This window comes from Bos taurus, chromosome 17 (genome assembly GCF_002263795.3).
Source record: "Bos taurus isolate L1 Dominette 01449 registration number 42190680 breed Hereford chromosome 17, ARS-UCD2.0, whole genome shotgun sequence".
NCBI classification, from domain to species: domain Eukaryota; kingdom Metazoa; phylum Chordata; class Mammalia; order Artiodactyla; family Bovidae; genus Bos; species Bos taurus.
The window spans coordinates 72,646,167-72,769,162 of NC_037344.1; the positions used below are offsets into that span (position 1 = coordinate 72,646,167).

Here is a 122,996-nt window from a genome sequence, read left to right on the forward strand (position 1 = left end):
GAGGAAGACTCCCGAGTCCTCTTCTGCCCCAAGCCTGTGAGCTGAGTTCTAGTCCAGTGGATAGGAATGGACACCACACGCGGCTCGGGTGCCAACCCTTTTGGACGGTTCTGTGGCCATTTCCTCATTGCAGGAGCACTGATTCACACGCAGCTGGATGTGCAGAGGCTAAGCTCCGGGGTTCCATCCTCGGAGCCTCCTCCTCTCCAGGGCTTGGAGCTTCCTGGGCTCTTGGTGCCACATCAGGACTCCAGGGTCCTGCTGGGCCCTGCCTCGGCTTCCCCACCTGGTGCTGCGGCTGGCGGGAGTTGGGCAGTCCCAGACTCGCCTTATTTCCCACTTCCCAGGGACCGCTGTCTGTTCTGGTGTCCGCTACCTCGTGTACTCCACCTGCCTCCTTTGGTGTTCCAGGCAGAAGGGGCAGTGTGGTCCCCGTCCATCTGTCCTGGCTGGAAGCGCACGTTTCCGACCAGTCTCCCCGCTCCCTGGACCCTCTCTTATCTGACCAGTGGTTGTCAATATAACTCTGACTGTCAAGGATTCTTCGAGGGAACGTGTGTGAAGTGCTGCGACTTTGCCTCCACGACCCTGGCCAGTCCTCACAAGCATGTGCGTCTTCTTAACCTCGTCTCCCTTTGGCAGGCTCGAGAGGGAGGCCCAGGTCTTTGCTGGTCTGGGTCCCAGGCAGGCGTTCTCAGGCCATGTGCGTCCTGTGACTCCCGCAGCCTGGCTTCTGGGGCGCCCTTGCCCAAGTGCAGTGTGTATGCCGGCTTTATCGGGCACGCATGCGTGCCTGCTTCTCTTCAGCCACATGACTTCCCAGTGAGACAATGGGATGACCACCCGGCGGGGAAGCAGCCAGGTGGGATGTCAGTGGCCAGAACCATCAGGCCTGCTTTCCCGACGCGAGCACGGACAGACACGGAGGTACGGACGGGGTGTGGCACCAGGGAAGGAGGTGCTCAGCCCTCAGCAGGCCGCCAGTCTCTGTGATTTCAGCCGTCTCCTCCTGTTGGTCAGCGCTGGGCGTGCCGCCTAAGAAAACCCTGATGTCTGTGTTTCCTGATTTCCGTGGTGCCTGCAGACAGAACCCAGGACCTCTGCAGCTGGCCTGGGAGATGTGGATGGGCCGGCCCGCCAGCTCATGAGATGCTACGCGACGCTTCGCATGGAGGGGCCGAGGGTCAGGTGACACCACGGACCCCTTTCTGGCTGTGCCGCGTCATCACTGCCCATTTCAGGACAGGGGTCCACGGTGCGGGCAGGGCCTGGGAGTTGGAAGGAAAAGGCTGGGGGAGTCAGGAGCGTTTGGTATCCAATGCGTGTCCATTTATTTTACACTTACAAAAGAAATCACCCACCCTCTGCCCCATCCCCCAAAAAACAAGTCTCTTTTTACAAACATTTAAAAATTAAAACCAAATGAAGATAGACAAATTAATTTCAGTACAATTGTTTTTCAATGTAGCCGTCATAATTAGAGTTTAAATTTCCTACAAGTGACCAACGTCCAAGTGACTTATAGGGAAATCCTGATTATTGGCCATTTTACAAGTTAGCAAATTCTAGTACAAAAATAGTCCATGTGCTGGAATAGGCTTTCCTTTTACATAGGTCTCAGGTCAGTTTACTGACCACATAATCCGCGTGCGTCCTGGGGCTCTCTCTTCACAATGGCTCATTCATTGTAGCTGAAGCAGCCTGGCGCGCCCCATGGTGGCGGGCCTGGTTCCGGCTGCGGCCGTGCTGGAGATGGCAGGCCCAGGCAGGCCGTGCTGGCCCCGGGGCCGCAGGCAGAGCCCAGCTCCGCTTCGGGCCTGGAGGGCGGGGGCACTGCGGGCAGGGCCACCCCCTCTGTGGGGGCAGCAGCCTGGGACGTGGCTCTGTGTGCGATGGCCCGCCTCCCGCGGTCTCGGTGTCCCTGGAGCCCAGCGAGGGCAGCCGTGGGCCTTGCGGTGGGGGCAGGCGGGCAGGCTACTTGTCCCGCAAGAGGTCCAGCTGCTCCTGGCACTCGGTGAACAGGCGCTGGAAGCGGAGGTTCTGCCCGATGACCGGCAGCAGCTCCTTTAGCAGGTCCCGCTTGCGCAGACCCTGCGGGCACAGGAAAGGCGGCTGAGGGAGCCATCTCACCGGGAGGTGGGGCGGCTGAACAGAGGCGCGGAGCAGCAGGTGCGGGGGTGTCCCAGGAGGTCCTGCTCGTCTGGGCCCCCTGTGGCTGCTGGCTCGGGCACCGCTGGTCTCTGCACTCACTAGTCAGTGGCCAGAGGAGCCTGGCCTTCCAGGCGGGATGGCTGCCAGGGCGGGGCCCCTGGAGGGGCAGCTCTCCAGGGGCCCAGGGTCAAGCCCAGGCAGAGGAGGGGCCTTGGCCTCACGTTCCGGGGTCTCTGCCTTCAGCACTTCCTACACCGCTCCTGCTCCCAGTGCACGAGCACCACGTCTGCCCTGGCCCTCGAGCGACGTGCACTGCCAGGCGGGGTCTCCGTCCACAGATCTCCGAGGAGCACGGCTGCTGAGAACGGAGAACCCCAGCGGGCAGTGCTGACCACTGCAAGAGGAGGCCCGGGTGTTGCAGGGGAGCGGGGCACCACTGCCCACAGAGGCCTGTGGACGCCAGCACACAGCCCGGCATCCACGTAACAGGTTCCACAGGAGACACAGATAGTTGAAGAAAAAACATGGGTACATTTAACACAGTTAAAGGCTGAAAGGCCCCACTGAGGGCTGATCAGGTAACGCGGAAAAGCTGATAAGCAGACACGTTGGAATAAGACACAACACTTTCAGATAAATGGCGGAAAAATTCTAAATATTTCCAAAGACTAAGAACATATTACCTATAAAGGAAAACATGCCAAGATTCACAATAAAGTTTTTTTTTTTTTTTTTTTTAACCACATAGTTCGCGATATCTTGGTTCCCGAGCAGGGATTAAACCTGGGCCCGCATGGAGTCCTAACTACCAGACTTCCAGGGAAATCCCTGGTATTTTTAATACTCTGGAAAAAGCCTTGCCTACTTTTTAATCCAGCTAAACAGTTATTCACATAAGAGATTATCATAAAAAATGTTTCATTCAGGCTTGTAACACCTCAGAAGGGTTACCCCAGGAAAGATCCACTCTGAAAATGTTTTAGGGGAAATACTCAAAGTGAGAGGAGTGATGGTACAAGGCGTATTATCTTGCTAAAGCTGATGCTTTAATACGTCTTCAATACGAACATACACATAAGAAAACAAGAGACACGAATGGCTTGAACTAGGTGATAAAAACAGCCTGTCAGATCATACAAAAGCTGGCCACACCAATGCTGGCAAGAAATACACAGACGGGTACACAGAAAGGCTGAAAGTTAAAGATGGAGAAAGATATGTTGCTAAATAATAAGTGCAGTATTTTACAATTATCAACTAATGTAGACTTTGTGACAAAAACCATCACTGCAGAGTGTGTACAAAGATCCCCAGCACATGCTGCACCACCGCCCCCCACCCCCCAACCGTCTTGGGCAGCAGCCAGACACAGCTTATGGCCACTTTTCCGGTCAGGGACACAGGTCCTGAGACGGAGACCTCAATGGATGAGGCTTCCCTAGAGGGCCTGGCAGGACAGCTCAGGCCCCGGAGGGCGGCTGCTCCGTGCCCACCCTCTGCTTATTGTCTGCTCCACCACCCCCAATCACCACCCCGTACACGTGGAGCTCTGATCTCTGACGGCAAGAAACCTGGGGTCCCCGAGGTGCACTGGGAGCTTATATCACTCACTTCCCAATATATAAAGAGCTGTTGCAAACCAATAAGAAAAACAAATGACACCCAAGTATTCCAACAGGAAATACAAGTGGCTCTTAAACACGTGAGATGATGTTGTCCAAAGGAAGCCTCCAGGGGCCCGTGGCCCCCACACCATCGCGGGCAGCACCCTCCAGCTGCCTCACCTCCTGGGCACCAGTTCCATGGGAACGGCCGATTCTCACCGAGAAACTCAGCAAGAAGGCGGAGGGCTCACACTCAACTCACCCCCACCCCGCCCCCAACATCCAGACAAAGAGACAGGAGAAATATTTTTTTTAAAAAGGCGTCAATTCAGAAGAATGCTGGGACTTTCCTGGCGGTCCAGTGGTGGGGACTCTGCACTTCCAATGCAGGGGCTCAGGTTTGATCCCTGGTCAGGGAACTCAGATCCTGCAGGCCATGCAGCGCGGCCTCTGCAGGATCCACTCCCTGCCCTCAGGTCACACCCCGCTCTGCTGACAGTGTTCCGGCCATGGCAGCCTCCAGGGCCCAGCTGGTGCCCTGCCACCCCCACCAGCAGACCCCCCGGGTGCCCCCCCCCCCCCCGCCCCACCCCGCACTCAGTGGCTCACTCGCCCAGCTCCGCCAGACCAGACGGCGCCTCACTGCTGACAGACGCAGGGCAGAGGCCCCCGTGGTTGTGCTGTGAGGGCCTCCGCCAGGACGGGTGGGCATCGTGCCCTCACTGAGGCTGGGCCCCGTGGTGGAGAGGGGTACCAGGAAGCTCTCACAGCACCCTGGCTCAGGCCTCAGCCCCACCTTCCTGCAGAGGTGGGAGAGCTGCACCTACCACCACCGTGGATTCCCACTGGCTTCCGGTGGACGTGTGAACCGGCCCCAGGAGGTCCTTGCATATTTCCCGGAGTCGGTATTCAAACCCTAGTTACAGAAAACACAGAACCAGGCACACGTCACAGAAGGCCAGAAAGCCGAGCCCAAGCTAAATCACCACGAACGCAGAGCCCAAGGGACCACCGCTCCGTGCACCACCTCCTGCGGCCTGCTGTCTCGGCTCTGGCCCCGACCTGCCCTCTCCCTGGACACAAGCGCGTTCCGGCATGGGCGGGGCTGCGGGAGGAGGGGTGGGCAGGGGCTCTGCTGGAGAGGGGAGGGGGGCAGGCGCGGGTCAGGGGACAGGGGTCCTGGGGCAGAGACATGGACGGCCCTGGAGAGCTGGGCTGAGGACCATGCAGCTGCTGGACGGGAGGGGCCCGAAGGAGGGAGATAGCTGCGGGCCTACGGGGCTCCGAGGGGCGGGGGGCGCGGAGGCTTCCGGGAATAACCTCCACGTGTACCCTGCCCCAGCCTTTCTGCTCACAGCAGGGCTGGATGCCGGCGGGGCCGCCACCTTGCTGAGCAGGCTGTGGGCCCTTGGGACGTCTGGCTGGGGCGGGGCCCGGGGGCCAGGGCTCACCTTCATTCACGAGGTACCGCGCGTACAGGAGCAGCCAATGGCGGTACTCGTGGCTGGAACGCAGGGTGAGCGCCGCGGCGACCTGGCTCTCCAGGTAGGCCAGGGTGGTCTCCTGCTGCACCACGTGAGGCACGGAGAAGAGCCGGGCTGCCTGCCGCCCCGAGCTGCAGGCAGAGCACGGTCAGCAGGCTCTCGGCCAGTGGACCCCAGGCCCTGCTCCGCACTGCCCAGCAAGCCCACTGCCTGCCTCTCGAGCGACAGGGCCATGCGCCTGCTCCCTGAGACAGAGCCCGCCTGCAGGGCAGACGGCAGTCCAGGGTGGGCCTGGCAGGGACCGCATGAGCACAGCCGCCCTCGCCCAGCACCTACGTGGAGGCGCGGCCCTGGACTATGGCTAAGGGTCCGGAGCACAGCATGGCGTCCTGGGGCGGCAGGCTGCTCCTGAAGTCCGCACACTGCGCCAGCGAGTCCTGCTTGTCAGAGACCAGGTTCCTGGGGACACAGGGGCAGTGTGGGCGGGCGCCCTGCACGCTCGCAGGGGCTTCCTGACACAGGTGCTGGCCAGAGGCCAGGCCGGAAATGCCGGCAGACAAGCCCAGGAACGCTCAGGTGCCCCCCGGACGGGACCCCAGAGAGCAGACGCAGGAGCGCAGGCCTGCGCAGGCCCCGGGGCGGCGCGCTCACCACGCGGACAGCGATGGGCTGAAGCAGTAGGCCTTGCCGTCCGACAGGTTCATCACGGGGATCCCGTGCTGCGTCAGCAAGACCTGGGACACCGTCATGTTGCTTCCTGGGGAGACACGTGGAAGGTTCCCGTGTGCCTCGCTCGGCAGCGGGGCCCACAGCCTGCTCGTCGCCCGGCCGGCAGGGCCGCCCCCAGTCCTGAGGGCCCCGCGCACACCTGCCAGGATGGAGTGGAGCGACTCCTCCTTCACCACCACCTCCTGCCTGTGCACGTCCCAGACGGACAGCGTGGCGGCGGCGGTGAGCGCCATGACGTAGGGGCCGGTGCAGTGCAGGGTGGAGATGGGGGACGGCAGCAAGATGGGGGGCAGGAGGCGGCGGCCGCAGGCGGAGAATACCGACAGCATCCGCTTCTCACAGGCGACGCACACCACGTCCCTGGGGGCGGGGGCGGGCGTCAGGGGCCTGCTGGGCCGGCTCCTCTCCCCAGGCCGCCCGGGCTGTCCTGGGCTCACACGAGCTGCCCTAGGAGCAGGTGTCCAAGGACCAGCGCCCAGACAGCGAGCGCCCATGTCCCGGCCAAGACGAGCCAGAGCGGCCCCGAAGGGCTCTGCCCAGACAGGCTGGGGTGGGGCAGGGGGGGTGCGGACCATGGGCACTGTCATGACCCCTCCTCCAGGTGGCCACAGGGGCCCTGGGCTGTGCCTGGCGCTGCAGGCTCTGCTCCCAGTGGGGCCCCCACCTCAGGCCAAGGAGCGGCCGCGGGCGGCAGAACTGCGCACTCTGCCAGGGCCTGGCTGGCCACTTGGCCACTCTGCAGTAGCCTCTAGTCACCGGGGAGGCCATGCTGACACCCCCGCCCTGCCAGCCTCGGACCAGAGCCAGGGGGGAGTGCAGCAGGGGGGGGCCGCAGACACCTGTGAGGGCGTCGCCCAGGCCTGCCGGACGAGCGTGTTTGTGAGGGAGCGTGTACGGCTCTGATGGGCCCTCCCTCCACAGGAAGTGAGTGCGGGTCCCCTCCAGCAGCCCTGGAGCCTGTGGGAACACTGTGGGGCTGAGCCCCGAGTAGAGCTCCCCTCGAAGGGCAGGACCTGGAAAGCGCTGGCCTGGGGACTGGGAAGACCGTCAGAAAGCTTTGCTTCCCTGCACAAAAACTGGGTCCAGAGAAGCAGCCGGCGACGGTCAGAGGCAGGCAGTGCGACCTGCGCACGGCCGGCAGGAGTCTGGCCACAACGCCTGGGGCAGGGTTCCCCTCCTGAAGCAAGCGGGGGGCAGCGCCACCTTCGGGGGAGCCCAGGGACACGGCAGGCTGGGCGCAGTGCAGGGGCCGCCCTGTGTGCCCTGGGGTAAGGCCCTGCCCTTACCCGCTGCCGGCGGCCGTGAGGATGCGGCCGGGGAGCACCGTCTCCCACTCCTTCCCCTCACGGCTGCACTTCAGGCGGCTCAGCTTCAGGCCCCCGCCGGCCGTCACCTCGTTCTCCACCTCGATGTACATGGAGGGGTCGGAGCTCACCTGGAGTAGGCAAGACAAATCTTCAGTGGAGCTGGCCTCAGACGCGGGCCCTGGGGCAGACAGAGCTGCCACCACCGAGTGGGGGGTCAGGAGGGGTGGTCACGAGGACAGGTGCTGGGAGCGGGTGGCCGCCGGGCCTCCACCTGTGGAGTGGACACGCTGGGCCAGAGCTGAAGACTGAAGCCTCTCGATCCCGCCACCCCCACTCAGGAGAGGGGACGCAGGGCCACAGGCGACTGGCCAAGAAAATGAAGCGCGGGAAGGCCTGGCTCAAGAGCAGAGCTGGGGGACGTAGCCTTCAACAGCTGTGGGGTGTGGCAGGCACGGAGGCGGGTCGGCTCCTGGAGGAGGTCTGGGACGCCCAAGGTGCCCAGCGTGCTTGCGAGAGCCCGCTGTCCCTCCAGGTGAGTGTGGGGAGACGGTGCGGGTTGGCATCGGCTCCAGACGGGCAGACAGGAGCACCAGCACTTGGGAGGCCCCAGCAGCTGGGCTGGGTGGAGGGCTGGCCAGGCCCCCGGAAACCAAGTACAGACCCACCTGGCACTACGGGGAAGGCCCCGGGGTGGGGGACCAGCCACTCATGGAAAGAACCGGGGGCCCCACCTGGAGACCCCGAGGGCAGCCTGGGCAGGGCAGCATGCCCCACTGGCATGGGGGTCCCCAGGGTGAGGGTACGGCGTGTGAGGCCGGGGCCTCTGGGGAGGACCACCAGCCCCAGGTGTGTGCTGAGAACAGACCTCACTCCCCCTCACGGCCACCTGTGCCGGGGGCTGCGACGTGGGCAGGCCCGCAGGCGGGTTGGCGCCCCAGGCACTGAGCCCAAGGCCCAGGGCCAAGACTGAGGAGGCTTCTGGGAGAAGGGACCCCTGGGGTGGGTCTTAAGGAGCTGGGCGCCCAGGGGGGCAGCAGGCCTTGGAGGACAGGCCACGGGGGAGGTGCAGGGTCCCCAAAGAGGCTAGCTGCTCCGTAAGACTGGGTGGCTGCTCGGATCAGCCACAGTGCCCCTGAAGGTGAGGGGGCCGCATGGAAGCAGCCCGAGTCTGTGACAGCTGCAGGCTCGCGGCCCAGGGCAAGCTCACCTGGAGGGTGAAGGCTCTCTGGGGGCCTGGCATTGGCAGCTTCAGCGCGGGTGCTGGGACGGACACACACACAGTGTCCTTCTCGGCGGTCAGGGCGGCGGGCGACTGCAAGAGCAGAGGCGTCCCTGAGCCCCGGCTTCTCCTCTCTGAGGACCGCAGGGCAGACGCGCGCCACAGAGGCAGGTGCTGTGGGCATGAGGCAGCTGCCCTGGGGGCTCGAGGACTCCGGGGGGTGGGGCGGCCCAGGCCCGGAGGCGCCCACCGCCAGCCTCACCTGCATGGACAGGGACATGGGCAGGAGCCGCGCGTCCTTGCGTGGCCGCCCCTTCTTCTTCTTCTCCACGGCCTCCCCCTCCAGCTCCAGCTTGCGCTTGGGCAGCGAGGAGGGCTTGGCTGCAGGCGCCTTCTCATCGCTGTCGCTGCTGCTCTCCAGGACGTCGCGGGGCCGCAGCTCCTTCACCAGGCTCTGCTCTCTCAACCTGCACGACATGCACCGCGGTGTTTCCCCGGGACCGCTAGCTGCAGGGTAGCCAATCGAATCCCTACTCGTCCCCGAAAGCCGACAAATGAAGCAAGTTAGGAGAGGGCTTTGCTTGTGGTCCAGTGGCTGGGAGTCCACCTGGGAACGCAGGGGGCACGGGTTTAACCCCTGCTCTAGGAGGACCCCACGAGCCGCAGGGGCAACTGAGCCCGCGCGCCTAGAGCGCGTGCTCCGCAACCAGAGGCCACTGCAACGCAAGGAGCCCGTCAGCCGCAGCCAGAGCAATGAGGGCCCCGTGCAACCAGAACTACGCACGATGAACACACGCTTAAAAAGAAAGAAGGAAGCTATCGAGTCACGAAAGGTGTGGAGGAACCTTAGGCATATTATCAAGAGAAAGCAAGCCAGGTGAAAAGGCTCTGCCGTGCGGGTCTGATGACACCTTTTGGAAACGGCACGCTACGGGCACAGTACGGAGGCTGGGGCCATGCTGGGAGCAGGGGAACCCCTGGGGCGGGCTGCGCGGGAGGGGCCCCCGCCGTGTGCAGGCTGGAGGCCCCTGCGGGCGCGTGCGCTCACTGGCACTTCCTCCCATGTGTCTGGGCTGTGGACTCTCATATTCTCTGCTGCTATCAAGGGGGAGGGGAGGATGGTGGGCGTGACGCCTCACCCCGCAGGCCCTGCTGGGACTGTGAGCGTCTAGAAGGCTGTAAGGGACGGGATGACGGCTCCCAAGGGAGCCAGCCTGGCGGCCTCGGGGCCCGGGTCACCCTCCCGCGTACGGGAGTGGGCGGCACCTCGGCGCCCCTCACTCCCTGTTTAGGGTCCGGGGCTGGGAGGCACCTAGGTGCCCCTCACTCCGTTTAGGGTCTGGGGGTGGACGGCACCTCGGGGCCCCTCACTCCCTGTTTAGGGTCCGGGGCTGGGAGGCACCTCGGCGCCCCTCACTCCCTGTTTAAGGTCCGGGGGTGGGTGGCACCTCAGCACCCGTCACTCTCTGCTTAGGGACACGCGAGTCATCTCCCCAGCTTTCCGGAGCACTCAGCCGCAGGACGCTGCAGATCCGCCACCCTGCTGACTGCACACCAAGGTCAGAGGCCACGCTGGCCTGCACGACAGTGCCCCACGCCCTTCCCCGAGAGTGAGCCCTGCCCAGACACGCTGGTTCCACGTTTGGTTCAGCCCCAGGGCAGCACAGGTGCTCCAGCTCCACAACGCCGTCCACGGCAAGGACGGGTCTCGCCACAGCTGCTGCCTTCTCTGGGCACCGGCCGGCCGAGGGGCTCCTGCAGGTCTCGGGCCCCTGTCCCTGACGTGCTGAAGAGGACACAGCTCCAGGAAGGGACTGGCGCCCCTGGCCTGTGCCAAGGAAGGTGGCCTGGCCCCGCTCACACCCCCCCCAGCCCTTGACTCGCTGGACCGAGCAGTGAGCTCTGTGCCTCAGCGGGCTCGCTGTGAGGTCTCCCTGGGGGCAGAGAGGCTCCAGGCTAGTTGCAGAGGCTGGAACGCTCAGGCAGCCGGTTCAGCAGGGTCCTGGCGCCCGGGGGGTTGCTGCCTGTCCTCGGGGAGGTAAGGACGCACTGTGGGGACTCAGAGGCCTCCAGTCCCTCACTCTGTCTCGGCTCCCGACCTCCTGGCTGGTGAGTGAGCAGGAAGCCGGCACGAGAGGCTGGAACCCACCCACCCCCGTCTCCGGGGCCCACACAGCCACCACCTACCTTTCTGCGGCTGTCGGGGTCGTGCTGGCCAAGGCAGGTGTCCCCGGCGTGGCTTTGGAGCGCTCCGTGAACCGGGAGTCGAACGCCTTCATAGGTTCGATCTTGGACGGGGTTGTCAGGACGGAGGGGGACGGGGTGGTGGGAGCAGTGGCCGTGTTCACGCTGGGGTGAGTGGAGGGAAGGCCACGTCACACAACCAGCAGGGCCGGGAGTCTGGGCTCTGTGTGCCGTGGAGCCAAGGAGCCAGGCACGAACATTAGACTTCCATAAACGACTTCCCTGACTTCAACACCCCCATATACTACCTCTGGAAGGCAGCCCCCCGGCGCCTGGCATCTGCAAGGCTGTGAGCAAACGCCTGGCATGCCCCTCTGCACGTTCCGAGAGCTGCTGGGGCACAAGGCCGGGACGGGGGCTCCACAGGCCCTTCCTCACCTCGGGCCTGTCTCCACCCCAGCCTGCTCTGCCCACAGGTCTAACCAGAAGTGCATGGGGTCCCGAAGCCACCATCCCCTCCTGCCGCTTCCTTGGCCAAGCACGGCACCTGGGCGGCTCCGCGCGCCTCGGGGGTACGGTCCAGCGCCCCCCACCACCCCAGGTCCAGGCACGTCCCACATGCTGGTCCGAAGCCGTGGGGCCTCCTCTGGGCTGACCTGGGCCAGACCTGCAGGTCTCCCAGGACCTCGTGCAGGCCCAGCACCCTGCCCTTCCCCAGGCTTCCTGAGGGGCCTGGTGGACCCACGCGTGCTCCCTCCCGGGCCGCGACCGTGGCAGAGGCTGTAGTAACGCAGGCCCTGGAGTCACCACAACTGTCAGGCACAGGCCAGGGCAGCAGCTGGGTCTGGGCACCTCCCGGGTGGGAGTCCTGGCCTGTGTCCGCACCAGGGAAAAGCCAACCTTTCATCCCGCGCCCCACGCCCCTCCTCAGGGGTTTGGGGCTCTGCTCTTGTGGCCGTGACCCTGTGGCCTGGCTCAGCCTAGAAGAGGTACTTCTGGAGACCTGCCTGGCAAGGCCCTCAGGGGACCGGCTCCTCAGTCACGCTCTTCTGCTCCTTCCCCACGGCCAGCGTGGCGTCCAGGCAGTGGGCCGTGGGTGCCCCCAGCAGACGCATGCTGAGTGTGGGGGAGCCGGGCTGGGGGGACACGAGCAGACTGGCTGAAGCAGGGCTGGCCCTGTGGCTGCCGACTCGGAGCCCTTGGACCCTAAGCACTGACTCCTCTTCTGAGCGGGCCCCCATCTGAAACCCAGCCCGTTCCTCTCTTCACCTGAGGCCGCCCAGCATCCCCGGGACCTGCCCCTGGCCCCATGGACTCACCCGTCCTTACTGGCAGCGTCGCCCACAGGCCGGGTGCCAGCCGCTGGCTCGGTGGAAGGCTTCGAGGAGCTGAAGGGGATGGGCGTGCCGGGGTCCAGTGGGAGCAGCTGTGGGCCGCTGTGGGAGCTGAGCATGGGGCCCGCCAGGGAGCCCGAGAGCGGGATGCTGTTGAAGAAGGCCGTGGAGAAGTCCCTGTCACCGAGAAGGGGAGAGTCAGCCAGTCTGCAGGCGCTGTGCCGCATACTTTCACAGCCTCGACACCCCGGTGTCTGGCCCAGGGGCGATGCACTTTTGGGGCGGTTTTCATACAAGTGACAAAGAAGTAGAAAAGAAAGTAAAACCACTTTGTACACTACACTCAGTTGGAACCAAGTGAACTGGCACTTTATGTGCCACTAAGAGAAAAATCGCAACCGTTAGCTGTCAGACGCCTCTGATTTTAAGATGCACCCTGGCCTGAGGGTTAACCCAGCAAGCATGTCTCGGGGCTGGGAAACAGGGCACAGGGGCCTCCCTGCCGTGGTGGCGGCCTGACGGCCTAGACCAGCCTCTTTCGAGGAACGGCCAATGGTCTCGGTCTCCTGGCGTTGCTGTGACGCACTGCAGGGCTCTGCAGAGGGCCCTCGGATGCCTCGCCCGCCCTCCCCATGGGGCCGCTGTCTGGACTAACGCACCCCCAGAGCACGTGCCAAGGACGGCACACGGAAAACACAGGCACGCCTGCTGTTTTAACTGTCGCCCCAGCTTGACTTCACGTGCTACGGGGGATAAATTCCCAGAAGGAAAAGTGGGACGTGCACAGACGGTTCTGGATAAACCGTCCTCGGGGTCCTGCTGTGAGGTCTACCTCACAAGCTGTGTATGGCTGCCCATTTTTGCACACACTCACCACCGGTTTTATAAACTTCTTCTCCTCTGACTATCTGAGATCAAAGTGGTACGTTACTACAGGTTTCTTACTGTGCAGTCGCTCAGTCCTGTCCAGCCCCACGGACTGCAGCATGCCAGGCTTCCTGTCCTTCACTATCTCCTGGAGTTTGCTCAAACTCGTGTCTGTTGAATCGACAACGCCATCCAACCATCTCATCCGTCATCCCTTCTCCTCCTGCCTTCAGACTTTCCCAGCATCAGGGTTTAATTTACAATTATTTTGATGCAGGGTTGAAAATTTTTAATCTAGAAATATCTGACACTCTTTTTCTGTGAACTGTTTGCTCATTTCTGTCATCCATTTTTCTATTTTTTTTTTTTTTCATCCCGTCAATATGTATTGAGTAGCAACTGTGTGCCCAATGCTGGGAATACGGTGGTGAAGAAGACGGCCATGGTCTCTGCCCACATGAGTGTAAATCTCGTGGCCAGCCAGCCAACCACATCTGTAATTTTAACATTACTACTGTAATCAGTGCTCTGAGATCGGTCATGCTAAGACATTTAACAGCAAGTCTTGACCCACATTAAGACCTTATTCTATCTGATTACTGGTCTATATTACTAAGATCTACTTACCATATTTTTAACAATTCCTGTATGGACAGGAAATATTTTCCCCAGGATGTTGTGTTTTGACTACTTACCATGTAATTTTTCTTGCAAAAAACGTTGTATTTGTGGGGTTTAACTTTTGTGTAATTTGTAGGAAAGATTTTTTTACCTCTGAGGTCATTAAAAAAAAAAACCTGAAATGTTCAGAATGCTACTCTCTGAAAAGTTTCTGAGCTGTGCAAAACTGTAAGTTGAAAGATAGGGCTCCGTGTTTTTAAAACAGTTTATCCTACTGAAGTGTAACTGACTTACTCTGTCGTGTTTGTCTCTGCTATACAGCGGAGTGACTCAGTTACACATGTACATACGTTCTCTTCCGTTTGCTTTATCACAGGGTATTGAGTATAGCCTCCTGTGCAAGAGTACCCATCCCAGATGTAGCCGTTGCACTTGCTAACCCACAAGCCCCCACGACACCCCCCACGCCCTCTGCTCAGCAGCCACACCTGTTCTCCACCCCGCAACCTGTCTGTTTGCAGATCCGTTCATTTGCGTCATGTTTTAGATTCCACACGTGAGTGGCGTCATCTGGCATGTCTGTGACTCACGTCATGTACCTTGATACCCTCTAGGTCGTTCCATGTTGCTGTAAATGGCGTTCTTTCGCTTTTATATGGCTGAGTAGTATTCCGTTGTATGAATATACTGCATCTTCACACATCCATCTGTTGATGGGCATGCAGCTTCTTTCCACGGCTTGGTTAGTGTAGACGGTGCTGCAGTCAACACTGGGGTGCATTCCCTTTTGAACGACAGCTTTCTCCAGGTACGTGCCCAGAGTGAGCTCGCTGGGCCACTGAGGAACCGCCTCACTGCCTTTCACCGTGGCTGCACCGACTGGCCTTCCCACCCCCGTGCAGGAGGGCTCCCTTTTCTCCACACCTTCTCCAACGTTGGCTACTTGCAGACTTCTTAGTGACGGCCATTTGGACCAGTGTGAGGTGCTCACTCACTGTGGTTTAGATTTGCATTTCTCTAACAATTAGTGATGCTGCGCGTCTTTCCACATGCCTGTTGGCCATCTGTGTCTTTTCTGGAGAAATGTCTACCCAGGTCTTCTGCCCACGTTTGGATTTTTAAACCCGAGCTGCATGAGCTGTTGGTGCATGTTGGAGATTAAGCCCTCGGTGGCTGTGTTGTCTGTGCGTGTTTCCTCCCAGTCCACACACTGTCTTTTCATCTGTGCATGGTTTCCTTTGAGGTGTGAGTTTGATTAGATCTCATTTGCTTGTTATCTTTTTTGGTTTATCAAGCTGGGCCTTAGTACAGACATGGGGGCTCGCCTACGGTGCTCTTACTGTGCGAGGCCCTGACGTTCTGTCCATTCTTCCTGAGCAATGACACCAGGAAGATGACGGCCAGGTGGATGTACACAGCTCGACATCTGTCATCTTCACTTGGCTGACAGCCACTGCCAGACACGGCACCTTCTTCATCTGGAAATCGATCGTGAACTCCACTTCATCAACTTTGGCCACCACGTTTGCATTGTGGGTCAGCAAGGGAGGGAACTGGCCAGCCTTGTTCAGGCCTGGGCCCAGGATTCGTGGGATTTGCTTGATCAGAGACTCTGAAGCCAAATGTTGAATGCGGAACGTGAAAGTCGCTCAGTCGTGCCCAACTCTTTGCGACTCCATGGACTATACAGTCCATAGAATCCTCCAGGCCAGAACACGGGAGTGGGTAGCCTTTCCATTCTCCAAGGGATCTTCCCAACCCAGGAAACAAATCCAGGTCTCCCACATTACAGGCGGATTCTTTATCAGCTGAGCCACACAGGAAGCCCCCCAAAGGCCTCATATTTCTTGGCCAGCGTCTTGTTCTTGCTGAGTTTTCTCAGCACCTCGAGGTCCACGTGGGGGTGTCCACAGCTGTGGCTGCCTCGCAGTGCTACTGTTCCCCAGGACACACACGGAGCGCCTGGGGTGGGGAGTGGACTTGAGCCTGGTGGTGCCCGAGAAGCGTCTGTCCTTCTGAGGGGCAGTTTCAGGCTGATCTGGAGCTCCCCCGCCTCCAAACACTTCTGGCTGGTTCCCGGGCAGGACTCCAGGCACCGCTTCATAGAGGGGGGCAGGACTCCGGGCACCGCTTCACAGAGGGTGTCATGGGAGACTCTGTTGCTTGTGGTTCCTCACACCATGATAACTGGGAAAAACAGAGTCATTTGTTTATTTTTGTTGCTATTCCTGCTCCCTTAAGACAACGCTGGTATAGCGTAGGCCAGAGAATGCTGGCCTATGTCCTCTTCTGGGGGCTCTGTGGCTGTGTGTGTCCAAGTCTCTAAGCCATGCCGAGTTAATTTACGTGCTCAGCGTGCGGGAGTGCTCTGGCTGCACTGAGGTACATGCGCCGTCCAGCCTCTCCCGCCCACTGTGCGCAGTCTTGCACTGTCTCCAGGGAGCGTCTGTCCTGACTCTTCACGGTACCCACTGCTCTGCTACGTGTAAGTGGGTCATGACCGTAACTACAGCTTCTAAGCTTTCATTTCCAGGGGGGCTAGTCTCCTGATTAATCTTTTCCAGAACACTTCAGCCGCTCCTGTGTACTTTTCGAGAAAACTTCAGAATCAGTTTGTCTTTTGCTGAAAATTCCTGTGGTGATTTGTCATGCTTACAGGCTGAGAGAAACCTGCCATCTTTACGATACTGAGTCATCCTATCTAGGAAGTGGTGTGCATTTCTAGCTGTTTCTGTGAATTTTCTTTTAGGTCTGGCAGTAGAGTTTAAGTTTTTTCCTCCATGAAGATCTCCTGTGCTCGTGACAGTCTAGGTGCGGTGCTGCTCACACGACTTCCCTTCACACCTTCCAGAGGGAACCGCGCTACTCGGCGGCGCGCGCTGGCCGTCCCAGGCGCCTGGTCTCTGACTGACTGTGGCAGCTTTTCCCGTTGACTCTCTCGCGGATCACACCACCCTTGACTAACAGCACACTCGCCACCTCCTTTCTAATTTCTTCTTTCTCTTGTCTGACTGTGTGAACTGGCATCGCCAGAAGAAGGTTAAACTACTGTCACAGGAGCAGACATTTGTTCGGTTTTCAAATTTAATTTGAAATAAGTTTATCAAGTTTAATAAACACCCATCTATTCCTATTTAATTAAGTTTTCAATAAGAATGATATTGGATTTAATAAAAATGCCTCTTAAGCGTCTACAGAGATGACCAAATTTACTTTGATCTACTGAAAGGTAGGAGTACAATAAGTTTCCCCAAATCATCTGAACCATCTCGCTTTCCTGAAATAAACTTCACTTATTTATAGTGTATTAGCATTTTAACACATTGTAAGGTTCAGTTTGTTAATTTAGGATTTTACATTGACATTTGGAAATGAGATTGATCAGAAATTTACTGTATCTGTCACATTTTGATTGTGAAATTTCAATATAGTGTTCATTAAAAAAAAAACTTTGCAAGTTTTCCTTCTTTTTCTAAGCACGAGAGGTATTTTCAATATTATTAGGTTGATGCAAAAATAATTGTGGTTTTGCACTATTGAAATTTGTGCCTTGATATTGGAATATATTCTAAATAAAATGTGATTATGTTATATATCATTTTACTGTCCATTTCTCACTTTATCTTTTTGTTAATGACTTATTATTTGCTATGTATTTTACATTTATTTTAGACTATGGAAACGATGTTACACACAAAGCAAATTTGAGAGATTTTCTTATTTGACTTCAAGATGGGCTGTAAAACCAGTGGAGACAACTTACAACGTCAACAACACATTTGACCCAGGACCTGCAAACAAACGCACGGTGCAGTAGTTTTGCAAAGGAGACGAGCACCGTGAAGAGGAGTGAAGGGGCGGCCGTCAGAAGCTGACAAGGTCAACTGAGAGCGTCACTGAAGCTGACCCTATTAGAGCCACATGAGAAGCTGTCCAAGGACCCGACTGCAACCGTTCTACGCTTGTTCAGCATTTGAAGCAAACTGGAAAGGTGAAAAAGGCCGATGAGCGCGTGCCTCATGAGCTGACCAGAAATCAAAAAACCATCGCTTCCAAGTGTTATCTTTGCTTATTCTACAAAACAACAATAAACCATTTCTTGGCTGGGTTCTGACATGAGACAAAAAGTGGGAAATGGGTTGTATACGACAACTGGCGATGACCAGTTCAGTCGGCGGACCGAGAGGAAGCTCCAAAGCGCTTCCCAAAACCAAACTTGCACCCAAAAAAGGTCATGGTCACAGTTAGATGATCTGCTGCTGGTCTGAACCACTACAACTTTCTGAATTTCAGCACAACCATTCCATCTGAGGAGTACGTTCAGCACATCAATGGGATGCACTGAACACTGCGATGCCTGCAGCTGGCACTGGTCAACAGAAAAGGCCAGTTCTTCTCCGTGTCGGCACTTGACTGCATGGCGCACAAGCGATGTTACCAAGTTCTGCCTCATCCCCATATTCCCCCGACCTCTCGCCAAGTGAGCAGCACTTCTCCAAGCGCCTCGACGACACTCTGCACGGAGAACACTTCCGTGCCGGCAGGACGCAGAGGACGCTGTCCAAGTTCAGGACGCAGAAGACGCTTTCCAGGCTTGTTGGATCCCGAAGTTTGTTGGGTTTTTATGTCACAGGAATAAACTTACTTATTTCTTGTCGGCAAAAATGTAATTGTTGATTGCGACGGTTCCTATTTTTACTGATAAACATGTGTTTGAGCCTAGTTATAAGGATTTAAAATTCACAATCCAAAACTGAAATTACATTTGTACCCACCTGATATTAGAATGATTTGTTCTTTAAACTTTGTTAGAATTTTCCCACAAAGTTGTCTCAGTCTGGTGGCTTTTGGTAGGTCACCTCTGTGACAATTGTCCTCTGTTTCTTCTATAAGATTTCATGTGTATGGATTTTCTTCAGTTTCGGTAACTTTTGTTTTCCTCAAAATAATCCATTTTCAGATTTATTTGCAGAGTTCAACAGAAGTATCTTTCACCCTTTTGGTTTATTCTTTATCTGTGATTGCTTCCTACTTCTTTCCATTTTAAATATCTGCACTCTCTCTTTTCTCTTGATTAGTTAAGCTAATAATTATCTAGTCTGTTGTTACTTGTTTTGACATGCGCATCAAAAGAAGAAAGTTGTTAAAATCAAAAGCATTAAGTCGGGTGCAAGAAACGCTTGCACCAGGGCAGAAAGCTGGCTCAGGCACCACCCTGCCTCCTCAGCAGGACTCACAGGACAGAAGCCCCAGCCTCGTCTCCCATCCGTACAGCCCTCCCCCTCCTGTGGCTCTGAGGTGGTCAGGCTCCGCACAAGCTGGGCTTCACCTGGTCCTGAGAAAGGCGGGTGGGGGCGGTGCCCAGGTAGGTTCAGGGGAAAAGGCTCCTTCAAGAGAAGCCACCCTGGGCGAGGAGTCTGGAGGCTGGTTCCGGTTGGTGCGTGCACACCTGACGCCAGGAGGGTCTCCACAGCCCTCGGGGGACATTCAGAACAGCCCCGGGAGGAGAGCGAGCGAGCGCAGAGCGCTGCTGCACACGGTGCCCGTGCAGACGGGCGGAGGGGAGCGGGTCACCTTCGTCCACAACCTGTTCTTCACACTCGCCCTCCGAGTCCTCACTGTGGGGAGAATGACCAACACGAAAGCCAGCCCGACCACAGAGGCCACGACAGCAGCGGGCGCCCACCGGGTCCACTGCCCGCCTGGGCCCCGCCCTGCACGCCCGGTTCTGGGAAGCGCACAGAGGGAAGAGCGGTGCTCAGACGCACGGACAGGCAGCCCTCCGCACACACCGCACGTCCAGGCACGGGGCTGGCTAGGTCAGGCACGGCACGTTCACAGGCTGGCACCTGGACCCTCTGCAAGCTAGTGCTTCAGAGGACCAGTTATTAAAGTGGACACAAGGTCAAGAACCAGGAACAAACGGAGGACGCGGACCGCACAGTGAAACAGTGACTGACTCTGAGACTGGACTGCGGGTGACCAGGCCTTCAGTATCATGCACGTTTTTTCCTACTGAGAAAGAGAACGCTACGAAAGTGTAAAAAGAGACAGAAGAAGGCTGGACTGACTTCTCTCGCCCTGGCATCTTCAACGAAGTGGGGCCAGCTGCGTGGACACAGCAGAGCCACGGAGGCGCCTCCACGAGCCCGCCTGCAGCGCCATCAGGGAGCGGGGCTCTGAGGACCTGGGCTCAGCTTGCCCCCGTCTGCCCACGAGCCTGTGAAGGCTGGGCAGTGAGAGCTGCCCGGCGGAAGGAGAGAGGAAGAGCACCCAGAGAAGGTGCAGGGAGAGCGAGTACCCGGTGTCCAGCTGCGCTATGCAGAGAGGCGTGATTCTCCTCCGACCGTCTGCGGTCCGCGTCTCAACCTGCTTCTTCAAAAGGTTCTGGCAAAGGAGAGAAACAAACCAAAGAGACGCGTCAGTGCCTGTGAGTGGGCAAGGCCTGCAAGGACGCGAGCCCAGCTCCCCACGCGACGGCCTTTTGGACGCAACCAGTCGGAGCCCCTGGTTCAGGACGTGTGCTCGACCTCACCCTGAGGGGCAGTGGCTCCAGCAGCCCCTCGCCTCCACCTCCAGCGCCCACCTGACTGGGCCTCCAGGCAGTAAACACGTGCCGGGCCAGCCACGAACCCGCAGGCACAGGCTCCATGCGGAGTTGCCTACCGGGTGAGACCTGACCTCCTGTCTCTAAACCGTGCTTCGTAAAAACTTCCCACAGAAGGCTCATAACCGAGGGCTCCAGTCGCACCCTGTGTGCACTCCACGTGGGGCAGGGGGCGCACTGCATGAGTGCCTGGGGACGGTTTTAGCCCCCAGCTCCGTCTGTGCCCTTCCCATCCCCCTCACCTGCACCCCAGAGGAGCACAGCACCCAGGGAAAGATGCGGAGCTGACAGTCTCCGGAGGGCAGGGCCCAAGGCCCACTGCCCCGTGTCCAGCCCCCTGGAAAGGCTGCAGGCGGTGTCCTCGGGGCGCCAGGCCCAGCCCTCACCTTCCTAATGTCTTCCAGGCTCTCCCCATTGACCACGCCGGCGACTGAGGAGGCGGAGCCCGTGTCTCTGGCCGCGGGTCCGGCGTCCCTGGCCGTGGGGCCCTGGCGGTCCAGCTGTTGCTGCCTGCGCTGGTACTGCAGCATCTCTGGGTTCTCGATGACAGCGGTGGACAGCTGGGCCTCGGTCATGATGGCCAGGCTCTTGCCGTAGGTGGACTGGTGGATGCGGCTCTGGGGAAGGCCGAGTGAGGGGTGTGACGCTGCCCACCCGTGGGTGAGCTGTGAGTAGTTCCCCGCTCAGAGAGACAGGGCCCTGGGCAGGGTCCCCGAGCCCTCCTGCTGTCTGCCTGCTGCTGACTACGTGTCATGAGTGGCCCTGCACCCTCCCTGGGTGCTCACAGACTTTACGGCGTCTACACTTGGGGATGCGAGTGAATGCCTGACCCTACGGCAGGTCTGATGCAGAACAAATAGCAAGAAAGTCTCGCTGAACTGAAATCGAGACCCTCGGGTTGTAACATGAGGCTCTTAAACCACTGCAAGGACCCAAAGGCTTCTTGAGAACCAGATCCCAGACCCAGAACCTCCTCCCACAGCCAGAGGAGCCCCATGAGGCTGGAGGTCCCCACCTGAGAGCAAGGGAAAGCCTGGCGTACGGGCCAGGGGAAACGTTCTCTGCCTGCGTGGCTCCCAGCACATCCTAACCGTCACGAGCAGGGCCCGCCCACCTTCCCAGGCCTCAGCAGTCCTGGGCCACAAGCGGCTCACGGGACTGGGGACAGTGGCCTCAGCACGTGGGTGTGGCTGGTGGCACAAGCAGAAGACGCACACCGGGTGTGCCAGCGACCAAAGCTGAGGCCAGCGGGACCTGCCCAGCAGGGAGGACCCCGGGCAGGGCGGCCTGGGGCCACAGCCCTCCCTGCACCCTGGAGTCTCGGATCAGGAATCGGAGCTCAGCCTTAGCGTGCCTCCAACGTAGGGGCCCTGCCTGCACCCAGACCGGTCACGGCTCTCAAGGGCAAAGGGAGGTCACCCAGAGATGCTGACCGGGGGAGGGAAGAGCTGGGGTGGTGGACTCACTCGCCCCCCATGGGTCAGGACTATGGGTGCCAAGCTGGCTCAGGGCCCTGAGCCAGGCAGATCCCAACGCCCAAAGGGTGATGTCGTAGTCGGGTCCCCTCAGAGGCCTCCGAGGAGCTCCCAGCAACAGTGGCCCCCTACAAAGGAGAGCTGGCATGGGCCTGCTCGAGGGAAGTGAGCTCCAAGCCGAGGTAGGGAAAGCTGTGCTGGCCTGCGCAGGGCCACAAGGATGCGCTGGCGCACGTCCTGGGCAGGCCACATGCGGAGGAGGCCCGGCCTGGCCACAGGTGGCTCAGGCTTCTGCCCCCAGACCTCAGGCTAACCAAGGAGGAGCTTGCTCATGGGCTAGCAAGATGGATCAGCCCTGCCTGAAGGGGGGTGGAACACAGGGCCCTGGGCCTGGCAGATGTGAGTGCCAGGAAAGAGGGCCCTCTCTGTCCTGATGGCCGACCCAAGGCCGCATCAGCACAGCACACGGGACAGATGGGTGCCCGGCAGCCCCTCCGTGCTCCTGGCATGAGCACTGCCAGGGCGGCTGTAGACTCAAGGAAAGACGCCCAGGCCCGCTCGTGACTGAGACGGATTCTGGATGAACAGAGCTTCATCTGTGAGAGCGACAGGCTGTAAGAGGCTGAAACCAGGGGCGCTTCAGGAAGCAGCGAGTCTGTGCAGGCTGCAGGGGCCCCAGAGCCGCACGGCTCCTACCTTCTCCTCCTCGCTCAGGGGGTCTCCCAGCTCGTCCTGGGAGAAGTCCAGAAAGGCCACGGAGCCGTCCATGGAGCATACCAGGATGCCCAGCCCATTCAGGGTCCTAAGAGAGACAGCTGTCAGCAGCCAGGCGCAAGCCCTGGAGAGAGGCCCCCGCACCCATCCCAGAGGGCTCTAGGCCCTACAGTTCTCCTCACACGTACACTGGGGCTCTGCTCTGGCTGGGACCCTGGGCCCAGCCACTCAGTCCTGATCGCACAAAGCCTCGGGCTCTAGCGGGTGCCGCCCCCTCTGCCAGACTATGCCTCGAGCCGAGACCAGCTTACCAGGAGATGTCCATGATGGATTTGTCAAACAGCTCGTGGATGACCACCAAAGGCCGTTTCAGGCACGTGAGCTGGAAGGCAAGTGAACGAGTGAAACCTCCCCGTCCACTCGGCTCAGAGCCACCACCAAAGACCCCGGTCCAGCTGCGCTGACACACAGGGCGTCTCCAAGTCCGCTCACCCCACCACCAAGACCCCAGCGGTGGGCCCCAGCCCACCAGACACACACAGTGGGCCGGGGAGACGGCTGCACACACACCACACGACCAGCGACACCCGGGGGTTCTGGAAGGCCTCTTGAGCAGGGATGGGGCCAGGGCCGCAGGGGAGGAGGCAGCCAAGGCAGGTCCCGGGACAACACAGCATCATGGAGGACCAGCCCCCTGCGCGTACCCAGGCTCCGCAGGGGCGGCGCCACACACCTCACGAGCTCACACTGCCCTGGACCAGGCCCCGGGTCGCCACTACTAACCACTTTCTTCTGTCTTGGGACATGCAGTGTACTCTCTTAAAGTCAGGCACTGGACTGCCCACTGAGAGAGTGATGCAGAGCCTGTCACACACATCCCGAGCAAGCCTGCATCCGAGGCCGTGCTCCCGCCTGACCTGCGTGCTCACGCCCCAGGGCCCCCACGCGGCCGAGCACAGGCCCCCGCGTCCAGCAGGTTGGGCTCCTCCCACCTACGCCAGGGCCTGGGAACCCACCTTGTCGGCAGAAGGCCCTGCGGCCAGCCCGATCCTGAGCCTGGAGCCCATGGGAACCTCGCCCTCTGAGTCCTCTCTCCAGAGAGACCCAGCCTGGCCCTTTGCCCACAGTCCCGCCCACAGACCCTCAGAAGCGGGGGACCGGTCGACCTGAGCTCCAGCACCGAGGCTTTGCTCAGAGCAGCAGGGATGGAGTTCAGGGAGCGTGCGCTGGACCACCCACGACGCACCAGCCCAGGTCTGGGGCAGGGTTGGGGATTGCTCTGCCATCAATAACTGTCCCAAATGCAGCCGGGGATAACCTCCAGACCTACAACTCCAGACCCACTGTCTACAGGGAGTCAACCATGAGGAATAAACTACCGTTAACACAGCAACACACAAATGTCAGCCATGGCACGCCAAGTGAGAGCTAGACGGGGTGCAGACCGTAAACCCTAGGCAACTGCACTGTGTGAAGCCCCAGACAGGAAGGCCAGGCACACGGCGCACGCTGCCGCGAGGTGCTGGGCTGGGGGCCAGGAGTGGCCCCGGCTACACGGAAGCCACACCTGATGATCTGCACGCTGCAGCCCCCCAGGGGCTCCGTGTCGATATAAAGGGTCTCTTAAAGGAAAGGAAGGCTGGCGCTGCATGCCAACTGCAGCCGGGCTGCTGACGGTGCTCCCTGCACCTGGATCCAGGATCCGGGGCCAGCCTCTCCTGGCCGGGCCCCGCGCAGGGCAGAGCCCACTGCCCGCCACTAGAGTGGGGTCTCTCTTCTCCCTGCGGCCCCCACCCCCGGCAGCGAGCTCAGGGGGGACTCGCCCAGACGGACAGCCCCCACCCCCAAGCTGGGGGGCGCTCACCCAGAAGGACAGCCCCCGCCCCCGCCCCCGCCCCCGGGGGGCTCACCCAGACGGACAGCGAGCGGTCCTTGCTGCCGACGGCGCAGCAGCAGTATGGGCAGCTGGGCTTCGCGGAGCTGCCATTCTTCTGCTTTTTCTTGAAGATTTTAGGGTTGAATTTCTGAAGTCAAATGACAAAGGCCAATCAGTAACTAACCAGGCACCAGGCAGGTGCCCTGTAGTGATGGTCCCCAACCTTTCTGGCACCAGGAACCAGTCTGGCAGAAGACCCGCAGACCAGGGCGGGTGGGGTGGCTCATGCTCCTGAGAATCTGCAGGCGGCAGAGCGCAGGCAGGGTGCGGGGTGAACAGATGAAGCTTCGCTCGCTCGTGGCCCCCTTCCTAACCTGCCACACGGTGGTCCTCAAGGGCTGGGAACGCCTGCCCTACACCAAATTTGAGATGCACATGGGCGGCCCAGTGGGGTCTCATCCCAGAAGCAGGCAGATGGCCAGTGTGGGGAGACGGGAGAGCTGCATCAGAGGCGTAAGCCCTGGGCCTGGCGGCTGGGAGGCTTTGGGGCGAGTGTCCTGCAGAAGCACCGGGCCAGCCACGTGGCGAGCCCTGCAAAGGAGCCAGCCCCGAGCCCCCGGCTCTAACAAAACCCCACCTGAAGCCGGTGTCACCAACACAGCTGTTCTTAGTTGTTTAAGACACACAGTTCAGGCCAGAACACCTAATGTTTATCATCAAGCATGGAAAGGGTGAACCCGTTCTGACGAACAGAGACCTGAGATCACGGTTCTGGACAACCCCCTGCCCTGTCAGCCTCAGACGCCCTCTGCTTCCTCCGCTCGGTGGCCCACAGCTGACCAAGTCAGGCTCACACAGGCTGCTCCACAGCCTGCCTCAGGCCTGTGAGGACGCTCCCCAGGAAGCTGACTGCCACCACCAGGCGGGTCAGCTGACTCACAGCATGGCCTTGGCGCCACGCCAGCCACGGATGGGTCTCAGGGGGCCTGGGGAGTGGGCCACTTGACAGGGCCACCAGCCTGAGTGCTCTCGGGCACGCCCACACGCGTGAAGGGGCCAGGCTGGGCGCACAGTAGTCCTAATCAAAGTCTGACTCTGGTGATACTCATCATCACGTCCGTTTGCCAGTAAGATACACAGGATGTGTTCTGTAATCAGTTTAAAGGAAAGAAGAACCGGACGACAACGTGTGCTGGCCCTCGGAGGCCGCCGCCTCAGTCCCACATGTGGCCTGGGCCTGGGGAGCACGGCCTGGCCCAGGCTGTGAGGATCCCGCTCGGGCGGCACTGTCTGCCACCAACCAGAGGCCCAGAGGACTCACCACGACAGTCACAGCTTTCCGATGCCCAACAAAGTCCATGTTGGTCTTCCAGCCCTCCCGCTCAATGATCTGGGCGGTGGGGCCAGAGTTGTTCATGGCGTGAGCAGATACCAGGTAGTGCCCATCTGGAGACCAGCTGAGCCGCAGCACGTGGGTCGTCCCTCCACACTGCAAGGAGCACCTGTGCTTGAGTGGAGCCCAAGGCCAACTCCAACACCAAAATCCGCCCCAGGACTCAGGCTGAGCGGCGCCGCGCAGCTCTGCTGCCCCACCACTCAGCACACAGGCTCTGAGTGCCAGCCAGGTGGCACCCCTGTCCACTGCTTCTGACCACAGACCCTCCTCTGCCCAGCACCAGGGAGCCCATGGGGGTCTGCAGAGCCAGTGCTGTGGCTGCCGCGTAGCCCTGCTGACCCTTGGGGGTCTGGCCGCGAGCCTGTCCTGGCACAGCAGCAGGGACCACGAGGGCCCGACTGCTCTCCTGAGCCCTCTCCTCCCTGCAGCCTGGAGATGCCACCAGCCAACGAGAGGTTGGAAAAGTCCCCACAAACTGCCAAGGGCACAGCAGAGAGGCCCTGCTTCCCGACCCAGGCAGCCCTGACACCAGGTCTCCTGCAGGGTGAGGTGATGCTGCTAAAAGCAGCTGCTGAAGCTCAGGGTCAGTCCTGGGCAGCCCGAAGGCCGAGGCGGGCGAGGACCCAGGCTGTGCAGGCGTGGAGGACGGCTCACAAGGCAGAGCCCGAGCGCAGCGTGGAGACACACCTGCACCAGGACGCCGGACACGGGAGCGTGCACACTCAGGGGCGCCGAGCAAGCGTCTCCCGGAGCACGGCAACCCCCGGCTCTGACCCCACGTGAAGGCAGAACTTGAATGAGAGAAGGGAAAACAGACACGAGCCACTGCAGTCGCACCTCTGGATGCTGTGCAGGGACTGCCAAGGCCCCGCGGAGGCTGCCTGCCCCCAGGGCAGAGGTCGGCAGGCGCACCGGCCGGCACAGGCACTGCCTCTAGCCCCGCCTGGGGCGGTGTGCTGCACCCGCTTCAGCGCTAAGCCACACAGGCCTCGCCACCGCAAAGGCGGATGTTTAACAGCTCTGGAACAAGGGAACTCTGGGCTGCCCAGCTCTGCCCCGCACCAGAGGCGGTGTGGGTGCAGGGGGGTGGGGGACTGTGGGCCCTCACCTCGTCGAAAGGCTTGGTGATGCTGGTCTCTAACTGCCAGTCCAGCGTCCTCCACACCTTCAGGCTGCGGTCATCAGCTTGAGAGGCGATGTATTTACCAACAGGATCCCAGGTCAGGCCCTTCACCAGGCCAGAATGGCCTCTCAGAGTGGCTAAGATTTCTGGGAGGACAAGTAAGAAGTGTTGGAAAGACTTCACCGGAAAAAAACTGTCTAGAAACACGGGCGGAGGGCCAGCCGGCCAAGAGAGGGGGCTTCAGGAGCCGTCCCGGCCAGCCCCTGGCATCGGCATGCGCAGAAGAGCCCGCAATCTGCTCTCACCCAGGAGCTGGGCCCCAGCGCCGTGCCCCCGCCACGGCGAACACACGCCGAGGCTGCGTGCACCCTCTGGGGCAGGGGCTGGAGCCGAGCCGCGCCTCTGGTCCTGCTGGGAGCACAGTCCTGCTGCTGGTCTCCCTTCTGGACAGGAGCCCACCCGCCAGAGCTGGGCCCTGCACCGTGGGGTCCCTGTTCGTTCTCACTGAGGATGAGGGTACGCGAGACGGGACCCGCCCCGACACAGCAGGGACAGGAAGCACTTCGTGGGCTGGAAATGCAGGGCTGGCCGGGGCTCTGCCGTTGGGAGGGATTCCAGCCCGTCAGCAGGGAAATCGACTTTCTGCAGAGGGGAATGTGTTCGCCTGTTCACGCCCAAGGGCGTCACAGAGAGACGCCGGGGGCAGAGGCCGAGCCCGCGGGGAGGGTGCACCAGCTGGTACGCACCCGCATGGGCACTCAGCTACTGCTTCCTTTAAAGTCAACTTTCAAACCTTAGACACGGTCGACAGAGACCTGAGTTACTGGCAAGACCCTGAGAGGCCAACCGAGGGGACCCGGACCACCCGCTGCAGCCACCACTAGGGGGCGCCCTGGCCAGACCGCCCAGGCAGAGACGGCGCAGACCTGGGAACTTCACGGCGTTCCAGATGACCACGGTGTTATCCACGCTGCACGAGGCCAGCCAGGCGTCATGGGGGGACCACGCAACGTCCATCACATCTGGAAGACAAGGGCGGGTGGTCAGTCTCTCACCGTGGCGTGTGTGCGCACACACAGCTCCACCCTGCCCGCCAGCCGGTTGGTCAGTCAGCGGCCCCGGGCTTCTCTGGGCTGGGCAGACTTGACCCGAGACCACCATCACTAGACTTTCCAAACCAGCCTGAAGCACTTCCCACTCAGGTCCTGCAATGGGACAGGAGATCTGGAGTGCCCAGCAGCCCCGCCCATCCTCAGACGAAGCACGGTAGCCCCCGCGAAGAGGGCAGGACGGCCGCGGGCGCTCTGGTTCCTCTGAGTGCAGCACCCGGCTGGGCACGGCGTGTATGGAGGAAGGGCTGGGGGGCGAAGACAGAAAGAGCCGCCACTCAAGAGCCGTCGGGCCCTCTCCTCCAGGCCGTGAGCTCCTCGGGGGCAGCACACGCTCTCCCGCTGCCCCACTCCGCGCTGCGGGCGCGGGCTGGGAGCAGGCCCTGGCACCCACGGCACGCTGCACACCCCGCGTGTGGGACACTTGTGGGCGGGGCTCCTCACGCGCTGCGAGCGTGACGTCCGATCCAAAGCCCCTTTCAGCTTCAGGATGGCTCCCTTCTCACCCGCCAGTCTGTTTCTGTGTCCTCGGCCACAGCGAGACTGCCCGTCCGTCTGACACTGTCTGCAGCCTCCCCTGCTGCCCCCGTGTGCTGGGAGGAGGCTGTGGGGGGTCTAAGGTGAAGGCAGGTCTGTAGCAGGGGCACAGGAACCTCTGGAGCCTGGGCGGGTCCTGGGGGCTCCACGCACACCCCAGACCCCTGTGCTTCCAAGGCCTAGAGCAGAGGCCTGCTCAAAGAGGACTCCAGAAGGGAGGTGGGTTTCTCAGCAATTTCCTGAGCTGTGGATAACACAGACGTCAGCCGCCAATCCCATCAGCTTTCCTTCCTGTAGGAGGTTACTGTCAAGTCTGTTATTCTCCCTCGTGGTACTTTCAAAAATCATTACTTCTTTTATATTTTATCTTGTTAACTGTGAACGAATATCCGCTCTGCTGGTGGTCTGGTGGGTGAGCGCTCCTTCTGCCTCCTCCTCTGCCGCGTGCCTCTCACGGCTGGAGTGCGCCATGCGGGCTGCAGCTGAGCTCATGCAGCCTCCTCGGCCCCGCCAGCCGCTGCATGGCTGCTGACCCATCACCCGCAGAGAATGACGCTTTCCTCCGGTTCTGGGGCCTTGGCGCTGCCTTGAACTCACAGCCCTGCGTTCTCAGGAGCCCGCGGCCTCCTGGACATCCGACCCTCTGTGTGAGCTTCCCCCGTGTCCTGACTCGCCCTACCAGAGGCCCTCTGGAGCCACTGCCGAGTCTGCGGTCAATATCCACAAGGGACACAGCATCCCCGCACGCCAGCTCGGAGCACTTGCCTTCAGACCAAGCACCAGAGGCGCGCCCCACCTCGCTGTCAAGCTCACCAACTCCCCAGCGTCATTCCATCCTGCGATTCCCATAGAATGACTTTTCTAACATCCTTAGCGTCTTCCACCTGCACCAACGACCTTGGCTTCCTGGCCTTGGCCACTGTCCCCACGGCCACGCCCAGGAGCCCTCCCTGGTCTCACTCCCACTGCTCCCCCAGACTCTCCGATGGCTCTTCCAGGCCATCCACCTCGAGGGCCCGGCACCCACCCCTGTCCGTGACGGCTCTCGCCCTGTCTCTGCAGGAGACCAGCCAGGCTCCATCCAGCTCCAGGCCCAGGTCTCTCCTAAGCCCCTCCAACTGGGCCTGAACCGGACCGCACCTGCAGGAACCATGCCCGCCAGGGCCACGGCCTCCACCTGCTGTCCCATGGCCGACGCGACCCCTGGTGCACAGGCAGCTGCGGGGCAGGGGTGGGGGGCTCGCCGTGAAGCTCTCAGCATCTTCACTGCCCCCCGCCCGCTGCTCAGCCATGCCCCGAGCTCCGGCCCTGCCTGTTACCCCCTGCACTGCCCTCCGCGACCAGCTCACGGGTCTGCCCCCAACCCCTACCTCTGCTCTGCTCCCCAGATCTGCCTGACCACCTGCCCCGAGTTCACCGCGATGACCCCCGCAGCCCGACAGGCCCTCACCCAGACGCCACCATAGGTCCCCCCGCCCCACAGCCCAGGCCCTGCGCTGCTCTGCCTCACTCAGCCGAGTGCCCCGGCCCCAAGCCCACGGCCACACCCCGGGCGACTGCCCTGCGGGCCCCTCGGCCTGGTCAGGCCACGTGCTCATCCCCTCCCCGCCCTCCGCTCTTCCCGCCGGACAGCACCTTCTGAGACCTTCTTTAGGAGTCTGAGTATCTCTTTTTATCTGTGGATACTCCAATTGCTACTTTGGCTACTGCTAACTTTTGGCTATTGCTAGAGAAAACCAAAAGTTTTCTTATATGAGACCAATTTAGTAATTTATTTATATTAGTCTGAAGTGCTTTTCAATGCTTTATAAGTTCTAAGAGTTTCATTCCTCATGTCATCTCACTTTTGTATTATTTTCCAGTTTATCTACTTTCTCTCTTTTTTTTTTTGGTACACCACACAGCTTGAGATGGCTGGATGGCATCACCGACTCGATGGACAGGAGTTTGAGTGAACTCCGCAAGTTGGTCATGGACAGGGAGGCCTGGCGTGCTGCGGTCCATGGGGTCGCAAAGAGTCGGAGCCGACTGAGCGGCTGAACTGACACAGCTGGTGGGGTCTTTGTCCCCAGACCAGGGACCGAGCTCGGCACCCGGCAGGGAGAGGGCTGCGTCCCCCCTGCTGCACCTCCAGGGCACCCCTGTGCACCTCCTGACTCTGTTTAGCTGCAGTGCAGAGATGCCCCAGGAGTGGTGTGGCAAGGCACCCATGCCCGTCTCCTCTCCGAACCAACGGGGCGAGGCTCAACTGCGGGCTGTTTGCCCTTGCTCCCAAAGACCCAGGGAAGACCTTATCACAGTAAGAGAACAGTCATTTATGGCCGTTAAAAAAAAAAAAAAAAGGATTTTTATTAGGAATTGATGCTGAATAACCTATAATATTCATTTCAGAATGCCCTAGGATAACCCTGGCTTTGCTTACCTAATTTCCTAGTATGTTAACATATGTGAACAGAGCACCACAACACAAAATTCTTCTGTTATACATCATACTTGGTTAAAATGAATCACTGCTATCAATGTTATTAAATTCACAAGTATTCTGGTGTTACTGATTTTTCCAGCTTTGTTCATATTTGCTGGAAACGCAGGGTTGTTGCTTCCTTTGAAAAGTAAATATTTCTGTTTCAAGATAATTCTCAACAGTCAGAAACCCCGCCTCAACAGATAAAGGGGGCTCAGGAGCCGTTTTCTGAAGGTGACTCCCAGCCTGCCGGGGCTGCCACTTGCTCAGGTTCCCTAACCCTGTGGGATCAACTGTGGGGCTTCAACTTTCTGGCCAGCCCTGTTTGTTTCTGCGCTCTGTCTGCAGCTCGGCACCAGCATCACACTGCGCCTGTCCAGGTCAAACTCGCCCGGTACCAGGTCTTCACACGCCGCTTTTCAGGACCCAGCGCCTCCTACCCACCGTCTCTGCTTTCTCACGGATCCTTTCTTAAATGGTTTTACTCACACCTGCCGCCGGAGGAGCCCCTACTGAAGGCGAGCAGCTCTGCCTGCCTGTGGGCTCAGACCCAGTCTCAGGCGAGGGCCCATGGACGTCCTCTCTGAGCCCCCCACCTGGGTAGCCTCACGGGCAGCTTGCTGGGTTCCAGAGACGCAGCTGACTCCGTCAGGGTGACCCATTGGCCGTCCCTCGGCCCCTGGTCACCCTTCCAGCACCGTCTGCAGCATGCCCCACCGACCCCGCTCCAGCTGCAGGCTCCTCCCCAAGGGCTCGGGACACCCCCCACCGCTGGCTCTGCGGGCACCAGCGAAGGGCCCGCTCCCCCGATGCTCTGCCCTAGGAAGTTCCACAGTCCGTGTCCTCTTAACGCGCACAGGCCCTGCTGGGCCACTTCCGCCTGAGCCCGTGTCCACCTCCTCTGCCACAGCGTGGCTGGAGGGTCCCTCTCAGGCCCCAGGGCTGTAAGGGCCCCCATAAGCAGGGCCGTGAGCCCTCTGGGACCGGCCCTGTACACGCAGACAGCGCCCCAGATGCAGTGGGTGAGACGTGGCCGGCTCACTGCCGGCCCCTAGCCCCTGGCACGCCCGCCCGCCCGCCCGGCCCTTCCCAGCCAGACTGCAGGCTTTCGGAGGAGACTGAGCTGCCCTGACTCTGGGGTCCCTGGCCTCTGACCAAGTGCTGCCCGCCTCAGTCCAGACCTGAAAAGTGCCCACTGGAGACACTCTAAACACACTCAGAGTCAAGTCAGAAGCTTTCCAGTGGGCCCCCGTGTGCGGGTTTCTGTGGAATAAAGAAAGTGCGCTTACGGACTTAGCGATCCACTGATGAGGCAGTGACTCAGTTCCCAGGATAAACAGCGGAACGTGGGGAGTTCTACATTAAAGATATAAACACACAGCCCATGAGGGCAGGCGTGGGTACACTGACGCCGCTGGAGGCAGGCGGGGGTCGGGGCGGCCAGGCGCAGGGCTGCGCTGGGGCCCCGCGCTCCACGGGGCCGCTGTGGTGCCCCCCCGGGCAGCCCACTCACCGCCTGAGTGACTCCGCAGGATGGAGACGCATCGCCACTGCTCTACGTTGGCAAGCTTGCCACCGGAGCCGAACACGGTGCTGGGCCCGATGTACCTGTGCGAGAGAGGAGTCAGCGGGGGCCAGGCCAGCGCCACGGAGACAGACAGACAGACAGCGGCCGGCTGCATGGTGGGGGCCGGGCGGGCGAGGCCGCATCTGTGCACCGGGTGGACGCTTGCAGCCCAACCGACCTTGGCAAGGTGTCCAAGAGACAGAATGACGTGACGGCCACAGGCCTGGACGTCACTCAGAGCGAGATCCCTCACGCCATCTACACTGGAGCACAGCCCAGGACACACGGAAACACAAGCACAGCCTGCGGCTCCCTTTGAGTGGTGGGATCGTGATTTGCTTCTACATTGGCTAAAACCACAGCATCCGAGGCCCTCCTGCAGGCCCGTGAACTCCCTGCTGGGACGCTGGGGCCGGAACAGCACTGGGGTTATCCCCGGGCCCCGCAGGCGTTCCCAGCTAACACCCTCCATTCAGCAGAACCCATCCAGGCTACAGGCAGGCTCTCCTAGCCGCAGCCCCGGGGACACTGGCTGAGCGGGAGGCGTCTGGTCCCTAGCCTGCCTGGCCCAGAGGCCCAGGCCCAACCTGGGAGGCCCCAGGAGAAAGTGCACCCTGGCTGCAGGCGCTCGGGGCCGGGGAGCCATGGAGCCCTGGAGCCCCGGGCAAGAGCGGGCGAGTGAACGCCAAGGAGGGCGGGCTCTGGACCCCACCACAGGAAGGACAAAACCAAAGAGGCCACCAGCACCGGCCCTGGGGGCGCTGAGCCGGTCTGTAGGCAGGGGGGTGGCTGCCCCAATCCACGTGTACTTCCTGCCAGCCCTGAAGCTGGAGCTCTGGGGACCTCAGTGCCAGGGTGGGATAAAGACCAGCAAAGAACCTTCTAGAAACAAGACGGAAGAAAAGAAAACAGTGCTTACGTAGCCCGCTTCCACACCATAATCAGTTTGTCGTCTCCCCCGGAAGCTAAGTACATCCCACCGTTTGACCACCGCACACAGTTCACGCACGCTGGGGAGAGAAACAGAATGTCACGTGTCTGCGGGGCTGGGCGGCAGGCGCAGCTCGGAAGGCCACTCTGTCGGGGCAGGAGCGGGCACGCGGGGCGCCGATCGTGTGCACAAGCGCCCGCCCAGGGCAGGGTCCGCAGGGGCGCTCGTCTCTGGGAGGTCAGTGCTGAGCGCACGGTCCGGAAACTGGGAACTCAGAGCCCTCGCGTGAGCCGGGTGCAGCCTGCTGAGACATGTCTCCGACCAGGGATGACGCTCCACAGGAGGGCTCGTGAGAAAAGGCTGAGACGCCCTCTCCAGACCATCCAGGGAAGCAGCTCGGTAGAGCGTCAAACTGGCTTCAAGCCACCTACCAGCTCCTTCCCAACTGCAGGCAGACCGCTCTGCGCGCGCCAACTAAGCGGGCAGAGATCCTGGCCCTGCCGGTCGGAGCCCCCGGGGTCCCACGACACAGGACACTGTCCAGGCTGTGACCCTCACGTGGATGGCGGGAGGGGCCCAGTGCGCACTGGGCGCGTAACTGGGAGCGGAGCGGCTCTGGGGCAGCTGGGCGGGCCCCAGAGCCGGGTACGGCCCCCGGATGCTCCAGGGCAGGGAACTGCGTGGCTACCACGGGAGAGGAAACTGCGACCCCGTCGGGGAGCCCGAGGCCTGGCAGAGGCCCTGAGGGCCACGGCGGCCGTCCCGGCGGCTGCTTAGCTGTCTCGTGGGCACCCTTCCCTGGAACCCTACTGCCTCCAGGCCACTGGTCCCAAAGCCCCGTGGAATCAGGCAGGAATGACTTGTGAGCAGGAAATCACCGGAGGTACCTGCGGACTGTCCAAAGGTGGTTCTGTGGGCGGGCCGGGTCTTCTGCTGAATAACTCACCCAGGTGTGCAGCCAGCATCTGCGCGTCAGACAGCAGGCCACGGGAGCTACGCCGCACGGCCTTATCTCTCTGATCACAAACACACGTGCTAGCCTTGGGCACTGTGCCAACACGCAAAGCCTGCAAAGGGCCACCCTGTAATACCTAAGTGATTGTCCATCTGGCAAAGCATCTTGGGGACATTCTCGTCCTTCTCGTCATCCTCCTGGAGGACTGGAGACATATTCCAGATTACAACCTTCCCAGAATCCTGTCCTGGAACGGAGGAGCAGAAACAACTCGATAAGTCTGGAGCGGGCACCCGACACGGTGCCCCGCCCTCGCCCGGTGCAGTCAGGCTGACCGGGCAGATGAACAGAAACAAGCGCTGCTGGGCCCGGAGGCCCGGGCTCTGCCCTCGACGCTGGCCTGGACTCCAACACGGGCCCACCAGGGGCCCAGGGGGGCCTCGTGCCGATGTGGGAGACAGCGGCTGTGCAGGGCACCCCACACCTCCCTCCCGCCAGGCAGCGGGCACTCTGCTGGCACACACACCTGAGCATCTCGGGAGGGATTCCACTGCTGGGAACTCCCAAAAGGGCAGCCCCTCACTAACTCTCCAGTACAGAAGCGAAAACCAGTAAGGGCCTGGATGTGGACGTGCCAAAATCTCCACACAGCGCCCCCGAGACAGCCTCTCGGCCAGGAGGTAAGGGCTCCTCCTCATCAGCCCCGGACCTCAGGGCGCCAGCCCGGCAGGCAGGCGCGCCCGCGCAGACGAGGACGGAACCCCAGCCCCAGGGACTGCGTGGAGCTCTCCCGAGCCCTGAGAGACGCGCAGTGATGGCGGGCTGAAGCCTGCGCACAGCCCCCTCCAGTTCTGTCATGGGACTACCAGCCTCCCCGCACTCAGGAAGCCGAGGTGCAGGCTGCCTTCAACAGGAGCCCACGCAGCAGGGTCAGAATGTAAACCTGCTGCCAGAACACTTAGAGCGCGCTGAGCCCCAGGCTCAGCCATGAGCTGCCACGGGCGCGCTGCAGAGCGGGGGCGGGCGAGGGTGGGCACAGCGCCCCGCTGCTCCCCAGAACCTACCTTGCCCTCCAGTTGCGAACTTGGTCCCGTCCGGGTGAATATCAACTGAAAAAATTGGTTTGCCTGGGAACAGAGGAGAGAGACACATGGTAACATGCCGACACGTGCAGAACCAGCGACTCACACACTGTCCCCGATCACTGCTTGAGGAAAGACAGGCTGCCGACAAATGCCGTGAGTCAGCAACAGCGCGAGCTGCCCCACAGCCTCCCGGGCACCGAGCAGCCCGCAGCGCCTGTGCCCGCGGGCTGCGCCTGCAGACCCCGCACTCACACCCAGGTCACCACCAGGTGGGCATGTCTGGGAGGCAGCTTGGCCCACCCCAGTCCCAGGGGCGGCAGCGATGGGCACCCTCACCCGCTCCCCCTCCGGTACAGCTGGACCCCACTGGCGTCATGGAGTCATCTCCGCCAGCACAGACCCACAGGGTGCGGTCAATCAGACGGCACTCCCTGAGGGAAAGGCTAGGCCCCACCGGGGCCGGCGAGGCTGGAGCCAGTTGGGCAGACTGACTGGCGAAGGCTCCGCAGCAGACTTCGCCCATGGGCGTCTCCCAGCTCTCAGCCTCCTTCAGCCCTGGGCCCAGCCCAGGGAGGGGGCTCAGGGACACACGAGCGACCTAACGGCGAGCTGGACATCAGCAGTCACTAACACAGACGTGGGGCGGTCGCCAGGGGTCTCTCAGCTGAGGACTCTCTGTCTCCATCACAACAGCGGGGCACAGTGGAGGTGGGCATGCGGGTCGGGCGCTGGCGTCACGTGACAGCAAGCGGGGACCGAACAGCAGTGTGGCTTCCCACAGCGCCGTCTCCTGGAGGGCACGGCCACAGTGAAGCCAAGCGCAAGCCTCCACGAGGCCGAGGCAGGCCTCCACCTGGTCATGACGCGGTGGCGGGGAGCAGAGGGCACAGGCACCAAACGCTCCTGCTCCGCACTCTGGAGGCAGCAGTTACTGCAGGCCCCGAGCCACAGCTCTGTCGTGACAGGTCAGCTCTGCCTGGCAGCCATGGGCCCACCCCGAGCACAGGCGGTGTGTTCAGAGCCGGGCGCCAGGGCGGCTGTCAGCCCTGACCCAGCGGCACCCACCCGCGCGCAGCAGCCACCAGAGCTCGTCCCGGGGCACAGACCCGCACAGGCCCCCTCCACCCTCAGGAGAGCCCAGACACCATCCGCAGCAGCCCCAGGAAGGCAGGCGTGGGCAGCATGGGGGCGTGCCGCCCATCCCTACAGGGACAAGATAACCCAAGAAGCCTGCTCCTTCGTGTTCTGCATAGGCCAACTCGCCTGGGCAGCTGCCACTGGAGCAGACGAAGTCCCAGCTGAGCTGGCACCAGTCCTCAGTGGGCAGCAGCGAGAGCACCCAGAGCCCAGCTGGAGCACAGCACACCCACCTGCCTGCAGACCCACCCGGAGCACCCAGAGCCCGGCCGGCACACGCACAACCCCAGGGAGGCAGGATGCACACGCTGGGAGCCTCAGCGGGAAGCTGGGGGCGGAGCCACCGAACTCAGCCCGGGGCTTCCTGCAGAAACCACAGCTGCCCTGAGCTCCCAAGGCGGAGGGTCAGCCAGAAGACGGGGCACCACCAGGAGTGCAGACCCGGGGGCAGGCTGCCACCCTGGGGCAGGAGCAGTGGCGGTTCCTATGGAGAAGGAACTGTTGAGCTGGAGGACGTGGGGACGGCAGAAACGGGGGTGGGCCCAGGATCTGCTGCCTCGAGGAAGGCGCTTCAGCTCTCTATGCGGCCCCTCATCTACAGACGGGCAGCGGAACCCTAATCTACAGACAGGCAGCCGGAACCCTCATCCTCCAGACGGGCGGCTGGAACCCTCATCTACAGATGGGCAACTAGTCCCCAGTCTACAAGACAGTCGGCCAGCACCGAGGAGACAGACCAAGACTCCAAGTCACAGGGCCTCCGAGGCCTGCGTCTCAGTACCGAGTCTCTCAGAGCGGGGTGTGCCCGCACTCATCGAGGCTGGCACCCATCTCCTCTGCAGGGAATGTGCCTCGGGTCAGAGGACACACGGACGGATCTCTGAGGGGCTCTGGCGGTGGCGCTGTGGCTGCAGCGTGAGAGCCTGCTGTGGAGCCACAGAGACGCGCCCCCGACGGCCTCTACGGAGACGGCGACACAAGTGAGGGATACCCCAGGAGCCGCCGCAGCCGGCATCCCACCCTCGGGCTCTGCTCCCAGATGGCCCTGACCCTAAGCCCCCTGGAGCACCCCACTCCCGTGCTGTCTGGGGGTGCTGATCCGAGGGCTGCAGCACGCAGCTCCCCATTGGGCAGGAAGAGAGGCAGCTACCGAAGCCGGTTCTGACTAGGGCACTCAGACAGAACCCTCCTCCCGGGCCTTAGGAGGCCCCCGAGTCCTGACCTTCACCTACCACCACCTACAAAAACCAACCTGAGATGATCAAAGGCCTGGATGTTGAACGTAACATTTTAAAAACTCTTAGAAAAAAACAGGAAGGAAAACGCTTCGTGACACTGGATTGGGCAACGATTTGTTAAGATGTGACAGCAAAAGCATGGGCGTTAAGAGAAAAACTGGACAACCTGGATTTCTTGAAAACTTTCACTCATCAAAGGAAACTATCAACAGAGTAAAAAGGCAACCTGTGGAATGTGAGAAAATGCTGCTAAGTAACATCAGATGTCCAGAATACACAGAAAACTCCTAAAACTTAATGACAAAATCCTCCAAAACTTTGATTCAAATGGGCCAAGGGGGGCCTCCCTGGTGGTCCAGTGCATAAGAATCCACCTTGCACTGCAGGGGAGGTGGGTTCGATCCCTGGTCCAGGAACTAAGATCCCACATGCCACGGGCAGGGCAACCAAGACCTCGCACCGCAACAGAGACCCCGCGGGGAGCACTGAGGCCCGGAACCACAGCCAGAGACAGACAAACGTTAGCGGGTGAGAAGACCACACACTCCTGTAAACGGGCAAAGGACTGAAACAGACATTCTCCAGAGGACAGCCACCGTGAGAAGAGAAGAAAGAGAAGTGAAGACCAGGGCTGGCGGGGAGGGGGTGGAGAAACACACCCCGTGGGCTGGTGGGAACAGAAACTGGGGCAGCTCCCACAGCAGCTCTCAGGGGAGTGCAAACGGAGTGACCCGCGCTGGGCTGCGCTTAGTCGCTCAGCTGTGTCCGACTCTTTGCGACCTGTGGACTGCAGCCCGCCAGGCTCCTCTGTCCATGGGGATTCTCAGGCAAGAATACTGGAGCGCGTTGCCATGCCCTCCTCCAGGGGATCTTCCTGACGCAGGCATCAAACCCAGGTCTCCCGCACTGCAGGCAGATCCTTTACCATCTGACTCACGGGGGAAGCCCAGAACTACCTTGGATCCAGCAACCCCACGACTAAGTTTATGCCCCAAAGGACTGGAAGCAGGGTCTCAAGGAGGCATTTGTACCCCAAGTTCTCAGCAGCTTCATCCCCAAGAGCCAAGAGGGGGACACAGCTCAGGGCCCAGCAGTAGATGACGGCTGAGGAAACGTGGTATGTCTGCACAGTGGAGCATCACTCGGCAATAAAAAGCAAGGAGATCCTGACACAGGCACAGCACGGAAGAACCCTGAAGACAATCTGTTACCCGCATCAGCCAGGCACAGAAGTGCAGATGCTGCAAGACTCCACTCGCATGAAGGCCCGAGAGGGGTCAGATTCAGAGAGACGTGAAGCAGAACGGCGGTGCCGAGGGCTGGGGCGGCTTCGGTTTTGCAAGATGAAAATGCGTGTGAACACACAGGACACGACTGAGTAGCACGCGTGGAAGACGGTTAACACGATAAACTCTACGCTCGTTTTCTCACAACTTGAACAAACGCTAAGCAAAACCGAACCAGACCATGCAAGTCTGCACACAAGTGGGCAGGTGGGGGCGGGAGCTGGGTGCACTTGTCCAGGTGCTGGAAGCACGTGGCCGTTCCCGCCGGGGACGCGCAGGTGAACCCACACAGGCAGAACGGCCACCGCCTCAGGAAGCAGGAGGCACGCACACAGAGCCTCACAGCCAGTTTTCTAAAACCGCGAGCCCGTCTGTGAGATACAAAGGAGCGTCAAACACCTGTGGCTGCCATCAGCATGCGGACACGCTCCCCCTGCAGGTGACACGTGTGCGCGTCCGTCCCGCAGCCTGCACTCTGCAGAGGCCCGGCTGCCAGGCCCCCCGGCCCACAGGGCCCAGCGCCTTCCTCTCGTGCCCACCAGCTCTGCCCTCCGGCCCCCGTTCCCCTCACGGGCTCCCCCCGCCCCCCAGAGCCGGTCTGCTTTCCCAGGAACGGTGTGGCCACCTTATGGCAGCTGGGCCACTCTGCCCAGCAGGATGTGGGCCGTGAGCGCTGGGTACCTTGTCTGCCTCCTCAGGGTCTCCCCAGGCCCCGCAGCGCACAGCGGGCCCCCCAAACACCAGCAGTCGCGAAAGGCTGGGCAGAGGCCCCGCGTTCTGACACACCTCCCGGGGTGGCGGGTCCTCTTGGCTGAGAGGGACTCATGCAGCACCCCTGCCAGGGAGCAGAGCCTGGCTGCACGGCCAAGGGGCCTCTGGGACCCCCAACCTCTGGGTCCTGAGTCAGCACTGCCGCCAGACACCTCTCGGGTGTCAGCTGCCCGAGACGTTCGAAACAGCGCACAGGAAGGAAGCTGGAGGCTCGAGTCAGGCAGCCGTTGCTGGGCTGGCTTTGGCTTTTCGCGCCGTGAACCAGAGGTGAAGCCGGTGCCAGCGCGTGTCTGCAGACCGCTGTCCCTCTTCCTGCGAGTCTCTCAAGTGCCATCCCTTCCACCAGACCCATGAGAAAGGCAAGCGCAGGCAAGTACCACATTCCCACAGAGGGAAAATCCGTTTAACAACCTAAAAAAATCACACATAGTTAATAATACTGTATTGCGTATGTAAAAGCTGCTAAGAGAGTAAATCCTGGAAGCTCTCATCAAGAAAAAGTAATCCTGTGAAGCGACGGACGTTAACTACGCTTACTGTGATGATCACGTTTGCATTACGTACAAATTGTGCTGCACACCTGAAACGAATTAATGTACAAACTGTGCTGTACACCTGAAACAAATTAATGTTTTGGGTCAATTTTAAAAAAGAACCACCACCCCACGATGTTATTTAAGTGGAGAATGCCTGCTGACACGCAGCTGTCTGGGGGAGGCTACAATAAGAACACAGGTTTCTGTGACGCAGGCCGGCGGCTGAGGCCTTAAACGGCCCAGGCACCTTTACGATGCAGTCCACGCACCAAATGAAACCCGTGTTTTCATTTCTTCCGCTGCCCACACGGCACAAGAGGTCGGGTTCCCCACAAGGGCCCTGCACTGGGAGCACGCGGTCTCAAGCACTGGGCCCCCAGGGAGGTCCCAAACGCAGGTGTATTTAGAAGCCCCAAGTCACCCAGTTATCTTTTCCCAATGGTCTGAAAGACCACGTTCAGACGTTTTACCCATGTGTTCTTGGTTTTGCATTTTCTAACTTTCTAAAGAAAACAGGTCTTACTTTTCTCAGAAAAACTTTTTTACATTTTTCAAATGACAAGCACAAAATCACCAAGCACTCCGCTCTCCAGACCACACCCCATTAACACCCCTGTGCAGCCTGACTTGGCGGTGGACACGGCCAGACAGAGAAGCCACTCCCCTGCTCCTCACCAGCACCCAGGCAGAGCCGGCGCTTCAACAAGGCCCCCGGGCGCCCCAGCTGCTCCTCCACAGCCTCCCTGACCCTGGGGGTCGCATTCACCCCCCATATTCCACCTGGCAACTCTCTGGGGAGGAGAAAACACTCCGCATCTCCAGTGGGGAACAGATTACAGAGCCTGCTTACTTGACAAAACTCACCACGTGGGAAGCTTGATGTCTGTGCAGTTCAGTACGTAAGTTACACTTCAAAAGCAGCATGTGTGTGTGTATGAATGTCACACCCACACACGTGCATGCTCACTGCACCAGTGCCGCCCTGGCCGCCTCCTGCGCGGCACGGCCACAGCCTCTTCCCAGGTCCCTTGGCTCCCACACCTGGCCCAGGCCCGCGGCCTGGCAGAGTCACGAGGCCGCAGCCAGGAAGGCCCCTGAGGCCATGCCAGGCGGACTCCTGCACCCACGCAAAGCCAGCCGTGCCCCTTCCCAGGCCTGCCCCGCAGGTGTACTCTGGCCACCCTCTGCCGGAAAGCTCCGCCTGCCCAGTGAAAGAAGGGCTTTCCCAGACCAGGCCTTCTTGCCAGGCAGCCTGGGAGAGCCCAGAGGAAGAGTGGGCGGGAGACGCGGGTGGGCCTTCTGGTCCCTCTTCTCACACGAGGCGCCTGGGAGCCCCGAGTAGACCAGCCCCACCCCCAACCCTGTCCTACTCTTCCTGGCAGGAATGGCATCGCCTGCTGCTCCCCAGGGCGGCGCTCGCGCCCTGGCCCTGCAGGAAAGGCAGGCACGCGGCAGATACTGCAGATGGTGGGTGGGCAGCTAGGGTCTGTGCCATGCCCAATGCCCACTCCATCTCCAAGCGTGCTGCTGACCTCAGCAGGTCTCAGGAGCCGCACACCCTGACAGTCCACGGGCAGACCCCTGGACAAACAGAGGCGCCTCGCATCTCTGGGGAAGAGGATGGTTCGAGGCAGACAGGTCCCAAGACGGGGGCCATGGCTGCAAGGCCCTCCTGGCTGTGTGACTGAAATTCTACTCCTAAGGCGAAAGCAGCTTTTTATGCACTCTTTAAGTTAAAAGAAGTATCTGCAAACACCTTACTTCCTGGCCTCCGTCTCTCTACTTTTTTCTCAGCATATTAACGAAACCCACTGAGTGTCTCAAATCTAGTCACCTGCCTCTACCTGGCTGACCTCCACCCTGACCTCCTGCCTCCACTGCGTCTCACACCCAAACCTAGGGAACTGCCTGCCTGCAACACCCAGCCTCCCCAGGAAGGCCCAGGCACCCCGCAACGCCCCGGGAGGAGCACACACTTCCAGGCAGGTGCCCAGGGCTTCAGCCCAGAGCCCCAGCGGCTGTGGCCCGCGCCGTCCATTGCTGATATGCTCGCCCACTTGAGCCCTCCAGGGACCGTCACTCCAGACACTCCCTAGCAGCAGCACGTCCTCCACCCCGCCGTCCTCCCAAGGGCCAGACTCAGGCCTACAGCACGCATACCCCAACCCTGCCTCCTCCCTGGAGGCTGTCCCCTCTGCACTCTGGACAGCAGTCTGTCCAGCGGTCTGCCCCGCGCTTGCCCGGCACACATTCACCTCTGATTCCACAGGACTTCTCTGCAGGAGGATTCAGGGTTTAGGGTATAAACCCCAAGCGTATGATGCAAAGCAGAATCCCACCCAGTTGCTTCTGAGCGTTCTTCAGACGTATTCTGGTTACTTTTCAAAACCCCACTACTGTCTCCAGGCATAAGCTGGTGTGAGACTGTGAAAAGCATACAATTCCTGAGCCTTCACAGGTGAGCTGGGAGCAGGCCAGGCAGGTGTCACCCACTTCACTCAACAGACCGGGTAAGAGATGTCAAGAGCCTTCTGGAACACAGGTCTGGCAAGCAGCAGAGACTCAAGAGGAGGACCATCTGACTCCAAAACGAAAGGCAAAACCCTTGTCCTCAAGCAGCTCACAATCGAGGGGGACGGGTGAACAGGTCCCCAACAGCAACCACCGAGAGACACGCTCATGCAGCGCGGCCCTCCAGGACGGGCGTCAGCCGGCTGAGTGCTGCAGGGCGACATCGGTGAGGCCACAGCGCTCCCCCACCCACTGGCTCCTGGAGCCTCATCCCTGCCAGCGGCGGAGACCCAGCACATCCCCAGACAGCAGCCTGTTGGACTAGTATGATCCGGGCCAACAACACAGGTTACAGGAATGACCGCAGCGGTCACGAAGGGTCACCTCCTCCCGGCCTGTCCTCAGAGCAGCCGTACGGGCCTTTCCGCACCCAGGTGCCTGCGGTGCCCACCCCCTTCCCTCCGTCTCCCCTTCAAGCTGACGTTCTTAAATGGCAGTAAAAGGCCTTAAATCCTCTGAGGAATGAGAAAGGATTGCAGACAGGAGAAACACACACCTCAGAGCAACAGGACCACTGACAAGCTACCCTGTTGTTGAAAATCCGCCTGACACCTTTCACAGCACTGCCGGCCAAGTGTGAGCCAGGAGCTGACGGAGGGCGTGGCTCTGCAGTCCTGGCCCTTCTCGTTGGAATGGGCTTCACTCAAGAGCTGTGCATGACTCCACAGGGGACAAAGGCTCAGGGAGGGGAAGAACCATGACCCTCCAGTCAAGTTTTCTCAACGTACAGACTACGTTTTCCCACAACCAAAACATAACTGCTCTCACTTTCTAACCAATATACGGTCATAACCTAATTAGAGACAAACCTTATCTTGGCCTAAAATAAAATACTGTGGCCACCAGATGCTAAAAGCCAACTGACGATAAAAGACCCTGATGCTGGGGAAGACTGAAGGCAGGAGGAGACGGGGACAACAGAGGACGAGAAGGTTGGATGGCATCACAACTCAAGTGTTGGTGAGTTTGAGCAAACTCTGGGAAACGGTGAAAGACAGGGAGGCCTGGTGTGCTGCAGTCCATAGGGCTGCAGAGAGTCAGACACGACTGAGCGACTGAGCAACAACAAAGAAACACTGTCTCCCAGAACACAGAACCAACCATGTGCACGCACGTGTGTGGACAGTCCCTTGTATGTGACCTCTACACACACAGCAAACCTCACGGACTCCTGTAGCTCGCCTCAGCTGAAGACGGCCTTCCAAGTCTGGGCACGGGGTCAAACGGCAGGGTCGGATCTCACCAAAGTGCAGAAGGTGGAGTCAAAAGCCCAAGAATTCAGTTAATAAACGATGATGTCTTGAACCCGCTCTGACCCCACGTTCAAAGCTCCTTTCTGTGACATGACTTCAAGATTTAACTCACCTCCTTAGCACAGTGGTTCTCAACTGGGGGTTCTGACCTGGCCAACAGGGAGCATCAGCAATGTCTGGAGACAGGTTCTATCGTCACAAGTGGGTGATGTCTGTGTGTGTCAGCGTGTGAAGGCGCTCCAGGGCAGAAGCCAGGGCTGCCGCTAACTCCCTACAACACACGGGCTGGTCTCCACGCAGTCACGTGCCCCGAAACGTCAGCAGTGCTGGGACGGAGAAAGCCTCCCCTGGAGGCAAGGCCTAACCATCTCAGCAGCCCGGAGACAGACGGGCGAGCACACTTGCGCCCGGCAGGCGCTCGCCCGCTCGGCCCGGCAGGCGCCCGGCAGACGCTCGCCCACTCTGCCACCAGGCCCTGCCGCGCGGAAAACGCAGGCTCGCTGCGCCTTCCCTCCCTGGGCTCTGAGAGCTCAGAAACACTACGTTCAAGCTGCATCATCAGTCAGGAGACGGAGTGCAAAGTCAGGAAACCAGAAAGGCTGTGACATACTCTCCAGAGTACCTCGATCTCTTTGGTTTGTAAACTGAAGTTAGGGTGGCTTAGCTGGCCACCACCCGCCACTGGGATTCCGAGCAGCTCCCGCCTCACCAGTCCTTACAGGATGGCGCGGGCATGGTCCAGACTGTCAGTCAGCCTGTGCTTCAGGAGAGCTGTCGTTCACCAGCAACGGTCCTTCTGAACGCTCCATGAGACTGGGCTGATTTCAGGAGACTTTAAAAGAAAGGAGATTCGACAAAGAACAGGTCTAAAAGAGTCTCAATTTCTTCTATGGTTATCTCCTAGGTTTCTAACGCACTTCAGACTCTGGGGAGCCCTCTGTCCTCCTCCCCAAGCAAACACCGCAATCACACCAGGAAGCAGGCAGGGCAGACACCGTGAGGCTCTCTGTCCTCTAGGCCGGTGGGGAGGCCACAGGAAGGAGCCCCGGCCCACAGTCCAGCCCACCCTGCCCAGCCCAGACTTGTTCCCATCTGTGCCTAAATGATCGCTTAAGCATCCCGACCTGCTTGTGCTTATGCAGCGTGAAAATCATGTCCTACAAAGGAGCTCATCACGAGGGGGAAATTATACAGCGGGAGGACGACATGAGGAGGGCGAATCACACTCAACCTGGCCGCGCAGTGTGGCAACATGAAAATTCCTTCAGGCTTCACTTGCTCAGCAACTAACTTTTCCTTTCCTGACTCACACGCACGATTTATAATTACTGAACATCTGCCCAGTGCTGCCGGGGGAGCCCGCACCCTGCGCCTCAGGAAATGCACTTGGAGTGTAAGGCAGGAGAAATGAAACTGGAGCTCACTGCTTTTGCTTTCACGAACTGGCAACTGAGTCAGTTTGGCCACCTCAACTCTCACCTGCGTCAGCAGCGTTATCGGACCCTCTGTATAGAAGGCACAGTTAAGTGCAGCAAGGGATACGGAGCGAGCCAGGCAGTCCCTGCGCTGGGGGCACATAAGGCGCCCACCCTGGGGCGGGAGAGGGTCTAGTGAGTAACTCAGGAGCAAAGGGGGACCTCACCCGGACCCTGGGAAATGACAAAGACGTGATACCCTGCAAAATGGAAAGGCAGAGCACTGCCGAGCCAAACAACAGACTGGTGTTCAGTTCAGCTGCTGCAGGAGAAGGCATCCTGAGATCCGAGTTCAGAACTAAAACGCTACTGGCTTAGGGAAGGAGAAAGCGCCTACCGGACAAGCTCTAAAAGAACACTGCAGCTCCCTCTAGGCGCCCGGCTGAGTAGAAACGAGGAACAGGACAGAACCAGGATGACTCCTATCAGCAGTCAGACAGCCGGCGGCGGCAGGGACCCTGGCCTGGACGATAGCTCCCCCCAGCACTGCCCGTGGCGGGTGGCGGCTGGCGCCCCTCCCGTCCCCAGGGAGCCAAGGCCAGGGCCCGCAGCAGGTGCGCGCACCAGGCAGAACTCGGCCAGCACTGCCGGCCCCCGCACGCGTCTCTGCACCAGTCTCTTAACCCAGGGCACTGATCAGTCCGCTCCGGGTGTGCCATGGGGCCCCAGCGGGCCCTCTCCGAGCACACGCCTGTGTCCCGCGGGCCCCACCCGAGGGGCGCTGACGCTCCAACTCGGTGCGAACGCAGTCCCGCGGGCTGGGGGGCCTCGGCCCGGCGTCACGGGGCTCCACTCAGAGGCACCGCCAGCGGATCAAGCCCCGGGTACGGCAGGACGTGCCCCTTCCAGGTCTACACGCCGCCAGCGGAAGGCCACCGCGCCCGGCCGTCGCACGCTGGCCCGGCCCGGCCCGCGCCCGGGGTCGCTCCGCCGCCGCGCCGCGACCTCCGCCCGGACCGCGAGGCCGTGGCCGAGGGCTCCGCGCACGTGCGGGGGCGCGAGCACGTGAGGCGCCGGTGCCCCCGCGTGGGGACGGAGCCCGCCCCGGCCGGCCCCACGGCCCGGGCGCCCCGCGCCGGGGCGAGGCGGGAAGCCGGCCGCGGCTGCCCCGCGCCCCAGACCCCGGCCCGGCCCGGGGCTTGGGGCCCCCGCGCGCACTCACCATTGTGGTTGACCCAGGTCGGCTTCAGGAGCTTCATTGTTCGGCCGCCGCCGCCGGGCTGAGGCGAGAGCCGCGTCCCTCAGCGCGCCCGGGCCATGGAGCCGCCGCCGCCGCCCGCCCTCCGGCCGCCGCCCGCCCCGCGCCCTCAGCGCCGCCGCGCCATCGCCGGCCCGCGCCCGCCGCCGCCACCGCCACAGCCGCCCCCCGCGCTCGGCCGCCGCCGCCGCCGCCACAGCCGCATCCCCCGCGCCGCTCCTCCTCCGGCGGCTCCCGGGCAACGCCGGAAGTCACGACGCGCACCTGCCAAACGGCCCCGGCGGGAAACCGCTCCCCGCGTGCTCGGGCCGCGCGGCTCCCGGGCCGGCCGGCCGGCCGGCCGGGCGGGAGGGCGGCGCCGCGTCGGGTCAGCCCCGGGCGGCGGGGGCGAGGGTGGGCCGGCGGGGGGCGCGCGCGCGGGCGGGCGAGCGGGGCTGGGCGGGGCGGGCGGCGGCCGCTGCCCCGGCGGCGCCCGGCGGGCTAATTGGCGGGCTCACGCCGCCCCCGGCGCGCTCTCACTGGGCACCCGCGCGCGAGAGCCACGTGCGGCGCAGAGGCCCGGCCCCGACGCCGGCGGACGAGCCGCGGCGTTTACCGCATGCCCGGCTCGCCTGGCGCGCGAGGGCTTTCGGGCTCCCGGGCGCCGCCGGCCTCGCCGCGCTCGGCACGGCCCTCGCGGGGCGCAGGCCGGGCGGCCCCCGCGGGAAGGGGCCACCGAGCGGCGCGAGGTGCGAGGCGCCGGCCGCGGGGCGGGGCCGCGTCGGGGGCGGGGCCAGGCGCGGCGGCGGCCGGAACGCCGGGCCGCGAGGCTGCGCGGCGGCCGGACCGGAGAGCGGCGCACTGCGCGGGTCGGACGGCCGAGGGGCGCGCGCCCGGAAGCGGCGGCCGGCGACCCGGGGGCATGGCGGCCGCGGCGCTGGGGGCGGCCTGGCGCGCGCTGCGCCCCGCGAGCGGGTGAGGGCGGAGAGCGGGCGCGGGGCGCGGGTTGCGGGGCAGTCACCGGGGTCCTGAGCGACCTCACGGGGACGCGGACGGTGACGCGCTGCTGATCTCTTCCAGGCTCCTGGGGGCGCGGCCGACGCAGACGGGGGACGCGCGGCGGCGGGCCTCCCTGCTGTCCTTCTGGGGACTCGTGCCCACGAGGTAAGCCGGCCGCCGGCCCGGCCTGGGGGGTCGCGCCCGGGCGCCCGGAGAGCGAGGGCGCGCGACGTTCGGTTTATGTCTAACCAGGTCAAACAGTAAATGCAGAATGGTTTGAAGAAAAGTTAATTGGTTTTGAAGAGATGCTTATGTAAAAGGTTTAAAGAGCACAGACAGTGCCTGTGTTTCTTAGTTCCTGGAGAGATGCGGGGAGGCCGGAGGTCCTTGTTTCCACCTGCGACCCTGGACACCTTCTACGGGCGTCGTTCATGAGACTCAGTCTTGATGCCAGAGGATTCGGTTGTTCTTAATAGTAACTTATTGGCGCAGCAGATGTGTTCGTCAGGGTAGACCAGACTTGTTGGTGCTGGAGGACGAGGAAATTTGTTAAAACATAAAACGGCATAAACAGGAACTTGCTAGTCATTTTTATTATACTGTCTCGTGTAGTCTTACTCATGTTTATAAATCACACGTCTATTTAAAATGTGAGTGACAAGTTTTTAACGGATAAACAGCAAGGTCTAACTGTATAGCACAGGGAACTAGATTCAATATTCTCAGATAATGTGATGGAAAAGAATAGAACACATGATGTATGTACGCATAAAAGAATCACTTAGCAGTACAGCAGAAATTAACACAACGGTGTCAGACAACTATACTTCAGCTTAAAAACTACATAAAAAATATGAGGGATGAGCATGTAATCCATCAGTTTGGTATTTTCATATTTCAGTTTATCTCAAGGCCTACCTGAACCCTTGCACTAGAGATGAGCACTTCTCTTTATGCCCTGACACCCCGTGGAGTTTTCCCCCCACTTTCTGGGTTGACCATGCCCGCCTAGTTCTTCTGAGGACCTCGCTGGAGGCCAGCGCACACAGTTCTTCCCTAGCAGCGAGTACAGTTCCAGTGTGCGGGCACTTTACCTAGCGCCATGTCTCTGCACACTCACAACACCACAGAGGAAGACGTTCAGTGTCTGCCTTGTGCTTTAGAGCAGAGCCTCTGCGGAAGAAGAAGAAGGTGGACCCCAAGAAAGACCAGGCAGCGAAGGAGCGCTTGAAAAAAAGGATCCGGCGACTGGAGAAGGCGACCCAGGAGCTGATTCCCATTGAGGATTTTATCACCCCGGTCAAGTTCTTGAATCAAGCGAGGTAAGGGCCTCTGGGCTTGAGGTCTTGGGGCAAGGCAGTTCTGTCACCTTCAGGAAGTGGTGCCATGGGAGCCTCACACCTGTCGTGGGCAGAGTCATGGGCCAGGGGTGGCCAGGCCCCATGCTGAGTCCCCTCCTGGAGAAAGCGCAGGGCGAGTATGGGCGGGAGAGTATGGGTGGGACTCTCCGGGCAGGGCTTGAGCAGGTTCGAATGTGGCCCACAGCCCCGCCCCTCTGGATGGCAGGACACCTTCAGCCTCCTGCTCCGGGATGCGTGTTCGAGAAGCCGGTGGTGGAGTGGGGTGGCTGGGACTGCTGCCTCACCAGAGCCCATGGACACAGCAGGGCCGTGCTGCATCGGGCACCTGCCCTGTGGGGTCTCCTGGGGCTGATAACAGGCTCTCGGCTTCCTGGGATATTGGTGTCTGTTTTTACGAGGCCATTTGGCTTTTCTCCAAAGCCGGTTTTCACCACGGCCTGCTGGGGGGATCGCTGTTCCTTGTCTCCACGTAAAGCGAACGGCACGGGCTCCCGGTGGTGTTGCCGCCGCATCCACCGTCCCACCCCTTAGTTTGTCCCTGTGTTCCACGCGTGTCTCTAGTGGGGACACTCGGGTCCCGTGCAGTCGGCCGGCGAGGTTTGTGCCTCCAGGCCACACCCTTGGCTCTGTGTGTCCCCAGGCAGCGGCCGCCGGTGGAGCTCCCCTTTGAGGAGAGCGAACGGAGAGCCCTGCTCCTGAAGAAGTGGTCGCTGTACAAGCAGCGCGAGCATGAGCTGGAGAGGGCCGCCATCGCATCCCTGCTTGAGGCCCAGCGGGAAGCTCTGCAGGAGCTGGAGCTCACGGCCCCGGAGCTCCACGCTGAGGCCACCAAGCGGGACTCGAGTCTGTTTCCTTTCGAGAGACAAGGGCCAGACTACACACCGCCCATCGCCAACTACCAGCCCCCAGAAGGCAGGTACCAAGACATCACCAAGGTGTACACACAGGTGGAGTTCAAGAGGTAGACATGCGGGTAGCCACCCTCGGGACACACCGCCCGGCAGAGCTCACCCCACCAGACTCCGGCCTGCTGCTGACCGGTCAGGCCTGCTGTGAATAAACGTGTTGACCCCCGTGTCTCTGTCTTCTGTTAACCCACCTGAGGCTGCCAGGAGGGGGCTGCCCTTGCTTGCCTGGCCTGGGGAGAAGAAGGCCCCCACGCTGACTGCTTCCCTCCAGTGACCAGGAAGGGGCAGAAGCTGCTGGCAAGAGGCAGTGGCCACAGGGGTGGAGGTGAAGGGCATGCGCCCTGAAGAGAGGCAGGGCCAGCTCTGGGCTTTAAGCTGGGGGGCAGAAGGGTGCCAAGGAGAGTGTCAAGGACAGGGACCCACTGGTAAGGCGGTGTGTCCCCCAGGGTGGCTGACACCTGACCCAGCCGAGGCCACTCGGTGTGGGGCAGGGGAGGCGTGAGTAAGGTCGGCGGCAGAACAGACACCACAGACCAAAGGGCTGAAACAGTGGACATTTATTTCTCTCAGTTCCAGGGCTGGACATCCCCAGGTGCAGGTGTGGGCAGGGCTGGTGCCTTCCGAGGCCGCTCTCCCTGGCGTGCAGACGGCCATCATCTTGTGTCCCCGTGTGGTCGTTCTGTGCCTTGATTTCTTGTAAGGATGCCGGTCACTGCGTTAGGGCCTGCCCCCGCGACCCTGGGCTCCCCCTCTGGCCCAGGTGGTAAAGAATCTGCCTGCAATGCAGGAGACCTGGGTTCGATCCCTGGGTTGGGAAGATCCCCTGGAGAACAGAACGGCTCCCCACTCCAGTATTCTGGGCTGGAGAATTCCATGGGCTGTATAGTCTGTGGGGTCGCAAAGATTCGGACATGACTGACTTTCACTCAAGGGATCCAGTTTCACCTTAATCAGCCCTTTAAAGACCAACTTCCAGATAGAGTCATGCTCAGTAGCAGGGGTTGGGGCTTCCCCTGGTGGCTCAGTGGGAAAGAACCGGCCTGCAACGCAGGAGCCATGGGAGATGCAGTTTTGATCCCTGGGTCAGGAAGAGCCCCTGGAGGAGAGCATGGCAACCTACTTCAGTACTCTTACCTGGAGAACCCCATGGACAGAGGAGCCTGGTGGGCTGCAGTCCTTGGGGTCACAAAGAGTCGGACACCACTAACGTGACTTAGTATGCACAGAGCAGCAGGGGGTAGGCCTCCTCCAGAGGAACTGGGTGGGGGGCATGAAGCAGCCCAGCAGTGAGGGTCCGTGTAGGCGGAGGCCCACCTCAGGGCAGGCACGCCAGGGGGCGCTTCATCTGAGTGAGCACTCTGCTTGTGCACAGGCCTAGAGGACCCTGGCTGCCCGCCCCGGCCTCGTCAGCCCTGGCCCCTCGGCCTTGCAAGCCTCCAGCCTACTTGGACAGGGCTACACTCAGAGCCTTCCCCAGCGCCCCACCCCTCACAGGTGCTTTTCAAGCCTGTAGCTTTCCTCGCTGAGGTTGGACAATCAAGTGAGTAGGTCATGGCCAGCTGTTTTGCCTCAGCCTTTTATTTGGAGGTGACGAGAGGCTGACAGGAGGCTGGAGGTTGGTAGGGGGGTGCCAAGCGCAGTTCCCTAGTCACGTCTCACAGCCAGTCTCACTGGCACCAGAGACCCACAGTGCTGCCCGAGCAGGTCACGCTCCCCGCCCGGCTGCCCTGCCATGAGTCCTCGTATCACAGGCTCCCCAGGGTGGCGCTCTGACCCTGGCCCCAGAACTGCCAGCATCCCTGAGCCCACGCTGCACTGGGTCGCCACCCACACGGCTCGTCACCGTGGGCTCTGTCCCGAGTGTGAAAGACGCTGCCCGTTTCAGTCTTCACGGCTGACGCCTGAACGTCCGTGTCCGTCCCCTGAACTCAGTGGGACGGAGGCCACATGTCCGTCTCGGACACGCGTGATACAGGCATGCCCCCCTGCACTGGAGACACGCTCAGCATCCGAGCAGGCGTGGGGCTCCTCACAGCGCTGGCACCCTGCTGCACAAATCCCAGGAACCAGGAGGTGGCCACTGTTCCCAGCACACAGCCCCCCACGGGGGTCTCAGAGCCGGGAGGACCCAGCTGTCCCTCCCTCTCCTTGCACAGAAATGCCTGTGGACGGAGCTGCAGCCACGGCTGATGGGCCCTGGTTGCCAGAGGGGGCCCCCTGCGCCTTCTTTATACTCACCTCTGCTCCAGGGGTCCCGTACACGCACCCCCACCGCTCACAGTCACAGAGGACTCCTGGGGCACACGGGGGGGACCCAATAATGAATGTCCTTCTGAAGGGGTGGGTTATTCTGCACCCAAGAACGGGTTCCATGATGTGGAGCCACACCTGTGCCCCGCCTGGGGCCCAGGGGGAGGCGCCGAGATGCCGCAGGCCGGGTCAACAGCACCCAGCAGCGGGCCGGCCATGTGGCCCCAGAGGCTACATCATTTCAGCAGAAAAAAAAGACCTCTAAAGAAGGAGAGTTCTTCTTGGTTTAAGGATATGTATTTTAAAAGCATCTACAAGAACGTAAGCGTACAAAATGCTAACACCGCCTGTGTCTAACTCAATATTAAAGTCTGGATGTAATTTACAGTCTCTATTTAGAATCAAACCTGTGAAATGTCTTTTGATATAATCCACGTTTTCTAAAAACGACTGGGTGAAATTCTGAGGGAAGGAGTGGTGAGTGGCCGTGGCAGGAGGGAACTGTGGCCGAGGTGCGTGGTGGTCACCAGAGCAGGGCCGGGGTGGGGGTGGGGGGGCCGCCTGATACACCCCCGGGTGTCCCTACGGGTCAGAGCTGCCCCTGGAGGGTTCATCTGAGGAGCCTAGCCCTTGGGATAGCCTCCTGGGCCGCTGTCCCCAGGCCTGCCCGGCTGCCCACAGGGACACTGCATGCTGGGTGGACCGGCTCCGAGCCTGGTGCTGACGGCAGGGCAGGCGAGGCTGGAGGTGAGGGCTCCGTGTCCCACGCTAGGCGGAAGCTCCCAGGGGCCTCTGGACTGTTTGGGTCGGTCACCCGTCCTTGTCCTCAGGCAGAGGGAGGTGCCAGTCTTCTGGGGGGCTCTGCCTGGGTGCCCACACCAGGCCGTGCTTACGTGCAGCCCGAACTCTGGCCCGCTCGCTCTCACACAGGGACCGCTGCAAAGGAGACTGGGTCACGGGCAGCCCCACACGCACCCACCCACATGTGCAGCCCAGCACACGCTGAGACCACTCCCGTCCAAGCTACCGTGAACACCTATGGTGTGGGCGCGTGCTTCTGGGCCCCAGGGTCTGATGCTTTCAGTTGACCTGATCAGCTTCACCAGCTGAGAAAGGTTGGGGGCTGAGCCGTGAGGAGAGGTGAGCCTGAAAGCGTGGCCAGAGGCAGGGAAGAGGGCAGAGAGCGACTGACAGCAGGTGCTGCCCCCACCAGTAACCTCGGGGCAGCAGGTCACAACCTCGATGGGGCCTGGGGTTTTCTAGGTGCTGTGATGGCCACTTTACATGTAGAATTTCACCTCCTCCACCTGTTGGTGTGTAAGAGCAACCAGAAATGCAAAGCAAACGTGGAAGCCCTGCAGACCTCCAGCCCGGAGGTGAAGGTCCACTCAAGGCTGGCCTAAAGAAGGAATAATCGCCTCCTGGCAGATGCACCTCCTGCTTTCCTCATTACATGACATACTGCGGGCACCTTTCCACAAGTGGGTAGGTTACTAAACGGCTGTGGAGTACTCTGCAGTGGGGAAGATGTTCGTTACCTGGTCAAATGTCTACTACTGGACATCAGGTCACTTTGTGAACTTTCAACTGTCACCCAATTACCTCCCTAGGATAAACTTCCAGGAGTAAAACTCTGAGATCAAAAGGCATGCATTTGACATTTAGATAATCAAAACACCCCACATTCCACCAGCACTGCCCAGGTGCTCAGACTCTCCAAACCCCAGTGGATGTTTCACTGGGCAGAAACCACTTACTGTCATTTTAAATGTGTATCAGGCCATTTGATGCCCTTTCAGGGTGAATCCCTTCTCTATGCCTTTTGTCCACTTCATTGTGAAATCCATTTATCTTACTGATATATAAGAGCTATCTTTACAAGCTGTGTATAAAGGTTATTGATTCCTTGTCATATAGACCCGCCAACTTTCTCTTCCACTGCTCAGGGACTGGGCATTTACACTCGCCAGTCCTGCGAGCTCTGCACCCTCACAGCTCCGCTCCACTCTTCCCGCCATCAGCTCCAGGGCACCACTGTATCCCTGACTAGGATGTAGGAGCCAAGAGGGCAGAGATTGTGTTCTAACTGCTGCTGTACGTCCAAGAGCGTCCAAGCGGGAAGCGTCTGCTGGACGGATGGACCAAGAGCCCCTCCTGACTGGCCTCCCGTGCCTGTACCACGCCCTCTCCCAGCCTGGCTGTCAGACTGACCTTTGAATGATACAAATCAAAGCACACGCGGAGGGCTGCGCCCGAACCCCCTGTTCAAGGCCCGCCCCCCGCGCCCAGCGCCCAGCGCCCAGCGCCTCTGGTTCCCGGCCTTCCGGGGCTCGGCGGGCCCGGTCGGGTCACCTGGCCTCACCTGGGCTTCGGCGCTGCGGCGCTCCTCCCACTCGCGGCAGCTGGCCAGGTCGCGCCGCCACTGCCCGCAGGCCGGCCGCTCGCCGTGGACGTAGTAGTGGCGCAGGAAGTGCCCGGCGCTGCGGCAAAGCTCCCACTCGGCGCGGTAGGCCTCGCACGGGCGCGGCGGCTGCGGGGGCGGGCACGGGGGCGTGAGCGGGGGACCAGGTGCCCGCCCGCCCGCCCGCTCCGACCGGCAGACTCGGGTCCCCGGGCCCCCAGAGCCCACGGAGCTTACCCGCCAGCCTTCACCTTCCGCCATGTTCAGGAACCGCCGGACCCACCTCCTGAGGCCCGCGCCGCAGGACTGACGGGCAGAGGGACCAATGAGCGGCGAGATTTTGCCAGAAGCTCCTCGCCCACCTCCTTGAGATGCGCCAGTGAACGGGACATCCGGGTTGGTAGCCAATAACAGCTGGGGGCGGGGACCGAAACTCGAGGTGGGCGGGACCGAGGCCGGTGTGGGCGGGGCAGTCTCTTCCCGCAGCCTTCTTTTCGTCACCTCGGAGATCCCGTCACTGAAATGGATCAGCGCACCCGGGAACCAGTGCCGTGCGGTCAAGCCTGCGGCTGCGGCTGTCCCTCCCGTGTCCCTTCGAGGGCAGGGTGACTCCCGAGGGCGTCCAGGCAGGAAGCGGGGCGGAGGCCGTGCGGCCTGGGGAGCCAGCAGGTCCTGCGGGTGGGCGTCCGGAGGCGGCGTTACGGGTGAGGCTGTGCTGAGGCGGGGACAAGGCTCGTCCATGAAGGACGCACACGAGGCAGTGACGGCGACGGCAAGGAGGCTGATGGCGCCTCAGGACTGCCCTGCGACGCCCCCGCTGTGGTCCTTCAGCTCCTAGCCAGCTAGGTCCTCCTAGCCTAGCCACCGCCAGTTACCCGCTGGGTGAGTCTGGGTCAGGGCCGAGAGCTGCAGTTTCATCAAGGCGTCCTTGCCGTGGTGGTTCACAGGCCAAGCTGCCCACCAAAGAGGGCGTCTACATCTGCCAGCGAGCCGAGACCCCTGGAGGGTCCGGCAGGTCACAGCCTGCTCAGGACTTCCGAAACCACTTGCGTTGCCTGGGTGTGGGTTTGGGTCACAGGGCCCAACCCTGATTATCACGATGAACTCTAATGCTCCTTCTCTGAGGACTCGTGGGTGAACCCTGGGGCCACTCTCCCGCGGGGGACGGTCTCCTGAGTGTTGAGGGAAGCCTGTCCAGAGATGGGCCTCTTTGCCTGGAGCAGAGGCAAGGGGAGCCCCTGCTGGGCCCAGGGCCAGAGAAGCCCCCAGAGGAGGTCTCTCCTCCGTGCAGACCCACTTTGCAGCAGGTGTCAGCCCCATGCTGGTACCTAATCAGACGCTTAGAGGCAATTCAGGTTTTGGTCACTGCCTGCTTTTTATTTTAAATTCATAATTGAAAATTATTTTCAAGGAACAAGAGATTAAAATAATCAACATGTCAAAAGAGCTCTTATTATATAAAGTGGAGACCTGAAACTAAATTAATACTAGTAAAACAAAAAAAAAGGCTAGCAGAACTTTGGAAAATTTAATACATTTAAAACTGGAAGTGGGGGGTAGGGAGAACATATCTTCAGCTTTCATTCATTCTTACAGTTACATCTGTGCTTCACCACGAAGCTGTTTTTACAAAACAGACTAAAGAACCAGTTATTTCCAAATTAAATCAAAGTAAAAGGAGAAATGGTTCCAAATCAGGTTTTCCTTCTGAGGCATGGCTTTTTAGGAGAAAAAAAAAATCAACATGTAAAATAAAAACAAACACCCTTCCTCAAATACTTAAACTGCAGCCAGCGTAATGGGATGATCACTATTTATTTAAACGGCTTTTTTCCCAGCCCAAAGGCAACAGCTAAGTATGACCTGGGAAAAGGATAAATGGAAAAAAACAAAGAAACAAAGGAGCACAGCGTAGAGCAGTCCCGCCCCTTCACTGCCCTCAGCAGGAGTTAGGGCACCCCGCGTCAGCTGAGCAGAGGGTGTGGGCATGAGCAGAGGCCCCCAAGGCCTTCTCTCCCCCAAACCCAGCACACAGCCGCTGTCCCGCTGCCCTCTTCCAGGTGACTCTAAGCAAACCCAAGGTGACGGAACATCCCCTCAGAGCCAGTAACTAAAAGCCAGCATGTTGCAATTATTTTATTTTCCAATCAGTCAACAGTCCCAGCTTATGGCTTTCTTCCCTTTTTACGCAACGACTGTCCTTCTCCAGAGAAAGCAACGAATCTGCCTCCAGCTTCATCCTGAGAAGAGAAAACACTATTTTCAGAAACTCCTGGAAATGCTTTGTTCTGTTGACTCGGGTACCATCCCGCCTTCTTCCTTACTCCCACTTTATTCCTACAAATGTAAATTATCACCTGCTGAACTGAAAACAAAACCAGAATAGCTACTGCCACAGCCTTTCTCTCAGCTTGAATATACTGTTTTGCAAAGGCATTCCCCGTTCAATGTAGAAAATGCAAGATGTACCTCCTAGAAGAAAAGCCACCCCAAAGCACACTTCCAGTCCCTGCTGTGTGCCTCACAGGCAACTGTCCCATCTCAGGCCACGCGTCTCTCCTCTCACACCAATTCCAGCCTGGGTCGCTGTTATTTCCAGCTCTGCAGCACTGAAGCTGCCTTGGTGAGCAGTTCAGCGTCTCTGCACACAGCTTTGACTTCCCCTAGAGGCTCAGCTCCTCGGCAGACGGGTGCACTCAGCAGAATGGTGACTGGGCAGCCCTCAGTCTACCAAGCTATTCTCCTCCCAGCAGAAAGACTGCTTGTTTTCCAGAAGCTCTGAAAACAGCAAATAACTGTTCATGAGCTCTGCCGCTAGTTGGGGAGACACTGCCGCTGAAGAGGACCCGGGATCCCAGCCAACACTGACCACCACCTGGGGCAGCTGGTGTTTCTTGGGGGCCCGTGCAGGGTTCTCGTGGTGGCGACCACGCAACGGCACGCCGAGGCCAAGCCAAGCAGTGTTCCTTTCCTGCAGGGCTTCCATCCATCCTGCGGTCGACACCACCTGCGATCGGCCGCAGGAGGCCCCTCCAACTGCACTGCTTGAGGAACCGGTCTCCCAGGCGCTCGGGGCTGTCCCCCGCCTGCACGGGCCCTGCTTCCAGGGTGACAGGCTTTCTCGTTTCTACTCCAGTCCCTCGTTTCAGTGGTGTGTCACAGTAGCCTCCTGAGAGGGCACAGAGGCGGCCTTTTAGGGAGCTCTTAAACAACTGAGAACATCTCCTTCAGGCCTTTCCCTGGGGTGTCCGCATCTCCTTGGCGTGGGACAGGGCCCACCTAGAGCCTCGTCCCACCTCACCTCTGGAAAGGCTGTGCCTTCAAACACAATCACACTCAGGCTTGGGGGTGAGGGCTTCGACACAGGAATTTGCAGGAACCAGGCACAGAAGTCTAAGGACCCTGCTCCACCGTGTCCTGGCTTATATCCAGCTAAGATGCCGCTGTTCCTGACCCAAGGCAGAATCTCCACCTCCTGGAAGCTTTAGGGTCTTCCCTCTGCCCCAGCCGGGAGCTGTTTCCACTCGCTGCGCTGGACGCTTGGATGGCCCGTCTGGGGAAGTTATTTCCTTGATGCTCCCTGCCCTTTGGTGTCTTTGAGCTCCCAGGACTGGGGTGCTGACAAGGGAAGCTTTCTAACTGCAGTCTTCACTCTGGGGGAGTGGGCTGGGACCTTCCCTGGGCTCCGCTGGCAAAGCTCCTCCAGCTGCAGCCAGCCCAGCCTGTGCGCGGGAGCCAGGCGGGGCGGACACCAGGAACAGACTATACTGCCTCGCTGAGGGCCTTCCAGGGACTGTGACGCTCAGCCCTTCTCCTGGGGGCAGGTCCGAGTGCCCTGGGACAGACGCCTGGTCCTCAGTGCGGGCCCTGCCCCCGCCCCAGCAGGGCTGCGGCAACCCAGTCAGGCGCCTTGGTCTCCTCCGGGGCTCCCCCATGACCCCCGTGAGTGTGCCACCTGTGTCCCAGGACACCTGCCGGCCACCCCCATCACACACGCGGCCTGGGCGTGTTTGCGCACACCCGTCTCCCCACCCTCGCGATGGTCAGGGATGAAGGAGCCAGAGGATGCCGAGGCTGGCAGGCCTGGCCAGCGGCTGGGTTGGGGCGAGCAAACGGCTGGTGGGGGGCCGTGTGAGCTCCTCTCAGCCTCACAAGGTCTCCACATGGTGTCAACCTGATGAGCAATACGGCCAGGAAGGGCTGGGAGTGGGTCTGTGAACCCCTCTTGGTCCCCAGGGGACCGAGCCTTGAGAAGAAAACCAAGAGACCGGGGTCTGAAGTGGGGCTAGGCACCTAACCCGAACCCAAACCACCAGCAGAGTCACAGTGGCCAGGCGGCAGGCTGTGTGGGGTTTCTGAGCCAGTTCCTGGCACCCGGGAGAAGGGCCCGTAAGGCGAAACCTCCCCGCCTTGCCCCGGGCAGAGGGAGGCGTGTCTGGAGTGTGGAGGCGCTGGGGTGGCTACTCAGTGGTCAGCTCTGCCCAAGGCCTGGGCACCCTGAATACCGCACCCGCCCAACCCCAGCGCCCTCACACTCTGGTCTGTGAGAGGCAGACGATCACAGCAGCTGCCCTGCAAGACCGACCCGAGGCTTAAAGATCTCAGTGCACAGCACACGGAGCCTGAGCCAGACCCACACAGGAGGGCAAGGAGCCGAGCCCTCACCTGTCCCCACCATGGAGCCGGCAGAGTCCACACGGCTTCAGCAGGATGGCCAGCCCAAGGGGAGGAGGCCCAATATGGAGAAGACACGAAAGGAGACCCTCATTCATGAGGGAAAAAATCCCCTTGTCACCAGGAGCCAAGGAAACTTGTCATGATTCACGAAACACTCACCTCCTCAACCTTTTTGACCAGCGGACGTGAGTTTCTGATGAACGTGATCTTACCAAGTTTAAATTCATAGTTGGGAATTCCTCTATAAAGAGAGATCAGGAGAAGCATTGGCGCCAGGAGAAGGAACTAGAGTCCACTTGTAAGCACAGAGAGGAAGTAGGGCCTCCCTACAGCTTCAGGCTGTACCCACTACACATGCCAGCCAGAGGGCACCTCCCTGACTCCAGGGGGAGCAGAAGGCACGGGGCAGGCTCTCCCGGGCTCACATCAGCGTCCTCCAGCCTCTCACTCTACATGCACTTCACCCCCAAGAGGTCGCGTGCAGACCCATCTGCGGCATCTCACATGATCAATGGGGACACAGCTCAGCCCTGCTGTCACCGTGAGGGCCACCAGAGCCAGAACTCTGCCCCGAGTCCCTGGACCAAACGACCGGGAGAGGCGGCCGGGCGGTCATTGATGGCACAAGTCGGGACGGCCGGGTTGTGGGCAGGACAGAGGGCTGATGAGGCCTGCGGGCGGCTGGGCGGGCCTGGTGGTGGGGCAGCGCCCACGACCCCGCAGGGCGCGGCAGGCAGGGGCCTGGGTCAGGGCCAGCACACCCACCTCTTGATGTCTCCGGGCCTGACTGGGGAGGGGCTGGGCTCCACCCCCTTCTTCTTCCCGTCCAGTCTGTTTCCAGAGCCAGAAAAGGCCTAGAGGAGCAGACCGGGGCTGAGAGGGGCCTGGGGCAGGGGCAGCTCCGCAGGGCGTGGGCGGGGACCGCCTCAGGAGCTCAGCGCCCAGCCCCCCGGGGCCCCGTGAGCTCAGGGGAGCACCCCCTGCCGTGCCACCCAGGGCACTGGCTGCCAAGGACAGGGTGACGCGCCTGGCTGGGCCCACGGCTCCGCTCTGCAACCTGCTTCCCAGGCCCAGGCTGAGCCTCGCCCACGCCCCCACTCTCCCAGGGACGGCAGCAGCGCGGGGCCACCATGTGCCACGGGACACAGCCCAGAGGCCACGGCAGAGGTCACGGCTGGTGACCCCTGAAGGGCTCATGTGCCTCTGCTGTGCTACTGCTCCTTTCTGGTAGGCGAGCAGTTTCTAAGAAGTTGGGACTGCCTGGCAGTTGCTGGGATGATCCAGGAGAAAGTGGATGGAGAGGCTCTGGAGACTGAGAAGGTGCCAGGTACACGTGTGCGGGGTCTCCCGGCCCTGGCCCGGCTGAGGTCCCTGGGGTGTCACCGACAGTCACGGGGCGGCACTCACACGGAAGCCCAGCTCCCCGGTGTAGCCACTGTGGTCAGTTTCGCCTTCCTGGAGAGACAGGAAAACAGGACGCACTTCTCAGCGGGGCCCTCACTGCCCCTCTGGGACAGCCAGGACACACGGGGCCCAGGAGCGGGGCTGGGCGGGGAGAGCACGGCTGCATCGGCACCAGCAGAGGCGGAACCCCATGGCGGGTGCACAGAGCTGAGGAGGGATGCGGGGATCGACTCACGGCTGACTCCTCGTGCTGGGCCTGCCTCTCCGGCTCCTTGTAGCCCAGGGGAGCGTCGAAGTCCACCTGTGCCCGGGAGGAAGCGCCATGACGCGGGGCCACACTCGGCCTCTAAGCTGGGACGGCGACATGGGCCCAAGAGCAGCTGTAGGAGCCACACAGAAGGGGCCACTTCCTCAACGGTCACGTGTTACAGTCACAGCGAGACTTTGGTACCGTAACCCTGCTGCGTCCAGACCTCCCCAGCTGTCTCACTCACACACACACACGTGTTCTGTTCTGAGCATCACTGCAGGTCAGTGCCCCCACCCCGGCTAAGATCCAGAGCAGTTTCAACACCACAGGGACCCCTCCCTCCCCGTGACTCCACTGCCCCATCCCAGCTGGCAACCACTCCTCTGCTCTCCATTCCTGAAGGCTGTTGTTTCAAGAACGCCACAGAAACGGATCCGGGCAGGTGGAACCCTTCTGCTGGGCATCCTGTCCAGAAACCCGGCGTGCTGGGCCGTTGTGGGGACCGACAGCCCCCTCCTTGGAACTGAGCAGCCCCGCCTCAGCCTCCAAGGAGACAGGCCCCTGGCGGGGCTGATGTGCTGGCTGTCTCAGGACCAACAGCAGCCTTGCCACTGATTACAGGTCAGCAGCCTCCTCGGAGGGTCTGGCAGCATTCGCTGCCCGCTCCCCAGCAATCCCAGGGGCTGCATGACACCTCCCCAGGGCACCGGCCAGCAGGACCCCGACAACCCTCCTCCCACGGCCACTCACGTTCATGTCGCACTCGATGATGGACACGGCCTTGTCTGGCTTGGTCTCCATCACCCGCAGCTCATAGATCTGGCGGGAGAGAAGGGGTTGGTTCCTGGCAGCTCTGGGCCCGTCACACTTGTGTCGGCACTCCCGGCCCCGCACATACTCACTCCCCTGATGACAGCCTCCCCGGCCACACCTCCTGCTGTGGAGAGAGGAGTGGGTGCCCCCCAGGGCCTGTCCCTCAGCTGATCACCCTTGTAAGTGACTTAAATCTGACAAGGCAGTTAGGCAGCAAACTGCAAAAGACTGAATGTCTATCCCAGGAAAGTTCACTTCCAGGAATTAACTGCCAGCAGATAACGAGCTAAATGCTGAGTGAGACGGTGCTGAGAGCGCTGGCTCCAGCACGGCTCATCGTGGGGTGCACTGAGGCTGCCCGCACCAGACTGGTTACGTGAATGCCGCAGATTCCCATACAAGGCAGAGGCGGCAGGGCTTCCCAGGCAGCCAGGAGGAAAGGAGGCTGAAAGCCAGCTGTGGTGTCGGGGACGAGCCTGTGTGTGGAGACCATGCACAGAGTCACAGGAGCAGGAAGCGGCTTCTGCGCTGCTTCAGGCTGTCTCTGCCCAGCGGCTTTCTCCTGCGTGTTTCAGCCTCTATGCCCAGCGGCTTTCTCCTGCGTGTTTCAGCCCCTCTCTATGCCCAGCGGCTTCTCCTGCATGTTTCAGGCTCTTTCTCTCTGCCCAGTGAGCGTCTTGCTTTTGTAAGAAACAGCTGAGACAGCTCCACCACTGAGAACTCTGACCGGGAGGGGCAGGTCCCCAGCACAGAGAGTTCAACACCCCTCGTCTGGCTTGCAGGCCCCCCCAGTGACTGATGGAAATGAGTCTGTGTTGCCGGGGGGCCTCGGCACCGCGGCTGCCATGATCAAGGCTGCGTGAATGTTCGTGTCTGTGCTCTGGGGCACGTGCTCACCTCTGTCTGCAGCTGTTTCCAAACTGCAGGTAACAACTAGCGACTCGTGAGGCCTGCGGCGCTGCCAGCAGAGCAGGAGGGAGACTGGGCACTGCGCGCCAGCTCACGGCAGCCCAACAGCTCCACTCGACTGGGTGCTGCTTCCAGAGAGCCTGGCACAAGGCTCCTCAGCGTCCACTAGGCCCCTTCAAGGGCCCAGGTTCCCGGGGAGGCCCTGACCCAGACCTCGCGCCACACGAGGACAGGCAACCAGCCCTCAGCACAGGCTGCCCAGTCTTCTCGGAAGGGCCCTTTGGGGGATCCAGTCTCCATACTTCCAAAAATGGAGACCCTGACATGCATCTCGAGTCTACGCACACCTGAGTAACTGTCCTTCCCTTACCACGCAAAAAAGTCACTACCTTTTATCAATTTTTTTTCTGCCCTTGTACTTTAAAAACAATGATGTTAAGGTTGCCTATAATCCAAAAAGCTTAAGATAGGCAACAATGAAAATGTCCCCACAAAGCTAAAGGGAACAAGATAATTGTTTAGTTTATGAGAAAATACTGAAGTGTGACTCGGAATCCGTAAAACTGAACAGTAACAGCTCTTAGGACTGCACGTCTCAGAGGGAAACTGCAGAGAGCAACCAGTGTCCAACCCTGGAGAGTGTCCGTGTGTGTGTATGGGTGTGTCTGGGTGTAACTAGTGTCTGCTCCCACAGTGTGAGAGGCCCCGGCACGCGCGGGGCTGACACGCACCTTCTCATTGTAATTGATGGCAATCACATCCCCAGTGGTCAGACAGGCGAAGTTTCTCAAGGCGTTTTCTAATCTGTAGACACACACGGTCAAGGCCAACAGAGCAAGATGGAGTCCTCACATCTGAAACAAGTGCCCACAGGGGTTCGCGGCATCAGGTCACCCTGTGCACTGAACAGCCGTGTGCCTCGCTGGGGCAATGATTCAGTAATAAGAAGGAAGCACCTCTAACATGTGGTAACAAGGTGACCCTCACTCCCCACTGAGGGAAAGAACTAGCCATGGGGCACTGAGACCCCTAAACCCTGAGAAAGGCAGATCTCTGAGGTGGGAGGCAGCTAGGCTTCTGGGGCCAGGGGTCAGCTGAAGACAGGAAAAAGGAGGCACAACCACCCTTCTGGGGGACACATTGGCCAAACTCACTGAAGTGTACACTTCATTGCCATGTATATTACACCTTAACGAGAGGACTTAAAAAATCCTATAGAAAAAAAAATTGAATGAAACGTAGGTAAAGTTCCCTCAAAACTGAAAACGTTTTCATTTATACTCCTGCTGTTTCTACCTTTTGGGCAGTAACTCGTATTTTGCCATTTGTTTTAGACTAAAAACACTTAATAATAACAATTTTAAAACATAAAGTAGCCTATAAGCCCTTTCTTTAAAAAATACTAAATAGTTCTTAAAGTTGAGTCACCTTGAGTGCCCAGACAAGGGAATGATGCCCAAACACAGCACACTTCATCCTCAGCAATCTACTGATCTGCATGAAAGACCAAGATCAGACATGACGCGCGGCTCCAGATGTGCCACTGGGCTTTGGGCCAGGGTCCCCGGAGGAAGGCACAGCTGCGCTCGGGCGGGGTCCGAAGAGCACCCAGCACGCTCATCCAGGCCCCCAAACCGTGTGGACGCGCCGGCCCACCAGTGCTCTCAAGTCAGTGTCGATTCTGACTGCTGCGCTCCCCCAAGCAGGCACAGCCCACGGAGGCCGCTGTCACCAGCCGCCTGCACAGCTCCGTCAGTGTCGATCCTGACTGCTGCGCTGCCCCCAGCAGGCACAGCCCACGGAGGCCGCTGTCACCCACCGCCTGCACAGCTCCGCCCACAAAGAACCCGTCCATCTTCAGAAGGATACACAGCCTTGGGGTTGGTAATGTCCAGGAAGTCGGGGCTCTGCGGCTGGAACTTGGAGTATGTGGCTACCTGCAGGTTGACGCTCTCCACCTGAACCAGGCCGCCCTCCTCCAGCAGCAGGTTCTGCATCATCTGGAAGGGAGCAGAGGGGACGCAGTAGGGGCGCGGCCAGGGGCGGGTGGTGGGGGTGGAACCGAGGGAACACCTGGGGCAGCCAGTCACTGGAAGGGAGGCAGGCGAGGCCCCGACTGCCAGCTCCAGGCCTCCCCAGGCCACAGCCTTCCCACAGGGACCGCCCCCCACTTCACCCAACCCCCAAGGCCCCAAGCCACCCTTTCTACACTGTCCGGAACACTGCATTTCCACATAAGACCTCGTAAAAACACAGGCCCTCGGGTACCTTCAAAGCACCTACAACACCGAGAGCAGCCGGCAGTCACAGAAGACAGTGCTGAAGGTCAAAGGGCCGGGGGCAGCTGTGGGGCCCTCGCACTGGGGACGCTGCGGCCCAGCCCCCACCCACCAGCAGCACTCCTAGCTGCCATGGGCCCCGCCCTGTGGCGCAGGTGTGGCTCTGCTGGCCTACGGATGGCACTGGGCCAGCCTGAGTGCTGAGGGGCTCCGTTCCCACGGCAACGTGGCCGAGTGCGGTGGACGTTCAGGTACAGGCACGTGCATGCACACACACACAGCAGGGAGAACACGGATTAAAAATCTCAAACTCTGTATTCGGATCATTTGAAAAATACTCCTGCTCCATCACTTAAAACAAGCCTGACCCGGGAAATGGTAGTGTAACAGCAGGGCTGTGGTCTCCAGGCGGGGTCCTGGAGCGCCACGGCCACGGCCGCACATGGCGGCCGCCCCGGGGCAGGGCCGCACAGCCCGGCTGCTCACCCAGTGCGGGAGGTAGCAGATGCCCTCGTCGGCCACGAACTCCAGCACCCCGCAGTGTGTCACGCGGTCCGAGTTCTTGTTGGTCAGTTTGAACAACATGGGGTAGGTGATGTTAAGTCGGCCTGTAAAGAGCGAGGGATGAGGCTCAGCTTCTTCCAGGAAGAGAAACCCTGTCCCTAGACCCTCCCTGGGGAAGCCCCCACCCCTGGAAGGCGCTAGGACCCTCATGGGGCTGAGCCCCGTGCATCTGCCTGCCCAGCGGACCCTGTGCTCCAGCTAGAGCTCAGGGCGTTTGCTGAGACAGCACCACTTATACGCGTGCTCGTCTGAAATCCCAGCTCCGGAAAGTGACACGTTTGCACACTTATTCACAGTCTGCGTATCAACCAGGTGCTGGGCAAAGTCAGAAGGCCCAACAGCACACCTCCGAGAGTGCCCAGACGCTCGTGCCAGGAGGCTGCTGGGAGGGGGCGAGGCTGGGCGCCCGGGGAGGGGGGCAGCAGGAACAAGGTGCCTCAGGCACCAGCGTGCCCTGGGCTGCAGAGCTGTGCAGCGGACTGAGGTGGGTCAGGGTGAACGGACTGGTCAGGAATCCAACCTTGGGTCTGAGATTCTTGCCATTGGAAGAGACCCCCGTGTTTCTCGGTCCAGTAATTTTCAAAGTACATCTCGTGATTCTGAGAAGCACCTTGGGGTGCCTGAGCTTGCTGCACCCCCTCACCTCCTCTACCCACAGGATTTCACCTGGACCATTTCTCCCATGACTGACGAGGTCTGTCCAGCACCAGCCTAAGCCCCTGTCCGATTGACCCGAGCCTCCTCTCATGTCTGTGTGCCAACACACCTGGTCTCAGTCCTGGGTCAGCTCCACGCACGAGTCAGGCTCCAGGCCAGCCCCTCCTCTGTGATAACTGGGCCTAAGGGCCGTGCCCCGGGTCTACTCACCCCCCAACCTGGCTGAGCGGAGCACAACTCCAGGCTTCCCTCCATGGGTACAGCAGCTGCAACTGGCGCTGCCTAAGGGCCAGCCCCTGCCCCTGCCCAGTGCCACGGGGCCCTGGCTGTTTACACACCACAGGCACCATCCAGGAAGCACTACTGCCCCTGAGCAGTCACACAGATGGCTCTGTGTATCCTGTTCAAAGGTGAGGACATCAATCCAGAAACTCGCTAGTCTGGAGTCAGGTCAGGCAAGGTGCAAAGCCCAAGCCAGCACTTGGCCCCCACTGAGCTGTCCAGCGTGCACCCAACACAGTGTGGACGCCCCACCCCAAGGGACTCGGTGTCTGTGGTCGGGGTCTCCCTAGTTCCAGGAGTGGGGCTAGGGTGTAAGGTCTCCGAGTGGCTCCTGTTGGAGGAAGGGTTGAGGCAGGGAGAACAGTGTGGCCTTTCCCGTTCCTGCTAAGAGGCAGGCAGGGGTGGGGAGCAGCTCCTGGGGTGGAGGGCTCAGAACTGCGGCTGGAGCTGAGGCAAGAGGCGCGGGAAGACAAGAGGCCTGCTTGCAGCGTCCCCCCAGGGCCGCTACCGTCCTTGAGGGGAAAACCCCATGCCTCCAGCCAAAGCCGTCAGCTACCCCAGCAGCGTGAATGGTCCTGGCGCTCACACCCGCCTTTAGTCTCCACGGGACCTGACGCTGGGCGGGGGCTGTCAGAGGAGCACCCGCAGGCCCCACCCTCCCAGCCCAGCGAGCACCCTTCAGGGACGATCCCCAACCAGCCTTGCTGAAGGGTGCCTCTACCCAGGCGCTGAGGGGCTTGCATGTGGTCCCGGTGCCCACATTCACGTCATCTCTGTTCTCAAGTCAGGTAGGAAGTACTTACTGAGTTGGTCGAGGGCTGATGGTGGCATAATTACTGTGGAAAGAATATGTAAGACCCGTTAAGAGAAGGAGAACTAACAGAACAGAACAGAACCCAGAGCGTAAGTGCTTTCTGCTGTGTCTACACGGAGGTACCCAAGGAGACCAGTGGGGCAGGCAGAACTTCACCGATCTGTCACAGCAAAGCTGGCTGCTAGGAGTTACCAGACAGAACCACACGGCCCTCAGCCGTGAATGTGGTCACAACAGGACCCTCACCCCACCTCTCAGCCGTCCGGGGCCGTGACACCATGACGGTGACCAGATCCTGTTCACATGCAGATGAGGGCTGCTGAGGACTAGGGCCCTGCAGGCTGGGGCGGGAAGGGTTACGATTCAAAATAAAGCGGCACATACTCTTCCCTCCTTTCTCCACGTCTGACCTGTCATTGGGCCCCGCAAGCATGGACACGGAGAAGCAGCGGTACTGCGTGGAGAAGCGGTTCTGGAAGACCCGGGGAATCGGGTGGTCGAACATGTTGAAGGAGAACTAGAGGGAGGAAAGAGATGTTGCAGTTAACACAGAAGACAAGCCCGGTCCTCCCGTCTGCAGCCAGAGCTGGCCAGAGCAAGACTGCCCAGCCGCCACCTCCCAGGAGTCTGGTGCACCTGCCAGCCGCCGCCCCACTCGTCCCCGCTGTTCTCAGACGGCGCCCCCAGCAAGCCTGTCCTTCACCTCTTCCAGCCCGAGTCCCCCACCAGCAGGTCCCAGAATCTCCTGTGATGGCCACATCCCCGCCCCGACCACATTCCTCTCATCCCGTGTTCAGGAGTGCCACCACCTGCTGGGCTCTGGTCTCCAAGCACCAGGGAAACGTCACTAACCAAACAGCTCCAGCCTCTGCCCTGGCAGAGCTGACGTTCAAGACGGGAGACAAGCACAGGAAACCGTCTGGGTGGCAGGGTTCTCAGCGCAAGAGAGGGAAGGGAACCGAGAGCTCGGGGACACTGCTTCAAGAGGACGACCAGGAAAGCTCTCTCTGCAGAAACCAGAAGCCAGCCCCCCGCCACCCCCGGCCTCCAGGAGCACCCTAACCCTTCTCTGGACCTCCTCTGCTCCACCCAGGCCCAGGGCTCACACCCCTCTCGTGGGGCACTCCATCACACCACCCCGTCCCTCCCACACACAAGTGAAGCCCAGACACGGTGCCACCACAAACACAGGGTCCCAGCTCTCAAACTGCACGTTACAGGGAGGCTCAGAACTCATGCTGCCCAGCAACCCAGGGTGTTCTCAGAGTACTGTGACTACTGCGAGGCACTGGGGAGGAAGAACATGAAGCTGCACAGCAGGATATCTGCTCAAAGGATCAGAACTAGGGTCTGAAAATACAGATGTACACTCACATTCACAGCAGCGCTCTTCACAACAGCCAAGGGCTGGAAGCTATCCCAGTGCCCACCGACAGACGAATGAACAAAGAAAACGTGATCCATTCACACAATGGAACATTGTTCAGCCCCCAAAAGGGACGACATTCCAACACGTGTGACGATGATGGTGAACTCTGAGGACGCTGTGCTCAGTCAAAGAAGCCAGACAGGGAAGGTCAAACATTGTAGGAGTGCCCTTATAGGAGGTGCTCGAGGCAGGCAAGTTCCGACGCAAGAAGAAAGCTGGTTGCCACGGGCCGGCAGGAGAGCCAAGTGTTTCACAGGGACAGACTTCCAACTTTTCAAGACCAAAAAGCTCTGGACATCCACTACACAACAACAGGAATATACTTTACACCAGCGAGTTGTGCACTTAAGGATGACTAACTTTACACCAACTTAAGTTGTGCACTTAAATGCTAAACTTATGGTATACGGTTTTTTACAAGTTAAATAAAAACCTTAACAAGACAGCATGTCTTGACTGGATTCTAAGCACACATCGTTAAAAGCAAAGTCCGGGTACTGATGACATAGTTCACTAGCAATTCCGGAACGAGCACGCTGGGCCAACTGTCTTCCACAGACAGCAAACGCAGCCCCTGCTTCAAACAGACGGTTCTCCACTCCTTGCAGCGCCGCAAGGGAGTTTTCCAAACCGTGTCTCTTCTTCTTCTAGGCAAGACTCTCCGCTGGACAAAATCTGAGCCCGAAGCCTAGCAAACACACGGCGTTCGGGATGAACGGAGGAAGTGGCTGGGGGCCTCCTCACCACCTCGCAGCACCCTCTCCACCGAAGCCCTGCCTTCTCTTCCCAGCACGAAAGAGGGAATGGACGCCCAGCGCCGAGCATGTCCCCGCCCCGCTGCCCCCACCACCCCGGCGCCCGCACACCGCGCAGCGCCCGGCAGTGCTCCGGGCTTGGGAGGAGGGGTCCCGACACTGACACACTCGGAGGCGGTAGGCCGGGCGGCACGGTGCTCGCACAGCTCAGCAGGCGCACCAGCTTCCAGTCCTGGAGGCCTGGCGTCCGTGGCCGACACGGCGCGCCTCCCGAGCCGACGCCAAGACCACCACGCCCGCGCCGGGGCCGCCGCCCGGGCGCAGTGGGCGAGGGGTCTCGGGGCCACGCCATCCCGGGCGCTGCGGCGGCCCGTGCGCTCTCCTCTCACGCCGACAGCCCCCAAGTCGACGCGGCGCTTGTCTGCTGGAAGCCGACACGGGTCTACACCCGCGAGACTGCGCTCAGCCCAGACGTTGGCGGACTCAGGCCGGGTGACTCGGCACCTCTCGGCCTGCACGTCCGCCCGCCCCGGCCGGCCCTGCACGCCGGCCACTTACCATAGTGGACGCCTCCGCCGCGCCGCGCCAGAGCGCTTTGCCGGGAAACGTTGCTGGTGGGAGCCGCCGACGCCCCCTCACAGCGCCAGCCGCCTCAGGCTCTTTGCGCCGGAAGCCTGGGACCCACCGGAAGTGACGGAAAAGCACTTCCGGGGGAGGTGCGAACCAAGGGACGCTGCGCAAGCAAGCGCTGCCGAAGCGCGAAGATGAAAAACCCCTCCGGCGCGAGCGTTCAGATACGCCTTCCGCGATTATTTACAATTAGGCCGACGGTGTCCCCTTCCTGACTAATTGGGGGGCCCACTGCCCTTACTGCCTGCACTACCCAGCTCGCAGGCGGAGCCCCCGAGGATGCGGGCGGAAGTAGGCCACACTTCCGCTCTGAAGTAGGCCGGGCCCCTTGACATCCTACGCCGACGCCCTCTTCTGACGTGTTGTTGTTCAGTCAGTCTGGCTGAGTTGCGACCCCCACAGGCTGCAGCCCTCCAGGCTCCTCGGTCCATGGGATTCTCCAGGCAAGGATACTGGAGTGGACTGCCATTTCCCTCTCCAGGGCTCGAACCCGCGTCTCCTGCTTGGCAGGCGGGTTCTCTACCAACCGAGGCACCTGAGAATTCCTGAAGTGAAGTGTAGTGAAAGTGAAGGCGCTCAGTCGTGTCCGACTCTCTGCGACCCCAAGGACTGTAGCCCACCAGGCTCCTCCGTCCATGGGATTTCCCAGGCAAGAGTACTCGAGTGGCTTGCCATTTCCTTCTTCAGAGAATTCCCGAAGCGTACATGAGTTTAATTTGTTGCGAGGTTTCTTTAACCTGGAGATTCCAGTTGGAGGAGGGGAGTGGGCATTTTTTTTCCCCCCAAAGCAAAGTGTACGGAGCGTAGGGTTTCTGGAGAATCAGAGTCGCACCGGACTTGCGCGACCCGCAGTGCGTGCAGCCTGTGGAGGACGCTCCTCTAGGGGCCGGCCGGAGTAGTCCTGTCGTGAATGGCGGAGCATAAGTGTCGCTCCCAGCGCGGGCCAATCAGAAAAGCGGAGAGGCGGGGACCTGAGTCGCGATTGGCTGTCCCCCGGGGCAATCGGGAGAGCCCGGACTTGGCGGGAGTCTTGACGGCTGCCAGGCTGGCCGAGTCCCATCCCGGGGTGTCCAGGTGCCGCGGTCATGTTCGTGTCCGACTTCCGCAAGGAGTTCTACGAGGTGGTCCAGAGCCAGGTGAGCCCTTCCTGGGCTCCGAGACTGGGGGAAGGGACGAGGGCGCGCGACCGTGGGGGCAGGAGGGGCCGGGGTTCTCGGGGCCGCTCTCAGCCAGCTCTCCCCCCGACAGAGGGTCCTTCTCTTCGTGGCCTCGGACGTGGACGCTCTGTGCGCTTGCAAGATCCTTCAGGTGAGGCCTGCTGGCTGGGCCGGCGAGGGCCGCGGGGGACCGGGGGCAGGCGCGAGGGGTGGACCGGGGCGGGAGCTCGGCCTGGGGCGGGGACTCCCGCCAGGTTGCGCCCGGGTTAGGTGGGTTAGAGGAGAAGCCGGCAGAAGGCCACAAGCTGGGCACAGAACGGCTGCGTTGGAGAGACCGGTAGACCTGCAGCGCCTTCTCACCGTTGGGGTTCGAGGCAGAAGAATCTGACAGTCGAGGGCACTGGGGTGTCATCAGGGATTCTGGAGATACTGACTCCTTAATCTAATAGGAAAGAGCGTTGTTGTTCCGTCCCTCAGTCGTGTCCGACTCTTTGTGACCCCATGGACTGCAGCACACCAGGCTTCCCTGTCCTTTACCTTCTTCCGGAGTTTACTCAAAGTCATGTTCTTTGAGTCAGTGATGCCATCCAACCATCTGATCTTGTTATCCCCTTCTCCTGCCTTAGATCTCGCCCAGCATCAGGGTCTTTCCCAATGAATCAGCTCTTCTCATCAGGTGGCCAAAGTACTGGCACTTCAGCATCAGTCCTTCCAGTGAATATTCAGGGTTGATTTCCTTTAGGATTGATTGGTTTGATCTCCTTACTGTCCGAGGGACTCTCAAGAGCCTTCTCCAGCACCAGAGTTTGAAGGCATGAATTCTTCAGTGCTAAGGAAAGATTGTTGTTGTTCGGTTTTAAATATGGTTCAGGGCTTCCCCGATGGCTCAGCAGTAAAGAATCCACCTGCAATGCAGGAGACGTGGGTTTAATCCCTGGGTCAGGAATATTCCCTGGAGCAGGAAATGGCAACCCACTCTAGTATTCTTGCCTGGAGAACCCCATGGAATCTGGCAGGCTACAGTCCACGGGGTTTCAAAAAGTCAGGCCTAAATGACTGAGCATGTGGCCACACAGGCAAGGTTTATAGGAGCTTTGGTCAGGCCCTTGGGTCGGGAACGACTCACCAAAAACCTGGAAACAGCGAGTTTTTCAGCAGTGTGTTCCTTTGGTGATGTTCAGCAAAACTGAGGTACGGCTCAGTGGACTTTCATGTTCCCATTACCTCCTTGCTGACGTCAACGTTCACTAACCTTACGTTAGCATCTGTTGTCTCTCAGCCCATCTTTTTTTTCTTGTAATGTGCATTTGATGGACAGGGAGGCCTGGCGTGCTATGATTCACGGGGTCGGAAAGAGTCGGACACGACTGAGCGACTGAACTGAACTGAACTGAACTGAATGTGTGTTTCAGGATGGATTGCAGACGTTCTAAATACAGTAGGCTTTGAAAATTCTCTCTCTCCAGGCCCTGTTCCAGTGTGACCACGTGCAGTACACGCTGGTTCCAGTTTCTGGGTGGCAAGAACTTGAAACTGCATTTCTAGAGCATAAAGAACAGGTATGAGAGACGCATTTGAGAATATTGGGCTTTATCTCTCAATTGGCAACTTCTTAACACTGAGCATTCTTTCTCTTTCTACGATGGTGCTTCCCAAGTGGTGCTGGTGGTGAAGAACTCAATATTTATACAATGGCTTGTGTGTATTTCTAACTATCGACTTTCTTAGGTTACACAGAAGAGAGAAGTGAGTCCTGTGTGTGGTGACTTACCGTCCAATCGCAGGGACAAAATTGACAACAAAAACAAGATCGTGAATAAGGACAATCTCTAGCTCTGAACCTGTGTTTAGACACATTTCACTCTCAGGTGCTTGGAATTTGGAAGGTTGTTTCTGATACAGCCTGGTTAAAATTACTTTACATTAGATCATTATTTCACATTTATTTTTCCAAGAAGTGTATCCCAGTTTCCAACTGGAAATTCAGGAACATACTTTCTCCCTTTGGAATTTGGGCCATAGAGACCAGGTCTCTTCTCAGCTCTACATGGAGCTATTATGAGAGACGGGACGTCTGAGACCCCACCGCCCCCCGGGGAGGCGCTGCTCTCTGGAAGAGGGTCTCAGAGTTTCTGGCTGCAAGGAGGACTGTCTGGCAGAGACAAGTCCTCGCCTGGTGCTCCTGTCATCATGAGAGGGATCTATGCCAGATCATATTTACAAGGAAAGAGTTTTCTGTAGTGATAGGATGTAACAAAAAGCTTTACTTTAAATATTTAGTGTTAGTTGCTCAGCTGTGTCCCACTCTTTGCAACCCCATGGACTGTAGCCCGCCAGGCTCCTCATTCCATGGGATTTCCAAGGCAAGAATACTGGAGTGGGTTGCTATTTCCCGCTCCAGGGGATCTTCCCGACTCAGGGATTGAACCTGGGTCACCTGCATTGTCAGGCAGACTCTTTACCATCTGAGCCACCAGGGAAGCCCGACTTAATAGTCAGGTACTTGTTAAATGCGAGCTACCTCAGACTTGCTGGAATCTGACCGGGTGCATTGCTGCCAGGACAGAGAGGAGTCTGTCGCAGAAGACTGGGTGACAGGTTGGGAGGGACCCCGCTATGCATTTGAACTCTAGGTCTGCCCACATCTTCTGAACCCCGTGCCTGAGGCCAGAAGAGATTTGGCCTTTGCCTACTCCTCGTTGGCAGGACAGTCATGGTACCTGCCTCACAGTGTCATCCTGGAAATGAACTTGTGCATGGGGTTGTTAAAGCACTTGGCACAGGCCAGCTGTGGCCATCTCTGGAGCCCCTTGCAAGCAGGGCCTCACCGTGCATCGGGCTGGATGAGTCCCTGCAGGACTCAGGCCTGGTGCTGAAGGCAGATGGCCGGCCCCGTGCGCTTACTCACCGCACCCCCTCCTTTGTCCAGTTCCGCTATTTCATCCTCATAAACTGTGGCTCGAACGTGGATCTGTTGGATATCCTCCAACCCGATGAAGAGGCCGTGTTTTTCGTGTGTGACACTCACAGGCCAGTCAATGTTGTGAACGTGTACAGCGACACCCAGGTAGGCCGGACTCCCCGAGCTCTCCTGTCCGTCTGTCTGTCCCTTTCATGCCACAGCGTCAGGCCTGGTGTTCTTGGCAAGGCATGTGTCCATCTTGCCTATAGGGGCTGGAGCAGCCTGAGGACAGGCCCTGGTCTTGTCCACCTTTGATGAGAAACACGTCACCTCCCTCAGAGGTGCTCAGAAGGCATGTGTGGGACTCGCTTGACCCAGGAGGCACAGGGTCCAGAACCTGCTCCGAGTGCACTCCGAGCTCAGGCCAGCCAGCTTTATTGACTATCCGGACCTCAGAGGCACCTGCCCTCTAAATGGGGCAGGACGCTCCCTGGCTGCCCGGGTGGTGTGGGGTCCAGGACAGTCGTGTGGGGCCCGGTGAGCCTGGCATGAGCTCTCTGAGCCGCCCGTGGGCACACACCCACAGTAGCCTCAGCCCTGAAAGCCTCTCACGAAGGACCTCTTTTAGGGACAGGACTTTTGCTCGCTGCGAGGTCACAGGTCTCTGTGTCCTTGGTTGGAGGCTGAGGTGCAAGGTGTTCATTTTGTTGGCTGAATGTGGGCCTAAGAGGGAGTGTTTTATCCAGACTCCCAGGCTGCGATTCATGGGGTCGCAGAGAGTCAGACACGACTGAGCGACTGAACTGAACTGAAGTGACCGAGGAGTCGTACCGTCTGCAGGCTCCGTACTCTCTGTGTACTGAGTCGGGTGCAGATTTGGAAGATAAGACTCTGGGAGAGAAAACGTGTGATGGATAGTTTTCCATTAAGGAGAGGGGAGGTTGATGGCTCTGTGTTTTAATCATAGATCAGATTGCTCATTAAACAAGATGATGACCTTGAAGTTCCCGCCTATGAAGATATCTTTCGGGATGAAGAGGAGGATGAAGAACACTCGGGAAATGAAGGCGATGAGGGGTCAGAGCCCTCTGAGAAGCGCACACGGCTGGAGGAGGTGGGTTTGCACCTTTCACCACAGTCTTAAGGAGCTGGTCACTCCTGAAGGTCAAGGGTCAGCCCAGAGCCTGTGGGCCCAGGCAGAGCTGGAAGGCAGAAGGTTGGGCACTGACTCTGGGCAGAATGTCTATTTGGATCTCCTGCCCATTTTTTTATTAGGTTGGTTTATTTGTGTTTTTTTTTTTAACTGAGCTGTTTGAGCCCTTCTGACCAGCCTGGGAGTCCCACAGGCGTGAGGGCAGGGTACAGGACACCACTCGGCACTGTGAGGAAGGTCAGAGAATTCTTTGTTAATCTACCAACAAAACCTGGGGGTTTTACATAATAACCTTCACCAGGTGTACAGTTCCGTGAGGTTTGACAGACGTATGAAGTCACGAGATAGGGAGGCGTTCCATCACCCTCCAGAAGGTCCCTCGTCAGGACCGTCACGTGCCATTACACACCAGTTCTGACGTCACTGCAGATCACACGCAGGTGTCGGAAGTGAGCTGAAATCGCGTGTGCACCTTGCCCGCGTCCCCAACGGTGACCTGTCAGCCCCTGAAGTAGGACGCGGGACACCGCTGTCACCACAGAGACCCCTGCTGGCTCCCCCTCCCACCCGCTGGCCTGCCGTCGGATCTGAACCCTCCCAGGCCAGGGCTGAGCTCCTGGCTCTTGCTCAGCCCTCTGTTCTCTTTGTCGTGGTCAGGAGATTGCAGCGCAAACCCTGAAGAGGAGGCAGCGGAGAGAGTGGGAGGCCCGGAGGTGAGACTGCGTCCCGTGGCGGGAAGGCGGCCAGCAATGCCCGTCTCTGCTGCACGCTAGGGTCATGGCTTGCGTTAGCGCCTCTTGGCCGGCGCCTGCGCCCCTCCGTTTCGCTTCTGGTCCCGCGAGGGCCAGGCCGGTCCCCAGGTCGCCCAAACACACTGTCCATTGGGGGTGATGCCCTGGTCCTTTGGTGTCCTAATTTCTAAGTATAGATCCTTCTGTTTACAAACTCTCACAAATCGGATAGATGGCAATTGTGTGAAACATCTCGTAGGGAAAAGAAAGTGTATAAAAGAAACTTAAGTTACCCAGACTTCCTTTTCACCCTGCACATCGTGTTTCTTGGGTGCCTTGGGATTTTAGCATCTTCCCCAGTGTTTTCTTCCTGTTCTGCTCCCTGGTGAAGCCCCGGCGTCTTGTGTCCTTACAGGAGAGACGTCCTCTTTGACTACGAGCAGTACGAGTATCATGGGACGTCGGTGGGTACAGACGGGTGCGGGCACGGTCCCGGCCACACTGTGGGGGCCACCGTCCTAGAACAGGAACAGGACGGTGCCTCCCAGCCCCGCAGCCGCCTCTGTGTGGCCAGGGGGAGGGCTGAGCCTCTAGGCCTCTGCTGGGTGAAACGTCACTCAGGCCAGGGCTGCCCGAGGGGTGGCAGCTGTTGTTTCTGCTCATCGTGAGGACACTGAACGGGCCTGTTCATCTATGCAGGGGGCTAGGACTCTGGGCTCGCACAGGCCCTTCAGTGTCCTTGTGTCCTGGGACGAAGTTTGTACGAAAGACACATCGTGTCAGCTTGGGGTCGCTGAGCACAACCTGGGACCTTGAGGAGCCCCAGAAAATAGGTTTCCAGTGAAGCATGCTGTGTCTAGTCTTAGAATCTGGTCCTGGGGCCCTGACTCTGAGCCCGTATTTCCAGAGGCCTTGTGTGGCCAGGGCCCCACTGGCCTCTACAGGACGGTCCTTCTGAGGCACAGGCGGACAGTCTGGCCGGGAACAGACCCCCGGCCCCTCAGATGCCGGACGCTCCCTCGGAGGCTAGCCTCCTCGGAGCTGCTGAAGGAGACCTGGAGTCTCAGGGCAGATGGGTTTTAGGGCTCCCAATCGGACCCTTCTCCCCCACCCCAACTCCGTGTGGGACATTGGGGCCCAGGCAGCGTGGGCTTGGCCCTACCCTGAGCAGGACCACCGGCCTCGGCCCGTCTCTTTTGTAGGCTGCCATGGTGATGTTCGACCTGGCGTGGCTGATGTCCAAGGACCTGAGCGACATGCTGTGGTGCGTGGGCCCCTCCGAGCAGTCAGGTCCCCTGCGGCCGGGCCGGGCCCCTGCCAGTGCTGGCGGCAGCCCCGTCCTGTACTCGTGCAGGGGCCTGGTTTGCTTCCTGACTGTGGCCCTCAGCGCACACAGACTCGGGGGGGACAGTGGAGTGTCACGGGCCCAGAGGGTCCGGGGGTGGGGCCTGGGCTGTCAGCCCTTCCCAGCTGACCGGTCAGCCTTGCTGCCCAGCAAACTTGAGTGTGAGGTTTGAGCGAGCCCACGTGCTGCCTGGCACCTCTGCAGCCCTGGTGGGCGGTGAGCTCCAGGGCAGGGTTGCCCCTGGGCCGCCTGCGGGTCTGCTGGGGCCTGGTGCAGTGGAGTGTCTGGGTCAGACCCCACTGGCCGGAGGTGCCTGCGAGTGCCACTCGCCCGTTCCCAGCTGTGTCCTCTCCCTCCAGGTGGGCCATCGTTGGACTCACGGACCAGTGGGTGCAAGACAAAATCACCCAGTAAGGGCGCGTCCCCAGGCTGCCTGAGGCCGGCGCAGCGGGCTTGCCGTAGGGGCTAGGGGGCCGCGTCCCTGCGGGGGCCTTTGAGGAGGGGCTGCCGTGGGCCTGGGTCCAGTCATGTGTGGCCTTGTGTGGACCCTCAGCAGCGGTGGGGGGTGCTTGCCCCGGGCCCGGTGGGCGGGGCGGCGAGCCCAGGCGTGCTGTCCTCCAGGGTGAAGTACGTGACCGACGTGGGCGTGCTGCAGCGGCACGTGTCCCGGCACAGCCACCGGCGTGAGGACGAGGCGCACGCGCTCTCCGTGGACTGCGCACGCATCTCCTTCGAGTACGAGTATCCTCTGCTGTGTTCAGGGGCGACCCGTGTCTTAGGCCGCTGGCGCTGGAGACTCCCAGCTCCGGGTGTGGCCACAGGGTCCCCTTGATCTCGCTGTGCGTCCACCCCTCCCAGGCTCTCTGTCCGGGTCAAGTCACGCTGAGGTCGGGGAGCCCCAGGGCCCCGGGGCGGCTGGTGGTGCAGGTGGCGGCCCGGGGCGGGGGCGGCTCGCGTGCGGCTGCAGCTCCTTGACGCGGCCCAGCCTCCGCCTGGCTCTCTACCAGCACTGGTCCCTCCATGACAGCCTGTGCAACACGTGCTACACGGCGGCCAGGCTCCAGCTCTGGTCCCTGCACGGGCAGAAACGGCTGCAGGAGTTCCTCGCAGACGTGGGGTGAGTGTCCCCGAGGCCCCGCCCCGCGGCCCCCCACCCACTCCGCGGAGCCCCGAATCTGGTCATTCTGGAGTGTCCAGGCTGGAGTGGCGGCCAGGGTTCCCGCCTCCTGTGACCAAGCGCCCCCTCCCCAGTCTCCCCCTCAAACAGGTGAAGCAGAAGTTTCAATCCATGGACGTCTCCTTGAAGGAGAATTTGCGAGAAATGATTGAAGAGTCTGCAAATAAGTTTGGGTAAACTCAAATTTCTATGGATTAAACTTTGTCAGGGTTTCAGTTTTAGCCACATTCTGAAAATAATGCAGAAAATGAGAATACGGAAATAATTGGGACCTTCTCTTTGGGTTAAAAATAGAACCTCTTAAAGTACCTGGAAAGTCTGGAATTGGGGCCGAGATGCAGACGTTTGCAGTTGACCCGGCCTGTCTGTCTCTGGACCCTGGGATCCCCCTGGGGCCCGGTTCAGACGAGGTGTGCCCAGCGCATCTGCTGGCCCTGCGGAGGGCACGGGCCTGGCTGCTCCTGGCGTCCTGGGACACCCCGCCCCCTGCACACACACAGCCAGCTCCTGCTGCGCCCCACAAGCTGACGGCCTGGTGCTGGGCGCTCGGCATCCCTGCTGCGGGGCTGGTGTGCGGGCCTCCTGCCCTATCTGTTCTCTGACCAGAAGGGCCGTGCCGTGAGAATCTGTGGGGGCTGGCGTGGGGGGGCGGTGACGTCTTGCGGGGGTGCCGGCCCTGGAGCTGGCCCAGCACAGGCCGCTCTGGGCACACGCAGACGGCCGCTACATCGCTTGCCCCGCTGCAGCATGAAGGACATGCGCGTCCAGACTTTCAGCGTCCACTTTGGCTTCAAGCACAAGTTCCTGGCCAGCGACGTGGTCTTCGCCACGATGTCGCTGATGGAGAGCCCCGAGCACGGCTCCGGGACGGACAGCTTCACGCAGGCCCTGGACAGCCTCTCCAGGTAGTGGACGTGGCCGCGGCCCAGCCCCACCGGCCACTCCCGCCCCCGTCCCGCCCTGCCTCGGAGGCCCTCACGCAGGCGTGACCAGGGACGCGGGAGACACGCGGCCGGATTCAGGGGGAGTGCTTTCCTTCCGTGTGATTCTTAGATTTCTCCACTGTCTCGCCTCCCGTGCCTCTTTGGGCGCCTCTGTCTCTTTTAGTCCAGTCTTCTCTTCTGAAGTGTTTTCCTTCTGTTTCCGTTTCCCTGTCCCGCTTCCTGAGACGCACCGTCTTTAACTGTCTTCTGACTTGTTTTGAAATAGGACGTTAGGGTTCTGGGCCTCTGAGGATGCGTCTTTGTAGTCAACCTTCCTTCTCGAGAGCGAGGCTGTTCTCCTTGTCCTTTCTCCTGTGGGTGACTGTGACCAGATTGGGCCATTTCTCGTGTGTTGCGCGTTCAGTCTTCCTGACTGTTTCGGGGGGGCTGCCCTGGCCCCTGGTCGTTGCCACGACTGCCGCGTGGCCCCTGGGGCCTCGGCCTGCGGCTGCCTGGTCTTCTGTCTTCCTGAGGCCTCCGCTCCTCTGCCGCCGCCCTGATGCTGACACTGCGTCTGCTGGCCAGCTGGGGGCCTCCTCCCCCTGCGCTCGCTCACAGGCAGCGGTGTTGCTCCCTGTGTTCCGAGTGTGAGTCTTAGAACCAAAGGTCACTGGTTCTACAATGTCATTGCTCCGTCTTTATCTAGGAGTATGGGAAAATCCAAACACTACTGTCGGCCGTCCCCACCCGTCTTAGAGCCGATGGGCCAGCCTCGGCCATTGTCCGCTGACTTCCTGCCGCAGCAGAGCGCTGAGCCCTGTCTGTGTGCCTTCCCCCCGTCCAGACAGTGCTGCCCCGTTGTTAGCTCCTTCTTAGCTTTAGCATCCTCGAGTCTTGGTCCTCTCTCCCAGGTCGTGAGGAAAGGTTGGCAGCGTCCCTCGTTTTCCCCTCCCCCGCCCCTCTCTCGATGTGAAAATGCTTCCGTGTGTTCACCTCTGATAATGCTGAGTCGAGGGGCAGAGGACCGAATGTGAGCTGTCTCACCTGTGGCTGTAGGCTGATTCTGAGGGATGAAGCTCAGTGAACAGTGGTTCGTGGTTGGGCTGATAAAATATCCCAGAGTCTCTAACGCAGGGCGGGTGTGTGTGTTACTCACTCTGCTGCTGCTGCTGCTGCTAGGTCACTTCAGTCGTGTCCGACTCTGTGTGACCCCATAGACGGCAGCCCACCAGGTGCCCCCGTCCCTGGGATTCTCCAGGCAAGAACACTGGAGTGGGTTGCCATTTCCTTCTCCAATGCATGAAAGAGAAAAGTGAAAGTGAAGTTGCTCAGTCATGTCCGACTCTTAGCGACCCCATGGATTGCAGCCCACCAGGCTCCTCCGTCCATGAGATTCTCCAGGCGAGAGTTCTGGACTGGGGTGCCACTGCCTTCTCCAGTAGTCACTCAGTTGTATCCAATTCTTTGTGGCCCCATGGACTGTGTCTGGCCAGGCTCCTCTGTCGGTGGGATTCTCCAGGTTAGAAGACTGGAGTGGTTGCCATTGCCTCCTCCCGGGAACCTTCCTGACACAGGGGTTGAACCCGCGTCTCCTGCTTTGCGGGAGGATCCTTTGTCGTCTGAGCTACCTGGGCGGTGACCACATTCCTTCCGGCCGTGCAGCTCTTTGTTTTCCCTGGAGCCTCCTTTACCGCATCCGTTCCCAGCTCTCATCCCCGAGCGCCTTCTGTCCAGGAGAGCCTGGGGCTGTGACCTCGGCTCCAGGCCACCAGGCCTGCTGTCGACCACCCAGACAGTGGACCGGGGCGGCCGGGCTCCTGGGCTGTCTGCACGCCCTCATTCTGCAGGAGTGTTACTCTCAAGCGGCTCTTAAAGAAGGGGCTGCTGAGGGAAAGATTCTGTGCCCTAGCACGTCTGACGGCGTCCTCCACCCTCATTTGGGTGCTGGTCTGGCTCGTGCAGAATTCGGGGTTCCTCCCCGCCTCCTAGCTGCTGAGGTGCTGAGGACCGGTCCAAGCCGTTTTGGTTCTTGTTTCTCTGTAAGTGCACCCCAGACCCCACCGGAAGTTCTCGGGACCTTTTTCAGTTCTCAGCGTGCGAGAGGTCTGTGGTGCGTGGGGCGGGCTGAGCTTCCGGGTGAGCCCGAGGGCACGCTTTTGGACTTTGTCTTCACTGTCCCCCTCCCCGCAACTCGTCTGTCTCTCGATCTTCCTAGACCCTGGGAAGGCGCTCAGCCTCTCAGTCTCGGGTTTGCCTTCTGTCTCCCAGGTTTTGGCTCATCTGTGTGAGGAGCTCTTCTGGACTTTATCCTATAGCCTTCAGGGGAGCTCTTTATGTGCTGCAGCCATCATTCTTTCCACAAACACGTCTCAGTTTCTGATTGTTCCATGTTCATAGCATCCTGTTCTTGGTTTATGAATGTATTGCCCAAATTTCTCTGAAGACACCAACTGGCCTTCATTTTAACCATTCTTCTGGTTCCAGATATGTCCAGTCTCTTCTAAGGCTATGTTTTCGGGCCACAGGTCTTTCTCAAGTGTCTGGTGCTCCTCAGTCACCAGTTCGGGGGTGCAGGGCGGCGCTGTGGAAGCCCAGCAAGCCCAGGGTCTCTGGGGACGATCTGCAGGTGGAAGGCACGGCCTCGTCTTGGCAGGCGGGAAGCCAGTGTGGCATTTCGGGGTCCTCACCTCCTGGGTATGGAGGTTCTCTTGAAGACCTCACTGCTCCACAGAGGGGAAGCCCCCTTGGACTGGGAGAAGGGGCGGGGTCCCTGGTACCCCCATGCCTCACCGGCCAGAACCCTGCAGGTTACCTCGGCTGGCTTCCAGTCTCCTGTCCTCCGACGCCAGCCCCTCCCCGTGACGTCCATCCCCGTGGATAATCACTGTCGCTCCTTCTCACATGGGAGCCGGGCGCCCCTGCGAGCTGTGGCGCCACCACATGTCTGCCGTTGCAGGGGTAACCTGGACAAGCTGTACCACGGCCTGGAGCTCGCCAAGCGGCAGCTGCGTGCCACGCAGCAGACCATCGCCAGCTGCCTCTGCACCAACCTCGTCGTCTCCCAGGGGCCCTTCCTCTACTGCGCCCTCATGGAGGTCAGCTCCCTTGCGCGCGCACCCCCGCCAGGTGCTCCGGCCGCCCCTGACCGCACGCCCTGCACCCACAGGGCACCCCGGACGTGGCGCTGTTCTCTAAGCCCGCCTCCCTGAGCCTGCTAAGCAGACACCTGCTCAAGTCCTTCGTGTGCTCGGTGAGGGTGGGGGGCCTCCGGGGCTGGGGTCCTGTTGAGCAGAGGCAAGTGGGGGAGGCGTGGGCCTGGGAGGACCTCCTGGAGGAGGTGACAGCCACGTGAGGACCTGGAGCAGTTGTGGGGGGAGCAGCCGGGGCCTGGGAGGGCCTCCTGGAGGAAGGGACAACCACGTGAGGACCTGGAGCAGTTGAGGGGGAGCAGCCGGGGGCCCCGGAGGCTGGGGCGGTGGCTTGGGACTCGGGCATCTCGGGGCTCCCGGGCGCTGGGGGCGCTCACCCGGGCACAGGCTATGACCGAGGTGCGCGTCCTCCCCCGGCAGACAAAGAACCGGCGCTGCAAGCTGCTGCCCTTGGTGATGGCCGCTCCCCTGAGCGCGGAGCAGGGCACCGTGACCATGGTGGGCATCCCCCCAGAGACGGACAGCTCAGACAGGAAGAAGTGAGTCCAGGGGCCGGGTCTGGGGGGTTCCAGCCTCAGTGCCAGGCCGGGGACGGCCTTCTCCGCCTCGGCCCCAGCGCCCTGTGCCCCCCCTCCCCTCCCCTCCCCTGGCCCATCCCAGCCCGCCGCGTGTGCCTGGGACCCCACCCCACACACTCTGCAGGGCGTGGGAGGTGCTGGGGGCATACCCGCTCGAGGGCTGAGCAGGGCTGGGCTTGGGGCCGGGGGGTGGGCAGCGGCCATCCAGAGTGGCCTGAGGCCCTGGGTGGTAGCCAGCGAGCATGCCTCTGTGTCCCCAGCTTTTTCGGCCGGGCGTTTGAGAAGGCGGCAGAGGGTACCAACTCCCGGGCACTGCACAACCACTTTGATCTCTCTGGTGAGCGTCCCTGCACGGCGCCCGCGAGGCGCCCAGGGCCCCTGCCGGCAGCCCTCCTACCTTGGGCCTGCGCCGCGGCCCAGCCTCACGGTCCAGCCTGAGGCCACTTCCCCGGAGCCCCAAGGCTGCCCAGCAGAGGCTGCGGGGGCCAACCCTTGGGAGCTGCCAGCGTGCACACCACCCGCAGCCTCTGAGCGCCAGGGGGGGACAGGGTCACGTTTGGCCCTGTCTGCTGTCTGTCTCTCCGACGTGAGGGGCTTCACCGCGGTGCAGTGAGCCCAAGCCGCTGTAATAGAGCAGCACAGTGGGTGGAGGGGCATGAGACCACGGAGATGGACTCCTCCCCATGCGGGGGGCCGGCTGGTCAGGGTCTCGCAGGGCTGCTCCCCCGAAGCCCCTCTGCTGGGTGTGTAGACGCCGGCGTCCCCTGGGTCTGTGCTCTTCTCTTCCACAAGGGCTTCAGTCAGACCAGCTCAGGTCCCTCCATAGTGACCCCCAGTAATCTGGTCACCTCTTTAAAAGCCTACTTCCACAGACTTCCTTACTGGTTCAGTAGCTGAGAATCAGCCTTGCAACGCGGGGAGCACGATTTGAACCCCTGGTTGGGGAGCTAGGAGCCCACATGCTGCGGAGCTGCCGGGCCATGTGCTCTGGCGCCCGTGGGTCACAACCAGAGATCCCTCAGAGACAGGCCTGACACAGCCAAGCCCGGCGGCGCAGCGGGGAGGACCCTGCCTGCCGGTGCGGGAGACACCAGAAACGAGGGTTCGATCCCAGGGTCGGGAAGCTCCCCTGGAGGAGGGCGTGGCAACCCTCTCCAGTGTTCCTGCCTGGAGAATCCCACGGACAGAGGAGCCTGACGGGCTACTGGCCATGGGGTTGCAAAGAGTCAGATGCAACTGAGGCCCAAGACCTGCCTTCCCCCTACAGCCTCTGGGGTCTGGAGCCGGCATCTTCCCACCAGGCCATTCTCGTTGCAGCCTCATGGAGGCGGTCCCCCCAGCAGCAGCCCCCTCCTCCCATTTCAGACCTGAGACCGGAGGTGGTGCTGGCCGGCTGGCAGGACACCCCGGCTTCCCCAGGTTGGGGCCTCCAGGGCGGAGCTGCTTGGCTCCCCCACGCCCAGGCAGGTGGGTGGCCGGGCCAGCCTGCCCCTTCTGAGGGCTCAGCAGGCCGCGTGGGGCAGAGTGCCCAGGGAGCCAGGCGCGCATGGAATGTGGGGGGTTGCTGCCGGCCCGTGGGAGTCAGTGGCGCCCCTGGCCGCCCCGGCCCCATTCCAGCGGTGTTTTCCTTTCATTAATGCAGTGATTGAGCTGAAGGCCGAGGACCGCAGCAAGTTCCTGGATGCGCTCGTGACCCTGCTGTCCTAGGGTGAGTCGGGCAGGCTGTGCTGGAGCTTTGCCACAGAGCCCCGCTTCTCATGCTCGAGGCCAGGCGGGGCCCTGCGGAGACGGGCACAGCGCCTTCCCCCGGGGCCGCCTGCCCCAGGCTAGCAGGGACGCAGCAGGTGCGCTGAGCAGGCTGAGCTCATTAGGCTCCTGGAGTCCCTTCATGGGGAGCCGGAGTCTGCCCTGCTCTGGCCACCGGGTTGGTCAGGCCCTGGGCTGGGACCCGCGGGGCATCTGTCAGCACAGACTGACAGCCCAGGTGCTGCTCGGCTGCCCCCACCGCAGCGCCCCAGGGCCCTTGGGAGATGGGCGGGGCCCTGCTCTGTCCAGTGAGCCCTTCAGCCCAGGCCCCCCGCGGCAGAGGCCCAGCCCAGCCCCGCCCTGAGCCCTGGCTGGGACACAGGCCCCGTCCTGGCTCCGGAATGGGTGTGGGGGTCCCTCCTGCCGGCCCAAAGTCTCCAGCCCCTGGTTCTCTGCTGACCTCAGGACACAGGAGCCCCAGTGGCTCCACTGAGAACAGTCTGGGGCCTCCGGGACCCCAGCCTCTCTCGGGGGGAGCACGGGACTTGGGATCAGATTTGGGTCTTCTGTGAAGTCTGTGGGGGACCCTCACCAGGCTGTCCCTGTGTCCTCATCTGAAACAGGGCTGACACCCCTTGGGCCTGGAGAGCGGGGCCTCAGCAAGGGCCCTGGGGGCTTGAGTCAAAGGTTCCAAGTGCGGGTCTCTGCAGCGGGGCGGGCACTGGGGACAGGCCCTTCCCTGCAGCCGGCCGAGTGATGACATCGTGCCCGTGTGAGCCGCACGGAGCCCGGGTGGGCCAGCCTGGGAGAGTGGGGGCAGCCTGGGCGGGGCCCGCAAGGGGAGGAGGTGCTGGGCCAGGTGGCCTTCGGGGCCTCAGGCAGGCGGGCGGCAGGGACCCCAGCCGTGAGTGCTGGGCTGCTCGAAGCAGCCAGTTGGCCGGAAGGCTTGGTCGCTGTCTGATCCGGGGAACCGTTAGAACTGTTTACATTTATTTTTTCTTTTCTGTCTTTTCCAGAGTTTGATTTCTTCAGCAGTAACCTCCTCCTCCTTATTTGTGTTGACTTGCTGTTATTTAGGTTGTAAGTTATGGACATGGTTTTAGACGCAGAGACAATGGTTTTTAACGGAATAAAATGGCGCCTTAATCTTGGGTCTGGTCACAGGGCCAGCACTTGGTTGTTCCCTGAGCCTTCTGTGTCCAGAGGGGCCTTGGTCCTGTGTCCCAGGCACCCTGCCGCCCAGCGGGAAGTCCACGTGGGGAGTGACCTCGGGGCTCCCTGGACAGCCGTGGGTGGAGCCCCGGCCCCCAGCGCCCGTGCTGACCGCCATGGTGCCAGCAGGACCACCCGCTCTAGCTTCCGGCCTCTTCCTCTGTCCACTGGTCTCAGACCCATGCTCTTGACTGCGCACCCGTCCAGGCCCACCCTCCACTCACCCCAGCACCTGTCTGCCCAGGCAACCCTGCTTTGTGGCACCCCGGGTGGGGACTGAGCGCGAGGCCCAGTTCAGGAAGGGGGGCCGAGGGCCACATGGTCAGCGTCAGCCCTGTCCCATTATGGGAGCTCCAAGCTGGGTGGGCCTGCAGGTCTGAAGCCGTGGGCTGGGCTGTCCCCAGAGCGCCCGCGCGGGTTGAGGGTGGCCAAGGGTGCCCCCTCTGCCTGTTGGCAAGGAGACCATCCTTCACACACATGGCTGACACTCCGGCCTCTGCCTGGAGTTGAGGGCCCAGGGAGCAGGCAGGCTGGAGGAAGCACAGTGGTTTGGGCAGCTGTTAGGTTGATGGGAACAGCCCGGAAATCAGGTCCAGAAGTTGAACGTGGGTGGGGGGGCGTCTCTGGGGGGCCTGGGGGAGGGTGGTGGCCAGTGCGGTGGCTGCCCTGGGGCCACGGCTCCTCTGGAGGGGAGTCTGCCCCCTCCCAGGAGGGCCGGAAATTCGCCCTGATCGGGGTGGGGATGGCAGCCTGGCCCCCGGGGCCCCACGCTCCCCACCCTGGCCGTGTGCAGGAGCCAGGGCTGGGCAGCGACCATTCGGGGTCCCGGTGGGGGCCTGGGCCTGCAGTCAGCTCAGCAGTGTCCACGGGCTGTGCCCGGCACTGGTGGGGCCCTGTGGCCAGGGCAGACGGGCTGAGCCCAGGACCACACACACCCCGTCCTGGGGGCTGCTCCGGGTCAGGCCCAGGTGGCGATGCTACCAAGGCTGCTGGGGGCCTCCGCCCGGGGGCCTGGCCCTCTGTGCTCTTCCCGCTGGGGGGAGCTCGCGCCCCCAGACAGTTCAGCCTCCCTGGAAGTCCTGGGACTCGGGGCCAAGTTCACAGCAGCTGCCCTGAGCCGCCGCCTCATGTTCTGCTCCTCCCCACAGGGCAGCCTGGCCAGGCCTGGGAGACTCCTTGCCTCGGGACCCCAGGAGCCTAATGAGCTCAGCCCCCTCAGCACCCAGGCCTCCTGGATGTGAACTGGGGCAGATGCCACACCCTCCCCACTGGTGGGTCTGGAGCTCCTCCAGCAGCCTGGATCCCATCCATTGTCCTCCTGCCCCGGCCTTTGGCAGACGGGGAAAATGCATTAATTCAGAGTGCTTAGAAGAGGGCTGGAAGCACTGAGATCTTGGTGGGTGTCACAGGTCTGGCCCACTCTGCCATTGTGGGGTGCCCACCCAAGGCCTGATTATGGCCAGCACCGGCTCCCGGGGGCCCCACCCCCAGGAGGAAGGACACCGGGTACACCCAGCAGGGGCTGACATGGACATGCTGACGGCTGGCCCAAGTCCGGGCTGGCTGCCAGGACACCAGGGTGGGCGCAGGCCTCTGCAGGGAGTCAGGGTGGGGGGCTGGAGTCCAATCTGGGCAGCCAACCACGAGGGCCTCCTCCCCGTGGCGTCGTGGCTGTCGAGCTGCAGCCCCCTCTCCAGAGTCCCTCTTCCCGCTGCGCCTTGGCAGCAGAGACCTCGTCAGCGCCGTGCAGATGCCTGCCCGTGGGAGTGATCCAGGGATGGCTGAGCCCTGAGAGGGCAGGTGGGAAGCATCTGCCTGGTGGTGCCTCGCGCCCAGTCCCCTCAGCAAAGCCAGCAGCCCTGGCACTGCCTGCATCCCAGAACCCCCCACGCCTGCTGGGTCCACCTGCAGCAGCTGCTGGGGTCTGCCTCAGCCCCTGCACCCACCCCTCCCCCGGGGACTCAGCAGTGGCCCTGCTGGCGGCTGTTTCCACCCAGTGGGAAGGCGACCAGATGCCAGGGGACCTGAGAAGTGGCCGTGAGGTTTCCCAGTTCCCAGAGAGCCAGCCTTGCTTATTGGGAAGAAATTGGGTAGGTGGGCGGGTGAAAGGGGTGGGCACAGGGAGTGACGACAGAGGACAGGACACAGTGGGGAGGGTATCCAGACCGTTTACTAAGCAGAGTCGCACACCCCCCACAAGCTGCGAAGGTGGGCAGGGTCCCGGCCCCACACCCAGGATCTGGCGTCTGTAAGCCTCGCCTGGCAAAGTCCAGGGGGTGAGACAGGGAGGTCCAGCCCGTGGGTGTCGTCTAGTCCGGCTGTAAACGTCCCTCTGGCAGTCCAGGCTGGGGCCCCTGGGCTCAGTCTGTCCCTCTGAAATGTGGAGCCCCTGGGGAGGGAGCGGGTATCTCCAGTCCAGCGCCCACACAGCCGAAGGAACGCGCGCCCAGCCCATGTGGTGGGGCCAGGACCGCGCAGGAAAGTCACTGCTAGAGTCCTCCCGAGCGCGCATCGCCGTTGCGGGGCAGGGCGCAGCCCAGGCTGGCCGGGCGGCGGGAGAGGACGGGCCGCTGACCGGAGTCCAGTGTGGGCGCGGAGCCCCGAGTTACGGAGCCGGCGCGCGGCACACCCCAGCGGAGGCCGATCCCCCGACCGGTCCTCCCTCTCGCGGCCCCGCCTCAGACGTAGTTCTTCTTGTCATAGTCGCCGGTGGCCGTCGGCCGCCGCGACGCCGAGTACTTCACCGGGAAGCTGAAATCCGGGCGGCCGGTGCAGACCCAGGCGCCGCAGCACACGAGGCCGCCGCCGCACATGAGCAGCGCCGAGGCGGCCCAGCCAATGTAGAGCGCGGCTCCCAGCTCGTACTTCTGAGACATGGGCACGGTCGGGTCGTAGAACTCGCGGACCACGATGTTGGCGAACCAGCAGAGCGGCACCAGCGCCAGCAGCCCGCAGAGCGCGTAGAGCGCGCCGCCCGTGAGCGCCACGCGCGCCTTGGCCGGGCCGGGGGCCACGCAGGTGGTGCACTGGGCGCCTGCCAGGGTCACGAACAGCGCGACGAGCGCCAGCAGCACGGCGCCCACGGTGAGGGCCCGCGCCGCCTGCACCTCGGGGCTCAGCGCCAGCACGGAGTCGTACACCTTGCACTGCATGTGCCCTGTGCTCTGCACCACGCACGACATCCACAGCCCCTTCCAGGTGGTCTGCGCCGTCACGATGTTGTGGTCCAGGAAGGCCGTCACCTGCCACATGGGGAGCCCGCACGCCAGAATCAGGCCCACCCAGCCCACCAGGCACAGCACCAAGCCGAGAATCTCCAGCGCCGCCGACCCCATGGCTGGAGGCGAGACGCGCGCCCGACGGCCCGGGGCCTCGGGGCGCGCGCGGCTCACTCGTTCAGTCTCCAGGCCTCGCGGCACCGCAGTGCAGCCTCGGGTCTGCGGGCGCGTCTGGAGGGGCTTCCCTTTTGAAGGTTCGGGGGCGGACTCTGCCCCCCGCCCGGCCCTGCCCCTGCCACGGGCAGCCAATCCGCGCGCGGCCATCTGTCCGCAGCCAATCGCTGGCACCGCCGGCAGCCGGAGTAAGAGAAACAACTGCGCCCAGGGTAGCCGGGTAGCCGGGTAGTGGGCTGCGGGGGCGGGAGGAACCGCTGTCCTGGTCTCTGCCGAGCCCATTCGGGGGTGGTCTGGGGTGGCCGCGCACGCTCCGCGACCCACCACCCTGTGCGCCCCACCTCACCACTTCAGGAACTGCACGACCCCGAATCTGCACCGACTTACCCCAACACATTCCGGAACCAGCCGGTCGGTCCCTATCTCCTAGCTCCGGTTTCCCTGGCCCCGGTCGGCCGGCGCCCCCGCCATCGCCACTGCCCCGGGACCTGGGTTGGGGGCTTCCTCGGCCCTGCTCCCGAGTTAGCCAAGCATGGTGCTACTTGATCCTCCAGAAAGCTCACCCTGGAGTCCAGACCCAACCCAGGCCCCTTCTCCGCACCCCTACCGCGATGCCCCTCCAAGGGTCGACACTGTCTCCCCGACAGGCCGAGAAGCCAGGAGGGCCTGCGTGGTTAGGGTTCCAGCTTTGTCCAAGTTCCTGCCCAGTGGTACCCGTCGCTGGAGCCTGAGGCTCCAGCCCTAGACAACGGGACCCTCCCATGGCCCCAGAGATCCCCCACTCTGCCCCTGCCACAAGGGCTGCTTCTTCAGAGGAGCCACCCATCCCCTCTTCTGAGGCTTGGCTCAGGAAGGCCGGGGGGCTCCACAGTGACCCGCACACAGGTGGTCCTCCAGGAGCCACCCTGGCTTAGGGCTCAGCTGCCCAGCCCCGCTCAGCCTCAGACCAGGCGCTGGGGAACAGCTGGGGTGGGGCTCTGCCCTTCCCCTCTCGTAATCAGCCCTGGCACCCCGGCCCCTAGGCCCCCCTCCGGAAGCCAACATGGAGCTTCCTGACCAGGAGGAAGAACCCCCATCCTCGATAGAGGCGGGAGGCGAGGGATTTCCGGGCATTCTTCTGCACAATGGCCCAGCCGGCTCTCCAAAGGCCCGCTGGGATGCACGCTGGGCCCCTTGAGGCTCAGGTCGGCCCAGGGTCCCTTTCTGGCAGCCCCTCCATCTGCCCCCATCTGGAGCAAAGTCCACCCTGAAGTGGGGCTGCTCACACCCAAGTCGTTCCCCAGTCCGGGTCCTTGACTGTTGGCTCCTCTTCCTCAGGTGACTGAGGACACCTGTGGTCCCGCACGGGGAGGCGCCCGAGGCAAATCTGCTGGGCCCTGTGGGACTGGGGGGACAGTGTTACCCCTTCCTTCACCCCAGCCCCCTCCCCCCTGCATGGATGGAGCCCCAAGGACCTCTGCCTCCCAGACACCCCTCATTCCCTTCTTCCCTCCTACTGCAGACCGTCCTGGACGCCCCCTCTCCCTGTCCATCCCAGGGGGCCCAGCCCTACCACCCGCCCACCCTTCCAGTCTTGCTTCCCCACAGTCTGAATCCAGGGACCTTGCCGAGTCCCCCACCACGCTCCACTCTGCCGTCCCCCAGGGTCCACTGCTGTGGCCCCTCAGGTCACCTTGGCCCCCCTCTGAGGTCAGGCTCTGCCTAGAACCCGCTGCAGCTCGCCCTGCCTGCAGACAGAGCGCCCACTCCAGGAGCGGCCAGGGGACGTGAGCCAGCTGCACCCGCCACCCGGACCTGCCCCTTCTCGGCCCGCAGACTGGCCGGTCCACACCCACAGCCTCTTCTGCCTGCACTTCGATGTTCCCACTAAGGACACGGACCTACCAAGCTGTGTTGCCAAGGGACTTCCTCCCAGATGCCTCTCTGCCCCAAGGCTGCAGCTGCCTGTCTGCAGGCTGGCTGACCCCAGCATGGGGGCCATCTGCTTGGGTGGGGCTGCCTGCCACCCCCCATGCCCCAGCACCTCGGGGCCGCGGCCAGCACAGGGCTCACCCCTTGGCCCGCCCTCCCGCCTTCCTCTGCCACTCTGGGCCCATCTGGTCTGGTGTCCCGGGGAGCTCCAGGGAGGCCACATCTCCTTGGGGACGGCCTCACAGTGTCCCAGGGACTGGAGGAAGGCCCTCTGTGCCCACCTCGCACACCCCGATTTCCACCCCGACACCGCTGTTGGTCGTGGGGCCAGCCGAGGTTGAATCAGAGCTGTCACAGAGAGGCCCAGCCTGGCCCATAGGGGCGTGAGGACCTGCCGGCCCTCCCTTCCACTTTCTAGAGTCTGCTGAACGCCTCCTATGCACGAGCATCGTCTCCAGGAGAACACCTGCCCTCAACCAGGGGCTGGCCTTTCAGGTACACCCTCGGCTGGGAGGGTGACACCAAGTGATGAAGGACGTGGTGCTTCAGCTCAAACCCGGGACGAAGCCCCGCACAGGAGCCCAGAGGCAGGAAAGGGCAGGAGGGGGCCGGCGGCCTCGGGGTGACGGACGTGGCGGGCCCAGGCCCACAGGCCAAGGTTCGAGGGGCGCCAGGCTGGGCGGGCTTTGGAGCCCTGATCTCTGGCGAGGGGGCTCCCAAGCCAGCCCGCCAGCCGAGGCCACCTGCCCCTCTGCAGCTATTGTTCTGCCTTCCCAGGGGAAGCGCGGCAGGCCTCATCAGCTGTGTGGGGGAGGCCTGAGTCGGCAGAAGTCAGTTTATCTCGAGCAGCTGCCAGCTGACCCTGCACCGCAGCAACCGTGACCTTCCAGGGACAATCTAAATTTAGGCTCCAGATATCAGAGGACTGGGCTGTGGGAAGCCCCGAGTTAAGGGATTTTGTTCTGGGAGCAGGGGGAAGTGAGAAATAACACGTCTTCTGGCTTTGAAACAGTTAAGGATGTTTTCCTCAGGGCACTGTGCACTGCTGGGCCCTTTCCTGGCACGTCTGGTGCCCGAGGCAGCTCCCCAGCAATGCCAGGCCTGCCCCGGGCCCACGGTGCCCCATGTTGGGGGGGGGCGAGGGGGCTGCTGTGCCCATCCCAGGGTGCTGTAACAAACAGCTGGCGAGTCCACAGTTCAGACGAAGGATCAGGGCTCTCCCTGCCCTGTCCCGCCGCTGATGAGAAGGAAGCCCCCCACGGTGGAGGCCGCAAGGCTGGAGGGAGGCAGCCACTGGGCCAGACCCTCTGCGGCCCTTCCTGAGCCCTCCGGGTCCCTAAGACGGCCTCCCGGCTCCTGCAACCCTCGTGGCCCATCCACGTCGCTCCCATCAGAGTGGGCACCACCGGCCGTCTGGCTGGCAAAACAAGAGGGCGCTGCGGCTTCGCCTTCTCCAGCAGGGAGGGGAGCCCCCCGGCGGCAAGGGGCCCTGTGGGAGTGTGCAGCCCCTGAGCCCGCGGTCGGCCCTGGACAGGGTTTCTCCGGGGGCGCCACGCGCTGGCAGCAGTGGCCTGCACCGCCTCCTGGCCTCGCTGCTCACCCCAGCCACCCCATCCTCCGCGTGCTGCATTCTGCAGCTACTTTATACTCTTTCCACTTAAGATCAGTAGTGACTCTGGGTCCTTTTTCATCCGGCTTCGTCCCCGCTGCCCCAGGAGCCGGGAGGGAGCCAGAGGGAGCCCTCTGCCGCCCTTGCCCGGAGCGGGGCTGTGACCAGCGTCCCGGCTCTGTGCAGTGGGGGTGTGATGGGCTCATCAGGGGCTGCCGTGGGGCTGCATGAACGGCACTTCCTGTCTCAGGGTGGACGCTGGATTCACAGTATGTTGGTGACGACCATCCCTCAAGACACCGTTTCACAAATAACAATTCTTCTATTGTAAATAATGCCGCGGGGAATGTCATTATTCGCGAGCCTTGGTATTTCGGATAATTTCCTCAGGAAAATCTCCTCCAAGTGGCATTTCTGGCTCACATCCCAGAGGGCATGTCCCCTACACCCCTGTCTGCGGACGAAACTGCCCCGAGTGTCACTAGCTCTAGGCAGTCACGGCTTTTAAACCTGACCATGCATACGGAATGGCAGCTTACTTTAACTTGCGTGTCTTTGCACAGTAAGGAAGTTACCTTTTTTTTCCAGTTTACACTGCTCAGCTCTGTTTCCTCTTTGGTGAAGTGTCTGTGTGCCCAGTAGTCTTGGTGTTTCCTCGCTTTGCATGTTAGAAACATTACTTGTTATGATACATGTGGCATATACTGTTTTGCTGTTTTTTACTTAACCTATTAATGATTTTTTTCCAAAATGTTACAGAAGTTTGAATTTGTGAGTGTTCAAATCTATTAAGGTTTTCCCTATGCACTGTTTGTGTTTAGCCGTCAAAAACTCCGTGTATATCCAGAAAATACAAGTAACTTATGATTCCTTACAATTCTCTCCTGTATCTCCTCATGTCAAGGAGGGCTTCTGATTCTGACCAAGATGCCCAGGACTAATTGCAGAGTTTTGCTCAGGAGCAAAAAGATTGGGCATGCGGATAGGAAAGAATAAATTTAAAGCTAGGACAAGAGGATTATTCCATTTGAACGAGATTTTTTTTTTTAAAGGGACTTCTGTTTTCGTTGCGGCCTGTAGACTCTCAGTTGCGGCGTGTGGAACCTCATTTCCTGACCAGGGATCAAACGCGGGCCCCTGCACTGGGAGCGTGTAGTCTCAGCGGCTGGGCCACCAGGGAGGTCTCGGTGGTCACCTTGGGAAGGCAATAACCTCCACAGTTCCTATGCTTGCCCTTGTCCCCACAGCTCCGGCACTTCAGGACGTGTACCCGTCACCTGCTGCAGGCTCCCACCCTACTGTTCCTCTGCGGCTGTCTCACACACTCAGGGCCGGTGCGTGTGCAGGGTCTGCCCTAGAGGATGCCCCCAACTCCTGCCTCCTCAGGCAGTGACCACGCCCAGCTTGCCAGGCCGAGAGCAAAGGGCAGGAAGGGGCTGTGGACGCAGGCCCGCGCCCCCGCGGCTCCCAGGAGCCAGTCCTCAGATGCTATCGCAGCCTCTTGCTGGCATGCTCAGGCCCTTGGGAACTGGCATCCAGACCAGCACTGGTCCAAAGACGGGGTGAGTCAGAGCTGGACGTCCAGGCCCAGGTTGACCACACCGAGGACGCAGGGCGGTGCTCGCAGCCACAGCCCTTCCCGGGTGGCAGGTGTGGAGGATGTGAATTCATCCTCGGCTGCCCAGGCTGCCCCCTACAGACACCCCCTTCCTCTCACGCTTTCACTGAATATGCATGAGCTGGGGCTGTCCCAGCAGGGCCTCCCTGCAGCAAATGGTGGCCCAGCAGTGTCCACAACAGCCAGGACGCTGCCTCAGACGGCGTCTTCGGCTCTCGTTCCCCACAGACCGTGGGTGGGATGCAGGAGAGCTGAACACAGGTACCTGGCCGGCTGGAGGCTGCGGAGAGGCGCCGCCTCTCACACGCTTAGAGGAAAGAGCCGCTCACCAGGGTGAAGGGGCCATCAAGCGTCCGGGGGGAGGACAGACCCTGGGTGAGGGCAGAGGTGGGCTCTGGAGGGCCCCTGGGAATGAAGCTGGGGAGGAGAGAGGCTGCCACTCCAACAGGCATGTGGTCACGCCTGGCTGAGGGACAGTGAAGTCTGGTCCTGCAGCCGGGCGGCCAGACTCTGCTGAGCCCAGAGCATCGTCTTCCCAGGGGTTAGGCAGGGAGGCACTGGGGCGGGATTCACGGACCTCAACGCATGTGAGAATTAGCCAGAGTAGCGATTATATAAACGCGTGTCCCTAGATCCCACTGCAAATCCCAACACTCGTGGCCGGGGCCTGGCAGCTGCTCTGAGGGCCCTGTTTAGAAGCACTGGACCCAGAGACTAAAAAGCAGTGAGTAAGCTGGGAGGCTGTGAGGGTGCCTGTGGAACGGAGCCAAGAGAACCTGGGTAGAGCCAGGGCTCTGCACTTCCCCTGCGGGGTGACGGTTCCATCCCCGGTCAGGGAACTAAGGCCCCACCTGCTGCAGGGCATGGCAGGAAAGAAAAAGACACAGGTGTGTGTTTTCGAGTTATGGAGGTAAGAACTGGAAACAGTGGGGGAAGCGGCCTCCAGGGAGGACTGGAGCAGGGCAGGCCAACTTGGACTTCATTCTTCACAACCTCAACTTTCTTTTCTTAAACACAGCTGTTACCTTTATTATTAAAACAACAGCAAATACAGACAGAAGCAATGGAGAAGGGAGGAGGGGCAACTGGCCCACAGCCTCCCTTGCCTCCTCGGGGCGTCGGCCAGTGGCTGCACCTGCAGCCTGCAGCCTGGCACCCCGCTACAGAGCGGGGCTCCCCTCCTTCAGCACGGACCACGCCCTCGCCACTGCCCTCCAAAGAAGTGGGCACTGGCACCTGAGTGCCCGCACGAGGAGGAGGGCGCTGCGGTATGAGGGAGTCCAGAACCCCTGCTGGGAGTCATACAGCCCTGACCTCTCTGGGCTGCAAGGGACCTTCCCGAGGTCACAGAGTGACCCAGTCCTTCCTGGAACCAGTAGCCTTCGGGGCTTAAAAACATAAGCATAAAATAAAAAGCGAACCTTGCTCGGAAGCTGGCTGTGGGCAGTTGGCTCGGCCTGCACCGTGGACTCAGCAGCCAGCCATTTCAGAGGTCCGGGCGGGGGGCCGCCAGACAGGAGGTGCTGGGGAGCCACGTGGAGACGGCTGCTTCTGGGACAGGGACGGGTGATGACAGCCGTGTCCCCGGATAGCCGAGGGCTTGGCTCCCACCGGGGCCCCGGCTCTGTAGGGCTGTTTTCAGGGTGAAGGTTATCGAGTCCAAAGCCAGACAGCCGCTGTCCTGTCCACAAGGTAGACGGGGAGGTATTACTCCTTTCCAAACATCCTGTGCCAGCAAAGGACAGGCTTCTAAACACAGGAGTCCAAAAATCTCCCCTTCCCCACGGAGCAGGAGTGTGGAGGGAGGGCTCGACGTGGGCAGCCTGGGACCTGAGCCTCCGACACCCCAGCCAGGGTGACGCTGTGCTCTGCTGAGCTGGTCGACCACCTGGGGAGTCAGCATTTGGGGGGTCCTTGGGATGCCGTGGGAAGTCAGGGGGCCGCTGCGGTAGAGAGGCTGCTTAGAGGACACAGCACAGGAGCGGGGCCTGGTGGCTGGCAAAGCTCCAGTGCAAGAGGGCGGGGGCATCCCTGTTTTCCTCTAATGGTGCCGCCACGCAGGCCAAGCCTGCCTCGCCCGGGGAACCCCACAGGCAGCACCGGATATGACCCCCTGCCGAGGCCAGCTCCAGCCCACAAAGCTTTCACCCCGGCCTCAGGAGTGGGGCCAGCCAGCTCTGGCTCTTCCACCACGGTCCGTGGCCGGTGGGTCAGTATCTCCCATCTTCTGCTTCTTAACTTACGTGTCAAGTGGCTGATGAGTGTGTTCCAGGTATCGTCAGCATGGCACCAAGACCCACACAACTTGACCAGCCTGTGAGGTAATGACAGCAGCAGCAAGCACACTCACCTGGCACTTGACATGCCCCAAGTGAGATTTAAAAATTTTTTTCTTTTTTGGCCACGCCCGCAATGCAGGAGACCCCACTTGCTTCCTGGGTTGGGAAGATCCCCTGGAGAAGGGATAGGCTACCCACTCCAGTATTCTTGGGCTTCCCTGGTAGCTGAGATGGTAAAGAATCTGCCTGCAATGTGGGAGACCCCCAGTTCGATTCCTGGTTTGAGAAGATCTCTTGGAGGAGGGCATGGCAACCCACTCCAATATTCTTGCCTGGAGAATCCCCATGGACAGAGGAGCCTGGCAGGCTAAAGTCAATGGGGTCACAAAGAGTCAGACATTCCTGAGCGACTAAGCACAGACCAGCTTGATATCTGGGATCTTAGTTCCCTGACCAGGGATCAAACCCATGGCCCCCTGCAATGGAAGCTCAGAGTCCTAACTACTGACCCACCAGGGAAATCCAACATAGCTGCAGAAGTGCGGTCCCTCTTTTCTTGCTGGCTGTGGACAGCTCAGTTTCCAGAGGCTGCCTGTATTCCCTGCCTCACTGTCCCCTCCAGGCCTGAAAGGGCAGCCAAGTCCCTCTGACACTTTGGCTCTCTGACCCTGTGCGCCTCCTTCTTCCACCAAGCCTCTGACAGCTGCCTTCTGCTGTGCTTCTAAGGATTCAGTGATTCCACTGCATCCACCCAAGAAACCCAGGATGGGCTTTCCCCTCTACAGTCGGATGATCACACCCCTTGTTCCACCTGCAGAGGCTTACACAGCTGTGCGGAGAGCAGGGTTTGACTGAGTGACTGCCGGAGAGGAATCTGTGGTGTCTGCTGTTAGAGTTCTCCCTACTAGAGCTGGCCTTTGGGAAATTAAACCCAAAGACTGAAAAAGAGGGTAATAAAACTAACACGGGTGGAAACGGCAGAGTGATGGCTCTGTATGAACAAGATGGGGTTAAGTCAAAGTGTTCTTTGTTTTGCTGAAGCTGATGATTAAGTTGCAGAAAGTTCCAAACACCAGATGTCCCCAAAAAGTTACGGTGCATTCCAGTCAGTTAGATACCGCATCCTGAACAACCAATTAAGTACCTACTTGCTTGCAGTTTTTGGCAAATGGGAGGAACCTCTGCCTTACTATAATGATCAGGCCTATCCTCTTAAGAATATGCATGTCCCCCAGGCTTAAAACAGGGCTTCCTAGGTGACTCGGTGGTAAAAATATCCACCTGCCAATGCAGGAGAACTGGGTTTAATCTGAGTTGGGAAGATCCCCTGGAGAAGGAAATGACACCCCACTCCAGTATTCTTGCCTGGGAAATTCCACGGACGGAGGAGCCTAGTGGGCTACAGTCCATGGGGTCGCAGAGTTGGACATCACTTGAATGACTGAGCACGCGCGCACACACACACACACACACACACACACACAGGTTTAACAATTCCCCTGGAGAGTTATCTTCCTGTCTCCCTACCTGTCACAAGTAAGAAATGCTTTAACAGAAAGTACCTGGTGTGTTCTGGAGAAGGCAATGGCACCCCACTCCAGTACTCTTGCCTGGAAAATCCCATGGATGGAGGAGCCTGGTGGGCTGCAGTCCATGGGGTCGCTAAGAGTTGGACACGACTGAGCGACTTCACTTTCACTTTTCACTTTCCTGCATTGGAGAAGGAAATGGCAACCCACTCCAGTGTTGTTGCCTGGAGAATCCCAGGGACGGGGGAGCCTGGTGGGCTGCCGTCTATGGGGTCGCACAGAGTCCGACACGACTGAAGCGACTTAGCAGCAGCAGCAGCAACCTGGTGTGTTCACTGGCTAAGCCCTTCAAAGCGACTGATCCATTATGTCTGGTAACAAGAAGAGGTCCAGTACCACCAAGACATGAGAATCCCAGTCGTTCTGCCTCATATTACTTTCCGTGGTGAGTCCTAATTTCGGCCATTTGAGAGGCCGTGTGGCCCAACAGTGCCCGCGGAGCTCCTGTGTCTCTCTGATGAGACAGCGGTGGCCCACCCTCGCTGCGCTTGTCTCCCGTAAGCACATCCTCCCTGAGGAAGCATCTGTTCTGCAGTGTCGTGGCAGGGTTAGGGGGGTTCTTTGCGTATTTGGGCTTCCCTGGTGGCTCAGACGGTAAAGAATCCACCTGCAATGCACAAGACCTGGGTTTGATCCTTTTGTCAGGAAGATCCCCTGGAGGGCATGGCAACCCACTCGGGTATTCTTGCCTGGAGAATCCCCGTGGACAGAGGAGCCTGGCGGGCTACACTCCATGGGGTTGCAAAGAGTTGGATTCCACTGAGTGACCAACACACTTTGTGAATTTCGGATCGAAGTCCTTTATCAGGTGTGAGTGTTGATTTTCTCCCAGTCTGCGACCTGCCCTTTTTTTATTTTAAAATTGTATGTATTTTTGGCCGCGCTGTGTCTTTACTGCCGCTTCCAGGCTTTCTCTACCGCGGAGGGGGGCTTCTCTTGTCGCAGCCCCAGCTTCAGGAGCTGCGCTCAGGGATCAGTTGCTCCGTGGCACGTGGGGTCTTCCTGGACCAGGGACGGAACTGGTGTCCCCTGCATTGCTGGGCAGACCCTTAGCCCCGGGACCCCCCAGGGAAGCCTAGCTCTATCCTTCATTTTCTTGATGTGGTCTTTTCAAAGTTGATTTTCTCCAGGTTTCCTGAGGGACTATTTACAGAAGTATCCCTCACCCTCTCTGGCCTGGAGCTCCGTGAATTCCAGCACCACAGCGAGACGTGGAGAACGGGCTCCTCCCGCCACCCACCGGCACCTCCCCAACGGGCAGGCTGCCCTGGGCCAGGCTCCGGGCCTTCTCCACGCGGGCCGCCGACCGCCTCCGGCCGCCTCCGTGTCCCGCTCGTAAATCGCAGGGCAACAGGAAAAAGCCTATTACACGTCCTGCTAGGCGCACTAATAAAACCAGTAATAATGACACCAAAACGCTCCCGGAACACCCCCCACCCCCGCCCGTTCCCTGATGACAGCCCGGCACCGAGCTCGCCGCACGCCCGCGAGGAGCCGCCGCGACCCTTCTCAGCTGAGGAGGTCCCGAGCCCGGGCCTCCGGGAGCCGCAGCTGCGGCCTGAACTCCCGGTGCCGCCGGGCGCGCCGGGCTGCCCACCCGGGGAGGCACAGGTGAGCGGGCCCCGGGAGGCCAGCGCTGAGCGACGCGCCTCAGCGGCCTTGACGCTCCGCCGCAGGGCTTGGGCGCGGGCCCGAGCCAGGACTGCGCGTGCGTGCGCTGTGCGCGGGGCTGCGCGGGGCGTGCGTGAGGCTGCGTGAGGCGTGCGTGGGGCTGCGTGACGCGTGCGTGGGGCTGCGTGAGGCCCACTTGTGGCTGCGTGGGGCCTACGTAGGGCAACGAAGGAGCGTCCAATACGCGGGGACCTGTCCAAGGTGCGCGTTTGCACCACGGAGGAAGCCGCGTTGTTCCGGGGAGCAGTGGGGTCGCGGGCGCCAGCCCTTAGGACTCCGAGGGTGCCCACCGTCGCCCTCAGCGCCAGGCCTCAGCCCGCTGTGGCGAGTGAGGGTCTAACCGACCGGCCGGGGCCCAGCCTGGTCACCTGTAGGACGGCCACCTGCGTGGGCGGAGCCACCAGCAGCGTTGGTGACTCAGTAGAGGACTGGATGGGGCAGGCCTGAGTCCTGCGTGGAGAAGGGGGCGTCCGCACTGACTCCTCCCGGGGGCAGTCCTCCGAAATGAGCCTTGGGAGGTGGGCCCGGAACGCTCCCAGCAGGGAACCGAGCTGGCCACCACACCAGTACTGGCCGGTCGTGTGGGGAGCAGTGGGCAGGCCTACACGGGGAGGTGGCGAGAGGGCGTGCAGGGCCTCGGAAGCTCCTGTGGGTGGGAAAAGCTGCCGAGGGTCCTCGGGCATGGAACTCACGTCAGACGTGTGCTTCAGTAGCCTACCTCAGGAACCAGACAGGAAGTGTAATTGTACAAGGGGATGTTGGAGGAAGGAAGCCAGCCTCATAGTCCCGGGAGTGATGAGGGCTCGAGCCTGGGCGGGGGGTGTGGAGGCAGATGCAAACAGGATTTCAGAGAGATTGTGGGGATGATAATGGTCAGGTTTCAGCGCCGCCCGCCCGCCCCCCCCCCCCCCCCCAAAGCTGAGCCTAGGATGACATCTGGGCCTGGACAATCGGGGCACTGAGTCACGAAGACATGTGAGCTGTACCGAGTACAGACCTCGTGCCAGGCACTCGGCCACTGAGAGTTCTAGTCTCTACCCTCCAGGCGTTTGTAGTTGGATGGAGATGAGTGTATCTTTATGCATGTGGCATGGAGCATTCCAGGTGTTTCTGCCTGAGCCTGTGATGGAGGCAAGGAGGGCTTCCTGGGAGGATGCAGGCCCAAGCTTCAGCGAAGCTAGAATTCCCAGGCACTGTGGGTATCTGAGGCATAGAAGGCGCATGAGCAGGAAGGCCAGGTCATCCATGAGGTGCTCAGAGCTCTAGAAGCAGGTGCCGGAGCCTAAAGCGAGATGGACTAGTAGAAGGTCATGGTGGAGTCTGAAGTGGGAGGTTGAACCTGAGTTTGATTCCCCAGGCGTGGGGGAGCCATCACAGGGCCTTGTGTGGAGGAGGACTTGTTCACACTTGGCTTGGGGCATCTTGTGTGGGGGTAAACAGCTGCAAAGGGAGAAGCTTGTAGGGAGAAGCTGTGGCAGGAGGTGCCAGGGACTGAGCGGGGGCTGAGCGTGGACAGTGGTGGCCAGGAGCAGGGTCGCCATGGTGAGTGCAGGAAGACAGCTGGTGTGGGCGCAGCGGGGGCTGGGAGGAGAAGGAGGCGAGGTGCGTGGGGCGCCGGGACATCCCAGTGGAGATGCCTGATGACAGTTTAGCCAAGCAGCCTGGCAGGTCACTGAAACCTTAGGGAAGCTTGCCTCTTCGCACGCAGATGGCCGCGGCTGCCCCCACCTCATAACGTCATGTCCTGAGCGCTGGACCACTTCAGTGCGAAATGCATGGGAAACACAGGGGCCCAAGCAGAGGTGCAGGTTTGGCTGTCATTCCCATGAAGCTCCCAGCAGAGGCGGATGAGCAGAGTGCGGTTCCTCCAGCTGCAGGGCAGGACAGAGGCTGTCTGGAGATAGTGCTGGTGGCAAGGGAGCTGAGTGCTGCTGTGTGTCTGGATGGCCTTGGCAAGGCCGGCTTTGAAATAAGAGACTGGGCCTCTAAGCTCTTCTGTGGTGTCGGAACCTGATAGTCACCCGCCTGCCTCTGTCCTGTGCCCGGAGGAGCTGACCCTGAGATTCTCAGACGCTGGCTTAATCTGGGAAGGCTGCGGCCCATGCGCCTCCTGGTGCCCTCTCCTGTCACTCAACAGTCCGGGGCTTGGTCCTGGAGACATGCTCAGCTCCCTGTGTTCCCACTCAGTGTGTCTGGCTGAGGGAGTCTATTGGGAGAAGCTGTGTGATCCGGATGTGTGAAAGCGTGAATGTGTTATTAGTAGTCCCTCACTCGTTTGCGACTCTTTGCAACCCTGTGGACTACAGCCCGCCAGGCTCCTGTGTTCATCGGATGCTGCAGGCAAGAATACTGGAGTAGGTAGCCATTCTTTTCTGCAGCAAGTCTTCCTGAGCCAGGGATTGACAGGTCTCCCGCATTGCAGGCAGATTCTTTCCTGCCTGAGCCATCAGGAAAGCCCAATCCGGATAAGGCGTTGGTCCTAATAAATCTCTGAGTGGGTTCTTGGGCTTTAAAAAAAACAAAAACACATTTTCTATGTCTTTAAATATTGACTATTAAAAGAGCTTGTTGCTATAACTTGTTTTCCTTCAGTGTATCTCGGGGGCAGGGGTGTTTGGCTGAGTTGGTGGGGTGTGTGCCCCGAGACACTGCTACTGCCCCGCGATGGCTGCCAGAGCTCACAGCTGGGAAATGATCTGTGACCGCTGAGGATAAACATATTTGTCCCTGTCCATTACAAAACCCGCACGGGCCATCAGCCCCTCCTGGCCACTGCGGCTTAGCCTCCCCACTGGGTCTCCCCACTGTGACCTGTGGACGCTGGGCCTGTGGCTTCGCTTGTATCCTCTGGGGTCCCAGTTTCAAGTCTGGGCCCTGTGTTCAGCCACGGCTGCTCAGGCCCTGCAGGACCGGGCTTTCCTGTTTTCGTCATTCCCCCTTTACTCTGTGGGCGCCCTTTGTGTAGGGGAGAAAAAATACCCATGAAGGAAGCTCCCCGGAGGGTGAGCAGGTGCGCAGGTCAGCCAAGTAGGCGACTCGATGGGGTGCGTCTCTTTGTGTTCGTCCGGGTCGGGAAGGGTGTGACGGTGTGCTGTGCTCAGAGCGATGTGGCTCACAGCCAAATAACTTTACCACCTGAGCGGCGAGGCAGCCCTGCCGGGGGTCCAGCCGCGGCCTCCGGGACTCAGAGCAGGCAGGCCTGGCGCTCATGGTGGCTGGGACGCTCGCTCGTTGTGTGCTCCGGGCGCCCTGTGAGTATCTATACACAGCTCCTCAGCACGTACGCGCGTGTGTGTGAAGGCGCATCCGTGCACACGTGCGTGGGAGCGGGTAGACAGATGGCTGCGGAGGAGCTACTGCAGCTGGGTGACCGCCACCTGGGCGTTCATGTACTCCCTCCTCTGCTTTTGTGTACATATGAAAATTCCAAAATAAAAAGGTTGAAAAATATTGTTATCGTTCAGCCACTCAGTCCTGTCTGATTCTTTGCGACCCCACGGACTGTAGCACGCCAGGCTTCCCTGTCCTTCACAATCTCCGGGAGTTTGCTCAAACCCATGTCTATTGAGTCGGTGATGCTATCCAACCATCTCATCCTCTGTTGTCCCCTTCTCCTCCCATCTTCCATCCTCCCAGCATCAGGGTTTTTTCCACTGAGTCGGTTCTTCCCATCAGGTGGTCAAAGTATCGGAGTTTCAGCTTTAGCATCAGTCCTTCCAATGAATATCCAGGACTGATTTCCTTTAGGATGAACTGGTTGGATCTCCTTGCAGTCCAAGGGACTCTCAAGAGTCTTCTCCAACCCCACAGTTCAAAAGCATCGATTCTTCTGCGCTCAGCTTTAGTAGTCCAACTCTCACATCCATACATGACTATTGGAAAAACCATAGCTTTGACTAGATGGACCTTTGTGGGCAAAGTAATGCCTCTGCTTTTTAATATGCTGTCTAGTTTGGTCATAGCTTTTCTTCCAAGGAGCAAACGTCTTTTAATTTCATGGCTGCAGTCACTGTCCACAGTGATTTTGGAGCCCAGGAAAATAAAATCTGTCACTGTTTCCTTTTATTCCCCATCTATTTGCCAGGAAGTGATGGGACTGGATGCCACGGCCTTAGTTTTTTGAATGTTGAGTTTCAAGCCAGGTTTTTCACTCTGCTCTTCACCTTCATCAGGAGGCTCTGGAGATGTGTGCAGAGCTACGTGCGGAGCCCAGGTGGGAGGTGAGGGCGTTGCGAAAGGGGCCACGTCGTGCAGAGGAGCTGCAGTGCAGCCGTTCGTCTTGGGCAGGAAGGGGAGGCTCACAGAGGGAGGCTGGGAGGCCTCCAACACACACATCCTGCAACAGCGAAGCCAAGACTGGGGAGGCGTCCCCACCCGCCCTTCTCTGCACACGCGCTTTAGGAGCGCATCGGGGCACGTGGCTTCGTGCCAAGTGCGCGCAAAGAGCCTCCTGTAACCACCTGAATGGCACGCCAAGCCCGTGAAGACGCCACAGGGGCCCGGCTGCGACCTGAGCGCGGGAGCCCCGCGGCTGGACTCCTCAGGATGGCCTTCCGCAGTTCAGGGGCCGAGGTCACAGGATGCCCACGTTCTGTCAAGATCCTTGAGTGGCGCCCGGCCCCAGGGAGAGCTCTGCCTTCCCTGGCGCCATCACCTCGTCCGTGCTCTCCCTGCAGGCTGGTTCAGCGTGGAGACCCTGGCCTGTTCCTGGGATGGAGAAAACCCTCAAATGTTAGACCTCCACGTCCAGAGCTCTGTAGATTTCTGCTTTCTTTAAATTGACATTTCCCCTTCACTAAACCTTCTGTGGCCATCACGTGATGGTGTATAGAAATGAACGCATTACACTGTACACTTTGAACTGACATAGTGCTGCGTGTTAATATGTCAGTAAAATGGGAGGAAGAATAAATAAATCAGGCATTTACTAGGTGAAAATGCGTGTGCAGAGCTGGGGGCCTGCTGCGCGCTGTCGCAGCTCTTCAACCCCAGTGTGCAGTCCTTTGCAGTTCCCCCGAGTTCCCGCCTGGCACACAGGAAGTCTGCCAGGAAAAACTCTGCCCTCGCCCGCCCTCGTGGGAGCTGGCGGGTCACTTCCTTGTTCTTTCCTATTATTATTGTTTGTTAAGTTTGAATGGTGCTGATGACCGGGCATTAAGGTAGTTTCTCTAAAACATCCTTTTTAATTATTAAAGGTTTATTACAGCAACATCTAAAAAACAACAACAGAAAGAGACCCTCACTCATATTCCCTCCATCCTTCCGTAAGAGCTGCCTTCATTCCCCAGATTTTCCTCTCGTTTTTGCACTCACGCTGATGCACATTTTACATCATTGGAATCACTACATTTGGACAATTTAGTCTGCTCAGCTCATACACTTTTTTCCATGTGACATTATTCTTAATAATTATATGATAATCTGTCAGGTTAATATATATAATTTATCCAGACATTCTTCTACAATTGACAATTTTGCCTAATTTTTCACCATCATGAATTTCATCTTATTCAACTCTTCTTGGCTAAAGGGCTTCCCAGGTGGCGCTAGTGATAAAGAAGCCACCTGCCAATAGAGGAGCCATGAGACACCGGTTCAGTCCCTGGGTCGGGAAGGTCCCCTGAAGGAAGAAATGGCAACCCACTCCAGTATCCTTGCCTGGAGAATCCCATGGACGGAGGAGCCTGGTGGGCTACAGTGCATGGAGTGGGGTCACAAAGAGTGGAACACAAACTGAAGGGACTTGGCACACACACGATTCCTGGTTATGTGCAGTTTGTAAAAAGTACAGGTGTAAGGTTGAGTTTAATTAAAGCTAGCACTGGACTCAATCAACTCAAATCGCTGGAGTGATTCCGCTGCTTTATTACTGAACTCCTCTTCGTCACTCTCCTCGGAGCTTTCCCGGGCGCGTCAGGCTCAGGGCTCTAGCCCAGGTGCTGCCATCTGCCTTTGTCCCTCACACCCGGCTTCTGGGAGGGCCCAGCAAGAACGCTGGCAGCCGCCTTCCAGAACCACAAGCCTGCCAGGGCTGGACACGCGGCTCTCCAGGGTGGTATCCCCTGAGGCTGGGCGAGTGTAGGTCTTGACTGGATGGCCTGAGGTGGACCATGTCAGGGCCGAGTGAGTGGCAGTGGGTGAGGGAGCCGTGTGGCACACCCTCTGCTACCCAAGCAGCCGCAACCTGGTGAAATACAAGAATCAAGTGTTTTCAGACACAGAACAGCACACAGCACAGAGCTGTGGTCCCTGAGGAAAAGGGCCCCTGAGCATTTGGGGGTTGCTGAGCTGTGCATACCTCTGAGTGAGACCCAGGGGAGCTGGACCAAGAATGGCCGCAGGAGCTGCCAGGGGGCGCCCCCAAGAGCTCAGCCACAGTGGACGACACTCACTGACCCCCAGGCGCGCTGAAGAGCCCCCCAGGGGTCCCCTTAGGTCACTGCAGATGAACCCCCGTAGAGTGAGGGCGTGTTCGACTCTCCCCAGCGAAGCCTGGAAACAAGACTCAGAAGATTACGCTAGCCTGAAGGTCATGCGAATGCCTGCCTAATTGGACTCAGAGGAAAGGAAAACCATGGATGGGCCTGAGGAGACCTGACGAGAAAACCCTCCACAAAATCTCTCACGTCTGTTCGGCCAGGAATACAGACAGCACATCGTGAGCAGTAGGGTTTGTCCCAGGAGCAGAGGGTGGCCCCACATCCGACAGTCAGTCAAACGGCTTTCCTCAAGGAGGAAATGTTACGATCAATTCAACAGATGGAGAAAGCTATGTGCTAGCAAAGAACTGCTGGAAACTGAAATTTAAAACATTTGCACTTACAATAGAACAACAGCAAAAACATAAAATGCTTAGGAACAAATCCTGAAAAAGAGGTAGGTCTTTGTTTTGCTGAAACTCCAAACACCAATGAAAGAAAGAAGAGAGTTCCTAAGTAAACAGAGATGGGTATCGTGTCTGTGGACTGCAGTAGTATCAGTGAAATGTCAGTTCTCCCCCAATGGATGCAGAGTTTAAACTCAGTCCCAATCGCTGAGGGACGGATCAGCCAATCAGAAAGTCCCAGCAGGCCTTTTTGTAGAAATTCTCTGTTGTTTTAGTCGCCAAGTCGTGTCCGAATCTCTGCGACCCCATGGACTGTAGCCCTCCAGGCTCCTCTGTCCGTGGGATTTCCCAGGCAAGAAGCCTGGAGGGAGTTACCATTTCCTTCACAAGCTGATTCTAAAATTCCCATGGAGAAACAAAGGTGAAGAATCCACAGGACATCAGAGGAGGGTGAGGCCTAAAGACACACACCATCTGGTTCCACGACAGACTTCAAAGCTGCAGCCACCGAGACAAGGTGGTACCATGGGGCGCTGGACACGAGGTCGGGTGGGATGGAGCAGAGCCCAGAGACTGGGCCCCACGTGTGCGCACCATCGACTGTGACCCTGTGAGGCTGCCTCAGTGGAGAGCCAGTGGACTGCGTGGGGTTGGAAGTCCTTGCAGGATGAGGGGCAGTCAGAGGACAGGGGGCTGGAAACTCGGGGAGGGAGAGTGGACCCCCAGACACAGTTTGGGTTGCTACTGAGGACTGGGGAAACAGAGGCAGGGGGGGCTGTGTCCTGCTGGGTGGGCGGGTGGGATGGAGGAGGCACAGATGGTGGGCTGTGTCTGGAGAAGGGTCGGAGGCAGACACAGACGTCTACTTGATGGGGAGCAGCCGCCCAATCGCAGGAGTGGGTCCAGGTTTAAGGGGTCGGGAGTCCATCTGGGTCCCGGCGGCTCAGAGGGAAAGACCACTACCCTCCGGTCGGCACGGAAGGAACCGGGTCACATCGGCAGCCTGAGGTCTCCCTCACGAGTGGCTCTTTTGAAGACCCAGTGGTTTGGGGTGGTCTCCCGGTGCCCAGCACTACTGTGAACATTTCCAAAGTGCTGCATGTCTTCCCCTCATACGCTCTCAGGGGGGCCTGGTGACCCCATTTCACTGATGGGGAAAAGAAGGCACCAGACCAAGTGTGGGTTGGAATCATAGGCTTGAATTTACAAGGAAAAAGACTCTGAACCTTGAGGCCTATCCTTCTGGATGACTTCCTCTTCCACCCGAAAGAAGCACGGAGTTATTTCCAAGTTATTTTGAACAGGGCGACCTCTTTAAAATCTGCATACACAGCGTCTTGGGATGTGTGGTCAGGGAGGCACTGGGGGATTTTCTGCTGACAAACAGACTGGCTCCCGCTTTTCAAAGTCACCTGGTATTTTTGATCGTCTGTACCTTTTGTAACTTCCTCTGAATAAGAGGAAATATGGTTGCCAGTTGTGTTTAATTTATTTTAAACAAATCAAAGCACTGATTTCTGCTTCCTGCCTGTGTAATACTTGAGCTGCAGGCGGCTTCAAAGGGCAGAGGGAGTGTTGTTGAGTGATTGTGGGTCTGTTGTATTATAGCATAAACAGTTCAAAGCTCTCATTGTATAGGGCCAAGGGCGCAGCCCAGAGATACCGCTTTCTAGGCGGGTGGGGAGAGCTCCAGGGGACATTTTGATTGGCCCTGTGCTAGTTAGTAGATTAAATTTGGATTTTGCTAGAATATATATTTATGCAGAGACTCGGAGTTTGTTGTTCCTGTTTTCTCTAGCCCTGCACAACATTTTGTGAAACCTTTATCTCCAATCCCAGGTTGTTGCAAAGGCCCTGCAGAAAGAAAACTAAACACTTACTCATTACTTGGTTTTCTTACAGGTTTGTGAAGTTTAGGAAACGCCACCTACATTAGCTGTTTGTCTCGTTCGGACAGGCCTCCCCCAGAACCTCTCTCTCCTTGGGCCGAAGGCACTGGGGCTTCAGAATCCAACATTCCCAGAGCCACACAGGGCAGGTGCTGGGCAGGCAGGTGTTTACAGCAAAAATGGTGCACACCCCCGCTCCCTGGATTCCTGAAGCAAGTTGACTTGTTGTAAAAACATTCCCAAGGCTCTGGTGCTCAGTCTCCCCGACTCCCCCGCACCCCCACCAGCCGCGACAGCATCCAGGCTTTCTGCTCGTGGACCTCAGGACGTCCCAGGGCCTCCGGGCTGCATGGGAGCCCCGTGGGAGCTGCCCTCTCTCCCGCCTGACACGCGGGAACAACACGTGTGAGGGCCTCGGGGGACACTTGGGGTGGCCGCACCCGCTCAGGGCCTGGGCTGCCGGGCACACGCACGTCCAGCCTCCAGCCTGCATCCCGGCCTGGGGGTCTCCCACCACCATCCCCCGTGTGCAGACTGGCAAGCGCGTGTGCAGCCGCCACTCGGGAGTGAGCTAGGGCGGGCGTGAGACCCGGCCCACAGGAAGCCCTGGTGCTGGGCCCGCCAGCCCCTGCCCCTTGGCCCTGCGGTGTGAGAGCTCCAGTGCTCTGTTCGCACTTCTTGGGAAGTGCTGATAAGACAGGAACAAAATAAATCAAGCGCAAAGTTACATGTTTCCTGGCTGAGGAAGCAAAAATCCAAGTGTGGCCTTGGACGTCCTCCTGGACACGACATTAACATTTTTTTTTCCCCACGGTGACTTTTTCTTCTTCTTGTTTTTAAATTGTGGTAAAATTTATATAACGTAGAAGTGACCGTCCTCGCCATTGCTAAGGACACTAAGCACGTGGCGCTCAACGCGCCCTCCGCAGCGTCCGCGGCCCCGCAGCGACGCCGCCCGCCCCCCCGTTACCCCGGAAGTGGCTCCCGCGCCCCGCCTCCCGGGCGCCAAGAGGCAGGCAGGGCGGCCAGCTTTTCATCCGGCCCGGAGTGGAGCTGCCTGAGGAGAGCCGTCCTCCTTCCGAGGAGGGGTCTGTCGACGGCCGTCTTCTCTGTAGTGTCACAGGTGGTGCACCTGGAGCCCCGGGTGCCAGGCACGGCCCTCAAGCCCACTGGGGCTGGCGCTGGCGCGCGGCTGTTGGCCTTCAGGAACCTTGTCTCACAGGAGAGGCGGGGGTAGCTGATTAACCTGATGGGTGGGTGGGGGTGAGAGTGGGGGGTGGGGGGTGAGAGTGGAGGTGAGTGGGGGTGAGAGTGGGGGTGAGTGGGGCTGAGAGTGTGGGTGGGGGGTGAGAGTGGGGGTGAGTGGGGGTGAGAGTGGGGGTGAGTGGGGCTGAGAGTGTGGGTGGGGGGTGAGAGTGGAGGTGAGTGGGGGTGAGAGTGGGGGTGAGTGGGGCTGAGAGTGTGGGTGGGGGGTGAGAGTGGAGGTGAGTGGGGGTGAGAGTGGGGGTGAGTGGGGGTGAGAGTGGGGGTGAGAGTGGGGGTGAGTGGGGCTGAGAGTGTGGGTGGGCGGTGAGAGTGGGGGTGAGTGGGGGTGAGAGTGGGGGTGAGTGGGGCTGAGAGTGTGGGTGGGGGGTGAGAGTGGAGGTGAGTGGGGGTGAGAGTGGGGGTGAGTGGGGGTGAGAGTGGGGGTGAGAGTGGGGGTGAGTGGGGCTGAGAGTGTGGGTGGGCGGTGAGAGTGGGGGTGAGTGGGGGTGAGAGTGGGGGTGAGTGGGGCTGAGAGTGGGGGTGAGTGGGGCTGAGAGTGTGGGTGGGGGGTGAGAGTGGAGGTGAGTGGGGGTGAGAGTGGGGGTGAGTGGGGGTGAGAGTGGGGGTGAGTGGGGGTGAGAGTGTGGGTGGGGGGTGAGAGTGGGGGTGGGGGATGAGAGTGGGGGTGAGAGTGTGGGGTGGGGGTGAGAGTGGGGGTGAGTGGGGTGAGAGTGGGGGTGGGGGGTGAGAGTGGAGGTGGGTGGGGGGTGAGAGTGTGGGTGGGGGTGAGAGTGGGGGTGAGTGGGGGTGAGAGTGGGGGTGGGGGGTGAGAGTGGGGGTGGGGGGTGAGAGTGGAGGTGGGGGGTGAGAGTGGAGGTGAGTGGGGGTGAGAGTGGGGGTGGGGGGTGAGAGTGGGGATGGGGGGTGAGAGTGTGGTGGGGGGTAGGGAGTGGTTCCCAAGTTGTTTTGTCTCCACCCCTGAGAGTACCATGAGGGCCTAGACATTTCATCCCCATTCTGCAGATGTGAAAACAGGCATAGAGAAGTTGAATCAAGGGTGTCTTTCTGGATCCCAAGGGGTGGAGGGCAGGTGGCAGACTGGCTGCCCAGTGCCTGTGGACGTGGCTGAGTGTCCAAGCCTTTGTCACCAACATCATGGAGGGAGGGGGCATCTGTGTGTCCTCCTTCCCCAGGCCCAGGGTATGCTGAGCGTGGCCTTGGCCTTCCCTCCTGGGGACAGTGGCCGGCTGGGGCCATCTCTGGGTTAATTTTCTCATGCCAGGGTCCACTGTGGGTCTGTGGAAGGTGAACCACTTCTCATGTGTTTGGGGCAGCTCTCCGAGGGACGACGTCAGTCCAGGCACGGGGCCAGGCTGTGCGCGCGTGGCCACTGACCCTTGGCCCTGCGGCCTCCCGCTTGTCCACACTGTTTCCTCCACAGCTGATGTCACTGTGGCTTCACCCTCTGCCCAGGCTGCTCCCTGGGGGGGAGTTAGGCCGGACCCCACCCGCCTGACCCCGCCTCAGGCGCTCAGAGTGGCCACTGCCGCATTCCGTGGTGGGAGGAAGCTGAAAGGAGATTTCACCACTCTGTCGTAAGGGTCTGTACACAGCTCTGCTGGGACATGGTCGTCACTGAGGCGGGTCTCCAGCCACACCTGGGGCCACGTGGCCTGCAGAGCCGGAAATGCTTCCTGTCTGGCCCTTCCCAACCCCGGCTGGGGGGCCTCCTCCCCGCCGTGACAGAGATCAGGCGGGTGGTGGCAGCTCACGTGGTCAGCTCTCTGGACGGCTATGGGGACTTCCTCAGAAGCTGAGCACGTAAGGAGGGGCCACTCTCTGCCCCCAGCGACCTCTGGGTGAAAAGTGAGGATGAGGACAGGGTGGGTTTGGATAGACTCTCTGCCCCCTTACTGTGTGACTTTAAAAAATTGTGGTAAAGTATTCGTAACATAAAATATATCACCTTAAACATTTTCCCCTTTGGCAGATGTTTACCGATTGCCTCTCATGTGATACCGATTTCATGGTCAGCCATAAGACAGTTCAGTTCAGTTCAGTTCAGTCGCTCAGACTCTTTGCGACCCCATGAATTACAGCACACCAGACCTCCCTGTCCATCACCAACTCCCGGAGTTCACTCAGACTCACGTCCATTGAGTCACTGATGCCAACCAGCCATCTCATCCTCTGTTGTCCCCTTCTCCTCCTGCCCCCAATCCCTCCCAGCATCAGTCTTTTCCAATGAGTCAACTCTTCGCATGACGTGGCCAAAGTACTGGAGTTTCAGCTTCAGCATCATTCCCTCCAAAGAAATCCCAGGGCTGATCTCCAGAATGGACTGGTTGGATCTCCTTGCAGTCCAAGGGATAAGACAGTTAGTACATGTTTATTTTTAAAGCTGGGGGTAAGTCTGGAGTCTGCTCGTCTACAACTCTGAAAGCCAGGAAACTCCTTTTTGTTCAAGCTCAGAAGATCTGAAAGCTTACATGTAATAAAACATCATGATGCAAGTTTTATTAATTTGCAGGGAGCCCAGGTCAGTTGCAATTTCATTTTCTTAGGCTCCAAAATCAATGTAGCTGGCAACTGTGGCCATGAAATTAAAAGATGCTTGCTCTTTGGAAGGAAAGCTATGACACACCTAGACAGCGTATTAAAAAGCAGAGACATTTCTTTGCCAACAAAGGTCCATATAGTCAAAGGTATGGTTTTTCCAGTGGTCATGTACGCATGTGAGGGTTGGACCATAAAGAAGTCTGGATTGTGGTGTTGGAGAAGACTCTTGAGGGTCCCTTGGACTGCAAGGAGATCCAACCAGTCAGTCCTAAAGGAGATCAATCCTGAATATTCATTAGAATAGGACTGATGCTGAAGCTGAAGCTCCAATACTTTGGCCACCCAATGCGAAGAGCTGACTCATTATAAAAGACCCTGATGCTGGGAAAGATTGAGGGCAGGAGGAGAAGGGGACGACAGAGGACGAGACGGTTGGATGGCACCACCGACTCAATGGACATGACTTTGAGCAAGCTCTGGGAGATGATGAAGGACAGGGAGGCCTGATGTGCTGCAGTTCATGGGGTTGCAAAGAGTCAGACACAACGGAGTGACTGAACAAGAACAACAGCATGTACGGACGTGAGTTGGCCCATAAGGAAGGCTGAGCACCAAAGAACCGATGCTCTCGAACTGTGGTGCTGGAGAAGACGCTTGAGAGTCCCTCAGACAGCAAGGAGGTCAAACCAGTCAGTCCTAAAGGAAATCAACCCTGAATATTCACTGGAAGGACTGATGCTGAAGCTGAAGTTCCAGTACTTGGGCCACCTGATGCAAAGAAGCGACTCATTGGAGAAGACCCTGATGCTGGGAAAGATTGAAGGCAGGAGGAGAAGGGGGTGACAGAGAATGAGATGGTTGGATGGCATCACCAACTGGATGGAGATGAGTTTGAGTAAGCTCCAGGAGTTAGTGATGGACGGGAAGCCTGGCCTGCTGCCGTCCATCGGGTCACAAAGAGTCAGACACAACTTAGGGACAAAACAGTAACAGCAAGTTGGCTATGGGATGACCACCTTGGTATAAAAGTCCAGTTAAAAGAGTATTATCAGAAGTTGCAGTGGCGGCTGACTGCATGAAGACTGTACAGGATCCAGCCAGAAGTCTGAAGCTGCAGCCCTGCTGGCTCTCTGCCTGGACACTAGTCCATTAAAATATCCTTTCTTCAAACAGGCCCACACGTTTAGGAACCACGGTTCCCAGGGGCCGCTGCGGTACTGCTCAGAGACCTCGATTTGCCACCACTCTGGTTTTCTTTGGTTTGGGGCTTTCTTTTTTTTTTTTTCAATTTTTATTGTAAAATACACATACCATAAAATTTACTGTCTTAGGTATTTTTAAGCATATGGCTCAGTGGCATCAAGTACGTTCATATTGTTGTGCAGCCATTGCCACCAACATCTCCAGAACCTTCCATCTTCCCAGACTGACACTCTGTCCCCATCAAACGCTAACCCCGCCTCCCCTCCCCAGCCGCTGGCCCCCACTGTCCACTTTCTGTCTCTGTGAGTCTCATGGCTCCAGGGACCTCCTATACGTGGGATGACACAGGTTTGGCTTTCACTGAGGGTCATGTCCTCAGGGATCATTCATATTGTAGCGGGTGTCAAGATTTCCTCCCTCTTTAGGGCTGAGTGATATTCCATCGTGCATTTATTTGACTAGCTCTGTTGCCACATTTGGCTTCGTCATCCCCCCAGCAATGCACACTGGGGCTGCTTCCACCTTCGCTGTTAGCTGTTGTGGCTGAAGGGGCTGTGAAGGTGGGGGTACAAATGTCCCTCCAGGACGCTGCTCTGGTTACTCAGGCTGCACACAAAGCTGAGCAAGGGGTTCAAGTTTCTCCACACCCCCCCACGGAGCACTTGTATTTTCTGTTTTTTAAATACTAGCCATCATAATGGGTGGGGGGTGGTTTCAGTTTTGCTTTTAAATAAGGCATCATCTTCACCCAGTGAAATCACAGACCTCGTTTCCCACCAGAGGAGCTGTGACAGTTGAACACTGTCCAGAGAGAACTTTTCCAGCCCCGGGAAGTTCCACGGGCTCTTTCCCATCGGTCCCTCCCACCCTCCACTCACCACCGTGGCCAGGGCAGGCCTGGCCCCTCCTCACTCTCCACATGGCTGCCCCTCGGGCGGAGCCTGTAGCAGGTGTTCCGTGACCTGAGTCGGCCTCCCCGGCCCAGCGGGGTCAGGGCCTCTCCCCGCCGGAAGCGACGTGCCATCAGGGCGGGAGAGAGGCTGCCTGCAGCAGAGCTTCTCTGTTTGCTTTTGCAGGACGCGATACAGGATGCCCCATCCTCCTGGATGACCGGAAAGTGATCTCAGCCCAGGTGCTTCCGAGCCCAGGGGTGGAGGGGTGGGGGGAAGTTTCTCGAAGCGAGGGTCAGGCCTGGGCTGATGACACTTTCCCCAAATGTGCTCAACTTGGAAAACAGTGCCATTGGCTTCATGGGCAGCAGGTTCCTGGAAAGCTGGATCCAGCCCAGTGCCTGGGTGACCTGGGTCTCCTCGCCTTCGCGAAGGATTTGCTGAGTGACCACGGATGAGCCTTCTCTGTCAGAGCCTCGCTTTTCATTTATCTGTGATTAGTTCTTCCAGGCGCTTGGGAGAAGAACACGTGGGCCCGAGGTGACGGGAACCCCTCCGGCAGATGATGCCGTGTCACATCAAGCCTGCCAGACCTTGGTGGGGGGCAAATCCAGGTGGGGGAGGGTCTGGATGAGTCCCTCTGAGGCAGTCACCCGTAAAGGACGGGCAGGATTTACCCATGCCCCACGCTGAGGCGGCTGAGTATCAGGGACTCTGGTTGCACGATCTCCAAGGCGTATGCAGGGGCTCCGTGGTGGCCCCTCGGCACGAGGATACAGCCCAGGTGGGTACCAGCCTGTACTGGTCGCTCCGCAGCTCGAGGTGCTGGGGGAGTTCCTGGGGCCACAGCCATCCTTCCGAGCCTCCATGGCTTCCAGGGCCTTCGACAGCCTGGGTGAGAAGAGGCCCGAGTTTCCACTTCAGTTCTCTTTCCTAACACCAGCTTTTCTAATAGTGGCCCTGATGATTTGGCAGTCTTGGGCGCTGGGTCCCGCTCTCCGGCAGTGGGCTACCCCGTCATCACGTGGGGACTCACAGTGTCCACGTGTCACGTACCTGCATCTGCGGGGAGTCAGTGAATCGACGTTTTCCGGGAAGAAGCAAAAACCGAGCAGGACGCAGAGGACCAGCGGGCTTCCCCCGCCTGGCTCCAACCGCAGGGTCTCTGCTTTCTTCTCTCTTCAGTGGTGGGGAATGTACATGATGGGAACGTAGTGTCTGAACCGTGTCTACGTGCCCAGCCCGGGAGCAGGTGTTGTGCAAGCAGCCTCAGCTCTCCACCCAGTGCAGACCTGGGACCACCGCCCCCGGACCCCCCACCCGCCCCCTGACCCCCTGACCGCACCCCGACCCCCCGCCCGCACCCCGACCCCCCGACCGCACCCCGACCGCCCCCCGACCCCCCGACCGCCCCCCGCCCACTCCCCGACCCCCTGACCGCACCCCAACCGCCGCCCGACCGCCCCCCGACCCCCTGACCGCACCCTGACCACCCCCCGACCCCCCGACCGCCCCTGACCCCCCGACTGCCCCCTGGCCCCCCAACACCCCCAACCCCCCGACTCCCTGACTGCCCCCCGACCCCCCCGACCCCCTGACCGCTCCCACCCCCGACCCCCAGACCCCCGACTGCCCCCCGACCCCCCTGACCGCCCCCCGACCCCCCGACTGCCCCTCACCCCCACAACTGCCCCCCACGCCCCAACCCCCCGACTCCCCTGACCCCCCAACCTTGGCGTTGCAGGCAGGGTTAGGGGCACCTCCGGGCTGAGCACGGACGGAACGGGCACCTCACGCTGGGCCGCCTGCCCGGGCAGCTGAGGAGGACTCAGCGCTTACATGCTGAATGTGGGGATGTCAGGGCCCCAGGTCGCGCTCTGAGCTCCCAATAAGAAGTGGCTGCCCCACACCAGCAGACGGCCACCTCGATCACAGTGCTTTGGGGGTGAATTCTTCTGCTGACTTTGCATTCCCAGAGGAGTGTGGTTTCATTTCGGAGAAGGCATCACTGACTCGATGGACATGAGTTTGAGCAAACTCCAGGAGATGGTGGTGGACGGGGAAGCCTGGCGTGCCGCAGTCCATGGGGTCGCAGAGTCAGACACAACTGCAGCTGAACGATGTGTTTTTAAGAAGCCTCCATGTGGCTTTCCATAACGGCTGTTGTAATTCACAAACCCACTGATACTGCACAAGGGTTCCCCTGCTCCCCCACATTCTCACCAACACTTGTTTTCTTAAAGAAAAAAAATCACAGCCCTCTTTGGGGCTTCCCTGGTGGTCCAGTGGCTAAGACTTCATGCTCCCAATCCAGGGGCCCGGGTTCCACCCCTGCTCAGGGAACTAGATCCCACACGCTCAACTAAGGCCTGGAGCAGCCAGATCAATAAATAAAAATGAGCATTAAACAGTGACCACGGCCAGCCTAGCAGGTGTCGGGGTGCCTCACTGTGGTTCCGGTTTGCCTTTCCCCGATCGTCAGCGACGCCGAGAGTCTCTCCAAGTGCTTAGCTCAGCTGGGCTCTGGCTTTGTCGTCGCTGAGCTCTCAGCGCTCTCTGCGTTCTGGATGGTGACACCTTATCAGACACGTCACTCGAGCACTCGCTCTCCTTCCACGGGTTCTGTTTTCCCTGTTGAACGTGGCCTGTGATGGACAGGGTGTCACTTGATGTCGTCCTGTGGTTTGATTTTTGTTAAGCAGTTGCCTGTGGGACCCCCACCCGAGAGGCTCCCCTCCACCTGCTGACGCGTGGCCGAGCTAGGCCACACTGTCATCACAGGGCCCGGCTTTCCGAGCCAGAGCGTGGAGGGTGGCAGGGAGTTGGGTACTGTCCGCTTCTTTCACAGCAGCAGAAAGATGCCAGCATCTTCCTTTGCCCCCTTGTCATGCGCTGAACTGCCCCCATCTCCCTCCAAGTTCATATGTCCTAACGGTGTCTCAGAATGTGCCTGTATTTGGAGATGCAGCTTTAAAGAGATGATTAGGTTAAAATGAGGACTTCCCAGGTGGCACTCGTGGTAAAGAACCCTCCTGCCAGTGCAGGAGACATAAGAGACGCAGGTTCGATCCCTGGATCGGGAAGATTCCCCTGTGGGAGGGCAGGGCAACCCACTCCAGTATTCCTGCCTGGAGAATCTCCAGGAACAGAGGAGCCTGGCGGGCTCCATGGGGTTGCAAAGAGTCAGACACAACTGAAGCGACTTAGCAGGCCAGTTAAATAAAGTGAAAATCAGGGTGGGGTGTAATGCAGCCTGACCGGCATCCTTACATGAAGGACTCAGACACAGGGGTCCGACCACGTGAGGCTGCACACCCAGGTGAGGGGGATCAGAAGGAGCCGTCCCCACCGACACCTCGCCCTCGGCCACCCCTTCTGTGCCAGCCCCCCTGGCTGGTGTGACGCCGGCTCACAGCGGCTGCCTCCCACTCCGTCTCCCATGGGCATTCCCCTTGACGGTGCCCACGTCCGGCTTGTGGCTCTGGCAGGTGCCCGGGGGCCGGGAGCCCGTGTCGGGCCGTGAACTGCGGACGGTACCGGCCTCCTTGGCTTGCCACACGGAGCCCTGTTTCCCGGAGCCCTTGGCCGCAGCCCAGCTTTATGTTCCAAAGAGGAAAAGGCGGGTGATTTAGAGGCTCAGCCGTCATTAGGCGTTACCTTGATTTATGTAAAAATAATATTCCATGGTTGAATAACAATGGCCCAGCGTTCACCTGCGGCCTGGGAGCCTCATAAAATGGGCACATTCATCTCCATTGCGATGACATCAATTTGTACCAGCCGTTCTTCCAGAGAAATGTGTCATGTTGTTCCAAGCGTACCTTCACTCGGTCGTGTTAAGTGGTTCCAACAGACCGGAGTGTATATTTTCTCTGGGGAAACTCTTGTCTATTATTTCAGCTGAAAACATTCCTCGCACACAATGACTAATCAGGACTGCAGATCAGCGCTGGCCAGGCCGGCCCACCTGCTGCTCCGCGGCCGGGGGGCGGGCGCCCAGGTTCCGCTGGCCCGGTGGTGCTGGGAGGAAGCAGGCGGGGGGCCGTTCCTGTTTCCTTTCCCTGAAACTCAAGGGTATTTTGTCAGCCTTTCCCCAACTTGACTCGGAGAGGGTCTGGCCTACCGGCTCACACGCTGCCGCGGAGGGCTGGCTCCCAGGGCGGCCGCTCCAAGGGGTGACCTCATGCGAGGGGAGGCCGTGTTGGCTGTTGCTCCTTTTCTTCTCGGTTCCCGGGGGAAGGCTAATCTCCAGGAACACAGAGCCTCTGGAGGCCCGTAAAGCCGAGCCCAGGAGGAGCGGGATTGTTTCATTGTTGCCGCCCCGAAGCAGAGTTTGTTTTCCTAGCAGCTCTCTTCCCTTCAGGAAAGCGCTGGCTTGCGAGCCCGGTGGGTTATTCTTGCGCCCCTAGTCCCGGCTTTCCCCCCATTGTTCCCGCTGCTTTTTATCGCGGAGATCTCGGTCAAGTTCAATGCCCTTCTCGGGTCTTGTGCTGGTTCCCGCCACTGGAATGCCCACCCACCGGTTCCCCGGGCTCCGAGAGTGAACGCGCAGGGTCCAGTCACCACTTCTCAGGTTGTGACCCATGCTGAGCAGCCCCGAAACCCGCCCTGGGCGTCAGCAGGACGCTCAGCTGTTTCGATGGCTTGGTGTCCCCCAGCCCAGCATCCGGGCGGCTCCCACCTCTGGTGAAAGCCCGCAGTGGCCGCCTCGACGGTAGGGCTGGAGGGTCAGGAGAAGCGGCAGAGGCCCCTTCCTGACTGACCGCCGGGGTGACTGGCCGTGACCCCACGGCTTGGCCGAGTCGCCCCCTTCCCCAAGCCTCTCTGGAAGCTGTGCTGTGTCAGTTCCCGCGATCGGCCTCCGGGACGCGGGGACCGTCCAGTGTGCGGCCCACAGGAGCCTCTCCCCACACCAAGGACGGGGGGGGCCGGCACATCCTGGAGGTGCTGGGTCACCTGCTGTTTCAGTGAGGCCGCAGGATGCCGAGGAGGGAGAGTCACCTCCAAGTTAAAAACACGTGCACCCCAGTGTGCGTGGCAGCACCACTTGGAGTAGCAAAGCGTGGAAGTGACTTAAGTGTTACTGACAGATGGGTGGACAAAGTGTGGGACGCACATACAGTGGAGCACGGCTCAGGCGCAAAAGCAGTGAAGCGAGGCCGCAGGCTGCCACTGGACTGCGCTGGAGACAGCCATACCGGGCAAAGCGAGTCAGGGAGACAGACGCCACGTGCTGTAACTGACGTGTGAACCTGAAACAGCACACAAGTGAACGTGTCCACGAAAGAGAAACAGACTCAGAGGCGTGGGCAACATGCTGGTGGCTGCTCGGAGGTGACAGAGGGCAGGACTGGGCGTCGGGAATCAGCAGAAGCAAACGCATCCTGGCCATCCGAGCACGGGGCTGGGAAAGAATTTCCAGACACACGGGATTTCAGAAGGGAGTGAGTTTATTCAGAGCAAAGAGCAGAGATAATGAGTGCAGCCGGCCAGGAGCCAATGCTTTCCATGGGTTGTGTGTGTGAAAGTGTTAACTCAGTCGTGTCCAACTCTGCAACCCCGTGGACTGTAGCCCGCCAGGCTCCTCTGTCCGTGGGATTCTCCAGGCAAGAACGCTGGAGTAGGTTGCCGTGCCCTCCTTCAGGGGATCTTTGAAAGCCAGGGATCCAACCCTGGTCTCCCACATTGCAGGCGGATTCTTTACCGTCTGAGCCACCCGGGGAGCCCCAGCCTTGATATGGGACTCCACAAGACTATTACATACGAGATGGGTAAACACAAGGCCCTACTGCAGAGCACAGGGAGCTATAATGTATTCAATGTCTTGTGATGAGCCGCAATGGATACGGATATTTTAAAAAGAATCGTCTGTATGTGTAACCGCGCCACTTGACTGTACAGCAGGGACGGGCACGACGTTGTAAATCAACGCTAAAGCGGAAAACAGTGAACGTGAGGTCGCTCAGTCGCGTCCGACTCAGTGCAACCCCTTGGACTGTAGCCCACCAGGCTCCTCCGTCCGTGGAATTTTCCAGGCAAGAGTACTGGAGTGGGCTGCCATTGCCTTCTCCAGGGGATCTTCCCAACTCAGGGATTGAACCCAGGTCTCCCACACTGCAGGCAGACGCTTTACCATCTGAGCCAGCAGGGACAATTTTTTAAAATTAAAAAGGAAGAAGGTGGCATGTGCTGTTGGCTGAGCTGGTCTGGCCCGATGGGTGGGCATGCACTGCCCTCTAGTGGCGACCCGTGGCAGGACACGGGGGCTTTCTGGGAAGCTGGTGACCCCGCCGTGGGTATTACCCGCTGGCTCAGCTCCACGCGTGTTTGCGCGTGTTCTGTGTCTCGCGCTGCAGGCGGGCCAGATGAAAGACACAGCGTTACGGGCTGTGCTGTGTCTGGATAGTCATCCTTGCCGCCCCCCGGATGCCCAGCACGTCGGCCCCTGGAGTCGGGCCCTGGTCTTGTGTGGCTGGTTCTTTCTGAGAAGAGCGAGGAGGACTCAGATGCACACAGGGATAACCGTGTGAGGACACGCAAGAAGGCGCGTCTCACGAGGGGACGGTCATCTTCCCAGGCTTCACCCCAGACCCGTGTCCCTGGGGGCTGGGCTGCCCCGCGGCCCCTTTGGTGCTGGGACTGAAATTCAGGCCTGCCCACCCCCGACCCCACTCTCAGGTCAGGCGCTGCTCTGCACCCTGGGAGTGTCTGAGGACGCCCCCTGCTCTGGGGCCTGGTGAGGGCACCCCTAGGGCCTCTCCCCATCCCCTGGCCGGCCCACCACGCACCTAGGGCTTGCCCAGGCCTGCCAGCCAGGAGTCAGACCCCAGCTGCTTGGGGCTGAGCCCCACCCACGTGGTTCTCTCACGCTGGAGCACGTCCGAGAAAGCCCACAGGCCCCCGAGCAAGGCTGGTCCTCAGCTCAGGTGAAACCAAATCTCATCAGGCAGGCCTGGGGGATCTGTCTTCACAATACATGGAGAACTGCAACTCAGGAATAAGAAGATAAACAACCCAATTTAAACAGAGGCAAAGGATTTGAATAGACGTTTCTCCAAAAGATACAAAAATGGCCAATAAGCACGTGAAAAGATGGTCCATGTCATTAACCATCAGGGAGATGCAAGTCAGAGCGCCAGTGAGATGTCGCTTCACAGTTACCAGGACGGCTTTTGTCGAAAAGATACACAATGATGAGGATTGGCAGGAATGTTGGGACACGGGAACCCTCAAACACCACCAGTGAGAATGTAAAACAGCACAGCTGCTGGGGAAAGCAATCGGACAGCTGCTCAAAAAGGGAAACACAGTTGCTGTGAAACGCAGCAATTCCATACCCAAGCACACACCCAAGAAAACTGGAAGTGCGACCACTCACACACATTTGTACACAAATGTTCACACCTTGCTCCTAGCAGCCAAAAATGGAAACGACACAAATGTGAGTAAACAGTCACATACATATGTGTGCAATGCATGTGCACATACACGTATGTGCGTATACATGTATGCACACACACATACATACAATGGGGTATCCAGCAGTCATATAAAGGAACAAAGCCCTGATTCATGGGCAGCACGGTGGACCTCGAGACCCCGACGCTGAGCGAGAAGGAGCCAGACGCCGAAGCCCAGGTATCGGCCTGTGTCTGCTTACATGACTGAGACGGCAAGTGAGTCAGAAGTTGCCAGGGGCTGGGGGAAGGGGAGAACGGGAGTGACAGCTGATGGGCGCAGAGCTTTTTTGGGAGGTGGTGAAGACACTCTGGAGTCAGGTAGTTTATGGTATTGCATAACTTTAAAAATATACCTGTTGTTTAATTATTCAGGCGTGTCTGACTCTTGCAACCCCATGGACTATATAGCCCGCCAGGCTCCTCTGTCCATGGGGATTCTCCAGGCAAGAATACTGGAGTGGGTGGCCGTGCCCGCCCCCAGGGGATCTTCCCCACCCAGGCATTGAACTCATGTCCCTAATGTCTCCTGCATTGGCAGGCGGGTTCACCATTAGAGCTGCCTGGGAAGCCAAATAAGAGATCAGTAATGTAAAAATCACTTTGGCTAAAATAATTTG

General features: G+C 60.0%; 6 protein-coding genes across 18 annotated transcripts; 2 read left to right on the forward strand and 4 right to left on the reverse strand.

Moving 5' to 3' along the window:
• Positions 1 to 1,307: 1,307 nt before the first annotated feature.
• Positions 1,308 to 46,893, reverse strand: HIRA (histone cell cycle regulator). 5 transcript variants are annotated; one of them, XM_024977883.2, is made up of 24 exons: positions 46,769 to 46,893; positions 35,319 to 35,381; positions 34,391 to 34,501; positions 33,288 to 33,378; positions 32,315 to 32,409; positions 27,618 to 27,713; positions 26,677 to 26,837; positions 25,494 to 25,661; positions 24,207 to 24,320; positions 22,608 to 22,678; positions 22,279 to 22,384; positions 20,494 to 20,724; positions 19,802 to 19,887; positions 11,998 to 12,189; positions 10,682 to 10,843; positions 8,757 to 8,961; positions 8,483 to 8,587; positions 7,255 to 7,403; positions 6,108 to 6,328; positions 5,891 to 5,996; positions 5,576 to 5,698; positions 5,207 to 5,370; positions 4,583 to 4,671; positions 1,308 to 2,091 (listed from the first exon to the last, which is right to left on the reverse strand). In XM_024977883.2, exons 1-24 carry the CDS (start codon positions 46,803 to 46,805, stop codon positions 1,975 to 1,977), a joined length of 3,063 nt encoding a protein of 1,020 aa, XP_024833651.1. In that variant the 5' UTR covers positions 46,806 to 46,893; the 3' UTR covers positions 1,308 to 1,974. The 5 variants fall into 5 exon arrangements, with proteins under 5 accessions (XP_024833651.1, XP_024833650.1, XP_005218366.1 ...); XM_024977882.2 differs by lacking the exon at positions 46,769 to 46,893 and adding an exon at positions 45,806 to 46,064; XM_005218309.5 differs by lacking the exons at positions 35,319 to 35,381; positions 46,769 to 46,893 and adding an exon at positions 34,187 to 34,315 and having other exon boundaries at positions 34,391 to 34,479.
• On the forward strand, positions 46,249 to 50,220 carry MRPL40 (mitochondrial ribosomal protein L40). Of its 3 annotated transcripts, none has more exons than XM_024977886.1 (4): positions 46,249 to 46,430; positions 47,864 to 47,947; positions 48,946 to 49,104; positions 49,784 to 50,220. In XM_024977886.1, the coding sequence occupies exons 1-4, from the start codon at positions 46,264 to 46,266 to the stop codon at positions 50,106 to 50,108; spliced, it is 735 nt and encodes a 244-aa protein (XP_024833654.1). In that variant the 5' UTR covers positions 46,249 to 46,263; the 3' UTR covers positions 50,109 to 50,220. The 3 variants fall into 3 exon arrangements, with proteins under 3 accessions (XP_024833654.1, XP_059732187.1, XP_005218368.2); XM_059876204.1 differs by lacking the exon at positions 46,249 to 46,430 and adding an exon at positions 46,849 to 47,171; XM_005218311.3 differs by lacking the exon at positions 46,249 to 46,430 and adding an exon at positions 47,388 to 47,758.
• Positions 50,221 to 50,590: 370 nt separating this feature from the next.
• C17H22orf39 (chromosome 17 C22orf39 homolog) lies at positions 50,591 to 54,977 on the reverse strand. 3 transcript variants are annotated; one of them, NM_001040531.2, is made up of 3 exons: positions 54,940 to 54,974; positions 54,664 to 54,831; positions 50,591 to 50,827 (listed from the first exon to the last, which is right to left on the reverse strand). In NM_001040531.2, exons 1-3 carry the CDS (start codon positions 54,961 to 54,963, stop codon positions 50,705 to 50,707), a joined length of 315 nt encoding a protein of 104 aa, NP_001035621.1. In that variant the 5' UTR covers positions 54,964 to 54,974; the 3' UTR covers positions 50,591 to 50,704. The 3 variants fall into 3 exon arrangements, with proteins under 3 accessions (NP_001035621.1, XP_010812528.2, XP_005218280.2); XM_010814226.4 differs by having other exon boundaries at positions 50,594 to 50,938; positions 54,940 to 54,977; XM_005218223.5 differs by having other exon boundaries at positions 50,594 to 53,237; positions 54,940 to 54,977.
• Positions 54,978 to 56,823: 1,846 nt separating this feature from the next.
• On the reverse strand, positions 56,824 to 70,227 carry UFD1 (ubiquitin recognition factor in ER associated degradation 1). 2 transcript variants are annotated; one of them, XM_005218209.5, is made up of 12 exons: positions 70,094 to 70,227; positions 67,736 to 67,868; positions 67,341 to 67,373; positions 65,521 to 65,642; positions 64,625 to 64,755; positions 63,487 to 63,559; positions 61,784 to 61,852; positions 61,019 to 61,084; positions 60,787 to 60,834; positions 60,145 to 60,233; positions 59,539 to 59,620; positions 56,824 to 56,942 (listed from the first exon to the last, which is right to left on the reverse strand). In XM_005218209.5, exons 1-12 carry the CDS (start codon positions 70,094 to 70,096, stop codon positions 56,868 to 56,870), a joined length of 924 nt encoding a protein of 307 aa, XP_005218266.1. In that variant the 5' UTR covers positions 70,097 to 70,227; the 3' UTR covers positions 56,824 to 56,867.
• A 952-nt stretch (positions 70,228 to 71,179) lies between these two features.
• Positions 71,180 to 86,198, forward strand: CDC45 (cell division cycle 45). Of its 4 annotated transcripts, none has more exons than XM_005218206.4 (20): positions 71,180 to 71,301; positions 71,414 to 71,473; positions 72,789 to 72,881; positions 74,252 to 74,389; positions 75,192 to 75,338; positions 76,035 to 76,090; positions 76,524 to 76,572; positions 77,311 to 77,372; positions 77,813 to 77,863; positions 78,075 to 78,194; positions 78,439 to 78,570; positions 78,705 to 78,803; positions 79,377 to 79,535; positions 82,510 to 82,648; positions 82,720 to 82,803; positions 83,123 to 83,241; positions 83,541 to 83,617; positions 84,646 to 84,747; positions 84,923 to 84,988; positions 86,043 to 86,198. In XM_005218206.4, the coding sequence occupies exons 1-19, from the start codon at positions 71,251 to 71,253 to the stop codon at positions 84,985 to 84,987; spliced, it is 1,803 nt and encodes a 600-aa protein (XP_005218263.1). In that variant the 5' UTR covers positions 71,180 to 71,250; the 3' UTR covers position 84,988; positions 86,043 to 86,198.
• A 2,192-nt stretch (positions 86,199 to 88,390) lies between these two features.
• Positions 88,391 to 89,665, reverse strand: CLDN5 (claudin 5). The gene has a single exon (NM_001076460.1). The coding sequence runs from the start codon at positions 89,571 to 89,573 to the stop codon at positions 88,917 to 88,919; it is 657 nt and encodes a 218-aa protein (NP_001069928.1). The 5' UTR covers positions 89,574 to 89,665; the 3' UTR covers positions 88,391 to 88,916.
• Between the last annotated feature and the right edge of the window lie 33,331 nt (positions 89,666 to 122,996).

Bases quoted from the DNA above. Each gene is read 5' to 3' on its own strand.
- CDC45 (XM_005218206.4), top strand. From the start codon at position 71,251: ATGTTCGTGTCCGACTTCCGCAAGGAGTTCTACGAGGTGGTCCAGAGC. The intron at 78,195-78,438 runs GTATCCTCTGCT...GACGCGGCCCAG, and splicing joins CGCATCTCCTTCGAGTACGA to CCTCCGCCTGGCTCTCTACC. The intron at 84,748-84,922 runs GTGGGTGGCCGG...TCATTAATGCAG, and splicing joins GCTCCCCCACGCCCAGGCAG to TGATTGAGCTGAAGGCCGAG.
- CLDN5 (NM_001076460.1), bottom strand. From the start codon at position 89,573: ATGGGGTCGGCGGCGCTGGAGATTCTCGGCTTGGTGCTGTGCCTGGTG.
- UFD1 (XM_005218209.5), bottom strand. The intron at 61,085-61,783 runs GTGAGTGGCCGT...TCCCGGGCACAG, and splicing joins TCATCGAGTGCGACATGAAC to GTGGACTTCGACGCTCCCCT. The intron at 60,835-61,018 runs GTGAGTCGATCC...CTGTCTCTCCAG, and splicing joins CCCAGCACGAGGAGTCAGCC to GAAGGCGAAACTGACCACAG.
- HIRA (XM_024977882.2), bottom strand. From the start codon at position 45,884: ATGCCTTCTCCTGCAGCAGCTGAACTGAACACCAGTCTGTTGTTTGGC. The intron at 20,725-22,278 runs GTAGGAGCCGTG...GGCCTTCCCCAG, and splicing joins CCCTGAGCGAGGAGGAGAAG to AGCCGCATCCACCAGTCCAC. The intron at 5,699-5,890 runs GTGAGCGCGCCG...CTGTGTCCCCAG, and splicing joins AGCCCATCGCTGTCCGCGTG to GAACCTGGTCTCTGACAAGC.
- C17H22orf39 (XM_010814226.4), bottom strand. From the start codon at position 54,963: ATGGCGGAAGGTGAAGGCTGGCGG. The intron at 54,832-54,939 runs GTAAGCTCCGTG...CCGCCCCCGCAG, and splicing joins CGGAAGGTGAAGGCTGGCGG to CCGCCGCGCCCGTGCGAGGC. The intron at 50,939-54,663 runs GTGAGGCCAGGT...GCGACCCCACAG, and splicing joins GCCGCAGCGCCGAAGCCCAG to ACTATACAGCCCATGGAATT.
- MRPL40 (XM_005218311.3), top strand. From the start codon at position 47,403: ATGCCCGGCTCGCCTGGCGCGCGAGGGCTTTCGGGCTCCCGGGCGCCG. The intron at 47,759-47,863 runs GTGAGGGCGGAG...GATCTCTTCCAG, and splicing joins GCGCTGCGCCCCGCGAGCGG to GCTCCTGGGGGCGCGGCCGA. The intron at 49,105-49,783 runs GTAAGGGCCTCT...GTGTGTCCCCAG, and splicing joins AAGTTCTTGAATCAAGCGAG to GCAGCGGCCGCCGGTGGAGC.